The following is a 144,179-nucleotide window of genomic DNA, read 5'->3' as shown; positions in this document are numbered from 1 at the left end:
TGGTGTAAACATGCCAGGTACACAGTTTTTCCTCCTTTCACATCTGCGACGTTCGGCATGACTGTATCAATGCACGATTGTGCTCCGCTTGTAAAGCTGTGTTACAAGCATCATGACTGTGCACACGTCACTCTGCATAAGTTCCGAGCACTGAAGGGTTTGAAAAAAGGTGTCATGCTCACGAACCATTGAAGTTGGTGTAAACATGCCGGGTACACAGCTTTTCCTCCTTTCACATCTGCGACGTTTGGCATGACTGTCCCAATGCAAGATTGTGCTCTGCTTGTAAAGCTGTGTTACAAGCATGATGACTGTGCACACGTCACTCTGGATAAGTTCTGGGCACTGAAGGGTTTGAAAAAAGGTGTTGGTCTGATGACTGCTGTGGGTATGGAGAAAATGATTTGGAAAATGGAAAAGATGGGTTCTTTTGGTGTGCAACCTGGTAGAGGGAAGAAACAAATTGATTCGACGTCAGTGGAAGCAGTGGCCACAGCAATGCAGAAGGAAATGAGTGATGGTGTGCAAACATGTAGTGCATGGAGAATTTCCCGAACGTTGGACATATGCATGGGCACAGTGCATAAAATCCTACGAAACATCCTTCTTTCCTATCTATTCAAAATTACCGATGTGCATGAATTGCTTCCTCTTGACCTGCCAGCAAGAGAGTCCTTTGCTTTAGAATTTCTTGCTCCCAAGGAAGTGGACAATGATTAGCAGTGGAAGATTTTGTGGACAGACGAAGCCCACTTCCATCTGACACGATATGTCAATACACAGAATTGTCGAATATGGGCAATGGAAAATCCACACGCAAATCAACCAGTACCACTTCATCCTGGAAAGGTCACTGTGTGGTGCTGGTTCACAGCATCATTTATCATAGAGCCATATTTTTTTTTTTTTTTTTTAATAGACAGGTGCTTTTGGTCCTATTACCTGCATAGTCACTGGTAAGCACTATGAGTGTCTTTTTGTGCAATCATGTCATTCCAGCTCTCCAACAGCATGGATGTGTGGATGGGATCATTTTTATGCAAGATGGTGCACCTCCACACATTGCTAATCCAGTTAAGCAGCTGTTGAAGCGCCATTTTGGAAATGCTAGAATTATCAGCCGCCATTGCTCTACAGCCTGTCGTACCAATCACCTGATCTTAATCCACGTGACTTCTGGCTGTGGAGCTACCCGAAAGATGTTGTGTTCGGTATTCTGATTGCAAACCTAGCTGCATTGAAGGCATGCATTGCGCAACACATTCCGAACATTTTGATCAGTTGTGGAACATGCTGTTTCTTGAGTTCAACTTTTTGCAGAAAATGGTGGACAGCATATTGAACATGTTTTGTGCCAGTCACACAGAAATTAATAATCCAATTTGATTTTGATTGATGCTTTTTATGTGGTTTTTAAACTCAGGACAATTAAAACCAATATCGTTGCTGCTTTTCATGCAGTTTTTGGTCTCAGGACAATTAAAGACTGATGTGAATGATCATTTTTATGCAGTTTTTGGCCTCAGGACAGTTAAAAACCGATTTTTTCCATCTGATGTGATATGACCTTGCTGTGGTGGATGGGCTCACATAAATAATAGTACAACACCTATATACTCATGCACACTGAATAGTACAATTTGTTTAATGTCAAATGTACACCTTAAGCATTGTTGTATGATTCATTTGTCATTTGTAGTCAGCCAGTATTAAATTCTGATGCTTATAGCGCCATCTATTGCTACATTTTGTAACTATTTATTTTTCTTCTGGCATACTTTTTCCTCCTTCTTTGATAATATTCTGTTGCTATTGGATGTCATTCTAACCAGTGGTGTTATTTCTACAGCAGTTTGAAAATTTAACTTTAATTATAATCACCCTGTATCATAGCAATTTTGTTTCACTGTTTTCATTTAAAGATCTCGGGAGTGAATATACAACTAACTCTTGCATGTTAATTGATTTAGATGTACTTTTCAGCATCTTAGTAAGAGCCCAAAGAAAGGTAACTCATGTCTTAGGATGGTGGATGGGGGAGGGGGGGGGGTGACAAATAACATGTTGATTGTGGAATAAAATGTTCTTGAACTGATCCTTAAATGGTGCAGAAAATGTAAAATTTGTGTTGTCTGTATACTAAAGAGTTGTATCTGCAGCCCACTGCTGGAGTTTCTCACTGTCACGTTCTTGTTATGACAACAATATTAACAAATTGATTGGGTATTTGTCATCACTTGTCCCTCCTTTAATGATATCACCTACAGTTTCAAATCCTTCTTTCATGTTGGGGCTGTTGTTGCTCCATTATTTAACAATATCTGTAATTACTGATTTGGATGCTTATTGGCTTGTGCTACCACTTTTACTTTTACTTTACAGGGAAGGAAGGGGCGGGGGAGAGAGTTGTGGAACATAAACAAAAGTTGATAGGTGTGTTTATATATCTGAAAGTTGATGTCTATTCCAATTTCACACCTGTCACAAAATGGTGGCACTAATAACGATAGTATGAGGATGTAAATCAGGTTTGCTTTAAACACATGCTGTAAGAGTTGTGAGCATTAGTTACCTTTGAGATCTGACGTTGTGAATTGATGTTAGTCAAGAGTGGCTTTAAAGTGACAAAGATGCCATTATCAATACATCACTGAGGTCAAGCAGTAGGGCTACGCGAAGCTGGATGTTCTTTCTGTGATACTGCAGAAAGACTTGGCAGGAATGAAGCCACTGTACATGATTGCTGGAAGTGGTGATCACAAGAATGTACAGTTGCAAGAAGACTGGGCTCCAGAGGGACCTGTGGCACTACCGAGAGAGAACCAATGATTTTCAGAGTATGGACCTGTCACAGTGTGCTGCATCTGCAACAGGAGTTTGAGCAGCAATTGGCACCACAGTGACACAATGAACTGTTAAAAATTGGTTACTTCAAGGATGGCTCTGAGCCAAAAGTTCTGTAGCATTCATTCCACTGACTCCAAACCACCGCCATTTGTGACATCACTGGTGTCAAGTGAGAGCTCGTTAGAGGACAAGATGGAGGCCTTTCTTGTTTTCTGATGAAAGCTGGTTTTGCTTGGTGCCAGTTATGGCAGTGTGTTGGTTAGAACGAGTCCAGTTGAGAATCTGCAACCAACGTGTCTGCATGCTAGACACACTGGACCTATACCTGGAGTTACGGTCAGGGATGCAATTTTGTGTGACAGCACGATGACTCTCGTGGTAATACCATGCACCCTGACTGCACATTTGCATGTCAGTCTAGTGATTTGACCTTTGAGCTGCCATTCATGAACACAATTCCAGGACATCTTTTCCAATAGGATAACACTCATCCACACACCACTGTTGTAATTCGAGATGCCCTACAGTGTGTTGACATATTGCCTTGGCCTGCTCGATCACCAGATGTGCCTCCAATCGAGCATTTATAGGACATCATTGGATGACAACTCTGGCATCATCCACAAACAGCATTAATCATCCCTGCATTGACTGACCAAGTGCAACCTGTATGGAACTTCACCGCACCAACTGACATCGGGGACCTGTATCAATTCATGCATGTTTGCATACTTGTATTCAACATTCTGGTGGTTATACTGGTTATTAATGTACAAGCATTTCACATTTGCAGTGGCTTATCTCACACTCACACTAACCTGTGATCTTGCAATGTTAATAATTTAAATATGTTACCTAGACAAATGTATTCCCAAAATTTCATTTTTCTAGATTAATTATGTGTGTTGTGACTTTTTTCTGTCAGTGTATATATACATAATATTTTACAAGTACACAGTGTACAGATGTCCACATAGTACGCAGAATATATACATATAAATGCACATATAGTGGGCAATGAGGCATTCATACTCTCTCTCTCTCTCTCTCTCTCTCTTTCTCTCTCTCTCTCTCTCTCCACACACACACACACACACACACACACACTACGACAAACAGTTGATCGAACTATTCCCCACACCCTCATATAAACACATCAACTGTTTACAAATAAATACACAGCCACACACTCAGTCACTCATTTGAATAGTGTGAGTGTGGGAGGGTTTTTTGGTCCTGTTTCGGGTTCCCATCTCCCACAGATGAACAGTTTGTTCTTATGATGGGGCAGCCCTACTTTCAGTTTCAGCACAGTATCTACATCATGCCTTGTCAACTGAAAAATTACCAGGCATACAACATGTGGAGCTGTGCTAACACCTCTTGTAATCCTTGATAGTGAGAGCCATTGAGGCCAGATGATGCACACCCTTATCCCATCTCTGGTGGCATCTGCATCTATACGGTATGCATACTGCTTTGATCTGAGCCTCACAAACTCCGCAATCTGCAAAGCATTCATCTTAGGCTGATAACCTTTTTGTTTGATGCGTTATTACAGAAGGATTATTAGCTGCACATCCAGCCTGTCACCCAGTAGATGAAACTGTCTGTATCCACATAAAGTAACTTGGGATCACCGAAGTCTGGGCTAGAAAAATCATAGTATAAGTGATAGATGTGGAGTTTGAAGAGGTCTAGAACACACATATTGATACAGACAGGTTTTGCAAACTGCACTTAAACCTTGGACATTTCCACAGTGACTAGTGCTTCATTGAAGATTGTGGCTCATTTGAAATTTCATCTGCTGACATAATCTCTTGTGCCAAAACACTCATTCCACTGGCAAACTAAATGCATTTCGCGGTATTCTCTATGATTCTCCAGGTTTCTTTTTTTTTTTTTTTTTTCAAAAATTGAATTGTTCATTGATTTGTGAAAATATTATTCAAACTCACATGTCATGAGAACCCTCTGTTCAATGTTTAAATAAATGGACACCTTCAACCAGGGATGCTGGTCAGAGGAGATTCCATGGGTGATACTAACAAGTTCCAGCCCCAACCTGAGACATAGCTGGAGATATCTGTAATGGATAATATAACATTGTTTATTCCCCAGTCTTGTCAACAGCTTCGGGATGGAATCATATCAGGGGACTAGGCACTCTGATATAGTGACAAGTCACTGTGCTTGTCATGTAAATGGGTGGGATATTCCAGCTCCACCTCCAGAACATCTTTGATCTTTTCCTTCCTGTTGATTTCCCCTTTGGACATCCACTGGAACCAGTGTGCGATTTGCAGGGGGGGATTTCCCCCCCTCTGCATCAGACCATCCCTTCCTCTGGTTTTAGTTTATGCATCCCAATCTGGGATGTTTATTTCCCATGCACTGGAGTAAAACTTTACATATAATTTAAATTTGTGGAGCCGAACTCTGAAAGTTTTTAATACAGTCTTACTATTAATACTATTAATGTGTTTGCTTATTAGTTTTGAAAAAGTGTTATGTAGTAGTTAAGCATTTCAAAACATTTAGAACTAAATCATCATTCTCATGTTGTCATTGTTGCTTTCGTCTAAGGTGCGTCATCCGTTTACTTGCGAGCTTGCGAGGGAAGTAGTGTGTCAGTCATACTGCAGCAGTCATACCGCAGAGTTGGGTGAACTGGGGGCTGAAATTCCCACCCCGGGCCCTGACACAGGGTGGTGAACGGCCCGGTACCTGTGCGAACATTTACCGTTAGGCCACCTTTTGGCAACGGTATGGCACGGAGTAACGCGCCTGGGACGAAAGCACACATTATTAAATAACGCACCATCGTCTGCTTCTAGTTCCTAGGATACTACTTCGTGGACCTTCTTTAAATACTCTTCTCTTCTACCATCGTTTTCTTTTCCTTTGGTTTTCATTTCCGTTGTTAGCTGCACGTGCAAGTACCAAGTAGGCCGCCGCTGCAATACTTTACGATCCTTTATACTGCAAGACCGACACACGTGTGGCACAAATCCTGTTGCTTTGGTATAAATTAACCTGCTGCATGCAACATACGCCACAAGATGTTGCCTGTTGTAGCATGCTACAAGATGACGCACACCACATTTCTGTAGTATGCCACAATGGTGCAAGACGTCGCCCCAGTGTAAACGTGGCTTTAGAGCCAGGTCTGTATTGTATGGTGGATGTGATGTGTTGCATATGAAACCAAAACCTGCCATCAGATCCAAATGTCATGGAAAACTGTGAAGAAGTGTCATCCTGCAACAAGATAACGCTCGCCCACATTCTGCCAAACGGACAGCCGACGCAATAAAGGAGTTGAGATTCGAGGTGCTGGCTCCAAGCGATTTTCACATGTTTGGACCCTTAACGGAAGCACTATAGGGAAGAAGATTTGAATGTGATGAAGACGTCATTGTTGCGGTGCAAAATTGGTTAAAGATTCAACCGAAAAACGTATTTTCTGATGAAATAAAAAAAAACTCGTAAAACGTCGGGAAAACTGCATTGAAGTCCAGGGAGGTTACGTAGAAAAATAACGTACGTTTCAGTTTTCTATCATCAGAATAAATACAGCTTTTCACAAATGTGCCTTTACTTTTTGAATTCCTGTCGTATACCTGTACGTAGATGATTTTGTAAATAAGCTTTACCTATAATGCACTTTTAAAGATATAACAAGGGATGGCTTTTCTGATAGTGCATACGCATGAATAGTGAGTTTCGGCATTAACATCTGTTTATAAATAACTGTTTAACCATGGATAACACCACGGTCCAAGCTAGTAACATATGTAATTATAGTAACCCCCTAAGACATCCCCCCCACGGGTAAAAGCACAAATCGCACACTGACTGGAACATTCCAAATAGTAGACTTTGTTGCATGGCTTGGCTATAGAGGTTGTTTACATCCAGTTAAAGGATGTAACTTACATCATCACATGGCCTGTACTCCTCCTCACTCATTTGTGGGGTATTCACTTGGTGTAGCTGTGCGCACTTTGGCAAAGGCCCCTACAAATCCCGCAAAGGGCTGGTCAACAGTTCGAAGCTGACGCACATCTTCCTTAACATTGCATCCTACAAAAGCTTTGGTGCAGTGAAATATAAGGCAGGACCCAGAAAGTATGGGCCCAGGCATTTCTGAAAGTTGTTGGCAAGCAGGTTGATGTCAGTGTTCATACACAATCTGGCATATTTGCCTAAATTAAGGATACTGAACTTCAGCCAAATATTCATCATGTACTTATAGTCCGCATCTGTTATAGCAGTGCCTGTTAATTTACAGGAGAATGTGGTTATGTTAAGCTATGTTGTTTTGTCGAGTCTCTCTATCGAATCCAGGGATTTGTATGGAAAGACCCTCTTCTTCATTACAAACTAAAACTTTGCATCATCGAGATATGCGGCTGTCATGATATGCATATTCTCCTAACTGCCACCTTCTAGTCACTGCAGTTCACCAGACAGCACTCTTCTCTCCTGCTACCCAAACCCTGCTATCCCTCCCTCTTTCCTACCCTACTCCACATTGCTGCTTTCATTCAATGCAACAGTTGCTATCTGGCCAGAGTGGCTGGAGATAATAGTCAGATGTGTGTGAGGTTTACTGCTTATGTGGATGTGCGTGTGTTTTCCTTCCTTTTCTGAAGAAGGCTGTGAGCGAAAGCTCAGTGTGTAACGGTATTTTCATTGTGCCTGTCTGCAACACATTGTTTCATCTTTACGGTGAGTAGCAATCTTTCCTTTTCACAAGGTTTGATATTCCAACCCAGACTTTCCACCATTTGATTTTGCCTAATGGCTTTTCTTGTTGACACCACTTCCCTATACACCAACATTATTTATGCCTATGGTCTTGCCACTATTGAACACTATCTCTCACTATGTCCTTCAGACTACCTTATTCCTCACACACCTTACTAGCTACATCCTCCTCAAACTGCTTCTCCTTTGTGGGACAAATATATAAGTAAATCTGCAGCACAGCCATGGGCACACATGTGGCATCCTCTTATGTTAAACTTTTTATGAGCCATCTAGAAGAAACTTTCATAGCCTCCCAAAACACCTGGTTCAGATTTATTGATGATTTCTTCATGAGCTGGACTTGGGGCCAAGACACCCTGTCATCATTCCTCTACAACCTCCACACCTCTACTACTTTATCTGGTCCTCCTCAACCAAGAGTGCCACCTTCCTGGACATGGCCCTCGTCCGCTCTGATGGCTACATCCACACCTCTGTCCATATTAAAATCATCAACCACCAATAGTATGTGCCACCCCTTCCTCCCATAAAACCTGGCCACCAGGGGATGTCATATCACAATGACAAGAACTCGCTTGCCTAGCATGCCGAAGGTCTCACGAAGGCCTTCACAGACAGGCACTATCACCGTGACACAAACAGATTCCTCATGCCATATCCCAACACACCCCCAATTCTCCTCCCACCTCTAAAGAACTAGCTATAAAGGAGCACTCTCTCTGATACCCAATTCCACCCTGGACTGGAAAAACTAAACCACATCCTCGGTCACGGCCTTAATTATCTGTCATCATGCCCTCAAATGAAAGACACCCTACACTAGATGCTTTCCACCCCCCCCCCAAAATGGTGTTCCATCAACCATCCAAACTCCACAACATCCTAGCCCACCCCTGTGCCACTCCCAATCCCAGCCCCTTGCCACAGGCATATCTCTGTGAAAGACACAGGTGCAAGACCTGCTCAATCCAGCCACCCAGCACTTCTTGTTCCAGCCGTGCCACAGGCTTATCCTACTCCATCAGAGGCCAGGTCACCTGTGAAATCAGTCATGTCATATACCAGCTCTGCTGCAATAATTGCACAGCTTTATATATTGGCATGACAATCAACCAGCTGTCCACCAGGATGAATGGTCACTGTCAAACTATGGCCAAGAGCAAAGTAGACAACCCTGTGGCACAACATGCAGTTGAACATAACATGCTTGATTTCAAGGGCTAATTCACAATCTGGGCCATCTGGATCTTCCCCTCTACCACCAGCTTTTCGGAACTGCAAAGATGGGAGTTATCCTTCCAATACATTCTCTGCTTCTGAAATTATCCTGCCCTCAGTCTACAATAATCTGCTGTCCCTACACCTTCCACCCACTATTTTCTGCCCTTTCTGTCTATCACCTCCTCTCTATTCACGCCCCCTCACTATCATTGTGCACTGCTCTCTGCCAACACACCCATCAGTCTTTTCCCCCTCTCAGCTTCTGTCTTTTTCCACTACCCCCTCCCCCCTTCCACATTCCCCAGAGCCTCCTGAAGCTGCACCTAGCCATTTTGTCCTGGTGCCTTCTAGTCCCTGCACACTCTGCCAGACTGTGCACTTCTCTTCCTCTTCCCTGCCCCAGCCAGATTGCTGTTTTCGGTCAACACAACAGTTGCTTTCTACACAGAGCAGCCAGAGGTAGCTTTTGTGTGTGTGTGTGTGTGTGTGCCTTTCTCAAGAAGGCTTTGGCTGAAAGCTCAGTTTGTAAGAGTCTTTTTGTTGTGCCTGTCTGCAATTTAACATGTCATCTTTATGGTGAGCTGCAGTCTATCATTTTCATAATTGTTAAACAGTTTGCTTACTTTTTTCGATGTGTTTATTTTCATTTTACTGCCTCTTTTATATAGTGTTAAACACAGTGCCACAAGATCATATTGCAAAGCAGATATTGTACAATTTCAGGTTTTTGCACTTAGTTTAGAAATATGAGATATGAACTGCTTGCAAAGAAGTATGAAATCAAACTGTTCTGTATGTAAACAGAGAAGGAACTGTATTGAATGCAAAATATGAACTTAAACCTGGCACGCATTTTGAAATATTTAAAACATACATATACCCTCCAGAACATTCTGGAAACCTCAACTGTCATATTTATTATTATGTTGACATCTGGATTTCATACTAGCAAAGACTTAGACAAAATTCAATGTTTCCATGTCTAGAGGAATCTAGGAAAAAAATTGGTTGCAAAAGTTATATTAAATTATCATGAATAAAAGATTGAAGTTTCATGAATATTACATCTGTATAACATTGTTTAGATAATGTAATTTTGTTATTAAATGGAAAATTTTTTGTGAAGGTAATTACATTTTTGTAAACACCTGGTAATTATTTACATAATAAATAATAATCTGCAACAGCCTATACAAATTGTCATAATTTATGTGACATGTGATGTTTTGAACAAATTAAATGATGAAAAGAAACACTAGTTTATGAATGAACTTATTTTTAAAATTATTTTCATGGTCATGTTTCTTTGTTTTAAAGTGAAATAGGTAGGATGGCCATCCTTCTGGGATTTTATATTTACCAGTTTGGAAACATTCTTGTCATTTATAAACAAATAAGGAAAATATTATAACTACAAATTTCAAATGTATTGCACATTTCCACAAAAACCATATGTAATATATTTTAAAACTAAAATTGTACCAAAAACTTCAAATTTAGAAGTGTTATTGAACAATTCATTTTGCCTAACTCGCGTAAAATCTTTGTTCTTTACAATGTGCATGGGTGGCGTGCTTTATAGTAAGAATGATTATAGAGGTAGGTACTTTGGGGTATTGATATGGGAATGTCATATGGTTTGACAATATATTAAAGAGGTTTGGAGAACAATGGAAGACAACTTTGGCTAGTATGGGAAGGATATCAAGGTGAGATCACCTCATTTTCAGGCTTTGATTCAGGAGGGTAATGTACTAATGTTTTCTTTTGATACAACAAATATTGCTAAGTGCTCTTGTGAGTTTGAACTTGAGTCTTGCATTTATTTATCTTTTTTTTAAAAAAACTTCAGTTTACTGTACATTGCATGTCCCTTTAAGTAAATTTAGATATGTATGATAACAGTGTGCTGTAGATTAAATGTATCAGAGGCCTAGTCACCTTCTATTGACACCTACAGTGGACACACTTCTTTGCTACCAATCCCTCCAACCAAAGCCAGCCAATCCCAACAGTAAACCTTGCCTCTCACAGTTCATACCACCATCCAACTATGACCCTCCCAGTCACCTTACAAGAATTCCTTTCCTCCGATTTAGTCTCACTATCCTTCACCAGGACCTTCTTGAGAACACTAACCCCTCAACAGAGGAAACGAAAGTCATACACAGCCTAAATGCAGATTCTCATGTAATCATCCTCCCTGCTCCGACAGAGGCTCCACCACTGTCACGATGAATTGCAGTGACTACCTGTGACTCCTCTACCTATGAGCTTTACCATAATGATTCCACCCCAGAAGTCCAACACAGTCTCCAAACCCTACTGAAATCCTTAGGTATGTCCCAGAACCTCTCCTCTCAATCCCTCACCCCAAAGACACTCCACACACGCACCTTCTACATGCACCCCAAAATCCACAAATCCGACAACCCTGGATGCCCCATTGTAGGTGGTTATTGTGCTCCTGGTGCAAGGATTTCCACTCTTGTTGACCAACACCTTCAACCGATTGTCTGCAGCCTAGCTTCTCACATTAAAGATACTAAAACCACTTCTTTCACTGATCCTCTACCATCCCCATCCTTTTACCATCTGCATCTGTACATATCATTCTTGATGCCACCTCTGTATTCACAGACATCACTCATGCTCATGACCTTGCCACTATCTCTCTCAATGTCCTTCAGACTCCAGACCCACTAGCTTATTCCTCACACACCTTACCAACTATATCCTCATCAAACTATTTCTCCTTTGTGGGGCAACTAAATAAACAATTCTGTGGCACAGCCATTGCCACCTGCATGGTACCCTCCTAAGTTAAACTTTTTATGAGCCATTTAAGAGGAAACCTTCCTAGCATCCTGAGTCTCCAAATCACTTGTATGGTTCAAGTTCAGTGACATCTTCATGATCTGGACTAGGGACCAAGATATCCTTTCCTTATCCCTCTATAACCTCAACAGCTTCTCTCCCATCCACTTCACCTGGTCCTCCTCAACCCAATATGTCACTTCCCTGGATGTTGACCACCTCTCTATGGCTCCATCCACACCCCTGTCCATATTAAACCTACTAACCACCAACATTACCCATTATTTTGATAGCTGTCACATATCCCACACCAAACAATTGCTCCCGTACAGCCTGGCCCCATGTGGAGAGAACATCTGCAGTAACGAGAATTCCCTTGCCCAATATACTGAAGATCTCATGACGACCTCCACGACAAGCGGTACCTGCCAAATATCTACATCTCCACATGGATACTCTGCAAATTACACGTAAGTGTCTGGCAGATGGTTCATCAAATCACCTTCATAAAAATTCTCTGTTATTTCAATCTCAAACAGTGCACAGAAAAAATGAACACCTGTATCTTTCCATGCGAGCTCTGGTTTCCCTTATTTTATCATGATGATTATTTCTTCCTATGTGGTTCGGTGTCAACAAAATATTTTTGCATTCAGAGGAGAAAGTTAGTGATTGAAATTTTGTGAGAAGATTCCATCGCAACGAAAAAGTATTTGTTTTAATGATGGCCACTCAAATCCCATATCATGTCAGTGATTCTCTCTCCCCTATTTCGCAATAATACAAAACATGCTATTCTAATTTGAACTTTCTCATGTACTCCATTAATCCCATCTGATGAGGATCCTAGACCATGCAGCAGTACTCCAAAAGAGGGCAGGCAAGTGTAGTGTAGGCAGTGTCTTCAGTAGATCTGTTACATTTTCCAAGTGTTCTGCCAATAAAACGCCGTCTTTGGTTTGCCTTCTTTCCAGTTTAAGTTGTTCATAATTATAGTTCCTAGGCATTTAGTTGAATTTACAGCCTTTAAATTTGACTGATTTATAGTGTAATTGAAGTTTAATGGATTCCTTGTAGCATTCATGTGGATGACCTCACACTTTTCTTCATTTAAGGTCAATTGCCAATTTTCTTATGACACAGATAACTTTTCTAAATCATTTTGCAATTTGTTTTGCTTTGCAGAAGGGTTTACTAGACAATAAACGACACCATCATCTGCAAATACTCTTAAGAAGGTTGCTCAGTTTCTCCTAAATCGTTTCCATAATCTGGTGTCCAAAATTAAAGCAACAAATAGAAATTTTGCAAGGCTGCATTTATTTTACCACAAAACAGTATAAACAAGTTATGGAGACGAAAATGTTCTTCATTTTTCACAACTTAACAGATTTGCACACACATTCCAACAACTGTTTAATGTGTTCACTATGGGGTGTGACCACCTCTGGCAGCAATACAGGCTTGACAACGATTGAGCATGCTGTGAATAATGTCATATGTGTCATGTTGAGGCATTAACACCCATTCTTCATGCGGAGCTGCTTGCAAGTCTTGTTGAGTGGTTGGTGGATGCTGACGTGATGCAACCCCTCTCCATAGTGCAGCCCATAAGTGCTCTATGGGATTCAGATCGGGAGAGCGAGCAGTCCACGCCATGAGTACAGTATCTTCCATTTCCGAGAAAACATCAAGCACTCCTGCTCTATGAGGTCGAGCATTATCATCCAGTAATAAGAAGTCTGGATGCATAGCACCTTGCAACAACTGTACAAGAGGTCCCAAGACCTTGTCACAATACCTGACAGCAGTTAAACCTTGCCGATTCACCTGTACAGTTTCATGAAGAGGAGTTCTAGTGATCAACGTAATCCGTGCCCACACCATTAGCGATCCTCCTCAATATTGGTCTCTTTCCATAATGTTCAGGTCTCGAAATCATGTTCCACATTCCCTTCAGATGTGAATCCACTGAGAATCACTTTCCAGACCAATTCAGGACTCATCTACGAAAATAACATTGGCCCGTTGTTTGGTTGTGCAGGTGGCATGTTGATGATTCCACTCTAGACGTTCCCTTCTTTGAAGACACATCTGGGGCACACTACAGCAGGTGTCCGACAAAGGCCACTGTGTCGAAGTCTCCTCTACACCATTTACCTTGATACAACATGTTCAATGGATGCTGCAAGGTCAGATGCCAGTTGCTGCGCAGTACTGAGGTGGTACCATCGTGTCCTTACAGTCATATGACAGTCCTCTCTTTCTGATACCACACATGGTTGGCCCTCCCCTGCTCTTTGTGATACAGTTTCAGCCTCCATAAACTGTTGCCATATCTGAGAAAAAACAGAACAATTCACGTTAAGCCATCGGGCCACATGAATTTGTGACTGTCCTGCTTCCATTTCTCCTATGGCTCTCTGCCGCAGAGAGTCTGGTAGGTGTCTTCTTTGTGCCATACTGCACTGTCTGTGACTTTGTACATAGTGAGTGTGGGTGTTGGACTACCCGGCAAACGCTACTCCGTTTGATAGGTGCCCTGATGTCACCATTGACGTGGTTTTACTTTGACCAAAATGCCATCTTCTGGGCAGAACATGATCGTATAGACATATGTTGACAGTTTGCATGATTATATCATGAATTAAGACACAGTATGGAGAAATAAGTGGTTTGTTGTTTTAATTTTGGACACCAGTGTAGATAAGGAACAGCAGAGAGTCTATAATACTACCTTAGGGGACACCAGAAATCACTTCTGTTTTACTCAATGACTTTCCATCAATTACTGTGCAACATGACCTCTTTGACAAGAAATCATAAATCCAGTTACAGAATTGAGATGATATTCCATAAGCACACAATTTCACTACAAGCCGCATGTGCGGTACAGTGTCAAAAGCTTTCTGGAAATCTAGAAATACGGAGTCAATTTGAAATCCCTTGTCAATAGCACTCAACACTTCATGTGAGTAAAGTGCTAGCTGTGTTTCACAAGAGCGATGTTTTCTAAATCTGTGTAGATTGCGTGCCAATAGACTGTTCTCTTTGAGGTAATTCATAATGTTCGGACACAAAATATGTCCCAAAATCCCACTGCATATCGACGTTAATGATATGGGCCTGTAATGTAGAGGATTACTCCTACTACTTTTCTTGAATATCGGTATGACCTGAGCAACTCTGAAGTCTTTGGGTACGGATCATTGAGTGAGCAGTTGTATATGATTATTAAGTATGGAGCTATTGCATCCGCATATTCCGAACTGAATCTAATTGGTATGGAATCTGAACCAGAAGACTTGCTTTTATTAAGTGCTTTAAGTTGTTCCACTCCTCCGAGGATATGCACTTCTAAGTTATACATGTTGGCAGCTGTTCTTGATTCGAATTCTGGAATATTTACTTTCTCTTCTTTGATGAAGGCATTTAGGAAGGCTGTGTTTAGTAACTCTGATTTCGCAGCATTGTCATTGATAGTATTTCCATTGCTATTTCGCAGAGAAGGCATTGACTGTATCTTGCCTCTAGTATACTTTACATACTACCAGAACCTCTCTTGATTTTATTGCCAGGATTGATTGTGGAAACTATAAGCCTCTTGCATTGAAGTTTACGCTAAATTTCAAGCTTCTATAAAAGATCGCCAATCTTTGAGATTTTGTGTTCATTTAAATTTGACATGCTTTTTTTGTTGTTTCTGTAACAGTGCTCTGATCCGTTTTGTGTACCAAGGGGGAAAAGCTCCATCATTTGTTAATTTATTTGGTATAAATCTCTCAATTGTTGTCGATACTGTTTCTTTGAATTCAAGCCACTTCTGATCTACACTTACATTGTTAATTTCGAAGCTGTGGAGGTTGTCTCCCAGGAAGGTGTCAAGTGAATGTTTATCTGCGTCTTTGAATGGTATAGCTTTTGTTTATTTTTGAAGTTACAATATTCAATGTCACTATGACAACCCTGTGTTTACTGACCTCTTTATCCATTTTGATGCTCGTTATTAGATCAGGATTATTTGTTGCTAAGAGGTCAAGTGTGTTTTCACAACCATTTACAATTTGCTTGGGCTCATGAACAAACTTCTCAAAATAATTTTCAGAGAATGTGTTTAGCACAATTTCAGATGATGTTTAATGCATACCTCTGGATTTAAACAAGTACTTTTGCCAACATATCGAGAGTAAATTGAAGTCATCACCAACTATGATTGTATGAGTCAGCTATATGCTTGAAATTAAACTCAATTTTTCTTTGAACCTTTCAGCAAATTGTGTCATCTTGAGTTGGGAAGTTGGTAAAAAGATCCAATTATTATTTTATTTCAGTTGCCAAGAGTGACCTTTGCCCATACCAACTCATAGGAACTATCTTTTTCAACAGCGACAAACACACCACTGCCTACTTTGTTTAGCCTAACCTTTCTGAACACTGTTAGGTTCTTCACAAAAATTTCGGCTGAACATATCTCCAGCTTTCAGTGCCTTTAATGATTTGAGAGTCAGTGCTTCCTATTAGTGATTGGAGCTCTGGTACTTCCCCAAAACTGCTATGACAATTTACAACTGTTATACTGATGGTGGTTCTATGTTCTTTCTGTGTTCAAACTGCACCCTTTGAGACCGAAGCCCTTTTTATATTTCCCCAAGACCCCCTAAAACCTGTCCCATCCGTACCACACAGCCCCTGCTACCTGTGTAGCTTGTAGTGGGCTCCTGAACTATTCAGCGAACCCTAAACCTAGCCTGCAAACAGACTTCCCATTCCTTATCCCTTATCCTTCCACCATCCCTGAGAATCAGTTAAAAAGGAATCCCCAACCCACTCTTCTGAAATGGAACAAGTGAACCATATCCTTTGCCAGGGATTTGATTATCTGTCTGTCATGATGTCCAGAAATGAGGGACATCCTAGCAAATATCCTTCCTGAAATGTAGGGTGATTCACATAAGTTAAAACACAAAAAGAAATCTGGGGAAGCCAATTCTGGTGAGTGTAGGAGTCAAAGATTTTTAGAGGTTAATCAAGCATTGAATAACATGTTGAAGTATCGTCATTATTTCATAGGAGATGTGACATGTTGCACAGACTTGTTGAAACCAGCAATAACTTTCTTTCTTTTCAAACATGGTTACAAGTTGATTAATGATGCCTGTACAAACAACCATAGTATCAGTTGTGTTAAAAAAATATTGGTCCGACAGTTCACTGTCTAGATACGGCACACCACACTCCAATTTTTTTGTGGGTGACGTTGAGTCTCGTGCAGTGTGTGAGAAATTTTAGCAACCCACACGCAAGTATTCTGGCTGTTAAAGTATCCATGTAAATGGGACCATGCTTCATCACTGAAAAACATATTGTTCAGTGTATTATTCACATTATTAAGAGTGAATCTCTTAGACCGCTGACATCAGGTGACACACTTTTGTGAATCCAAAGGATGCAGTTCTTGTACGACTCGAACTCCATATGCCTGCAACCCCAGATGTTTAGTGGCACCTGTGGCAGGTTGAATAAGATGCTCCAAGCTGTTGAGACAACAGATGAAGTGATTTAGCAGATCACAGCAGAGATTGCTGAACATTCTCTGTAAATTATGGTGTAATGTTTCAGGCCAATGGCTTTGAGACCTTTCAGTAACATTTCCTGTTGCAAAAAAATGTTTCACAATGTCATACTGCCGGCCGGAGGGTCCGAGCGGTTCTAGGCGCTACAGTCTGGAACCACACGACCGCTACGGTCGCAGGTTCGCATCCTGCCTCGGGCATGGATGTTTGTGATGTCCTTAGGTTAGTTAGGTTTAAGTAGTTCTAAGTTCTAGGGGACTGATGACCTCAGCAGTTGAGTCCCATAGTGCTCAGAGCCATTTTTTGTCATACTGATGTTTCCCCTGGAATAGGAACATCAGGGAAATCCTCGTAGGAAAACTCAAGACTGCTTGTAAGATTTTACCACGAAGCTAGCTTCCAATAATGCAACCCTCTGCTCTTGCTTAAGCATCGTGGGGGACTGAGTAGCCACCAGCACCTGTGTGTGAAGTGAGGGAATGGTGCATTACTATACCTGGATATGAATAACAGTGTGATTGACACCTACCATAGAACAACCAGTCAGAGAATGAGCTTGATCATGCCTTCTGCTCTGTTCAGCCTTGTCATATTGCTCCTAGCCCATGCACCAGTTGTCACAGTTGCAGACAATGCTTGCAACTGGTAACGTAACAATCATGATCTGACTTCATTGTCTCTCTGTGTGGTGTGTATACTATATGCAGCAGAATGTCTTAAAACTAGATGCGAAAGTGTGCAGGAGAGTGATAATCCTATTACTAACCTGCTGAGCAAACCCAATACTGTACATTAATGGGCAGCATGTGAATGTTTTGGAAATAGAAGTGCCTAGGTGTTGGTGTAGCAGCCATATTGTACGTACACACAAATGTGAACAGACAACTTTGCCCCCTCCCTGCTCCACTGCCAATCACTATGTTATTTTGATCGAAGTACACACATTTTTCAAGATCAACACTATGGACAACAGTCTATTGACCAACAACACAGAGTAATCGAATTATTACCTTTAAAACAAACTGCATAAATATTTACGGTTCTGACTTAGCTGAATCAACATATTATATTAGGTCATCCACCCAAGCTACAAAACAGTCTTGCCTACCTCTATGCTATTCCTACACCCAACCCCTTGCCACAGCGGTAATGTTCTGTGAAAGACTCAGGTGCAAGACCTTTCCAGTGCACCCACCCAGCACTTCCTACTTGTCCTGTCACAGGCTTATACTATCCCATCAGAGACAGGGCCACCTGCGAAAGCAGCCATCTCATATACCAATACTACTGCAATCTCTGCAGCTTTTTATGTTGATTTGACTACCAACCAGTTGCCCACCAGAATGAAAAGCTGCTGCCAAACTGTGGCCAAGAATAAAGTTGAACATCAGTGGAACAAGATGCTGCTGGGTTAACATCCTAGAGTTCAATGGCTACTTCACAACCTGCCCGTCTAGATCATGCACTCCAGCACCAGGTTTTCTGAACTATGCAAATGGGAGTTATCCTTACAACACATCCTTTGCTCCCATTATTGTCCTGGTCTCGGTCTTCACTAACGTATTCTCCCCATACCATCTTTCCAACAGTTTTCCCTTCCTCTGTTTCATCACCCCTCCCAATCCTTGCCTTCACATCACCATCATGCTGTTATGCATCAACAGCTCTGATACCTGTATATCATATGCATTGTCCGTGCATCTGCCCCCTCCCACATTCCTAGCAAGTAAGTCTGCAGCCTCACTCCCGAGCTGCTAGATACCCATCCCCAATGCCTCTTTCTGCCTCATGCTCTCTTCATCCCTCAACCCACCCCACACAACACAATCTCTACCTATCCTAGTTCAACTGCCGAAATGCAATCGTGGCATTGTGTGTCCACCTGGCACAGCATAGGGCCAAAGGAGTGCGCGTGCATGCCTGCCCTCTTTTGTGTGTGCCTGTTGACAACTCAACGGTTCTGCTATTTGGCAAGAGGCCTCCTTCACTCCTAAATCATTCAATAAATAGTTCTCTTAGACTGATGCAGTGGTCTGCCTGCCTGTGTTAGCAAGAACTTACTGTGACACAAAGTTCTGCATTTACAGTAAATATTTTTCATGCTCTAAACTAGCACTTTGGTAAAGAGATGTCAATTTGTCCTGGTTCAAGCTGCTCCAAGTGTAGCATGCAAGCAATATTAGCGTCTACATTTAATGGCACAGGCATGCAGTAGTCTTATGACAAATATATTTGTTGCTTTATTTGACAATAGGACAAGTTCCAGAATAGGTCTGAACCAAAACGAACCTTCGCGGTACATTGCAATTTTGCCATACAAGTATTCTGATGATAGATAGTTAAATGGGAAAGTACTGATCGAGGGCCATGTTTCATTTTAGCATCCAGTTTCTACCTATCGGGAAGATTTAAAAGTTGACCATATTTATCTCATAGCAAGTATCATTCACCACTACTCAAAACACTTATACTATTAATAAAATTCCTTCACACTGTGTCTCTTTGAAGAGTTCTCTAGTGCATTCTTCGCAGGATTTCTGTATACTGATCACAGTGATCTATGCAAATATCGTTATTTTCATTTTACACAAAATCTTTTAACAATGCAGTAATTTAACAATGTAAAATCCAGGACTTATTTCACTGCTTACTGAACCTACAGAATGTCCTCGTCCATCCCTACTCAAGCCCTGCTTGTAACACCTTGCCTCCTGGCCCATATCCCTGTAACAGTCCCAGATGCTAGATGCAAGACCTGTCCCATACATCCCCCTCCTACCACCAGCTACTCCAGTCCAATTGCAAGCATCACCTATCCTATCAAAGGCAGGCTATCTGTGAAAGCAAGTCATGTGATCTACAAGCTAAGCTGCAACCACCGTGCCATGTTCTAGTGGGCATGACAACCAACAAGCTTTCTATCCACGTGAATGGCCACCAACAATCTCTGGCCAAGAAACAGCTGAACCACCCTGTTGCTGACACTGAACACGCTGCCCAACACAACATCCTTCATTTCAATGTCTGCTCCACTGCCTATGCCATCTGGATCTTTCCTGCCAACACCAGCCATTCTGAATTGCACAGATGAGAACTCACAGCAAAAGTGTGAGTGAGTGTGTGTGTGTGTTTTTTTTTCCCCCGAATTTTGAAGATCTTCTGGCCAAAAGCTTACTTGTTTCGCAGTCTTTTATTGTGCCTATCTGCGACTCAACATCTCCATTATATGCTTCATTCAGCAATTTGATTCTTTCACACAACAATGTTCTTTAATTCTGAGAATGTGAAATAGTTCTCGTTTCAAATCTCGATCTAATTCCACGAGTAGCAGTGCAGATTCCTTTAATAATGGTATATCTGATATTATGACATTGTTGAAACAAATGAGAATTTATGCCAAACTGGAACTTGAACCTTAATTTCCTGCTCTTTTTGAGCAGTAATCTTCAATTATTAAGCTATCTGAGCACATCTCCAAGCCAGATGCTTAGTTTCATTGTTACTTATCTTTCCATCTGTCCACTTCTGAACACAACCACCACACTTTTGGCCACAGGGTATGTGGGAATCAATTTTTTCTGGTTATGTATAACACCTGTTAACAGCTCCCTATCAAATGTGCTCAAGTAGCCAATTTTTCCGATTTATTTTAAAACCAATGAGCAACTGGATTTCCCTTTTCAAGCAATCTCTCCAAGCTGAACCTTCATGAGCTTTAGTAAGCCTAAAGCTGTCCTCTCATGGGATGTGAAAAAGCACTTGGATGAGGGGCTGGTGACACTGAAGCATGGAATTCCACGTTACACTGAACTGCTGAGTGTGCAACGGAGGATTTTGCATTTTTGAGAGGAATATGACCAATGAGATGTGGCATCATTTTACATCATAGGCAGAACTTATAAGCGGCCATATTTTATTGAGTGAAACTAAGTATTTGGTGGGTTTTCTTTATAGTACACTACGTGGTATGAATGTGAACTGTTTCAAAACACCAGCAAACTGATGATCTCTAAAAAATGCATCATTTTACCTATGATTTGTTGTTATAAAATGACAGGAAACGACATTGGTAGATGAAGGCTTCCTGTATTTGAAGTTTTTAGGTGTTATATCTTGTGTGCTATGAAAGTGTACCATTTCAATGCTACAGCACAATGATGATCAATAGTGTATCATTTGGATACAATTCCTCATTGTTAAATATCACTGACTTTGTGGATACAGTGAATACCATACAATGGAGACCTGGCTGCCATGTTGAAGCCATTACTCAACTGATAAGAGTTGTGATTTGTAGGTTTTGCATCACTACTTGCAATTTTCTTTCATATTTTGTTTTCTGAAAGAGTCTGGATCTTCCTTATTAATTTATAGCATTATTACCTGCAATAGTGGATGTTATTTATTATCATTTACACATCTGCCGCAGTTTTTGTTGCCAAGACCAACAATTGGAATGTTTCTCCCATTGCCAGAATCTTATGTAGCCACCAGTGTCAGAAAGTAAACAAAAGTAACAGACTGGAAGTTTTTGCTCGTATGAAACTTTATGTAAAATTCACACACACACACACACACACACACACACACACACACACACACACACACACACACCAATCTCTTGGTTCATGGACTGCCTCATGTTTATATTTTGTTGATAAATATTTCCTTCTGTGAAAGTTAGCAGCTTTGAAAAAATCTTCTCTTCCATTCAAATGAAATTACAAAACGAATATCTTGAAATCTATGTGATGAAGTATGGGACGCCGAAGTGATGGTAGTCAACTAACTATCCAGAGTATGGATATTTTGTTTGCACAAACTGACTATTGATACTGTACCTATATTCAACTTAAATCTGAAAAATAGGGTGAAGATTCAGTTTGAGTTAATGTATAATTTTTACTAGTATGTGCATGAGATCATTGTACGATGCTGTTGATTGTCCAAGCCATTGACAAGTTCAGAATATTTTTCACGATTTCCTCCTCTTTTCTTCGACAATTGCTAACACCGTGATGCATGTCCATTTTCATAAAGAAACTGTGATTTATGTGCCAGTTGCCACAGAGTGCTGCTGGAGAGCACTGAGGTCACAAATACTGATGAGCAGCAGGTCTGGCATATTTCAAAATGAAAAATATGTCCCTTGTGAGGACAGCTTGAATTTTGGAGTATTTTCACTACAATCTGGCATAGCCCGACATTGCCAGTAACAGGATAATAATGTTGCCATGAAACTTCAGTCAACTTCCATTTTATATTAGGTATATTGTATGCAAAATTTCAATTGCAGTGCTTATGGTGTAGATGAATTTTGTGCACTGCACATTTCAATGTGGAGAGAAGACAAAGAATCTTTTACTTTGGCACAATGTCAATGTTCCTGTAATTTTCAGTCGTCTGTCACCTTTGCTGGTAAAATCATGGGTGTAAAATTTGTGAGAAAATTGTCATTATATAACATGGGTACAACTGTTAAAGTCTTCATACTGCACTCAGAGTAATTGCTGTGCTGATATTACTGATAGCTAAAGTCATGTTTGTTTCCCTCTTGGGGAGGGGGAACATGGATTAAGACTGTCCACACAGTGACTTTTACACAGATTTTGTGCATTTCATTGGGCACTGTATAACTTTATATTCACTCAAAACTGGGAATTATTCTGCAGTTGCTATGAGGTAGACTACCGTAAATTATGAATAACAATCTGTATGAGACTGTTGAAATTAATTTACAAAATACCAAGACCTTAACTGTGTTGATCTTGCATCAACACACATTTTTTAAGTTCCTCGCAAATCAGTAGTCCTACCATATGTGAACTGTGTGGGGTTTCTGAATACTGTAATTTGTATTAGTGGGTGCCATTGACATAATATTATATTGGAATTTAAAATACTCCACTGACCTACAGTACCATACTGCAACTTCTTTTAAAAATAAGGTACAAACAGTCAGTTTTATCAAATTTTATTCAAATTAAATTTATAATATTTTAAACATAATAAACCTTGAAAACATGGCAATTTCAACACATATCTGATTCATGTGCCTTGTCACAAAATTGAACACTGAACTGTAGGAACAAATATCACAGAAGCCAGGCCCGAGGCCACCCAGCCAAAGATTCCACACAGCAGTGCCAAGACATTGGCAAAGGCATTATAGCACATAATATTTAGCAAAAATTATAGAATAACCTTTTATGTTTGTCAAATAGTACATTCTGCCATACTGATTTAAAAGTACACAGCTATATTCAAACAGGAGTCTTATCAATCTTTATCACAACCAGTGTTGCCTCCCTTACTGTTTGGTGGTCTACCAAACAATGATAATTTAAGAAAATTAACAAAAAATCTACTGCTTGTGCAGTATTAACAGTATAGTATCCAAACATTACATAAACCATATTTATACAAGTACTTCAGCAAAGGATATACCTTTTCATTAACTTTGTGAGTACTATACATTTTTGTGTTGTACCTTCCACAGCATTACACAAATTTTGTAACCTGAATGTTACTTTAATTGATAAATAACCTATAGAAACAAATACCCAGTAACTAAAACCTGACTTAAGACAAATGCCACAAAACCATCAGAAAACAAGGATTCTTCAAGGGGCTACAGTGCAGTAACTATTCTTTATTGAAAATGTAAAATAAGATTAATTACAATGTTAAAATGAAGCTAAATTATTTATATTAAATTTAAGAGTTTGTGAAATTTTCTTCATTGCAAAAAAACTATTAGAATTTAAAGACACAGTATTTGAAAGCAGAATGAGACAAAAATTGAAACTGCAATGTGAAGCTACTTGCTAGAACATGCCATGCCAGTAGCAAAAAGAACTTTTTGTTTCATCTTTTTCTTCTTTTTGCCTGAAGAAGGTTGAATGTTGCCTGGAAAAGTACAATTTAGAATTAAAACCCATCATCAGAAATGTGAAACACAGCAATGACTCATACCTGCCTCTGAATTTTTAACATGAAAAGTAAATGATTTTAGAGGGATAAGGAACCAATGGACTGAGTAGTGTGGAGGAAAAAGATGGGTGAAGATGTGTGTGACCAAATAAATGTTATTTTCACAAAATTTGGTAATTACCTCGAGTGAATTTTTCTCTTGATACAACTTATCCTTGAACATACATGTATGTCCCAATGACATGATCTCCTCCCCCCCCCCCCCCCCCACCATTGTATGAAATCAGTCCCGGTTCTGAAAATTTATTTCTGTCTTCTGTGACATATGTAGCCAATCTGCTGTTGCATAGCAAGAAACATTTACTGTAAATTAGTTTAAGTTTTTATGTTCTGTCCTGTAAAGGTGTGCCAATATTTCCAATCTTGTCTTGATTATGCTTGTGTCCTGATCATTGGATAAAAAGTGGAAACATTTTCTATACAAAATTCAAATGGAGACACACAGCAGTTTGATCTCTGAATAGCTCATTCTCCCACTGAACCTTACTTTCTACTGTTCACTATATTTATTCAGTGAGATTCAGTTTTAAAGATTTAACACACCCTATGGAATACAAGTCTATGAAGGGCTTGCTGGCTTCTACTTAGGAAGAATTTTGGAGTACTGGGATAGTAGATTATTTTACTGCATAATTGATCATTACGTTGAAAGAAATGGATCATTAATAAATAAGAGTAGTGGTTTGACAGATTCTAGACTCAGTAGCTTACACGACACCAACAAATTGGGCAAGCATTCAGAAAAAATAGTCACTGAAAAAAGAACTGACAAATCAAGCACTTCATATTAGGATCATATGGGAAGACCTCCTGCATTTGCACACACCCCTCATCTCTGTCTACTGTGACGGGGGAATATTTTTTAAGCACTATAACATTGAAAGCTTAGTGGTATGTTTTCAGGTGTACAGACAAGACATTGAATCCAGTTTACTGCACAATACTCTGATAACTGACACAGTCACCATCTTCATGTTCAGTGAGCTATAGGTGTGTGAACTTGCTGCCTGGACCCCAATCAGACTAAGTATTGTTAGTAATTCACATAAACTGTTTGCAGTACCCAAAGATGACTGGGCTGGTCGTGGAAATGTCACACAGAAAAATAAAAAACAACAGAAAACCAGAAAGCACACCATAATCAATGTTGCTGAGAAAACCCACGCGATCCCATCACAGGAAGATCACTACTTGTCTGTGGCTGAAAAATTGTATAAAATACTGGACCTGACAGGATGAAAGGTGTCCCACTGTCTTGTTTCTGTAGATGATCATGTCTGTTGTTGCACTACTGTCTTACATATATTGGTAGTCGCCAAGTGAGATTCATCAGAATTTAAACCTTGCCTTTACACAATTGTTACATTTTGGAAATGTCTGGGCCAGTTTTCATGTATATTGAGGACCATTCTGGAAAGACATTATCAACAGGACAACATGTAAGATCACGCAACTCACAAACTCCCTTATTTCCTGAATAACAACAGCTACTGCTTCTTGGGTGGTCTACATACTCACCTGATCTCTTGCCTATCAAGAAAGTGTGGTTCATAATCAATAACTGGGCTGCGGAAATACACTCATGGCCACGATGATTTGATTTGGGCATGCACTCAATCAGAAAGGTGTAGAGTCAATGGTGGGGCTGCAAACTACTACACTATGTTGTCAATGTATTATTGAACCTAAGTGCAATCCTGTTACCTCTTATGTTTAACATTCTGCCTAACAAATCTGTACTGGATTACTTCTATTCACCTCCGAGTCTGATTTTAAATGCCCGGGATCATTACAAGATGATAAAAAGTAAAGCTGTCATTAACCAAGCGACGGTGCTTTATTACAGTCCGATCCAAGAATGAAGGCAGTTCGCGCATGAAGCTTGCATTGTTGAAGATCCCAAGCAACAGTTATGGTGCGCATATGCACCTGCTTTCCCAGGGTGTCTATGTGGACAAGAAAAACAAATTCCCGGATTTCCCGGTTAAAAACACAATGAAATTACGTATAAAGCGGGTGAAAATACATCTGTGTTAAGTAACAGTATACTTTCCCTCGGAGCTGTAAAACCTATCAGTCCTTTGAATCGTAAAGGTCTTATACCGGCGGAGGACATCCCAGCACTTTAGGAAACGAAATCCAGGAAAAACAATGCGTTTGGAAAGTTGTTTGCTGCGAGACAATATACACAGAGTTCATTTTCGTATTGCGAAAGTATATACACAAATTCCACAAATTACAGCACGGTAGCTTCCGAAACTCTAAAATAGAGATTGCGTTGAGCGATGCACTTTTGTCAGCCTGTCATAGCTCATGTCACGTGATCTCGCTAGCGAATGACGGCAGTTATTCAGAGCACGAGGCCTACGAGAAAGACAGGCCGTGGTGCGTACGTTACGAAGGTAGGCCGAGCTCGCTCAAATCAGCAAAGTGCATTTCTACAGCGGTTAACTCTTAAGTAGATGTGTATGTATGAACGAGACTTGCATCGTCTATTGGCATCCACTGTTATTAGTCCTACAATGATAGGAAGTCCTCTAATCTGGCAATTAAAATCGTGCCAAAATGATTATCAGTTGCGTAGAAAAGTCTAAGTGTTCTGGCATGAAGAGACTTGTGACATTGCTCAGTAACACATTATGCACATTTTTTTGAAGGTCACTTACACTTTTTACCATCGATTGCATAATTTTTTATCTCTGAAATAACATTAAATATGAAAACTAACTTGAAGCTCGGTCTTTTTTTAGCGTGTGTTTCACGTTAAGTCATATCAAATACAAATGTGCCCGTAAAATTTTAAATAGTGGCATAAATGACTTATCTTCTGGGCCCAACATTTTTCAAATGGCTGATCCTCAAAGTGTTACGTTTTGAATGAGAGTTATAACGCCCTGTGATTTAAGAAATTCACTGCACATTCTCACACATAACATAAATCATCTTGCGTGCAAATTTGCTTTGAAAGTAACGCATGTCAAGCCACTAGTCATAATATTTTCTAGGGATCTGTTAGAAATGTAGAAAATTGTGACGTCACGTCGAATGCACGTTAGTTGTTACGGACGTACTGCATAATCTTCGACCTAAAGCCTTTGACACTTCTCGGTGTCGGCAAACTGGTCTGTGCATTGTGTAAATTACCCGTTTTCTATGCAACTAAACTTTTATTTTGGTGTTATTTTCTGATTTATGTTTCATTGCTGCAGTATTATTCAGCAGTAGTGGACTAAAGTTCTTTGTCAGCGTATCAGATCTTACACGTCAAACCTACAAAACTTTAACTGAAATCTAAAACAATGAAAAATCCCGGAATTCTAAAAAATTCCCGGGTTTTTCCCGGATGAAAAAATTCCCGGATTTTTCCCCGGATCTCCCGGGCCATATACACCCTGTTTCCGCTTTAAGAAAGTGTATATCTTGAAAATTATGTCTCAGAATGTATCACTTACCCACCACCTTCAGTGATGACAACTTGAAACAAATGGAATAAAAATTCACTAAACAATGCACTACAATCATGTTTAATGCTTACACTAGCTACAGCATTCAGAGCAGAGCACTCAGAACACTACTGAACACTCATTGGCTGTCGGAGACGTTGTTCGTGATTCTAACTACAGGTGTCGCCCTATTGGAGGTGGTAGGCCACTGCCTTCTTCTGATCAAACTTACTGACCAGTCAGTTACAAGGGGACTTCCAGTTAAACGTGCATTCCGAACCATGGTGCAATTCAGCTTTTTTCACATTCACAAACATTTCCAGAGACGAATGGAGTGATAAGTGACGTAACAACCTCAGGACTGATGGGTTCAAGTCAAAGATCTTTGGATCTGTAGCCTGGCACTTTACAAATGAGACATAGAGCAGGCACAAAATGAGAAGAGGGATAACTGTGTAAACTGAAGACTGTTATTGTTTTTAAATTTAACTGATAACAGCACTGTTCTCAATCACTTGACATGCTATCAGCACATAAATGGAAACCTTTACACTTGAATAAACCACTCAATTTGGTGCTTCAATCCTACTGCAGTTTATCCTTTCCCAAGCATTTTTGTGCTATACATTACAGTGATATACACTTAAGTTGCTAGACAGTCAGGTGAAATATAAATAAAATGACTTCAAAGTTTCATTTTCACAATAAGGTAACTGCAAGCACAGAGTTTCTGTACCACCAAAAGCATATGACTGATATTAAAAGTGTACGGATAAATCAATTTTTTAACAATTCATAGAAACGGTCCATTTTAAGCACATTAAACTATTACCTTCATTGTTCTGATGTGCAGTAGCTGCTTTCTCTAAAGCCAATGCAATGGCATCACTGAAGCTCTGCTGAAATGTAGGTACAGGCACATAACCTTCAAGCTCTGTCTCACTGTCAGAAGAATGACGAGCACCAGTGTGCTGGGTGGGTGCTCTTGGGGAAACTGAGGATGCTACACTGACCTTAGGCCATACTGATGGTGGTCGGCTCTTACCCTCACGAAGCATCTATACAAAAATAGTACAAAATGTTTAATTACAACAGAAGTATCAACAAGTTTTATCTACACTGCAATACTTTTGCGAGGTTTATGATGTTAGTAAACAAACTAGGACTAACTCTGCTGGTGATAAAATTACCAACATTCAATTAAAACCATTTATAATGTGTTACCCACCTGGGCAAATGATGGGCCTGTACTGTCTACATTTTCAAGGCTCAAAGTCTCAACTACAGATGGTAAGTTATCTTCTTGGGATAAAGAAGGACTACTGGCCAAGCTCGACTCTGCAGGTGATATAGGGCTGTCTACTCTGGAACAAAAGACAGCTAATGAATTTAACAAATAAGTGAATTCAAAAGACAGACACTAAATACATCACAAGTTCTCAATGCTTTTCAACAGTGTGAAGGCATGTCCATAAAGCAGCCTGCCTTATTCAATGGGAAAATGTTCTAGCAAAGCTGTAATTTGACCCTCAACCCTTTCAGAATTGTTTGCATTCTCCATACCATGTTTGAAATGCAGGGTAAAATGCAACTGAGCTAGAAACTACGGACTGCATGGAATATGAAAAAATGTGATATGTTTGTTTCACTGACTTTCCTTTTGTCATATGTAATGAATGTGGTGGGACTAGACTATCATTATGTCCACAATGTAAAAAGCTTTGTGGGGGCAAACAATAGTAGGTATTGGATTGACAATGCAGTACGAGAGAATTAAGCATGTGGCTTGTGACGGTGAATCAACATCGGAGTACTGAAAGCAGAGAGGTTACAGTGCAGCAAATTACAGTTGTGTTTCTGGCATTACTGATTGTTTACTTTTGCTTTTGGGTTTTTATGAATGTAAATTCTTTGATTCAATATTCCTGTTATCAGTGAATTTATGAACACTAACAATTAATGAAGTAATTTAGTACTCTACAAGGTTTTTTAATGTGAATTAACTGCAGTAGAGGAATAATAACTTCAAATAACATTACAAACCAACACTAACAGAATGTTAGCAGCATGTAAGCCACCAAAAACATTGCAACTTAAATACATCAGGTTCAAGGAATAATATATATTTTAAACATACATTTTTTGAAGGTTCTTTTCATGATTGTGTTCAAAACCTCCTGAGAAACCAACAATGTCTAAATATCTGTAGTCCTGTGCACATTCATTGTGTAGTTTCCTTAAGAACACTGCATTTGAGCTTAACACATTCACTGTTTACAGCTTTTATTTGATAAAAACAAAATATAACCCGTCAATAAGCCTTGGTAGTTAAATGTGGAGCTCTTGAAAAAAAGTACGCAAACAAAGAAATGCAGTATTGCAGGGATTTCAACATTACTGGTTTACCAGGAGAAATGCACCTGACCCCAACACCAGAAATGTCACCTGATAATGGAACAAAGCCTCCAAACTGCACTGCACATAAAGAACTTAAACTGAATGTCTGGTTACAAGTAGTCTGGGCTCCAGATGGCCACATGCACTACCAAGAGGGAAAACTGTCGTTCACCCAATGGCTGTAGCACACTGTACTGCATATGCATCAGCAAAACGAACAGTAGCTGGCACCACAGTGACATAATTCCCAGTTGCAGCTCAGTTACTTCAATGACCGCTCCAACCGAGATGCCCTTTATTTATTTATTTACATGTCAAGTTCCACAGGACTAAACTGAGGAGCAAATCTCCAAGGTCATGGAACGTGTCAGTACATGAAATTACAACAGAAAAGTAATAACAGATAGAAATAGAATATTTATGAACCCAAAAAAGTCAAACCATTAAATTTAAGTACACACAATCGACAATACAATAAGAATCAGCTTAATTTTTCAAGGAACTCGTCAACAGAATAGAAAGAGTGACCCATGAGGAAACTTCAGTTTCGATTTGAAAGTGCGTGGAGCACTGCTAAGATTTTTTAATTCTTGTGGTAGCTTATTGAAAATGGATGCAGCAGTATACTGCACACCTTTCTGAACAAGAGTTAAGGAAGTCCGATCCAACTGCAGGTTTGATTTCTGCCGAGTATTAACTGAGTGAAAGCTGCTTATTCTTGGGAATAAGCCAATACTGTGAACAAGAAATGACAGTAAGGGGTGTGTGTGTGTGTGTGAGAGAGAGAGAGAGAGAGAGAGAGAGAGAGAGAGAGAGAGAGAGAGAGAAGAGGTGGGGGGGGGGGGGCAAATGTCAAAATACCCATCGCTGTTTGCAACTTCAGTGGTGTCAAGCAAGAGGGCGGAGTGGAGGTCTGTTGCGTTTTCTGATGAAAGCCAGTACTGCTTAGGTGCCAACGGCCATGCGTTGGTTATGGGGAGGCCAGGTAAGCGCCTGCAACCAACCTGTCGGCAACCTGGACCTACACCTGGAGTCATGGTCGGGGTGCGAGTTCGTTACAACAGCAGGAGTACTCATGATTATCCCGCACACCCCGACTCCAAATTTGTTCATCAGTCTGGTGATTTGACCCGTTGTGCTGCCATTCATGTAAAGCATTCTAGGAATGTTTTCCAACAGGATAAAACTCTCCTACATACCACTGTTGTAACCCAACATGCTCGATGGAGTGTCGACATGTTGCCTTGGCCTGCTCGATCACCAGGTCTGTCTCCAATCAAGCACGTATAGAAAAACGTCACGTGCCAACTCCTGTGTCATCCTAATTCCACATTAACCATTCCGACCAAGTGAAACAGGTGTGGAATTACATCCCACACACTGACACCCAGTACCCGTACGACACAATGCATGCTTGCGTTCAACATTCTGGCAGTTACACCAGTTGTTTGTACCAGCATTCCACATTCGCAATGGCTCTTCTTACACTTACATTAGCCTGTGAACCTGCAATGTTAATCGTTTAAATATGTTACCTAGACAAATGTATTTCCAAAATTTCATTACTCTACATTAATTACTACTTCTTGTTGGGATTTTTTTTCCTGTCAGTGTATATAGCTAATTTGTCTACAGATTTTGATAAATGAGTTTAAGAGTGTCGAAATACGTAACATGTATGACAGTATCATTTGACTGCATGGACTTGGAAACTTAAATTAATTAAACCGCCAGGTGACGATGGACCTTAGCACATTACATAAATTTCAACTTGATGCCACTTTTTCCTGGGAAAAGTTACCTTAACAGACATACAACAAATGGAATAAAAAAAATAGATAAAGTTAAGAAATAGAATTTGTTATACCAACAAACAATTTTTGGATTTTTTCCTTTACTTGTACTGTGAAATCTTGCTTCTTGTTCTAGCTCAACAAAGTTCCAATAGGTTCTGATGAGTCAGTCTACGAATATAAAAATATGTGACGTAAATGGTCCTATCTTTTGATTGCACTGATTTAGGACCTTAAATTTTTCATGCCACCAAGGGACTGTAAACCTTCATATGTAACAAATTTCAAATTTATACCTATTTCCTTTTCTGAGAAAAAGGGGCATTAACATTCAGGCAGATAGACAGATAGTTGGATAGATAGTGAAGCGATCCTATAATAGGATGAAATTTTCACTCTGCAGCAGAGTGTGCACTGTTACGAATCTTCCTGGAAGACAAACTGTGTGGACCGAGACTTGAACTCGGGACCTTTGCCTTTCACAAGCAAGTGCTCTACCATCTGAGCTTACCAAGCATGACTCACAACCCATCCTCACAGCCTTAATTCCGCCAGTACCTTGTCTCCTACCTTCCAAACTTCACAGAAGCTCTCCTGTGAAGGTAAGAGACGAGGTATTGGCAGAATTAAGGCTGTGAGGAAGGGTCGTGAGTCGTGCTTGGGTAGCTCAGATGGTAGAGCACTTGCCCGCAAAAGGCAAAGGTCCTGAGTTCGAGTCTCAGGTCCACACACAGTTTTAATCTGCCAGGAAGTTTTGATCCTATAATAGTTCAGTTTTTCACTAATTGAGGTATAGAATCCTAAAAAATAAATAAAAAAATTATGTTTAAAACTGTTGGCAACTATGGTTCATAAAAGTGCTGCAACTGGAATCATCATCATTTGTTGCCTTATTTGATATCTACCTCCCCCCCCCCCCTCTCTCTGCTGGAGACATCCCATTGCAAGAAAAATACAAATGAGTACTTTAAGCTTCTTGTCTGTGTTATACGAAACGCACGGTTACTGGGTACAGGAATATTTTAAATTGCAGCAGCTTGTCTGACAATATTATTTAATATCTAATTGTGAACAGGAGTTTCATTTAGTAGTTTTTTCTCTGTCTGCCTCCTCCTCTTTCCACTGAAATTGTCATTGCGCATGATGTACACCAACCACATTGTTTTTGTACTTTTCTGTTGCTAACTGCCTAGAGGACACATTTAAGACTATTAAATCCACATCACCGTTTGCAAGTTATTCCGTCAACTCCTCTGATGCAGATGAAATGGTATAATAAGGCACACATACATACTGTACAAATGTTGTACTAGACAAACATACAAACACGCGCGCACGCACGCACGCACGCACGCACACACACACACGCACACACACACACACACACACACACACACACACACACACACACAAATGCTGAAGGAAAATACTAGGTACTAAAGTACTGTTGACAGTTTCACATTTTTGGATTTCACTGTGGCTAGTAACAGTTCCAACTAAGCTATACGTGTGAAGGTACACAAATTTCACATACCTAATACCATCAACATCGGTGCCACATTGAGGAAATTGATGCTGGGACTCTATACGAATATTTGGAGTAGGATACCTGCCCCAGCGTTTGTTCTCTTCCTCTGTAATACGTTTTTCACGTTTACGCTCATCTTGTGCTTTACGCCGACGCCTTTTACGCCTTACCTCCAACTGATCTGTAACGTACAATTTCCAGTTCAAGATATCTGAATAACAAAAGGCAATACTAAAATAATCAAACAAGGAAAATGTTTACACAAGGCCTAAAAAAAATCTAACAGATATACTTTTCCATCGCGACCAGGAGAGCACTGAAAATGGTATTTATACTGTGTAAATGAACTCAGTTAATCAACAAACATGAAATTAAATCAATACATGTAATGAGAAACTTTCTACAATATTGTCACCACAGTGAAGTCCACTTCGGAAGACAGGGCTGTCAATGGAGTTCAACCCTTAATATTTCAGCACTTTTATTACTGACACCAACATATAGCCAGAAATAAGGGATCTCCTGGACAGTGTGTTCAGTTATTTAGAGAAACACTGAACATCCCACAACATGACTACTTATACATCAATCGAACATTCCAACCTGCGGCAGAACACACACATATAAGACTGTTGTAAATGGCAAGCTTTCGGAGCCAGTGGCAACTTCTTCAGGAAGAAGGGTTGAAGCGGGTGGGAAGAAAGGTGAAGGGTGAAGGAAAAGGACTGGAGAATTCTACGAAAAGGGAAAGTCACCCAGAACTGCGGGTCATGGGGGACTTACCATACAAGATGAGAAGGAAAGAATATCTATCCAATTAAATATTTTGGCAATAATTAATGGTTTTCGTTGGTAAATGATTGAATATTCCAGATGTACAAACAAGATATTTAAAGAACCTTCCAGTAATGATAAGAAATAACAAATAAATGCTAGTGGTTCGGTTTGAACCAGCAACTGGCACCATGTCAGCCGGCTGTGCCGACTACTACACAGAACTGCGTGCACCAGAACTCATGGCATTTCTCCCTCTCCCGGAAAAATAGTAATCTTCTCTTTCAGAAGTCCTCACTCGGACTGAATAAAGCATCCTGGATCCTTGTGTTCTGGTTGTGTTGTTAAATCCTCATTACTACAATGAGCTTAGCATAGAGTGCAGCAGTCTCCAAGCAGGGCCCTGATAGCTGCGAGTAGGGGCCACACAGCAGTGCACACATACCACACTGTCAATGGGTAGCACGCAGCAATGGCACATCTTGAGCAGCCACCAGCAGCAAGCACTTGAGTAATTTCACACACACACACACACACACACACACACACACACACACACACACACACACGATGATACATCTCATATCACCATTATGGAGCAGTCTGTTGCCACTGCTGCTGTCACAGTGTGAGACTTAAGTTGAGCAGCAGTTCCATTTTTTTAAAAATTTTTCAGTTTATTTTTCAACCACAGCCGTGGAACAAATAATTAAAAAGTTGCCAAGTGATTAAAAGTCCTGTGATCTGAAAGAGGCACGAGGTAGCCAAGAAATTTCATTAAGTACGATGAGGACCCAATTTAGAGAAAATTTAAATAATTCTGTGAGCCATCTTAGGAATAAAATGGGTAATTTAAAGGATAAAATGAAAACTGATTTTGATAGTTCCATGGGTACATTTAAGAAAAACTTAGGGAATAGACAGTAAATTGGAGGTTTTAAATCTAAAATTTGGGGAAGTAGAGCAGAGGTTGCTTATTAGAGTTTATGCAGTTGCAACTGAATTGATTCAGGTGGACAGATATGTGACACCAGGGATACTGACACAATGCAGGCTGTGGTTGAAGTGAATAAAAAGAGTCAGGTATGCAATGAGAAACAAAATCTTTATTGATGAATGAATTACAGGAAGGAGATGAAGGATGTGGCTGCTGGAAAAAAAAAAAAAAAAAAGAGCAATGAATTCAATAAAGTAACCAACAAAGTAAGTAACTTAGGGCTAATCAATTTTTCTGGAAAGGGAAGTGGTCCATGATGCAGGAGCCCGATAGCAAGACTCTCAGGTGAAAGCAAGTAATATGAAATAGATTTTCTTGCTGCATGCAGATTGTTTTGTGCAGGGTATGAATGATGAGGTTAAAATAATATCTGTAAAGAGATCACACTGCAACAGCCAATAAAACAATGACGTTTCATTGTAGTCCGTGCACCAGGAAGCTAGGATGGCTGTGGCAGCCCTTAGAATGTCAAATGAATAGCAGACAATTGTGAGCAGGGTATCACATGCAAAACATATGTGGCTGTCTTTAGTCTCTGCGAATTTGTCCAAGCAGCCAGACCTTGTCTGTATACCGTAAACAACATTTGCAGTGACTCTTCTAGGATCTGGGGGAATTTCCAGTTCTGGAAGGATGTACACTGTCTTTAAATTTATAGCCATCTTTTTCTCACACATAATTATTAAAAACACAGCATGCTTTTACTATAGCAATTGCAAATTCTTCTCCAACATCCACTGGGTGATGGAAAACTCCCAATTTACTTGCCAGAATATCTAACATACATTCCATTAACTGCCTAGCCCGAGACAGTTGGTGCAGACTATTTTGTTGTTTGTTACACTTCTTCCTCCATATAGACACATTAAATTTTCCGTTACACCAAGTGCCCCATCTCAGACAATGGTGCACGACATCAGTATTCCACTGTTTGATACGATGCTTCTCTCTTATTCCCATAAATCTTTATTGATGAGTTTGTTTTATGCAAAACTGACTGCTTAAAAATAGAGGAGTCCCTACATTTTCCATATGCTCCAATATCTATGTATGCAAACAATCCGTGCTGCATAAAGCAGGTACAACAATGGAAAAATTATTTTTATTATTACAGTAGAGTGAACCTGAATAACGTGGCTTTGCATTTCTTATGAGACAAAGGTAAACAATTTTAAGATTTTCACGTTCGTCTCACTTGGCTGATCAGTCCCGGCTGTCCGCCAGCTCGCAGCTAAAGTTGGCTGCTTGACATTTCAACTGCCTAAGCCAAGTAACCAAGGCCTGACTGCCTAGTGTATTTTAGCCCTAATGGAACAGTGTATGAGGGGAAGATTTACCAAGAGAGAGTTATGCTAGGAGGGACTGAGAAAGTTAGTGGACTTTGAGAAGCCATCGGGGGTATTGGCAGTAGTCAGGGAAACAATCAGAGGACTTATCAAAATAATAGACGAGAGAGTTATTTGGGAAGTCAGCAAAATAACAACAGAAATAGGACCCAGAATGAGAACTGGAGAGGGAATGAAGAAGATTTAATGAAGCCAACAGAAATTGAAGGGGTCAAATTATGGCTAACCAATTTTAGGAATTGGACAAGACCAATGCAAAAGATCAGGGCAAGGATATTTGAACTTCGTAGAGGTGAACAGCAAAGCCAGAATTTGAAGAGCTAAGATATGTTCCAGTGGAGATCCTATTTGTGACAATGAATAATGTGTGAAACAGGACCAGCTAGTAACTGATAGCAAGTAATCTGTATATGAAAATTTAAGGTTATAACAAATGTTTAAACGTGATTAGTATAAGATGTCAGTGTAAGTTCTTATTCATGATACAATTGTTTCTTTCTTTCTCTTTATTTTGAGTCATCAGTCTTCTGACTGGTTTGATGTGACCTGCCACGAATTCCTCTCCTGTGCCAACCTCTTCATCTCAGAGTAACACATGCAACCTACATTCTCAATGTATGCTGCTGGATGTATTCCGATCTCTGTCTTCCTCTACAGTTTTTCCCCACTACAGCTCCCTCTAGTATCATGGAACTCAGTTCCTCCCATGTTATACTACAATACAATGCTATGCCATGCTGTGCTCCAGGCATACATTCTCAGAAATTTCTTTCACAAATTAAGGCCTATGTTTGATACTAGTAGACTTCTCTTGGCCAGGAATGCCCTTTTTGCCAGTGCCAGTCTGCTGACGTCATCCTTGCTCCGTCCGTCATTGGATATTTTGCTGCCTAGATAACTTCATCTACTTCGTGACCATCAATCCTGATGTTAAATTTCTCGCTGTTCTCATTTCTGCTGCTTCTCATTACTTTCGCCTTTCTTCAGTTTACTTTCCATCCATATTCTGTACTCATTACACTCTTCATTCCCTTCAGCAGATCATGTAATTCTTCTTTACTTTCACTCAGGATAGCAATGTCATCAGCGAATCTTATCATTGCTATCCGTTAACCTTTAATTTTAATTCCATTCCTAAACCTTTCTTTTATTTCCATTGTAGCTTCTTCGATGTACAGATTGAAAAGTAGGGGTGGAAGACTACATCTTTGTCTTTCATGATTTTTAATCCGAGCACTTCGTTCCTGTTCATCCACTCTTATTATTCCCTCTTGTACATATTGCATATTACCTGTCTCTCCCTATAGCTTACCCTTGATTTTCTCAGCATCTTGAACCATTTTACATCATTGAATGCTTTTTTCAGGTCGACAAATCCTATGAACGTGTCTTGATTTTTCTTTAACCTTGCCTCCGTTATCAGCCGCAACTTCAGAATTGCTTCTTTGGGTTTACTTTTCCTAAAGCTAAACTGATAGTCATCTAACACACCCTCAATTTTCTTTTCCATTCTGTACATTATCCTTGTCAGTTACTTGGATGCACGAGTTGTTAAGCTGATTGTGTGATAATTCTCACATTTGTCAGCTCTTACAGTCTTCAGAGTTGCGTGGATGATATTTTTCCGAAAGTCAGATGGTACGTTGCCAGACTCATTCATTCTACATACCAATGTGAATAGTTTTTTTGTTGCCATTTTCTCCACTGATTTTAGAAATTCTTATGGAATGTTATCTATACCTTCTGCCTTATTTGATATTAAGTCCTCCAAAGCTCTCTTAAATTCTGATTCTCATACTGGATCCCCCATCTCTTCTGAATTGACCCTTGTTTCTTCTTCTATCACATTAGAAGAATCTTCCCCCTCATAGACGCCTTCAATGTACTCTTTCCACCTATCCCCTTTTTCCTCTGCATTTAACAGTGGAGTTCCTGTAGCACTCTTATTAATGTTACCACCCTTGCACCGAAGGTTGTTTTGACTTTCCTATAGGCTGAGTCAGTCCTTCTGACAACCATTTCTTTTTCGATTTCTTCACATTTTTCATGCAGCCATTCCGCCTTAGCTTCTTTGCACTTCCTATTATTTTATTCCTCAGTGACTTATTTCTGTATTCGTGAATTTCCTTTCACACTTTTGTACTTCCTTCTTTTGTTGATCAGCTGAAGTAGTAGTTCTGTTACCCATGGTTTCTTCGCAGTTATCTTCTTTTTACCTATGTACTTCTTTCCAACTTCTGTGATTGCCCTTTTTAGATATGTCCATTCTTCTTTAACTGTGCTGCCTACTGAGCTATTCCTTATTGCTGTATCTATAGCCTTTGAGAACTTTAAACGTTATCTCGCCATTCCTTAGTACTTCTGTATCTCAATTCTTTGCATATCGATCTTCCTGACTAATCTCTTAAACTTCAGCCTACTCTTCATCACAACTACTTTGTGATCTGAGTCTATATCTGCTCTTGGGTATGCTTTACAATCCAGTATCTGATTTTGAAATCTCTTGTCTGACCATGATGTAATCTAACTGAAATCTTCCCATATCACCCAGCCTTTTCCGACTATACCTTCTGCTCTTGTGATTCTTGAACAGAGTATTGACTATTACTAACTAAATTTATTGCAGAACTCAATTAGTCTTGCCCCCCTCTCATTCCCTGTCCCAAGCCCATATTCTCCTGTAACCTTTTCTTCCATTCCTTCCCCTACAACACATTCCAGTCCCCCATCACTATTAGAGTTTTATCTCCCTTTTCGTATTGTACAGCTCTTTCAATATCCTTGTACCCCCCCCCCCCCCCCCGCCCCCCTTCAGCTTGTGACATCGGCATGCATACCTGGACTACCGTTGTCCGTGTTGGTATGCTGTTTATTCTGGTAAGAACAATCCTATCACCGAACTGTTCACAGTAAGACACACACTACCCTACCCTCCTACTCATAACAAATCTTACACCCATTATACCATTTTCTGCTGCTGGTGATATTATACTATACTCATCTGGCCTGGAATCCTTGTCTTCTTTCCATTTCGTTTCACTGATTCCTACTACATCTAGATTGAGTCTTTGCGTTTCCCTTTTACATTTTCTAGCTTTTCTACCACATTCAAGCTTCTGACATTCCACACCTCGACTCTTAGAATGTTATCCTTTTGTTGGTTATTGAATCTTTTTCTCACGGTCACTTCCCCTCCCGGAGATCCGAATGGGGGACTATCCTGGAATCTGAATCTTTTGCCAATGGAGAGATCACAATGACAATTTTCAGTTACAGGCCACATGTCCTGTGGATACAAGTCATGCGTTTCTAATTTAGTGGTTTCCACTGCCTTCTGCATCCTCATGCCATTGATCACTGCTGATTCTTCCACCTTTACACACAGCAAAGTGCACTTTCAATATTCGACAATAATCAATTACAAGAATTGGTAAACTGTCGTCCTCTTAGATTTATAACATTTTTTTTATACAGACAAAGTGGACATATAATACACAAAATAAGAGAAATTAGGTTAGAGTCATTATTAGATTAATTTTTGTTGTTTATGCTTTTGTTTATAGAAGCACACTTACTTTTTGGTGTACACACTCAAATGTTTAAATATGCTCGAGTGTAGTGGCCAGTGTGGGAAACATGCTATCGCATAAGGTAACAGGGTTACAGCCTGACAAGTTTTGTAAATTTTTATATATTGTGATTAGAAATGAATTTTTTTTTGTGAGATGTAAAATGTCATGGTTGAGTCAGTTTTTGGTGCTTCTTTTGACTGCATCTACTGCACGCAGAGAGTAGCAAGTGGCGGATATGTGAGGGTACAGCCACAAACGGCTGAATGCCTGACTTGAACAAGCAAAACAGCTGAAGGGAGCATACTGGTCATGCTAGGATGGACACATGAGAGAGCTGCATGAAAGTCACTATATTCGCCAGTAGATGGCAGCATGTTTGAGTCATTCAGCCCAGCACACAACAGACTTAAACCTCCTAACTGGAAGATGCTGCAGTATAATAAATACTACGGCTGCAGAGTGCAGCAAGTAAACGGTATGTCTTTTACATGATCTGGAGAAACAGCACTTGGCTGTTGGAGAAAAATACAGAGGGGCTGGTTACCACAGCAGAAACAAGATACCATACCCACAAAGTCCTCCATAATTCTGTAAAACCTGATCCACGGGACAGCTACAAAATAATCACATACGCCTTGAAAAAGAGAAAAATGATTGTGGGCATGAAAACGCATGCTCATTCAAACCATTTCTTATTAGCTACTCATTATTGGAGGTTTTGCAACTAAATGAACTTCAAAAATTAATGTGTTAATGCCCTCTGTGATTTTCATAAACTGTGTGTCCACAGAACGCAGTTTGGGGAGTTCTATCAGAATATAACATTGAAAGCTTTGTAATATGTATTTCAAGCTAAAAAACAAGAATTTCTCACAATACAAAAAAGTTGTGGCAGCACAGTAAATTACACTAAGGTATCTATCCATAAATGTATATATTTCTATATGTATACAAATTTAAAACAACTAACACTAACAAAACTTAATTACTGAGAAGACTAATAGACTCCACAAAAAACTAAAGACAGCATCAGAAAGCTGACAAAATTTTGATCCAATCTGATGTGTTGTACCTATGTTTAATGTAAGACTAACAGTCATTTCAACATATGGACAACACATATTTGTTAATTTTGCGCAACATCAGGGAAATGCTTAAACAAGTCGTGACCATCTTGTCTAGGGTCAGTCGTCCCAGATAGCTAGTAGGGGGCAGACATATATGAGAGCGATTCAGAATTTTAAACTCAAAATTCTCGCAAGTTTTCTAAATACAAATTCATGCATTGACTACGAGAACTTAGGATAATTTCACAGAAGTTATCAGGCATGAATTTTTTTTATTAATTTACACTTAATGCACACTAAGAACTATTTTCAGTAATTTACCAGAAACGCTCATTAGTTGGTGGTGTTTACTGCTCTGGTCTAAATTTAACGAGCTTTAGTTCTGTTGTGATCTATATTAAATCAAAACCTGGGTGTGTGTGTGGTGAACATTATTTTATCACCACAAGCATTTTATCGAATTACTGGACAATAGTGTGAATAATTATCAGGGTAATGTGACAAATGCGTTGGCTATCTCCTAGGCAGTAAACATAGCCAAGTAACTTAAAAACAAGCACATAATATTAGTATAGGAACAGTTTAACCAGTATTTATTCATTCATTTTATTATTACAAATTATTATTTCACACTGGATGGTCACCAACTTACTTCAGCTCCCTCCTTAAAATTTACATTCAGAACACTAGCCAACATTTCAGCACAGATAACGAGCTACAGGCCAGTGTAGAGAATTGGCAGGCAACTATCTTCTACAATGAGGATATTGGAAAGTTCGGACAATGCTTTGACAAATGCCTTTAAGTCGGAGCGGTGACTGTGCAGATAAGTAACTGGAAGTTGTAACTAACTGTTGCAAATAAAACATTTTTGTTTTTCACAGTGGTTTCCATTTTTCAGCCGATCAGAACTTTTTTTTCCAAATACCCTTTTATCTTTAGTTCATAACACATATGCATTATAAATTTCCAAAGCGTGAAATGCCATCTGCATTAACAACAAAAAGGTAACCAGATGAATGATTAGCATTATAATGTCTGTGTGCAAGACAAAACCACCTTAATGAAAGGTGGTAAACAACAATTAAATTTGAACATATATAAATGCGTGCACGGGTTGTGACAATGACAGACCATATATTAATGGATTACTTATGAAAGCCTTTACAAATTACAAAATATCACCATAAACTGTAGTTCATGAAATCAGCCAATGTTGAATTTCAAAAACCAATTCTGACATTTGACAACAATCTAGACAAACTTTATGTGAAAACCTGCCCCACACTGTGTGCACAACCCACACATTCATTCCAATTAATCTGGCAAGTAATTATTAGTTCCTTTTGGAAAGTGAAGGAAATTATCTGCTTTTTCTTAATGGTATCTATGAGAAAGCACATATACTTCCTTTCATTCTGATCATTTTAAATACTCTACCCACAAAAGGTCTTGTATTGGTATATATGAGCCACGAAAGGTCAACGGAAACTGGTGGCTTGAGTACACAGATTTGTCACTTCCAGAGTCTTAATTGACATATTTAATTTTCATACTACACTTCTGATCACTACTGAAAATCTACTTAATGATACAAGGGCAGGATATTATAACCATCCAAATCCAAATTTATGTTAAAAACTAACTGGACAGATTGGTCTGCGTGTTTTTTCCCAGTAATTTTACTTTAAGAAAGAGTAAGATTGTAGCATGTATATCCTAGCGACTACAACACGTCGTTGTTCACTTATTCCCTTCTTAAAGCAACGATGTACTTGTACTCAATGAATCTGACAAACTCTGTAGTATGGCTGTCATAAATACACTATACCATTACTTTAAGCTGCTCGTATAAAAAAGTAAAAAACCCACTTATGTCTCAGTGTCATACTGAGAATTAGGTAGTTTAAGACTTAACTCAAAGTCTGACTAAAGATGTAACCATTCAGATATTTAATGAAATGACAACTTCACTTTACTGGTATTTTACATATATGGGTTTAGGTGTGTGTTAAAATTTCTACCAAGTCCGGAAATCAAACCCGTGTCATCTCCTTACTTGACAGGTGCGTTAGCCACTAAGCCACCTTGGCATAGCATGTCATAAAACTGTACGGATTACCCTGGGAAGCCTCCCTCCTCGATCCAAATTCTCACTGGCGCCCCAGTCTACTTTATATTCCCCCTAACACACGAACAGAATTGCCACGGCTCTCCATGTTCTGGAATAGCACCTAAGCATCATTTCATTTGTATAGTACCAGCACCTGAGTTTCAGGCTAGAACTCCCATTTACACTGGATTCCGAGGTGCTATTCCAGAACACAGATAGCTTCGGAAATTCTGTTTGTGGGAATTTAAAGTAGACTGGGGTGGCAGCGAGAATTTAGGTCGAAGAGGGAGGTGTGCCAGGGCAATCCACGCAGTTGTGCCAACTACTGTGCTGAGGCGGCTTAGTGGCTAACTAACGCACCTGCCTAATAAGCAGGCAACCTGGGCTCGATTACTGGCCTTGGTACAGATTTTCACTCACGACTTTAGTCTATAATTTCTGTTATTTGTCTAATGTAATTTATGAGAGTCAAAACAAACTCAAATCTTGGTTATGTTCACAGTATGTCACTACTTTACACGAAGAGAAAATTTTGTCAGAGAGAGAGAGAGAGAGAGAGAGAGAGAGAGAGAGAGAGGGATAGAATTTTAAGATCAAAAAGTCAGAAGAATGGAAAAAAAAGATTACTTCATATAAATATCATTATCAGTATTATTGTGCTAATCACCAATACATCACTTACCATGGAAGAATTCCAAGGTGCGCCTTGGTATGGTAGGAGCCAAGATGTGGAGTTCTACAACATCAAACTGTGATGTGATTGGAAGATGCTGCAGGTAGCGAAGTCGGTGACGTAATTCTTCAGTTACCGATCCAGGTTCTTTCTCAATTATGCGACCGCGCACTGTTGGAGGGCAGTTCTCTAGCGAACCAAACATATGTTCCAGCATTCGCACATTCAATGCATGCATGTAGATGTGCTGTCCATCTGCAGCTGTAACATGAAATATTAAAATGCTGTTACTATAATTATGCTCACAGGAACTGAAGATACTTTATCAATACATCACAATGAAGTTATAAGAGTAAAAAACTTTGTTTTTATCTTTCATCTCAGCCGAAACAATTACTGACTGTCAGCAAAGGAAACAAACATCTGCTAAAACACAAGACTTTTTGCTATCCACAAGAACCTGCACAATTGTGGATAACTGACGACAGCAACAGAAGCCACAGTCCTAGACAGCGATCTGTTTTCTTGTCAAACCTCGCGGACTAAACCTACCCTCTGCAGTTAACAACCGTAGTTGTAAATCGCAGCTTGTTCCAACTAAGGTTGACAACCTTCGAAAGTCAAAAATAGAAAGGTCTTTTAGGAAAAAAATTCCACCATCCTGCTCAAAAAGGCAGGAAAAGGCTACATTGGATTCGGTGGGTAGTCAACTAGAAGGCAGCAACGAATCTGAGCGTTTGCAACCATCAAAATGCACACTAAAACACGAAAAGAAGATTAAACATGAGCAGATAAATTAGATAGCAACACACAACATAAACTCACTACTTCAGACCGGAAAACTCAAGAAGCTCATAGATGAGCTAAATAAACAAAAAAATTTAATAACAGTGATCCAAGAAATGAGAAACACCACAGAGGACCCATTCGAATCTCAAGGATACAGAATTTATAATGGGAAACCAGGACCGAGGGCAATGAAACAATGTTCCCAGTTTGGAACAGGGTTTTTAGTAAACATAAAAATAATAGATTCAGTAATGGATTTCCAAGCAGTATCACCAAGCTTTAAAACAACGAATAAAACCTATACAATAATAAATGCTCATGCCGTAACAAATGAAAAACAAAGGAAGAGGTAGATAAAGTTTGGGACCTTCTAGAACAAACGGTGAACAGAGTAAATAAAAGGAATGTAAAAATCTTATTGGGAGATTTCAATGCTCAGTTGGGAAAAGAAAGGAAATATAAAGATATAATTGGAAAATGGAGTCCACATAAATTTACAAACAAAAACAGTCAAAGACTTGTAGAACTCTGCAGGGAACACAACCTTATATCTAAATCAACATACTTTAAGAGGAAGCCAAGTAAACTTAAAACATGGAAACATCCAGACTGGAGGAAGGGCGAGTGGCAGCTAGATCATGTCTGTATGGACAAAAATTTTCATAAGGAGATCCACAATGTTAAAGTACTGAGAGGAGTAGACACAGGCTCAGACCATTATATAGTTAAAATTAAAATCAAATTCACTCCGTTAAAGAAGAGGACCGGAAAAACTAAAAATAAAAAGGAGGTTTGACCCACATCAGCTAATTAAAAGTAATAAATACCAAAAAATAACACAAACCATCAAATTAACAGATGATCTAGAACAACTAGTGCCTAATCTTAAAAAAGAAGCATAGAATCTAGCTCCCTTGAACCCACGAAGGAAACATGCATGGTGGACATCAGAATGTGACAAATTCCATGAAGATAGACACCAAGCATGGTTAAAGTTTCAAACAATAAAACTGAAGAAAATGCCATCAACCTAAAAAATGAAAGAAAAAAATTCACTCAAAATATTAGAAGAATCAAGACAGGATTCCATAAAGATATTATAAACTCTATAGAAGGTAATTATCATAAAACCAACTCCAGGAACTACTACAAAATCTTTGGGAAACAACTACAACAATATGAGGCCCCTACACTAATACTGAACGATGAAAATGGAAGAATGACACACAGTAACAAGGAAAATGCAGAAATCATGGCAAAAGCATTTAACAAACTTCTGAATTGCGAGGAACCCAAAGAACCCTTACAAATCAATATGAATACCCCAATAAAAACCAAACCTAACAAACTAGACCCTCCAACTTTCCGAGAAGTAGAAGAAATTCTTAAAGAACAAAAAAATTAAGGCATGTGGAGAAGATCAGGTTTTTGTTGAAATGTGGAAATATGCAAGTGACACAGTCAAGATCTCCTTACACATGGCTCTAACAAAAATTCGGGTAACAGAACGATTCACCAAACATTGGACCACAGCTATCATCCACCCACTACACAAAAAGGGAGATAAGAGCAACTACAGAGGAATCTCTCTCCTAGATTGCACATACAAAATTATATCCAAGATCCTATATGAAAGAATCAAGGAGCAATTAGAACAGGAGTTAGGGGAATATCAGGGAGGTTTCAGACCATGGAGAAGCTGTGCAGAGCAGACAATTAGTTTAAAATTGATTATGGCATACTACAAGAAACGGAACAAATCTCTGGCAATAACATTTGTAGATTTTAAGAAGGCATATGACTGTCTCCACAGACCTTCAGTATTAAAAATTTTAAGAAATCTAGGACGCCATCCAAAACTAATTAAAATAATAAAACTCACTCTAACCAACACCAAATCAAAAGTGAAGTTTAGAGGAGAAATTTTGGAACCATTCCTCATAAAAACAGGCTTAAGACAAGGTGACTACCTATCACCATTACTGTCCAACTGAGCACTGGAATACATAATGAGAGAATGGTACAAGGACAATCCAAGGATGATAAGAATTGGAAGTACAAAAGATGATATTAGCTTAAACTGCTTGGGATTCGCCGATGATCTTGCTCTCCTAGCTAACACCGTTCGAGAAGCCAGGCAACAAGTGAAATCACTACAAGAAATAGCGGAGAAAGTAGGCCTTAGAATATCATTTGAAAAAACGGAGATAATGCTAACTGATCCACCACGTGCAAACAAAATTACAATAGGAGAACAGGAAATCAAAATTGTTGATAAATTTAAATATTTAGGCGAAATAATAACATATAATCTAAATGAGAAGCCATAATGTTAGAATAGAATAAAAAACTGAACTACGCAAATTACATTACCAAAACTACATATAACAAAAAAAGCCTATCTATAGATGCAAAATTAAAACATTATAAAACAGTTACAAACCAGAAATAATGTATGCAGCTAAAACTATCTTCAAAACAACTAATACAGCAGAAATTGACGGAATACTACAAATTGAAAGAAGAATAATTAGGACATGTATAAATAAACAGTATAAAATAAATGGACATTGGAGAATAGCATCAAATGAAACAGTATATAAGAAAATAGAACCAGTCATGAGCACAATCAGGAAGAAACGCATCTCATCTCATTCTTTGGACATCTGATGAGAACTCCAGAAAACAGAATTAGTAAAAAAAATAGTTCAAAAATTGTGGAATAGCAAGAGCGACATTAAATGGATCACAGAAATTAAAGAAGGTATAAAAGAACTCCAAATTACAGTAGATGACCTAAAAAACAAGATAGAGAAAACCAGAATACTGCAAGACCTGCAAACCAGACTACAAATGAAAATCAATAAAAGGAGTACAGGAAGAGTGGTCTCAGATGAAGAAAAAAAGAAAATATCTGAAAGCATGAAGAAATATTGGGCAGACAGAAGAGCAAAACACCTTTCATATAAGGATAGACTCTAATAATTATATTACCTAAATATCATATTAAGTTATTGTTGAGCCAAATTGTATCCCTGTGTAACAACTTGTTTACAACTTTGTATTTTTGACTAGAGTGGTCCAATGAAGGCCATAAAATAAATAATAATAAAAGTTATCATTACAACAATGTACATATTTTATTTTGGCATGCAACACCAGGGGATTATTATTTTACAAACAGTAGATCATATGCAAATAAAGAATATGCTGACTGAACTTATTGTGGCATGGCTCTTTGTCCAATAAAATTGGTACACATCACCTTGTGTAGCTACTTAGAACAGCAATGCTGTAGGACAAACTAAATTAAATGTAGTGAAGACAGCAATAAAGCAATAGCTTTTTTCCTTGAATGGAAAGGGCACTTAAACACAAGATATAGAACATTTGCAATTGACAATGATAATATGAGAAACAGACACAATGGAATAAAAGACTGTTGGCCAGAGGCACCAAAGACAAAAATGCATCAAATGCATCAACACATTCTATATTTGCATACAGGTATTCAAAGATAATCTGCCCAAGAAACTACACTACACAACACTTAACACCATGATTTTTATAATAATCAGTAGCTTTAACAGTTTAGTTCTGTTTTGAAATGCAAATTACTGATGTTTTTTGACTACATGCCAATGCGTCGTCATCAATTAAATACATAAGAAAATTCTGTGTGTGCACCACTGAGTATAAAAAATAATTCTAAATTGACTAACCTTGATAGAAATAAAAGTATTTTTGTGACGCCTGTATTGATGGGCTCTCAAGATTTTCAACTGTAATATTTGCGGAATCACTCTCTTCACTGCAGAAACTTTCACAGCGTTTTCGAGCAGCAATTTCTTCCACTGCTTCAACTGCTGTTGCTGCCGCTGCCACTGCCACTGGAAGCTACAGGGGGGGGGGGGACATTAACATGTAAACATGAGTTCAAAGTAGTTGCCAGTAAAACTCTCCCAATTCCTTGTTTAATTATTTGATCAACATTTGATAATGTTTCCCCATTCACACTCCACAGTCAGAAAGTAATTCTTTATGCAAATTCATACTATTTCTATGTTAAACCCTAGCAAAGTTACATTTGAAAGATTTTATTGAAATTTATTATATTATTGTCAACAGGTTTAGTAACTATTCAAATGGTAAATAATACAAAGAATTTAGCAGTTGAATTTACAATGAAATGAGGCTATACAGTGATCAGGCAGAACATTATGCCCCCTACCTAATAGCCGATATGTCCACCTTTAGCACATATAACAATGGTGACACGCTGTGGCACGGACGCAATGAGACAATGGTAGGTCGCTGGATGAATTTGACAAATCTGCACACACAGGTCAGCTAATACCCACAAATTTCAGGGCAGAGGGTGGTTAGCTCTGACGCCACATTTAATCACATCCCAGGTGTATATGCATGGGTTCAGATCTGGCAAGTCAGTGGGGAGTGGGCGGTAGGCAGGGAGGTGTGGGGTGGAGTGGAGTGGGAAGCGGCCAACACACCAACTGAAACTTGCCACTGTGTTCCTCGAACCACTCTATCATACTCCTGGCCTTCTGACATGGTGCATTATCTTGATGAAAAATGCCACTGCTGTTGGGGAAACATGATCATGAAAGGGTGCCAAGGAGCTGATCCCACAGAAGACGACGGAGTCGTGCCCTCGGCTACATGGAGAAGGTATCGGGATTCATTAGACCATGCAACACACTGCCAATGTGCCAACCTCCAGTGCCGTTGGTCTAGTGCCCATTTCAGTTGTAGTTGCCGATGCTGTGGTGTTAACACTGGCACGTGCATGGGTCGTCAGCTGCGGATGCCCATAGTTAGAAGTGTTTTTGGTGCACCGTGTGTTCAGACACACTTTTACTCTGCTCAGCATTATGTCTGATGCTCATTCCACCACAGTTCACCAACTGTCTTGCTTTACGAGTCTGCCCAGCCTACAAAGTCCGACGTCTGTAATGAGGGGCGACTGTCCCAGCCCCCAACGTCTGGACATGGTTTCGCCACATGCTGAAAACACTCACCACAGCACTTCTCGGGCACATGACAAGTATGCAGCTTCCAAAATGTTCGTGCTGAGCCTCCAGACCGTCACAATGTTCCCTCAGTCAAAGTCAAGATAGATCACGCACCTTCCCCATTCTACATATGGACAGCATGCTCACTGATCTGACTAGCAGTAATTCTTCACCAGGTGACCATGCTATTGCCTGAATGGGTTTATATTGATAGTAGGTCAGTGGTCATAATGTTCTGGCTGATCACTGTTTATAGAGTTTGCGTAAGACTAAAACTGATATAGACACAATGCTGAGTGAACAAGGATTATTATGACAACTGAAAATTTTGTACATGCTTGTCTATGGCTTTCTTTTGCACTATAGTTAAGAACAGTGCCGTTTTCCTTCTTTTCAAGATGCCAATCCATCAAATACTTTTGCCTTGGCATTGAGGATTGTCGAATTGACTACTCCTTCTCCGTTGTTTCCCCTCTATCCAACATCTGGTCGGGTTGGGGTTTCAAGAGTGCTTCGCAACTTTATCAAATCTTTCCACGATTCCTCTTTCACAATCTGGTTCCATAGCGGGTTTCTCCTCCTTTCTCCTCATCTTTATTGCACAATCCTCCTTGTTCTCAGTCTTCTTCTTGGCCTCTTACCCTCAATCTATAACTCCATCACTCTTCTTGGTATTCTTCCCTCTCCCATCCTCTTCACATACCCAAACCATTTTAATCTCTTAAACTTTCTCACTGAACTTCTGCACTCCAATTTCCTTCCTAACTTCTTCATTTTTCGCTCCGTCTCTCCTTGTCTTCCCTAGCAGACTTCTCAGAAACTTCATTTCACTAGTCACAGCCCAAGTCTCTGAGCCGTAAATTAGTATAGGTGTGAAGTAAGTCTTTTATAGAACCAGCTTGCACCTCACTGGCACTTCTCTTCCCCACACCAAGCCCCTCACACACTGGTAAAATTTATTACTCTGTTGTATTCTTTGGCTAATTCCTGTCTCCAAACAAGCATTCCCCATTAATACACTTCCAAAATTTAGTTGTCCACTATTTCAATATCCTGTCACTTAATATGAATTTGTCCCTTGCCCTCTCTATCCCCTCTGGTTACAACGATGGTCTTGCTTTTCTCCACACTAAATTTCATTCCATATTTCACAACCCTATCATTTAGGATGTTTGTTTTTGTACCTCATTAATGCTTGTTCCCCACACCACAATATCATCAGCAAATTGTAACAGCTTCATCTCCCTTCCTCTACGAGCTTCTTTCGTCTATTTGACTATTTCATCCATCACGATTATAAATAGTAGTGGTTATATCACACTTGCTTGTCTTAGTCCTGTAACATTCTTAAACCATTCAGTTCTTCCAACTGGTGTCTGCACACAACTAGAGTTTTTTTCATACATTGCCTGGATGACTTCAAGTGTTTGCTCTCCAACTCGCTTTCTCTTCAAGGTTGCGAATATCTTTTCCCTGGGAACACTGCCACATTCTTTTTGAATGGATTATGTTATTTATTCTGTTATCTGCCCATCTCTGACAAACAACTCTCACGAATATTACAACAACAGTGCAGCTTAAAAATGTTAACATGAAGGAGGATATCCTGATGTAGGGGTTCAGTTCAATTACATTGAAGAATTGACCCAGAATCTGAAGTTTAACACCTTTTAGTGCATATGTACTCCCTGATCGATAGGGGTTGAGCAGAGAGAGAGAGAGAGAGAGAGAGAGAGAGAGAGAGAGAGAGAGAGAGAGAGAGAGAGAACTAAGCAGATCTTAACTTTAAAGTTGTAAGTAAAATCTCCACAAATTATCTTCAATTATCTTCACATTTTTCAGCCTTTATTCCTTTGTCAAATAATGGACTGAATTTCTTTTCACTGTTCATCTTAGTTACTGTGCTGCATCAGATTAAATAAAGCATTGCACAAAATTTAACAGTTTTACAGAGATGATGAAAATGGTTTATTTTAGGCCATTCATTGCTATGTACATAATATAGCTACCAGATTGAAATCAATTTAAAGTGGAGAACAGATTGATATTTGTCACTATTCTTAAGATATCTGTTTTTATATATACAGGTGGGGTTGTGCGCAGTGCACCCACTGTTCTGTCCATGCGCAATGTGAATCATGTGCTCGTAACATCTGCCTCATTTCATAAACGTGTCAGGATATCGAAACTAGGATTAACATCCAATAGTCAACGGCTTGAGTCTAGAGGTGGAGTGGACACGAGTGGCTAACAGGAAAATATTAAAAATTCCTGAGAAACTGAATTACTTTTTGATGTGGAAGACTGGACATCAATTGTGCTCCAACCTCACATCCAAGGTAACGAAGTATCTAAGCACCTTTCTTGATATTCTTACAACAACTGGTTTTAAACTTTCTAATTATTGCAAGTCTCTAAATTTTCCTGGTATGCTGCGTATTTCAATTGACAATGGAATTCTTTCCTCAATATTCAGGCTGACAACTATACTACGATTAAAATTACTTTGTGATCGCTAGTTCAGCGAGTTGAGTGGTACGAGCCAGCCACCATCCAATCTTAATTCTTTCTCAAGTGCCAAGTGGTTGCTGAAATACCTGTTTTGTATGTATGTGTTGTCTCTTGTGAAGTGTTGCTGGCTGCACAAAGGCAACACTGCCCCCCTCCCCGCTGCACTCTGTCAATCGCACAGTAATTTTAATTGGAGTATAGGCAGTGATTTTCCAGCAAATTTTAAAACTGGAGATTTTTAGGGCACATTGCTACATTTATTTTGGAAACTGGCTTGGTGGGACATGGACATAGGTCTCTGCTGCAGGACTGTCTTCTGTCAAACGGAACCCCTCTAGAGTTAATACTCAGAAGTATAAAATTAATCTTTGCTGGACAAGACAAGGTGTACATTTTGTCCATATAAACCAATCAAAGTAATGATGAGTCCCATGACTTATCTGATTGAAGGCTGCCGTACGGATTAATAAGGTCCTGTGCCAAACTTATTCAACAGACTCCTCAATAATTAAGAACCAAAAGGATACTGTTGAAGGCACGATTTTTATGTCAGACTAACTCATGGAATGCAATGCAATATGATAAGACTCGATACTGCAATGCTTGTGTTATGAAATATCCAGTGGACATGTAGTACTCAACTAGAACTCACTACTGGACTGTGAAAGATCAGTGTGACACGATCATGTTCAATGCACCTTTCATGCATGGTGTGCGTGTTCTGGAAAATGTTGGCTTTGTCACATTGATACAGAATTTCTATAGATGCCAGCTTTCTGCCAACCCAGGACATTGTTTGTCAAGTCAAGAAGGGTGCCACTGTAAGGTGGCTGAATAACTGCTTTAACATAATGCTTTTTTTTAAGGCTACACCTGATTTTGATTAAGTATGTTTACAATATTTAAAAAAACTATGAATGTGTGCTGTCATTCAGTACCATTCTTACTGTGGTTTCACGGGGATTACTGAAATATTCATTAAATGTGGGAATGTCTTGAAAAAGGATTTTTAAATATAGGGTTTTACTGTATATTTAAGATGGCCAATGGAGTTTATGACCTTCCAGATTCCATGAACTATGATCCAGGGAAACTGGTAATTTCAATGGTGTGATGAAAGTGATTGCAAACAGTGAAGACAGAATTCAAGCTGAAACAATTATTAAGTAAGCAAAAATTGGAGACTACTTAATGTATACAACATCATAACAGCGAAGAGCATATCTGACTCCAGCTTCACCAGAAGCATTTATTAAATAACTGACCGTTTCTACATTTTGCTTTTATGTTGTTGCAATCATTCAATGGAAAATAAATAAATACCATTTAAAAGTATTGCAAGAAATTTCTGAAGGGCTGAGATTCTCAAGAGCCTACATATGAGCCAAAATGAGAAATGTAAGTTATAAAAATAGAAGCAAAGTGTGTTCACTTAAAATTTCCAGCTGCTGAGAAGTAATTTGTCAACTCTTTATTCCTTTAGAAGTAGACAAACTATCTTTAACGTTTTCAATTGTGGAGGGGGGAGAACTCAAGATAAGTGGTGGCATCTGGCCAGCCAATCAATAGCACTGCTTTTCACATGCATGACATTAAAAGAAAATAGCCCCTGTTTAACACAAATTTGAGAAATTGTCTGTACCTCTAGTGACACAAATTAATTTTCAACATATTTAACTTCTATGTAGGATTAAACTGATACCTTCATTTCCACATCTGCTGTGAGCACTTGCAAATCAGTATGTGCAGGTTCCACGGTCGACAGTGTTTCAGGCAGTAGAGCTGCTGCTCCCAATTCCAGTAATTTGTTATCTCCACAAATGGTTGGTATTTTTCTCTGGCTCAATAAATCAATAGCTTGCTGGATGAAACAAGTTTCTGGCTGGGACTCATCATCTGCTAGTTGTACCTCTAACTCACAGCGTTCACGTTCTATTATTGACAGTACCTGGATGAAAACAATAGCACAATTTTCTGCATACTGGTTGATATCTGAAGCAGTGCTTTTGTTACAGTGTTTTAACTGAATTTAATACATTCAAATTAACAACTGATTGATGCATGAAAGTACAGTGATTTGTTTACATGGTTACGGTGATTACTGGTGGACGAGCTAAAACAGAACTTTATTTGTGCAAACATACAAAAAGGTTTACATTAATTATCTAGAACTTACAGAATTAGACAACTTTGGTACATTACTTTTGTAAACAAAAGCCAAACTCCCTATATGAAGGATTTAAAAATATATATATCTTTGTATAACTATTAACAATATAAGGAAAAAGACTGCTAAAGAGTATAAGGAAAAGGATAAACTGCTAGTAACTGTAAAGATGACGTGGAGTTGTGGAAAGGCACAAAACAACAGACAGTTTTTGGCCAAAGCCTTCGTTGTCACAGAAAACACCAGCACACTTACTCACACAACCCAGCACACCTCTCACATACTGAACTGCCCCACCTCTGGCAGCACGTAAGGGAATGAAACTGTCACGTTAAACAAAAGCAGCAATCTAGGGAGAGCAGGAGAGGAAGGGATAGCAGGACACACGTGGAGGGAGGACTCAATGGAGCATGACAAGACTGCCATCAAGTGCAGCATTGGGAGGTGGTGATTCAGAGGAGCAGGAGACCTCAGATAGTGGAAAACAAGAAAGGGGAAGAATGGGGAAGGAAAGATGTGCATTGGCAGGGGGCACCACACAGCTAGGGTGAGGGGATGTAAATGAGAAGGTGATGGGACATAGAAGGGCAGAAACAGTTGTGTAGGGGCTGTGAGGACAGTAGGTTACCGTATGTTGGGGCTGGGATAATTTCGGGAGCAGAGAATGTGTTGTGGGGATAACTCCCATTTGTGCAGTTCTGAGAAGCTGGTGGTGGAGAGGAGAATCCAGATGGACCGGGCTGTGCAGCCATTGAAATCATGCATGTTTTTTTCTGCTGCATATGTGCCACAGAGTGGTCTACTTTGCTTTTGGTTACAGTTTGGCAGCAGCCATTCGCCCCAGTAGACAGCTGTTTGGTACGCATACCAATATAAAAAGTTGTGTATTGATAGCAGCAGAGCTGGTATATGACATGATTGCTTTCACAGGTGGCCCAGTCTCTGATGGGCCAGGATAAGCCTGACAGGACTGGAATAGCAAGTGTTAGGCGAGTGTATTGGGCTGGTCTTACACTTGTGTCTTCCATAGGGATACTATCTCCTTGGCAAGGGGTTGGGACTGGGAGTGGCACAGGAATAGAGGTTGGATGGGTGACAGAATACCACTTTAGGAGTGGTGGGGGAATGATCTTGGGTAGGATGTCCTGAATCAATGATAATCAAAGCTCTGATGAAAGATGCGGTTCAGTTGTTCCAGTCCGGCATGGTACTGGGTGACGAAATGGACACTACTTTGTTGCTGGTTCTCCAGGATGATGGGATGATTGTGGGTACGTGAGAAAATGGAACAGGAGATCTTTTTGTGCACTAAGTTTGAGGAATAGTGCCTGCCTGTGAAGATCTTGGTGAGAACTTCAGTACACTGGGCAAGGATGTTCTTGTCACTGAGAAGCCATGTTTGTCCAGGTTGTAGGGGGTATTTTTTGGTGTGGAAGGGATGATAGTTTTCTAATTGCAGGTACTGTTTGCGTTTGAGTCATCACAGAAGAGGTGGTCAATATCCAGAAAGGCAGCATACAGGTTGAGAAAGACCAGGTGAAGGTGATCGGAGAGAAGGTGCTGAGGCTGTGAAGGAATGAGGATAGTGTGTCTTGGCCGTAAGACCAGGTCCTTTAGATATTGTCAATGAACCTGAATGAGACTAAGGATTTGGTGTTTTGGGATGCTAGAAAGGTTTCCTCTAGATAGCCCATACACAGGTTGACATAAGAGGGGGCCATGTGGGTGCCCATATCTGTGCTGTGGATTTGTTTGTATGCCTGGACTTCAAAGGAGAAATTGTGTGTGTGGAGGAGGCAGAAAATTTACATTAGTCTTCCACCAGATAGTCACTGCAATTCATAATGACATTAGTGGCAGCTTTGTCTGCATGTAGAATGATTAGGTCAGGATCTGTTTTGAGGTTGTGTATGGCTGTTCTCTATTCTGCTGAAACGTTAAGTGTTCTTAGGATGGGATCTGGGGAAGGACCCGTACGCTATGGCTGCTCAGAGTTCCCTCTGAGCAGCCATAGCGTATGGATCTCCGTGCCGGCACGTTCACAGGAGCTCCGTCCGTCAGTTCACATGATGATGGCGACATGTATGATCGCCGAAATATTGTGCTCGTTGGACACTATAGGCCGGCAACACACCCGTGGATATTTTGACAATTATGTAACTGTCTTTTCATTTTGACAATTATGTAACTGTCTTTTCATTTTGCCTCTCTGCAACTCATGTCATCTTTCTGGTGAATAGCAATCTGTCCTTTTCAATAATATAAGGAATTCCAACCATGAATTTCCATTGTTTGTTTTTGCCCAATGATTTTTCTTCCATCCCACAATTCTGTGATTTATTTTTTCCTCTTGTTACTATTACTTAAAGTATTTCCCTTCTGGGTGTCTGTTCTCTCTCTCCTTTCCTGTGTTTATGCGTCTTCCAAACCACACAGATTCTGACTTCCAAGCCACACTATGTCAATGATCTTGTCCGTGCATAATGCACAGCCTCGTGACCATGTAGATTGTCAGTTAACATCTGATGCCCAAAATTCTTCCCATCAATAATTATATATTATTTCTATTGAGCAAATTCCCTCCCTCAACCTCACGTATTTTCTCATTCATTTTCCACACTTACCCATGGCACACGAACCTGTGAACCTCCACCTAACCCATCCCTCTGGTGTGTTTACTTCATGCCAACCATAATGGACACTAGTGTTTATGTATCTTGACCTTACCTTTGATAACAAGAAAATTGGCACCAAATGTTCTATGCTTACTCCGAAGCACATGCTACAGATGGATGCAGCAGAACGATGTTATTAACTGGTCTTCACACAGTACGGTGCTACACCGCCCCTTCTTTACTGCGCACTGCCACATCATGCACACTGCTCTAAAACCATGCTTTAATGTCACAAGAAAGGGTTTTTCTTGTCAGGCATTGCTAAGTAACCTGTGTGTTCCTATTGTTTTTCATTACTCTGGTTGAAAGAAGCCACTTGCTCTATCTAACAACTTTTTGGATGAAGTGTTAACGTTTGCAGTTTCTCAGTATTTTAAAAACTTTTCTTTCCTTTCCTGCATAAATTTGCTTGGTGGGTCATTGTAATCAGCAAAGTATTGGCATTGCTGATTATTAGAATTTTGAGCCAAGAATGTGCTGATTGTAACAGCAGCCCGACTTCACCAAACTCAACTTGACTGAACTTTCATATTTTGTCACCTTGGAAATTGTGAATTTTTAAGAGAGATGCCACAACTTGACAAACTTAAGTTGATTCATTCCGTAGTTTCGATAAGCTCATTAGCATTTGAAGCCTCTGCATAAGATAACACTGCAGCAACATTTCTCTGAGAAGTCAAAACAAATAAGAAGTAGGGCATAAAGATGGAAACTGTTCATAAAATTTGTTCCAAGATCATGACCGGACTGTATGTAGTTCAAACAGGTTTTTTGATCAGGCTGGAATTTGTTCAGTGACTAGGATGCTTTTTGTCTATACATATTACTAAATGAAAGACCCTTTCCCATTTTTTTTCATCTGCATGGAAAAGAATCTCAAAAACTACTGTACAGATTTTGATACAATTTTCAGTAATAGACTGGTCAACGAGAAAGGTTTGTGTAGACAATTCATCATTGGTATACCAGAAGATTCTTCAGACTGTAGACATTTTGTGCTACCCTTGCAGAGCCAATGCAGGTTGCTAGTAATTACTATACAAAGACAAACACCACTCTGAATTTTCCAAACAATCAATTGTGCTGGTGATAAAGCAGGGCCCACACATGTATCCCATCTATATTAAATAAATTGTAGAGGCGCCTTTGCTACAGCACCATTCTAAACAAAAGAATGCTATTTTTATTTTAGGTTTGACTGATAAGTAGGCAACATCCACTGGCGTGCAAACATTAAGTACAAAGTAACTTTCACATGATGTGACACTGCCAAGTAATGTAGCTTGGTGAAACTTTAAATGAACATAGGAAAAACTGCTACAGTATGGTGCAGAAGAAATACCCTATGAGACAGACAAAAATGACACTTCTATTCAAATACAATAATTATACTTCAGTCATCACAATCTGTGATGGTCCCCTGGACTTCACAACAGCTGGGACATGGTTCCTGAATGAGCGTGCAACGTGCTTCCATGTTGGTCACAAAGGCGGCAATGGGGTTCTTGTGGTAGGGCATTTCATTCCTCCACAAGCACAGTTGACAAAATGCTGGATGGTCACTGGTGCATTTGACATGCCGCAATACACCTCCCCATTGCATCCTTCACATACCTGATGGGATTTAAATCGGAGGAATAGGTAAGCCAGTCCATTCACCCAATATCATCTCATTCCAAGCACTGTTTCACATGCACAGTTTGATGCAGTCATGCATCGTCATGGCACAAATAAGTAGTCAGGACCAACTGCACCCTTTAAAAGATAAGGCAATAAATACACCTTTATCACATCATGCTTCCCCACACAATAACATCTGCATCACCAAAATGATCCTGTTCGATAATACTGGACATACCCTCATATGGTGATGGTGAGATGTGGTATCCATAATGCATGCAGGACCATTATCAAACGTGATCGTCCCAGTGATCCAGTTGTTGAGGTATGGGGAGGCATGATGTGTCATGGGTGTACGAATCTCAAAATTATGGAACACAGTACACTTATCAGTCAATGTTATTGTGACACTGTACTCCCTCCCCACATGCATGTTTTCAGGGGTGCATCTGACCCTGCCATCATTTTTGCGGGTGACAGTGCACGACCGTATTTAACAACATAGGTGAAGCAGCTCTTGGAACAGAGGATATTTGGTAAGTGGACTGGCTTACGATCTCACTGATTGCATGTGAGAGGCATTCTGGGGACATATTGCAGCATGTCCACATGCACCGACGACAATCCGGTAATTTGTCAACGGCACTGCTAGAGGAATGAAATTTCCTACCACAAGAACTCTTACTGACCTTTTGGTCAGTGTGGGAGCAAATTGCAGAGCATGCATTGTAATTAGTGGTGATAACACACCCTATTAATAACCATCCCCTGCCTTTCGTAAGGTCCAGGGGACCATTCTCAATGGATTGCCATGGTCATTAAAGGAAACAGTCTTTCTAATGAAACACAAATGAAGGAAACTGCAGGTGATAATTTTTAGCACTATGGCATCAAAGTATGCAAAACCTGTGTGTGGAAATTTTGAATTTTATGTTTAGATATTAATAATTTCCTACTTGCAAATAGGTGTCGGAGATTAGTAGATTTTATAAGTAGTAACTTACCTGTTGAGTTACTAATGAAGTGCTGAATATACCTCAAAGAATTATTGCAGTCACAAAATGGTTGAAAAATTATGTTCCTCAACTTTGACATCAAAGAAAATGGAACTAATGAATGATACCACAAAGTTTAGTGCTGGATTGAGCACAAAAATTTTTGCACCTGATACAGATATCTCCTTTGGGCCCTACTTGTTCCAATTTTAAGCCATCTTTGATGCAGTTGGCATGAAAAATTGCTTAAAATTTAAACAGGAGTCATTTTAATAGATCTCTCTGATGCTTATAATACTGTCAGCCACCAGTCACTGCTCATTAAATTTTGTAACATGACTAAGGACTTTTGAATGACAAAATTAGCAGAATGTCTCCTTCAAAACAGACAATTTTGTGTGACACTAAAAATGAGCAGTAGCCACCGAAGAAGGCAAAGGAATGGCCCACCCTAAGGCAGTGTCCTGGCACCAATTTTATATCACATCTATACAAACAACCAACCTATAAAAGCTGAGACGAGACAGTTTATTATGTGCCAACGGTACTCTTGTGGCCACCCAAGTGGAAGGGAAACTGATGTTGACTCTCAAAGAGTTAGGGGTGTACTAGGGCAAGAATTCCCTCAAGCCAGATTCCCACAAAAAATGTGTGCCTTTCATGAAAGAAACAATGCACAAAAACAGTGAGTGGATGTGGTAAGGGCAGTAGTTGAACCACGATTGATCACTCACTGAAATATTCGGGTATCTAACTTGACCAATCTGACATTTGACAAGCTCTGTCAAAACATTACGGGAAAAGCATGTACGACAAATGATGATATCTGAAAACTGAACACCATGAACTGGATAGCTAAAATTTTCAGAACATATGCTCTTGTGGAGATTGGAAAAGGGAACTGCAGAGGAGCAGGGAAGGGGAAAGACTGGCAGTTTTGTTGGCAGAGGCCAACATGCAATGCGGGTAAAGGAGGAGGATATAAGGCAGAGGTGTCAAAAATTGTTTTTGCAGGGTGTGGGTACAGTAGGTTACCATGACACAAGGCTGAGATAGTTTTGGGAGTGGAGAATGTGGTGTAAGGATAACTCGCATCTGTGGAGTTCTGGAAAGCCTGTGGTGGAGGTGAAAACCTAGATGGGCCCAAGTTGTGAAGTACCCATTGATATCAAGCATATTACGTTCAGCTCCATGTTGTGCCACAGGGTGGTCTACCACGCTCTTGGCCACAGTTCGGCAGTGGCGGTAGCCATTCATCCTTGTGGACAGCTGGTTGGTAGTCATACCAACATGAAAAGTTGTACAATGATTGCAGGAGAGCTGGTATATGATTTTGTTGCTTTAACAGTTGGTCTGGCCTCTGATCTGGTAGGATTCCTGTGGCAGATGCTTGGGGTTGGAAGTGGCATACGAATGGAATAGGATGTTGGGGTGGTTGGGTAGGCAGCAAACACCACTTTAGGATGGGTGAAAACGCTCTTGGGTAATCAAAGCCCTGACGAAGAATGTGGTTTATTTGTTCCAGTAGGGTGTGGTATTGGGAGGTGAAGAGGGCTCTCCTTTGTATCTGGTTTTTGGGGTTGGTGATAGGATTGGGGGCATGTGGGGGAAATGGCACAGAAGATCTGTTCATGGACAAGGTCTGGGAGGTAGTGTCTGTGAAAACCTTAGTGAGTCCTTCAGCGTTCTGGGCAAGGGAGTTGTTCTCACTGCAGATACGCCATCCCTGGTTGTGCAAGCTGTATGGTACAGGTTTTTAGGTGTGGAATGGATCACAGCTGTAAAACTGCAGGTACTATTGATGGTTTGTACGTTTATGTGGACGGAGGTTTAGATGGAGTCATCAGAGAGGAGGTGGTGACTGTCCAGGAAAGTTGCATACAAGGTGGAGGAGGACCAGGTGAAGCAGAAGGAAGAAGAGGTGTTGAAGTTCTGGAGGAATGAGGATTGTGTGTCTTCGCCCTGGGTCCAGATCATGTAGATTTCATCAGTGTATACCTGATCAAGACGATGGATATAGTGGTTTGGGAGGCTAGAAAGGTCTCTTCTAGATACAAAATTGTCAAGGATTTTGGGCCACTTGTTGACAAACTGCCTGTTTGCCTCTGTCTCAGGTTGTTGGGCTGACAGTTGTTTGGCGATTTTGCTGAACTTTTGACAGCACAAGTGGCTGGCATTGTCAGTGCTTCACCCTCCATTGCTGGAAGCCATAAGCAGTTTCTCCTCTAGACAGCCCATAAACAGGTTGGCATACGAAGGTGCCATGTGGGTGTCCACAGCTGTGTCCTGGATTTGTGGGTATATCTTTCCTTCAAAGGAAGAGAACTTTTGTGTGAGGTTGAAGTTAGTCAGGTGTATGTGGAATGAGGTAGTAGGTTTGGAGTCTGAAGGGCGTTGGGAAAGGTAGTGTTCAGTAGCAGCAAGACTATGGACATGACAGATGTTGGTGTATAGGGAAGTGGCGTGAACAGAGGCAAGTAGGTATTCAATAGGTTAAAGGGGTGGGGATGGTGGAGAGCCAGTGAAGGAAATTGTTGGTAATTTTGATGTGGGAGGCTAGGTTGTGGGCACTTGGTAGGAGGTGTTTGTAAATGAGGGGCGAAAATCTTTCAGTGAGGGCACTGTGATCAGCTACAAAGGATCGTCCAGGACTGTTGGGTTTGTTGATTTTGGTGAGCATGTAGAAGGTGAATCAGGCTACCATACGGATGACGAGGGAAATAGATTCAGGGGAGAAACTCTGAGAAGGGCCTAAAGCTTTAATCAAGTATTGGAGGTTATGTTGGACTTCTAGGAAAGCATCACTCTGGCAGAGTTACGTTAACAAGCAACAGCTACATCTTTCCGAGTAAATATGGTACAATGAAAGATAGCGCAGTGCCAATGTCAGCAAGTATTCTCCGTCTCTGCACAGAACACATAATCACACAGCCAGCTTCTCACTTGCACGTGAATTTAGGTCCAATGTGAATGACCAATTCAACCAAACTCAAAATATTTTACGTAGATTGTTGTGTGCATAAACAACTAGATTCTTGGCAAAAGTTTGACTGGTTAGTTAAACAAATAGATAAATATAGAATTACAGTAAAACTGTTTTGTATTGCTTTATACAAAATGAAGTTTTTAAAACGATGGTTGGTGAGTGTTTTCAGTATATTTTCAAACTTGCCTTCTTTATCTTACCGAGAAGGTCTGCAGAACCAACCAAATCATTTTTGTACCAGAAAAGCTGCTCTTTTCAATAAAACAAAAATTAAGAAAATAGATCATATTTAGAAATACAAGATCAAAGCTTACACAAAATTTAAGTGAAACTTATATACCCCCCCCCCCTCCCAACTTTGACAGCATGTAGCACAGAACCTTGGAATTTTAACAGTGTGTTGAAGAGAAAAAGCTTTTCATCTGATTCAAACATCTCCCCTATATTACTAGTAGTTTCAATTTTAAACCATCTTAAATTTGGCCAAGGCTTTTGAAGAAGTATCTCAACATTTTACTGGTCCCCACAGAAAATCTTTAATTTTTGTATTTTTCAGTTAAAATGTAACCCAATTTTGTTTCATTTTATAAGGAATATCCGTGAAAAATTACTGTAATTGGAGACGATTCACTTGACATGGAACTCCCTATTACTTTCTCCCCTCTACAGTAGTCCATTTGAATGAATTTACTACGAGAGTCAAACAGTCAGTATAAATCACCACATAAATGTAAATTTGATGAAGAATTAGCAGACTATATTTCTGTATTTACTTCGGTGGGATGCAGCCAAACTGATATTTCAACAGTATGCTTATTGTGAACACCACGTCGCAAAATGAGTTTCCCTTTCAATCTGATACTGACATGAAATACCACAATGCATACCTATATGCTGAATGGCAGAAGAAATGTGAAAGAAGTCAGTTCATTTAATTTAATACAGAAGTGAACATGCATCCGTTAGCTAAATGTGAGAAATAGGAGACAATGCCTGTGCTTCATAGAATATACAAACCTCCGCTGGTGTTGCTAGTAGCAGCTTTGAGTAAGTTGTGTCTAGTTCTTTCTCAGAAACAGAAAGCAGCTTCTTCACAGGGAGGTCCTTGCACTGGTCAACTGGCACAGGCAGAAGTGAGCCCTTCTCTCTCTTCATAAGGCGTAACGTTATTTCTTCACCTACTGAAAACTGCGTGTGTGGAATAGCAATGACGCTGAAATTTAAATATCACCATGAAAATTGTTTTGCAAAATATGTTCAGACAAATTAATGATTTATGGCACTCTTAACTATGAATTAAAAAGTTACCAATACATTAACTTTATCCATTATGTACTTGGTAGTTAACAATTTCAGTTAACTGTACACATACTTTCATACTTCTACTACTGCTGCCCAACTGTCTTCACCTCCATACCAGAGAACTTTCTTCAGACACAGATTTCCACAGCAGATATAATATCAGTTTGTCAGTCTAGTCAAAATGTTCACGATCTCATCAAGTTATCCCATATAAATTATTGTTAGATTCCTCTATACACCACTTCTTCCTCCCCAAATTGATAAATTCTCGCATGAATGCAACAGCTTTATTTATTTCATACAAGCTAAACAGCTGTGTGATTTCCACAGTTACTAAGTGAGAATTAAATTCTCCCTGAACTGCCTCTCATAAATACTGCTGCAAATCACTTTTTCTGCTATGTGAACATCTTGACCAACCACAAGCTATGAGCCAAGCATGGTAACAACATCGTGTAGCATTATTTATAGTTTCAAGAAGAATACAACTCGGCATGGGCTTCCCAAGAATTGTGTAGAATTTAATTTTACATAATACTCTATTCAATTCTGAGTCTATTTTTTGATGAGAAATTAACTTTGCTGCCACTTCTCAATAAATTTAAGACCAATGCAAGAAATCACTTCACGTTTTTAAGAGTTTTACACAACAAACTTAGTTTTGTTTGTTCTCCACTTGAATATGGTTGAACAAGGCAGGTGTATTTCACGATAATTGATGTTTTCACACTAATTTGCTACTCAGTACTCTCACTGAAGTATGTTTTTTTTTTAAGGCTAGCCGTGCTCTGTGGGCCTTGTCATATCCACAATTGCTGAGAAACAGTGTGTCGACCTATCTAATTAGCAGTGAATTAGAAACATGTAACAAAATCAAACAAATCCATGACAGAATAACAGCAATATTATGAAAAGGATAGATTGCTATTCACTGTGTAGAAGAGGCATTAAGCCGCAGACAGGTGCAATGAAAAAGACTGCTTACCAGTTAAGCCCTTTTGCCCAAAAGTTCTCCTCTGGAAATAGAAACAAATAAAAAACGCGCGCACTTGCTCGCTCCCACACACCCGCGCTTGCGCGCACATGGCTATTGTCTATGGCAGCTGTTTTGCAACAGCAGGGGCAGTCCGCAACTGAATCTGATATAAGCAGCAATCCTGTGTTTGTAGTGGGAGTGGGTGGCATAGGGTGGGGAACGGGAGGTATAGGACATTAGGGATTGGGAAGATGACGTGCTGCCTGCGAGAGAGTGCGGGGACGTGGTGGGGACAGGATAGGGTTGCTAAGTGCAGAGTCAGGAGGCTGTGAAGGGGGAATGGAAAATGATAGAGGGGAGGGGAGAGCAGCACAAAGGGAAAAGACTAGGTGCGTTGGCAGAATAGAAGGAATATGTAGTGCTGAAGTGGGACCAGGGAAGGTGCTAGGTTAGTGGAGGATAGGGACTAGTGAAGTTTGAGGCCAGGGGGGTACAGGAACAAAGGATGTTGTTGGGTATGTTGTAGATAGAGTTCACACCTGTACAATTCTAAAAAGCTGGTGGTGTTAGGATGGATCCAGATGGTGCAGGCTGTGAAGCAGTCAAAGTGAAGCACATAGTGTTGGACAGTTTGTTCAGCAATTGGATAGTATAATTATCTCAGGCCAATTACCTCTTGCTGGCAACAGTTTGGCAGTGGTTATTCCAGCTCAAAGACAGCTTGTTCGCTGTCACGGCCACATAGAAAGCACGAAAATGGCGGCAGTTTAGACTGCAGATTACAGTCTCCATTCACTTACCACCTCCCACATATTCATTGTTGATGACACAGAAGCATTCTTCCCAGGACTCAGTACTTCCCAGGACTGAATCACTTTCTCCACCATTATTACAACTATCTCTTGCCTTGTCCTGACATGAGGAATATCCTCCACAGCCCTCCAACAGTGGTATTCCGCTGCCCACCAAACCTACACAATATCCTTGTTCATCCCTACTCCAGTGCTACTCCCAACCAACTGCCTCACGACTCATATCCCTGCAACAGACAAAGACGCATTACTTGTCTCATACATTTTCCCCCAACCATTTACTCCAGTGCTAATATATACATCTCCAACCCCATCAAAGGCATGGCTACCAGTGAAAGCAGCTATGTGTACAAACTAAACTGCAATCACTGTGCAGCTTTCTACACGGACATGACAACTAACAAGCTAGCTGTCTGCATGAATGGTCACCATCAAACTGTGATCATGAGACAGCTGGACCACCCACTCGGTGATGTCCCATAACACAATGTGCTGCACTTCAATGACTGCTTCAGAACCTGCACCATCTGGATCATTCCTGCCAACACCAGTTTTTCTGAATTGCACAGGTGAGAACTCTTCCTTCGACATATCTTTTGTTGCTGTAACCTTCAGTACTCCCCTCACCCTCCACCTATCTATCTTCTCCCCTTCCCTGTTGCTGCTCCAACATTACACATGCCTTCTATTCCACCAATGCGACTACAGTCTTTTCCCCTTCTCTGCTCCCCTCACCCCCCATCACCCGCGCCCCACTCCCTCCATGCAGCCTCCCAGACTACACTATCTAGTCCCCAAGACGTCCCTCCACACTCATACAGACAGCACATCTTGTGCCCATCCCAACCCTGCTATCCCTCCCCTTCCCCACCCCATGCCACTGTCTTACCCCTATCAGCCACCCCAGATTATTGCTCACATCAGACACAGTCACAGTCCAGTCCAGTCAGCCTACAGCGGCTGGAGACAGTTACCATGTATGCGTGAGTTGTGCTTGTGTGAATTGTGTATTTTCTATTTCTGAAGAAGGGCTTTTTTGTCCAAAAGCTTAAATGTCTAGCAGTCATTTCGCTGTGCCTGTCTGTGACTTAATGCTTCCTCTATGCAGTGAGTAGCAATCTACACTTTATGAAAAGTGTAACAAAGACAAAACTATTTCAAAACCAAGTTGTTTCTGTTGTGCATGAAGCCACATGCAAAACAGATAGAAATGATACAGTGAAGGAAGGAAGATAAAGGTTTAATATCCCATCAGCAAAGAGGGATATAAGATAGCAGATGCATTGGCCAGAGGTACCTGTAGGTATACAATTCCCTGTTGGAGTCAATGTAGCCATACAAGACAACTGGTCATCAGAGATGCAGCAAAACTGAGGCGGAAGAAACTCCAGTTCAAGCAACTTGAAAAGCTAGGAAGTTAGGAGGGGTACATCTTTTAAAATGAATGAATAAATAAATAAATGTTTCACTTCGTTTAACAAATACAGGCATGTATGTTTCTATAAGTCAGTAAAAATGCTGGCTTACGTACGTGTGTTAAACTTCTGCCACATAACAAGCAAACTTATTGCTGTTATTTGATTGTAGTTACATTTTAAAATATTAATTTATTTAGATTGAGAATTCTTCTTATGTAATATCCAACCATAGTACTGTGTCATGAACTATGCAGTGCTTGCAAACCTCAATTTATCAGTCAAAGGCAAGCGTTTTTATCCAGTAATGAAGCAAATATTTTACACAAATAGATCAAAAACACACATATCATTCAGTCATTCTTTTTAAATTATTTGTGGAAACTTAACAATTTATACTTCTATTGCTGACTTGCCAACTAGTCATAGAGGATGGAAACGGAAAGACTGCATAACAAGCACAGCCATAGTTTCCACCACTAAAGGTAGTAGTTTATCACTAGTGGGCCTCTCAGCTGCTCCATCAAAAATTAGAGCAGAAACTAGAACTATTCTGCCCATTTAGGCTCAGACAGACATAACTAAATTTTTGCCACTTTTGAGTTGTTAGTACCATAAGGTACACGGAATCAAGACCTATGTCACAGTCAAACAAGCGTAACTCTGTCTTATGTGGTTTCCGTTTTAGTTGTCACGTATCTACATTTTACGAAAAATAGTAAGGATCAAACAGACGGAAGAGCTGATCCATTTTTAGACCACAGGACGCAGCATTAATTTGTGAAATGCAACAGCTCTTACATTTCTCTGATTGTAACAGAACTTTTAGAAGTTGCTTTTCCCACTGATTCTCTTTAGACGCATTGTCACTGTTGTATTTACAAGCAAGTAGAAGTATTATGGAGTCCAGAGGAAGAAGGATGGTGAAAATGTGCCTGGAGAAGGAACAGAATGTAATGGAATCTTTGAAGTATTAGAATCTGTTTCTTAGTGTATGTATTTTGGTGGTAAGTACTATAATAATAATAATAATAATAATAATAATAATTATTATTATTATTATTAATTATTATTCACCTCAACACATTCACATCTGACTAAATTATTTAACAGTTACACTGCAGACCCATACACATTCCCTGATACACTTACACATGGAATAACTTATCTGAAACCTAAAGATCAAGCAGACACAGTAAACCCAGCTAAATGTCGCCCCATAACATGCCTACCAACAATATATAAAATATTAACTTCAGTCATTACACAGAAATTATTGACACATACAACACAGAACAAAATTATAAATGAAGAACAAAAGGGCTGTTGCAAAGGAGCACGAGGATGTAAAGAGCAACTGATAATAGATGCAGAGGTGACATATCAAGCTAAAACTAAACAAAGGTCGCTACACTACGCATACATTGATTACCAAAAAGCTTTTGATAGTGTACCCCACTCATGGTTACTACAAATATTGGAAATATACAAAGTACATCCTAAATTGATACAGTTCCTAAAAATAGTAATGAAAAATTGGAAAACCACACTTAATATCCAAACAAATTCAAATAATATCACATCACAGCCAATACAGATTAAGCGTGGAATATACCAAGGAGACTCATTAAGTCCTTTCTGGTTCTGCCTTGCTCTGAATCCACTATCCAACATGCTAAATAATACAAATTATGGATACAATATTACTGGAACATACCCACACAAAATCACACATTTGCTATACATGGATGATCTAAAACTACTGGCAGCAACAAATCAACAACTCAAATTACTAAAGATAACAGAAGTATTCAGCAATGATATAAATATGGCTTTTGGAACAGACAAATGTAAGAAAAATAGCATAGTCAAGGGAAAACACACTAAACAAGAAGATTACATAATGGATAACCACAGCGACTGCATAAAAGCGATGGAAAAAACAGATGCCTATAAATATCTAGGATACAGACAAAAAATAGGAATAGATAATACAAATATTAAAGAAGAACTAAAAGAAAAATATAGACAAAGACTAACAAAAATACTGAAAACAGAATTGACAGCAAGAAACAAGACAAAAGCTATAAATACTTACGCTATACCAATATTGACCTACTCATTTGGAGTAGTGAAATGGAGTAACACAGACCTAGAAGCACTCTATACACTAACACGATCACAATGCCACAAATATAGAATACATCACAACATTCAGCAACAGAAAGATTCACATTAAGCAGAAAGGAAGGAGGAAGGGGATTTATCGACATAAAAAACCTACATAATGGACAGGTAGACAATTTAAGAAAATTCTTTCTAGAACGCGCAGAAACTAGCAAAATACACAAAGCAATCACTCATATAAATACATCGGCTACACCACTGCAATTTCATAACCACTTCTACAACCCTTTAGATCACATAACATCAACAGATACGAAGAAAGTAAATTGGAAAAAGAAAACACTACATGGCAAGCACCCGTATCATCTAACACAGCCACACATCGATCAAGACGCATCCAACACATGGCTAAGGAAAGGCAATATATACAGTGAGACGGAAGGATTCATGATTGCAATACAGGATCAAACAATAAACACCAGATATTACAGCAAGCACATTATTAAAGATCCCAAAACCACAACAGATAAATGCAGACTTTGCAAACAACAAATAGAAACAGTAGATCACATAACAAGCGGATGTACAATACTAGCAAATACAGAATACCCCAGAAGACATGACAATGTAGCAAAAATAATACAGCAACAGCTTGCCTTACAACATAAACTTCTAAAACAACACGTTCCCACATACAAGTATGCACCACAAAATGTACTGGAGAATGATGAATACAAATTATACTGGAACAGAACCATTATAACAGATAAAACACCACCACATAACAAACCTGACATCATACTCACCAATAAAAAGAAGAAATTAACACAACTAATCGAAATATCCATACCAAATACAACAAATATACAAAAGAAAACAGGAGAAAAAATTGAAAAATACATCCAACTGGCTGAGGAAGTCAAGGACATGTGGCATCAGGATAAAGTTGACATTATACCAATTATACTATCAACTACAGGATTCATACCACACAATATCCACCAATACAATGCAGCTACATCCAAACTTATATATACAACTACAGAAATCTGTAATTATTGATACATGTTCAATTACCCGGAAGTTCCTAAATGCAATATAACACATACCGTACAGTTAAAAGGAAGGGACGCTTGATCAAGGTCCGCGTCACTTTCCATTTTTAACCAGACGTAACGTCTGAGAAAGTACAGAAATAATAATAATAATTATTGTTGTTGTTATTGCTGAGCTGAGGAAGAATGTGAGCTGAGGAAGAATGTGATGTGGAGATGCTCAGGCCATTCACTGGTTCAGGTAGAGGTGGTGATCCTTCCTATGGACTGGACAACACGACAGATTCTGGCGAGTAGCCAAGCATTTACTAGACACTATAGTAGTTCCAGTTAATTTTCTCTTCCTTCCTCTAAATACCTGTCATGTTATTGTTACAGACAGTGGTTTGGACATGGAACGTCCCTTGTAAAGAATGTCACAAAAACTGCTGAGGATGCAACTATTGCACAAGTAAAATCACCATAATCAGGATGGGAAAATTGCAGATGACAATTCTGGTACTGAGAATAGTAAATGAACAAGAAAACTAAAAAGGGTAGCGATTAAAGAGGGATGGAAAAGAAATCAAAGAAAAATCAATCGACAGCATGGTAGGATACATATTTCTACGAAGAATTCTTAAGTTCCTGAAAGAAATATGAAGCCAAAAGATTACTCTATTAAATGTCCATGAGACTGCAGCAGTAAGTTTACTGAGCAAGACAGGCAAAATATCCATAGAGCCTACTGGGATCTTGAATCAATTTAACTACAAAGGCAGTACCTAAATAAGTTAGTGGAAGAAGAAGAGAAACAAAGTGTGAGGACAAAAATCGGATAACTTACAAAGGAAGAGGACCAAGAAATTCTATCTAATAAAGGGATCTGATAAGATTCATGTATGTATGCAGTTCTCTCTCAAGACATTTGACATTTCCGAAACCTTTGTAAGATGGAGTATAAAAAAAAAAATAGATGCACATCATGGAATTAAGAAAGAGTGAAAAGGATGTCACGAACCAGGTATAAAGAGACCAGACGAAAGTAGAGGCTATAAGGAAACACATTAAGATTTTTCCTACCCTTCATTCTCATTACCAGAGGAAAGAATCTACAGCAGATTATTTACCTGCCAATATGAGTATTAAGATAATGTATGAGTTATATTGGAAACAATGTTATGAGGAAGATAAAACAGTCGAGAAATTATGGCTGTATAGGGAGATATTCACAAAGGAATTTAATCTGAAATTCCACTGGCCACAAAAAGATACGAGTGATAAATGGGTTAAAGTTTTCACTCCTTTCGGCCAAGGAAAAGAAAGACAGAGATTTTAAAAGGGAACTGGAAGAGCATTTGGAAAGGAAAGAAATTGTAAGGGAATCTAAGAACATTAAGAAAGAAAGTGCAAGAATAAGTGAATCTTTGCTAGCTGAATTTGACTTACAATCTGTGCTTTACTGCCCTAAAGTGAATGCAAAGGCAGTATTCTATAAAAGAAGCACTCCATGTACAATATAACAGTTCTTAATGTAGGAGAAAGCAAAACATGGGACGAGGCAACAGCAAAAAGGAGATCCATAGAGCTGGTTTCATGTCTGTGGGATTTTTTGAAAAATCATGCAATAGGAAAACCATAAACCTTGTTTTCTGATACAAGTGGGGGCCAGAACAGGAATGCCAACATGTGCACTATGTGTTTGGACGCAGTGAATACACTGGACATTCCAACTATCGACCAATACGTTTTTTAGCCTGGACATTCACAAATGGAAGTACACTCAGTGCATGCAAACATCGAAAGAAAAAGTAAACATGTGGATGTTTTTTTTTATCCCATTGGCTGGTATACAATTGTAATAATGACCTCCAACAAGTACAGAGTGACGAATGGATAACACTCAAATTTTGGATTTCAACCAGCTACAGAAGAAAATAATTGGCAAGAGGAAAACTGCTGAGAATGGAGAAACTGTGAAATGGCTTAAGACTGATTGGATGTAATACAGGAAAGATCAGCCTGACATGATGTTTTTCAAGTATTGCTACGATGATCGTGACTGTCAAGTTCTGCACACAAAGAAAGACCTGGCGTATGAAATTCTTCAAATTCAGGATCTGAAGACAATACTCTGTGCCCAGCATGACAGTCCTGTTTGCGTAAGTAAAGAAAAGAAAAATGATCTTATAGTTTTATATAATAAGGGTATCATACCTCCTAGGTGTAACACATTATATCGAGGGCTCAATGCTGCTAATGATTCAGAAAATGAGGTAAACGTGGAAGAATCACAGGAATAGACTTCATGTTTATTTGTCTCATTTATTATTGTAGCTAGTTCATCACCTTAGCTATTTTGTGTAAACTATTAATCTTGGCTCTTAAATGTCTGTGTTGTATTATTTTTGAAACAATAATCCACAATCAGAAAAACAGGTGTGAGGGAGCACTGTGTTTCATTAAAATGATTTTTGCTGTGTGTGTTATGTGAAGATTAAAAAACAAGTTTATTATTTCTGTTACCTGTAAATTATTATTATTATTGTTATTATTATTATTATTATCTGGAAGTTCAATGTTATTGCAGACAAATAATGCAAAGTGAAAATAATAATGGCTTTTATGTATTCTCCATAGCAGACTGATGATAAACTTCCTGATAAATAGTTCTCTTGTTTGTAGTACTCACTGAATAGCACTGACACACATTCCCATAGCTTATTCTGTGTAATCTGTATCTATAAAGACATTATTAACACAACTGAAGCAATCTTTGATATGATAATATTGCTTAAAGCTGCATATTATTTGTTTGACGTTCATATATTATAGAGCAGCAGCCATTAAGTTAAAGATCGGACAAATGTAACTATGTGCATAATTACATAAAATATCTCATTAGCGTCCAACGAGTGACTAGAATATGTAACACCTAGTAGAGAACAGCAGTCAATGAAGTATATTCTTTATTTACCATAGAAAGGTTTGTGAAAAACTATTAATAAGTACTCAGTTTTTTGGACAAAACCTTTAAATCGAATTATCTCAAAACACTGTTTTTGGAGTTACGTTTCTTTGATCCTAAATGGGCGTATTGCTATCTGCAACTAAAGTCAACAGTGCTAATATGGGAGAAACCAAGAGGCAGACCCAGAAGTACAAACTGATACTAGTTAACGAAACAGCAGAAACAAACATTCTTTCTGTGCACCTCAAAGTATAAACTCAATGGTGGAACTGGCACCTGGGACAAGGCCATAGCCACTGAAGACAATTGTCACCTTAAATGATGGACATCTGCTGGTATATCAAGGTTTTTAGTGACACAGGTGCTCCAGGTCTACTTTAAGTATGAGGTTACTAGCTTCTACTCATGTGAACTCATATTTCAGCGATCCTCTAGAATTGGGAACACTGAGCGAAGACATTCAAGGAGATGCTACCCACTCCAAAGGGGGAGAAGTTTTAACAGTCAGGTCTGTCCTCACCAGATGGCACACAGGCAACAATTGTTAATATTAGTTTTGAACAGTTTTGTGATGCCTTCAGAAATCCATCATGTGTAACTGGCTGTCAACACTCACCTCAGAGGAAGGTGGAGAAGGGAGACACTAGCCTATAAAACAGGCATTTTTAAACAGACAGTTCTCTTGGCATCATTCATAGGTGTACTGAACCTGTGGTGGTCAATTTCTAACCACTGATCACATGCTTTGCATTTTCACATCTCGCCTCTCCACATTTAGCACCACACTTCTCATAGGACTTCAATTTTTTCCGCCCTCCCTCTGCATCTCCCACACACTCCTGGTGTGCATAACTAATGAGTTTCAGTGTTGTTTGCTTGGGATTTTCATTTCTTTGAAGGTTTCTCAATTAGACAACTAAAAATGCTGTACAGAACTTTCAGTCACAACAGAACACAAACAGTTAATTTAAAAGCGAACATATTACTCGTCATTCCCGAAGTTCCCAGTTAAATTTTATCATTATGGATATTAACATCCATCATTTAATGTGCGCCTTGATGTTAAATGGTTACTTTATCTCTGCAAAGTATTTTTACAGCCTTAGCAACTGGTATCCTTGCAGCCCAAACAAGTATCCTTTCAATGCCTGAGAATTTATCAGTTACAGCAACTTTTACTTGGATCTGTGTTAAGTTGGAACAGTGTTCCAGAAAGACATTTACAAGCTTTGGTGTCTATTTAATTTTTGTAAGACAATACCCACAGTGACCCATGTGAGAAGTAATATCTAAGAAAACAGAATATAAAATTCAAGTCATTGTGCTATAACCAATTCAAGACTAATGGCTATGAAATCCACATGCAACAAATATATAAGCAGTCCTAAAATTCACCCTGCACTATCACAAATTGTCTGCCTTATCCAATGAGACATCAAAATCCTATACTGAGGATCTAACAGTGTGGCTGATATAAGAATGCTTAATAAATGAAAGGAACGGTAAAAGAATGGACACAAGAACAAGGAAACACAAGATTGTTCTCTCAGACACATTGGAAGTCTGATTATTGCCTTTGTTGTGTGCATAAAAATATGTACGAGTGCAGCGGAAGGCCTTCTAAGAAGACACAAAGATAAGGTTTTTATTGTTTTGTGACTCAATAACAGTGAAGATTAGCCAGCTGCTCAGGCATAAAATTGATAGTCTCTAGGCCCCCAGCAAAATCCTGGCAAAGCCTTTGAAAGATGATTTAGGTCTCAGACCACCTGGAATATACAAAATACAGAGTGGGTGTGGGCAGTTTTATGTCTACTAGACTGTCTGACATCAAACTGCATTTGACAAGACTTCTATTTTTAAATGGACCAATGGGTTCCGGCACAGCATAATAAATGAAGCAATAGAGATAAAAGTATCAGACAATACCCTCAATGAGGACAGCAGATTGCACCTGAGTATGGCCTGGGATTGAGGAGTTTTAGTGTGTGTGTGTGTGTGTGTGTGTGTGTGTGTGTGTGTGTGTGTGTAAGTCTCACAACCAAAACATTACCATATATGGTGCAGGACTGAACACCAGTGACAATGATGACGGCACAGCTATATAAGCACAGCAGTGGCAGTCACATGACAATGAACCACTTTAAAACGGCAGAGGAGACCTCTGCCAAAGCTCATGGGCACTTAACCACTTGACACAGCTCAAAATCCAAGAATATATTATTAATCCATAAAAATAATTAACTATTACCAATGCACAACGGACCAGACCAAATGTAACAAGTAAGTAAGAAATAAAAACAAATAAATACAAAAATAAATATAGAACATATGTCAACTAGTAAGTGTGATGCAGTTTCTGCAAGTAAAGAATTAATTAATTGAACTGAGGCTAGAAAACACTCCTTTGAACACCCATCAACAAGTAATTAACGTATTACCTCTTCAGGTCTTGCCTATGTACTGATTCGTAACAGATTGGGCATTTGCTCCATGATTTATCTGATAATGCCAGATAGTGTAAGATGCAAGGCCAACAATAAACATGTCCACATCGTGTCATCTTGGCAGCTACAGGCGGATACAGGCATATTGGGCAGGAAACCATTTCACAACTCTGAAGACGCTGTAACAAATAACTACCATCAAAACTGTCTTCCACACTACCAATTGTATTTTATATTTTCATAACATTATACTTATGTTTCGGAACACAATAACATTATCAATTTTCCTAATATTAAATTTAAATGTAACATGTTTTCCATATCAAATACTTTATTATTTCATTTGCCTGGGATAGTGGTGACTATACAGTTTCAATCTTCATTTGCTTCCCTTTCTTAGGCAACTTACACTGTCTATGGTGGAATTAATTCAGTTTTTGTAATGTGGACAATATACAAAAACAGGGTTGCCACTAGTTTCCCCAAGTGAAATTCCCTGATTTCCGGACAAGTTTTAGCAATTTTCCCTGACAAATTTTGAGATCTCAAGGGTAGGTTAAGAAACAAGAATGAAAATATATACCGTTTTTAGATGGAGAAAGCAAGCCAAATGGTATGTATGTTTTATTAAGACCACTGATGTTATTTTACTGCAATACAACAAGACACATTTGGTGACAAAAACACACATTTCCTTGAAGTCGCAAGACCAATTTAAAATACTATCACTGATTTCAGAAATAACCTCAGAAAAAAGTAGGCCGCTTGAAAGAAGTGTATAACGCGGGGAAGAATGGAGTAAACCAACACTGTAGGTGACCACCAATAAAATGTTGGTTATACGATGTTCATTACTGTTGGTTATTACCCACTGTGTTATATCTATTATTTTACAGGTATTGTGCGTTTTTCCTTTCAAGAAATATATGAGTAGCGACTGACAATTTTCTTCTCCTTATCATCCATACTTTCTAACATATAACTTGCTTTTGAAGTGCCAAAATGGACTAGAACAAATAAAATTTCTATAGAACGCCAGACTGTACAAAATATTTGCGGTGAGACAGTCGCAGTTCCTGAAATCCATCGGTCATTGCATCTGGCCAGCTGAGGAGCACCAGTTCTGGGTCCATGGATAAACCATGAAAATCTGCTGCATTATGCCACACACAAACAGACCCTGCCTGCAGGCAGGTCAGCAAGACTAGATCCAATGGGCAGTCTCTGCACATTAGTTGAAATGTATGGCTTCAGATCGGCAGGCCTAATCCATTACAGATACCCAAAGAAACGGCCTGCTGTTTCAGCCCGTTGTAGAAACCCACTCATGTGGCCAACTATTCACGTGCCACAGACAGTGTGTTGTTGAAATGAGACCACAGTGATCAATCCAGGCAACAGATAACTTGTTCAAATACTCTGAGAATCAATCATAATAAGGATAGGTAGCAAATCACCGTGAAGATGATTGCTAAGCCATAGACGGACACGTAGAATCACACTCACAACTAAACTTTCAGCCATAGCTTTTGTCAGAAACAAGAATGAAAATATATACTGTTTTTAGATGGAGAAAGCAAGCCAAATGGTATGTATGTTTTATTAAGACCACTGATGTTATTTTACTGCAATACAACAAGATACATTTGGTCACAAAAACACACATTTCCTTGAATTCGCAAGACACCCCCCCCCCCCCCCCCCCACACACACAATCACTCCGACACAACTCGTGCACACACAGCTGCCGTCTCCAGCCGCTGCGTTTAAAGTCTCAGAATCAAAACCACTCCTCACTGCCTCTCATTGGCAGCTGCTAGGCTAGTGGCAAGAAGTGATTGTTTCATTCAATGAACTATTCAAAATTTTCTAAAAAATACTAATTCTGGTATTTTTCACAAAGTGTGTATTTCTGAAGTCATATCTCCTGATCCCACCGAGATCCCATGATAGAATTTTGCTATATGTATTAAGACATTACAAACTATATTTGATAATTTTTTGGTATTTTTAAAACTGCCACTTTTTGAGAAATTTAAATTTTAAAATTTTTAATTTTTTAAAAATTGTAACCCTTATCTTGTGGCATATCATATTAAAGCCCCCTTCAACAGCTTTAAAATGAAACCACTCCCAGGTTTATGCTTCATTACTGAAATTTGGTATTTTTCCTTAAGTCCATGATATATTGCTGCATACCAAAAATAATGGAAATCTGAGATACCAATTCGTGATCAGTGTGTTGATTTGACACGAAACGACCCTCAGACGAAGCATACGGGCTCAGTTATTTATACCACATGTTATTATTTTAATTAGATCTTGGTATGTTTCTTTAATAGAAATGGAATTTAGAAGCAATTTAACGTTTTTGAGAATCCTACTTTGTCTTCAGGATACTTTTTTTATAGAGACAATACAGTTCAGTTAAATTACTTAAAACAAGACACTTTCATTCGTAGGTATTTTGCTGGTGCTCACTTTTGTCTTTTTTCCCAGGCATTATTCTCATGTTTTCGTCATCTAAATAAAAACTCTCTACTTATTGCACTGTACCATGTGGCAATGTCTATCCTCTTTTCTGCCCAGCCATCGATAAAATAACCTTCTCCATTAAAAGAGCTCTTGCTTGTCGTACCAAATATTCAGAAACCTGAAATTTGGAACTGACTTTCTGTCGAGATCAAGTTGACAGCACAAGAGTAAGTAATTGAATTTTTTCACGATTATTTGCATATTCAATTTTCTGTTTGATTTTGTCCATGAGTTCATCATGATGTTTTGCCTTTTCTTCCAGTTCTGTTAAATCACTATCAGGGATAGTGCTTGCATAAGCTGCAGCCAACTCAACTTGATATGTACGTGAAATTTTAGTTTTGAGAGCCCCAGCTGCTGATTTCAATTTTTGTTTGGCTGCTGCATACAGACTATTCCAAGCAACTGAATGCAGCTTTGCAGGAAATACTCCTAAGCTAGTTAAGCACAGATTTTTCAGGAGTCTGCATCTTCACATTATTGTCATTTATATAGTCTGGTGATGAGTCATCACTTGCTTGCTTTTCATTGATAATTTTGATACAGGTTGGGCACATTTTCTCCCCAGGAATAAAGCTAAAGCCTCTCATTTTGAAGGTCTTTGCTTTTCTAAACTAATTCCACGCAATCCAGATGAAACAGATCATTTATGGCACTTGAAGGGATCACAGCAAATAGCAAATTTTCTTATGACACACACACACACACACACACACACACACACACACACACACACACACACACATTAAACCATAGTATGAATGACTTGCTTCACCATAATAAAAGTTTTTGTTCTTTACTCGTCAGTTCATTCACACAAGTCAGGGCATTATCACATATATCTTGCAAATACTGTCCAAGAAAACACTGCTTACTTGTACTTCCCATACTGATTCAGTCATAAAACCAATATTTGTTGTAAAAAATTCAAAAGATGATTGGTGTAACCTAAAAGGTAATTAAATAATGAAAAAGCAGTCCACCCCACTGTTTCATTACAAAAGTGTTTCACATTATTACTGTAACATTAGGGGACTTACTTTTGATGTGGAATTAATAGTTTAAAAACGGCAACAATTGAATTTTTAACCAATAACTGAGTCTTTGTACAACTCAGTACAAGAGCTCAAAACTACATGCTCAGTGAACACACGACTCAAAACAAAGGTACTGGATGATGCAATATGTGTAGTGGCAATAAAACAGTGTTCTCAGATATTTGTTCCTAGGGTAAACCAGTGTAGCCAACTTCAGCAATTTGGTGGTGACATAGTAGTCATGACTTAGCAACTTCAATATTTCTTTTACAATAACACTGTTTTTCACACTTCCCATTATTCCTACAAACTGATACTTTTTGTGTGACATAATGGAATATTTATAATAATACTGTAAATTTTTCAAAGGTATCAATGAGGGAGCAATACTTTAAAACAATTATAATGTCAGTGCGTGGATTTTGTTTAAAAGAAATTATTTACAATTTTTTCTGAGATGTAGGTGATGGATATTTCACTACAAGAAGCATGACTATAAAAATATAAACCTTCCTCTTCAACTAAAAAAAAATTCAAGCTTCCACTGCAAAAACTGTAGGAACTATTGCGTTTTTAAATCATAAAGGAGCTCTCATCTATGAAAGCCTCCTGAATCTATACGACTTCTTTTTATCATAAGTGAAAAAGTAATGGACCTGAAACATTCACTTTTTGGAAATGTGAATGTATCTAGGTAAACTTCCACTATCCAAAATTTCAAGGATATGCGTGACAATGGATGTCACTTCCTAAAATTTCTGGATATTTGATATGGAATGATCCGGCAGACAAAACAAAAGACAAAACAGAAAAAAGGTAAGTAAACTGTTCCTTAATTCAAAAGTAAATGCCATAATGGTTAATACATTTACCTCACTGTGAGACAAGATGGTCTATACCTTCATGCAAAAATTTCTGCAACTGGTCAGGGAATGATGATTATACCGAGGCTCTTTGCCGTAAGCAAATCATAGGCGACAAATATCTTTCTTCAAGGTTTCAAAAATTTGGAAACATGGCGAAAGATAAGAACAGGTTGCTGGTGGTGTTGTTTTGGGGAGGAGACCAGACAGCAAGGTCATCGGTTTCATCAGATTAGGAAAGGACGGGGAAGGAAGTCGGCCGTACCCTTTTCGAAGGAACCATCCCGGCATTTGCCTGGAGCGATGCAGGGAAATCACGGAAAACCTAAATCAGGATGGCCGGACATGGGTTTGAACCATTGTCCTCCCGAATGCGAGACAGGAATGGGAAACGGGGTGGGGGGAAGCATTCTCGGCAAAAACCTCTGTCTTGATTTATGAAGATGCTCGCCATTTCAATCTCGGCAGTTTCCTTAATAACAGGATGGGATTCTGGATACGGATCGTAATATACGTAATAAACAGTTCCCAAGTTTTCTATATACACATATATTTTATCATAAAGACTGATACACATGAACACTGCATGAAGTACAAGGCAGACTGAATCAAACATGGCGGCTCATCAGAGCAGTTAATGTTCCAAAGATTGTAATTTGTTTGGTAGATGTGACCTATCAATGCCACACAGCCAGCCAGCCCCCCCCCCCCCCCTCTCCGTACGGAGTACAGCCTATGAGCCCTGAGGGGAGGTTCATGGGTTTGTGCGGTCATTCGAAAACCAGCGGCGGGGAGAGGGGGGAAGGCGGGGAGGTGGTGTGATGCGTCGGCCAATTCGGGAGTAGCAGTATGGGAGAGGAGGCGGCGTGTGAGTGTGCCTCCCCCAAATGCATTCTGAGCCATTCGAAGAAATGAAAGCTCAAACATATGACAGGTCGCACTCTTGTGGGAGGGACAAGCTGTGCATTATCTTGACCTTGAGTTCCTCGGTGAGGGTCGGGTCTGTGCTGTCGGTGAGCAGTACAAGCATACTATTATCTAACACCTTAATAGACACATCGTCGACACGGTCAGGTGGTATGTTGCAGCACAAAACGAAGGATGGGGCAGCCGCATCTCTAGTATCTGAAATGTCTTCAAAACCTGTGAATGGGGATGATGATGACACGCCTGAGGAACCTGCGAACTGCAGTGGTGACTTGTTGGACGGATAAAACCCAACCGTAGGTTGAACGGACTCGTTAGTGGGTTCGTCAAAAGAACATGTGCTCAGACAATCCAACTGGGATGGCAGAGGGGTGTCAGAGTCTAAGAAGGCAGGCTTGAGCCTGTGTAGAGAAACGGTTTGTGGGTGATCTATTATAATGATGTCTAATGTCGTCTCGCCCCTCCAGAATACTTCAAAGGTCCGAGGTAAGGGGGTTGTAAGGGTTGTGTGACAGAGTCGTCCCTGAGCATGACGTGCGAGCAAGTGCCGAGTGCAGTTGGCACGTAAGTATCTGGTGGGGAATGGCTGACAGGTGGGTGTAGCTGGGTGTTTCTAAACTGTGCTTGCATCCTTCCGATAAAGTTTGGGAAGGAGGGGGAATCCCCGGGATCTTTGAGAAGAATTAGGTAAAACCGGGTTTTCACCGAAAACGAATTCGGAAATCGTCCCATGTAAATCCGGTTTAAATGTAGAGCACAGGCCCAGCAACATCCAAGGGAGTGCCTCGGACCAGAGACAGTCGTGGTACCTGAGTGCAGTTTTAAGGGTGCGGTGTCATCGTTCCACCAACCCATTGCTTTACGGGTGGTAGGCTGTCATATGCATCTTTTTAATACCGCAAAGATGAGAAAGGATCACTTAAATATTTAGCAGTCTGCTGCCTGTCTGGGCTGTCCCTGTTAGGACTGAGCAACAGTTACAGCTAAAACTTTGCAGTAGTTTCTCTCATCATAGTTCACAGTTTTTTAATACAAAGTAATGACTTGGATAGAATTCCTATCACAGCTGATGTACTCTGGATGCAAACTATTTAAACCAGAAAATAACTTTCAATTAACATCTTGGGTGGAAAGCAACATCACGCGGGATGCAAGCAGTAATCAGGAGGGGCCAGAGAAGGAGAAGTGGTAATAGTGTATGGGTGGGGGCTGAGACCAATGCTCTCTGTTGCAGCGTGTAGGGAGGGGTCTAGAAATAAACAGGGTGAGCGGTGAGAATGGGGAGGAGATGTTAGGACTGAGGGGGTGGAAACTATTGAGACTGGGACAATTACAGGAGTGGTGAATGTGTTGTAATCTTAACTCCCATTTGCGCAGTTCAGAAAATCTGGAGGTGGAGGAAAGGATCCAGATGGCTTGGAGAGTGAAGCAGCCATTGAAATCAAGTGTGTTATGATCAGTTGCATGTTGTGCCTCAGGGTGGCCTACTTTGCTCTTGGCCACAGTTTGGCAGAGGCCAATCATGCTGATGGACAGCTGGTTAGTAGTCACACCAATACAAAAAGCTGTGCAATGATTACTGCAGAGCTGGTAAATGACATGGCTGCTTTCACAGAACGCCTGGCCCCTGATGGGGTAGGATAAACCTGTGACTGGACTGGAATAGGTGGTGCTGAGTGGGTGGATTGGGCAGGTTTTGCACCTTGGTCTTCCACAATGATGGTTCCTGTGGCAAGGGATTGTGATTGGGAGAGGCATAGGGTTGGACTAGGATGATGTAGAGGTTGGGTGGGCGACGAATCACCACTTTCAGAGAAGTGGTAAGTATCTCGGGTCGGATGTGTCCAAACAACATCTAGTAATTATGGAAAGCATTGACAATTAAGGTATAAAATCTATTTTTCCACTGAAACCCATTGCTTTCCTCAAAAATACAATGAGTGAACTTATGAAAAAAGAAAATACCATTTGATTTTCTCTATACCCTCAGGGAAATTGTTTCCCCGTTCGCTGAAATAAACATTTCAAGTTTTTAAAAGTACAGTAACCAACTGAAATCTTGCTTCTATGGTGATTTGTAATATATTAAAAACTTTCAGGGATAGTTGTATCATCCAGAAATCTCTTGAAATTAAATTAGACATCTGATGTGCATCTTATATCACTAAGTGTTATCCTGGAACTCAGTACCTGTTGCCTTCTAGAGGCAACAAAAATTTAAAATTTTTAGATGCTATTGTAATCTACTCTAACAGGTAAAATCTAATGTTAAAAATTTGACACAATAAGACAGGTCCTACAGTTAGAAATTGTATGTATCTTGAGGCAGCGCAACTGATGGTGCCAACAGTCAAACGTTACTCATCCAGTATTTGAGTGCGAGGGCACTTCGCAACTTCCAACAAACTTTAAGCATAATTTCACATATCTTACAGTGTTTATTTTTATTTTATTTTATTTTTTTTTAAAAATCAGACCTACAATATACACGATTTCTAACACTAATGTAACACTGTTCTTGATTGTAAGTGTCTTATCTATAAAATTTGTAACTTGTTATTACTCACAATTTGTTCAATAAGATCCCAACTAACAAGTGCATCAGGGTCAGAGATGTATGCTGAATAATCTGCATCAGCACGGACCACAAACTGACAGTTTGCTTGTAAAAACTGCTCCTTGTTGTATTTGTGGCGAAGTGAAACATGGTGGTGACGACCACTGCCACTGCTACCCCAACCAGAACGCCAACTTGTTGTACCTTCTCTTGGTGCATAATGAAAGTTTAATAGGTGGTTCAAGTTTTGCTTTTTGCTGCTGGGTAGTACAACTGACCCATACTCAGCAATGCTCTCATCCTCCGCTACCTGTATAGAAAAAATGTTTTATTAAAAAAGTAGTAATTAAGTTAGCAGTATACACAAGAAATCAAAGCAGATCAAATTCCTCCAGCACTATGCCGAAGAGAAAGCGTTTAAATTCCCAGCCATAATTTAAATATTTATAAATAGCAGGATATGCAATAAGTTATGAATATTGTCGCAGAAGAAGCTGAGTAGCGCCGTGGTGTAGTGGTTATGATACTAAGCTGTTAGATGAAAGGTCGCGAGTTCAAAACTCACCTGGACTGTACAATTTTAATTTCTATATACCGTTCGAGTACGTTCTAGAAGTATCCACAAATGTCAACAATCATAGTACTGGAATGTTCTGTAGCTGTATATATACTGTATGTGTTCTGGCTGGAGGCAGTTTGCTCCGTGCTCTTTGACATCTACATCCATACTCTGCAAGCGACCTGACAGTGTGTGGCGGAGGGTACCTTGAGTACCTCTATTGGTTCTCCCTTTTATTCCAGTCTCTTATTGTTCGTGGAAAGAAGGATTGTCGGTATGCCTCTGTGTGAGCTCTAATCTCTCTGATTTTATCCTCATGGCCTATTCGCGAGATATATGTAGGAGGGAGCAATATACTGCTTGACTCCTTGGTGAAGGTATGTTCCCGAAACTTCAACAAAAGCCTGTACCGAGCTACTAAGCGTCTCTCTTGCAGAGTCTTTCGCTGGAGTTTAGCTATCATCTCGGTAACGCTTTCGCGATTACTAAATGATCCTGTAATGAAGTGCGCTGCTCCCCGTTGGATCTTCTCTCTCTTCTATCAACCCTATCTGGTACGGGTCCCACACCGGTGAGCAGTATTCAAGCACTTGGCGAACAAGTGTACTGTAACCTACTTTCTTTGTTTTCGGATTGCATTTCCTTAGGATTCTTCCAATGAATCTCAGTCTGGCATCTGTTTTACCGACGATCAACTTTATATGATCATTCCATTTTGAATCACTCCTAATGCACTCCGACATAATTTATGGAATTAACTGCTTCCAGTTGCTGATCTGCTATATTGTAGCTAAATTATAAAGGATCTTTCTTTCTATGTATTCACAGCACATTACACTTGTCTACATTGAGGTTCAATTGCCATTCCCTGCACCATGCGTCAATTCGTTGCAGATCCTCCTGCATTTCAGTACAATTTTCCATTGTTACAAGCTCTCGATATACCACAGCATCATCTGCAAAAAGCCTCAGTGAACTTACGATGTTATCCACAATGTCATTTATATATATTATGAATAGCAACGGTCCTACGAAACTCCCCTGCGCCACACCTGAAATCACTCTTACTTCAGAAGACCTCTCTCTCCATTGAGAATGACATGCTGCGTTCTGTTATCTAGGAACTCTTCAATCCAATCACACAATTGGTCTGATAGCCCATATGCTCTTACTTTCACAATTGGTCTGATAGCCCATATGCTCTTACTTTGTTCATTAAACGACTGTGGGAAACTGTATCAAACGCCTTGTGGAAGTTAGAAACACGGCATCTACCTGGGAACCCGTGTCTATGGCCCTGTGAGTCTTGTGGACGAATAGCACGAGCTGGGTTTCACACAATCTTCTTTTTTGAAACCCATGCTGATTCCTACAGAGTAGATTTCTAATCTCCAGGAAATTCATTATACTCGAATATAGCACATGTTCCAAAATTCTACAACTGATCAACGTTAGAGATATAGGTCTATAGTTCTGCACATCTGTTTGAGATCCCTTCTTGAAAACGGGGATGACCTGTGCCCTTTTCCAATCTTTTGGAACGCTACGCTCTTCTAGAGACCTACGGTACACCGCTGCAAGAAGGGGGCTAAGTTCCTTCGCGTACTCTGTGTAAAATCTAACTGGTATCCCATCAGGTCTAGCGGCCTTTCCTCTTTTGAGCAATTTGAATTGTTTTTCTATCCCCGTCATCTATTTCGATACCTACCATTTTGTCATCTGTGTGATAATCTAGAGAAGGAACTACAGTGCAGTCTTTGTGGTGTCACCGCCAGACACCACACTTGCTAGGTGGTAACTTAAATCGGCCGCGGTCCTGTAGTACATGTCGGACCCGCGTGTCGCCACTGTGTAATCGCAAACCTAGCGCCACCACATGGCAGGTCACAAGACACGGACTAGACCTCGTCCCAGTTGTACGGACGACGTAGCTTGCGACCAGACGTACGAAGCTTTCCTCTCATTTGCCGAGAGACAGATTGAATAGCCTTCAGCTTAGTCCATAGCTACTACCTAGCAAGGCGCCATTTGTATCAGTGCTTATAGCTTCCTAATATTCAAGAGAGATGTATTCCAACAAGAGAATAAAAGTTAAGTAACATCTACGTACTTTTCTTCTTATTCATTAATAAGTCTCATGTTCCAGAACTTCAAGCCTGTCTGCGTTAGTTTAGCGTGCACCTAGCTACCTCATTGTGTCTATGCTGTATGAGCAAGACACAGCAGTCTTCATCTGTGAAACAGCTATGGCAAAAGACATTTAGTATTTTGGCCTTTAGTCTGTCATCCTCTGTTTCACTAGAATTTTGGTCACAGAGTGTCTGGACATTTTGTTTTGGTCCACCTACCACTTTGACATAAGACCAAAATTTCTTAGGATTTTCTGCCAAGTCAGTACATAGAACTTTACTTTCAAATTCATTGAACGCCTCTCGCATAGCCCTTCTGACACTACATTTCGTTTCATGTAATTTTTGTTTGTCTGCAAGGCTTTGGCTATGTGTATGTTTGCTGTGAAGTTCCCTTTGCTTCCGTAGCAGTTTTCTAACTCTGTTGTTGTACCACGGTGGCTCTCTTCCATCTCTTACGATCTTGGTTGGCACATACTTATCTAATGCATACTGTATGATGGTTTTGAACTTGTCCACTGATCCTCAACACTATCTGTACTTGAGACAAAACTTGTGTGTTAAGCTGTCAAGTACTCTGAAATCTGCTTTTTGTCATTTTTGCTAAACAGAAAAATCTTTCTACCTTTTTTAATATTTCTATTTACGGCTGAAATCATCGATGCCGTAACCGCTTTATGATCGCTGATTCCCTGTTCTGCGTTAACTGTTTCAAATAGTTCGGGTCTGTTTGTCACCAGAAGGACCAATATGTTATCGCCACGAGTCGGTTCTCTGTTTAACTGCTCAAGGTAGTTTTCAGATAATAAACTTAAAGATATTTCACTGGATTCTTTGTCCCTGCCACCTGTTATAAACGTTTGAGTCTCCCAGTCTATATCTGGTAAATTAAAATCTCCACCCAGAACTACAACATGGTCGGCAAATCAACTCTAAATATTTTCCAAAGTTTCATTCAGGTGTTCTGCCACAACAGCTGCTGAGCCAGGGGGCCTATAGAGACATCAAATTACCATGTTTGAGCCTGCTTTAACCGTGACCTTCACCCAAATTATTTCACATTTCGGATCTCTGTCAATTTCCTTCGATACTATTGCACTTTTTATCGCTATAAACACACCTCACCCTTCACTGTAAAGACTGTCTCTGTGGTATACATTCCAATCTGAGTTTAGAATTTCATTACTGTTAACATCTGGTTTCAGCCAACTTTCCGTCCCTAGTACTATGTGGGTACTGTGACAGTTTATTAATAGAGAGCAGTTCTGGGTCCTTTCTATAGACACTTCTGCAGTTTACTACTATCACATTAATATTGTCATTCCCTGTTGTGTTATGCCTACTGCTACCCTGTCGCGTCTCACAAGGCGTCTTGTCGGGCCTAGTGAGGGAATTCTCTACCCTAAAAAACCCACAGGTGCACTCCACATGTACTCTGCTTCCCTTGTAGCCGCTTCCTGCATGTAGTGCACGCCTGACCTATTCAGGGGGACCCTACATTTCTCCACCCGATAGCAGAGGTCGAGAAATTTGCACCCCAGTTTTCTGCAGAATCGTCTGAGCTTCTGGTTTAAGCCTTCCACCCAGTTCCAAACCAGAGGCCCGCGATCGGTTCTAGGAATGACACTACAAATAGTTAGCTCAGATTCCAACCCGCGAGCGAGGCTTTCCGCCTTCACCAACTCCAACAACCGCCTGTGTGAACTGAGGATGACCTCTGAACTCAGACAGCAGGAGTCATTGGTGCCGACATGAGCAACAATCTGCAGTCAGGTGCACCCAGTGCTCTCCATCTCGGACGAGATGGAAGATATTGTATTAAAACACAATGCCCCAAGGTCGGTAATTACATATCAAGGGAAAGTTTTTCAAGCGAATCTTGTGACAGAGATAAACCATCAGTGCGACATTACTCATCACATCATGACTGCCTACCAACTGCAAACTAACGAGCTTACTGAACGCCTTAACAAGAGCTTGGACGATGTGCTATCAATGTTCGTCACTGTTGAGCAGAGCAATTGGGATGAGGTGCTACCTTCCGTGACCTTTGCCTACAACACCGCCACACAAGACACCACAGGATTTATGCCATTTTTCCTGGTGTGTGAGGTGACAACGATGATGGACACTGTGTTTCTGTTACATCCTGATGATGTGGACGACGACTACATCAACCAGGTGTTAACCAGGGCTGAGGAAGCCCGGCAGTTAGTTCGACTCCACACGCTGCAGGCTCAAGAAAACAATCGCCGAAGGCATGACACGAGCCACTGCCCTGTTGTCTGCCAGCCTGCTGACTGTCTGGATCTTCACTCCTGTTCAGAAGTTTGGTCTCCCTGAGAAGCTCTTCAGGCACTACTTTGGACCTAATAAGGTTGTAAAACAGTTGTCTGATGTTACTTATGAAGTTGAAGATTTCGACCCTGACAAGACGACAAAAGATCAGAGGTACGGTCCATGTCCTTCGAATGAAGCCCTACATGGATCCTGCAACCCACGGCAAGTTCAAAGCTCCAGCGACAGGCAACAAGTGGAAAGGTAACGAAGAGCGTAGCGGCAAAAGAAGTTCTAAGAAGATTACTGCCAGGGCGAGCATCAGTCATCAGGAGTCGGAGTATGCAGGACCGATGACTCGTTCCAAGGCTAGGACGACTTAACGAGACGCTGTTCTCTTAAGAAGGGAGCAATGTCGCAGAAGCAGCGGAGTAGCGCAGTGGTGTAATGGTTATGAAACTAAACTGTTGCATGGAAGTTCGTGAGTTCAAAACTCACCTGGACTGTAAAATTTAATTTCTATATACAGTTCGAGGACATTCTAGAAGTATCTACAAACGTCAAGAATCATTGTACTGGAATGTTCTGTAGCTGTATATATACTGTATGTGTTCTGGCAGGAGGCAGTTCGCTCTATGCTCTTGTATGTGCAATGGCTGAATAAACCATCGTTAAGTGAAGTTAGCGTTCGTCATTAAGCTAATTACACTTTCTTTTATGTGACTATATTATACAGTGAATAATGACGAATCTCGGTATGAGTAAAACAATTATCATAAGGTAAGGTGTGTGGAGTACCTAAACAAGAAGTTGATACATATATGCACAATTTGACCATCATCTCTCCCTCCACACTTGTACTAACATAAAAAAAACTGGCAAACAATGCAAGTGACAAGTGGCTGCGGAAGTAACTTCTCTAACTGCACATCCTCCTAACTTCAATAATACACAACAGTCCTCGATGAGACAATTTTCAGCAAACAACAGGTAATGTTCAATGAGTTGTCTACAATTATCGCACGCTAGTTTCAGCCACTTGCTTCTTGCAATTCACAGGGACTACCATTCTTACCTTCAAACAGTTATGGAGCTCCTTAGGGAAACAACATCCAGGGTTGGAAAGAAATCCAATGTGCACTCAAGTATGTCTACCAGGAAGGGGGTAGGAGAGATGAGTGGGAGCGGGAGTGGGAGTTGGAGGAGGAGGAGGGGCACAAAAACTAGTGTCATATACGCCCCCGTCAGAACTGTAGAACATGAAGACAAAGAGAGGAATTAAAAATGAATACCCAGTAATCCCAATCGACGGAAGAGAAGACAGCTAAAAACAGGGATGTAGAGAAAGGTCTATAAAATGCACCGTAACAGAAAGAGAGGTCCAGAACTAGAAATTAAACGACCTTCACCATGGTAATACAATGGCTAAAAAATAAAATGCGGTTGACAGACCACACATCATTTTCTAAAATGGCCGATAATTCAGATGGCAAACACAAACGAGAACATAAGTGGTTAAAAAAGGATTCCGTCAGGAAATGGCAGACCGTCTAAGGTTGAGCACAATGAATACAATGTGATTGGGGAGCACCACTTGACAATTGGCGATGGTTAAAAAGACAGCGCCCAATACGCAACCTAGCAAAAATGATCTCCTCACCACGACTGAACCGATAGGAGGTTGTCCAAGCTGCTGGGAGAGGCTTAATAGCCCAGAGCTTGTTCCCATGAAGGGAGGACCAGTGGTGGTGGCAAAGTAACACCACCTGCTGACACATGGCAACACAGAAATCAGAGGGAATGTAAGAACTAGTGGGCTGACTGCAGCCTTCGCAGCAGCATCGGTGAACTCATTTTCTGTCAGACCGACGTGACCAGGAACCCACAAACATCACACTGGCTTCATCAAAAATGAGCAAGTGACAACTTTCCTGAACCTGTCGCACTAAGGGATGGATGGTGTTCAGCACACAGAGGCTTTGAAGGTGATTGAGAATGTCTGAGCAGGTGACTCAACTGAAAGCCTGTGTCGCCGGATGTACTGCGTGACCTGATAAAGGGTGAAGAGCTCTGCTGTAAATACTGAGCAGTGTTCCGGAAGCAGATACCAAAAAATGTCTGTGCCAATGATGAATACACACCTGACACCACAGTCAGTCAGTCAGTCAGTCAGTCAGTCAAAGTCATCCATCCACACAAAAGTACTATCGTGAAGTTCCATGTGAAGATCATGAAACTGAAGGTGATAGAGAAAGGCTGGAGTAGTGTCCGTAGGAAGCGAATGAAGGTGAACACGGCCCATCAGACAAAGCAAGATGACGAAGGATTCCCACCAGCTGGAAAAGTTGCAGGTGGCATGAAGTTAAGCTGCCAGAGCAAGAGCCGAAAGCAAACTCCAGGACGTAACAGAGAAGAGGGTTGCACCCCATACTGGCAATCTAAGGAGTCATTCAAGAAGGAGGCATAGGATAGGTGGCCACATATGGCAGACAAACGGCATTCTTATCTGCTGAGGAGAAAGTCACAGCGGTAGTTCGACAGCTTCTGTGTTCCAACTCTCAAACGTAGGTGCCATTGGCCAAACAGACGCCATGATGGTGGATAGTATTTAGACAGCGTAAGAGGGACGTGCAGATGCATAAAGGAAGCACCCATAGTCTACTTTCGAATGGACAAGGGACCAGTACAAACAGAAGAGGGTGGTTCAATCCGCTCCCCAGAAAGTATCATTGAAGACACCTAGGGCATTGAGGGACCGTATACAGCAAGCTGCCATCAAAGACATGGGGGAGGACCAAGGAAGTTTACTATCGGGAATGAATGCCAAGAATTTCATAGTTTCAAGGAACAGAAGAGCAACAGGCCCTAGATGTAGAAAGGGTGGAAGAAATCAACTGCGCCACCAGAAATTCATACAAACGATTTTGAAAAATGAAAGCTATAGTTGATGCTCCGTGAGTGAAGACTATTGAGACATCGCTGAAGATGCCGCTCAATGAGACAAGCCCATAGAGAACTGCAGTAGATGCCACAATCGTCACTGAAAAGGGAGCCAGAGATGCCTGGCAGGAGATAGGACATTACAGGGTTAATGGCAATAGCAAAGAGGACGACGCTCAGGACAGAACCCTGAGGCACACCATTTTCCTGGACAGAGGTGTCTAAGTCAGAACTCACACAAACCTTGAAAACTTGGTCTTTTTAAAATTCCCACAGGAAACGGGGAATGCGGCAACAGAAGCCCCACGTTTAGGGAGTAAAGAGGATACCAGTCCTCCGGCAGATGTCTTATGCTTTCTCCAAATCGAAAAACATGGCCACAGTTTAGTATTTTTGCAGAAAATCATTCATGGCATGGGTGGACAAAGTGATAGGATGGTCAACTGCAGAATGGCACACTCTAAATTGACACTGTGCAGTGGTTAATCAACTGCAAGACTCAAGCCACCACACCAGCCAGGCATGAATCATACGTTCCATCACCTTGCAAAAACACAGTTGGCGAGACAAGGAAGGGAAGGGAAGTGTTTTGTCTTACCAGGCTTAGGTATGGGTATGACAAGGGGCTTCATGACAGCTTCTGGGAAATGTGCCCTCTGCCCACATACGGTTCTACGATGAAGTAGGAAGTGCCTGCCCGCAAGAGAAAGATGCTGCGACATCCGAATGTGAACATTGTCTGGCCCAAGAGGGGAGGATCAAGATGAAGTGAGAGCATGATCTAGCTCCCTCATAGTAAAGGCAGCATTGTAGCACTCACTATTCTGAGAAGAGAAGAGTATCGCCCGAGCCGCCTCCACTCGTTTCAGATGGAGGAATGCAGGGTGACAGTGAAAGGAGCTCGAAATCTCTGCAAAATGGTGTACAAAGGTGTTAGAGATAACTATAGAGCCTTAGTAAGCTGCCATTTGGGTGTGCACATAGGTGGGGTAGGTATCAGCAAACAACAACAAACGAGAAATGGTCAATTGAGAACATGTCTGAGAGAATGGACCACTCAAGACGATGGGCGAACTGGGCAGTGCACAAGGAGAGGTTCAAATCGGAATAGGTGTATGTGGAGTCTGAAAGGGATGTGGGTGTTCCCGTGTTAAGGCAGAAGAGGTAATGTTGATTGAGAAGGTCAGCCAAGAGGTCTCTATGACACATTCTGGAAGAACACCAAATTGGATGGTGTGCATTAAAGTCACCAAGCAGCAGAAAGGAGTTAGCTGCCCAAAAAGATGGACGAAGTCTGCCCTGGTGACATCAAATGACGGAGGGGTCTAAATGGTACTAAGAGAAAAGGTCAAGTAAGGAAGGAAAAGACAAACTGCAACAGGTTGAAGGCGACTGTGATCATCATCCCGTACGAGCAGCAAGACTCCCCCATGAGATGGACTGCTGTCTTCAGGGAGGAGGGCCAAGGTCAAAATGTACCAGGAAGACATTCGAGATCTCTAAGCAGTCACAAGGTGTTCTCATGACCTCACTATTTTGTTTCCTGGAGGCAGAGCAAATGGACATTGCAATTCAGAGAGCAACCGTAAATCCTCTTTCCTTGATCAAAGGCCACGAATATTCAATTGAAGGAGAGGCATTACGAGGAAAGGGGAGCAGGGAAAAAATGAAAAGAGTGGAACCTAGGTGGCTGCTCAGTGCCAGCCTTCAAAGACTCACTGCTACAAGGTGCAGAGGCTGGGGGATCCTGCTCCATGATATCCACAGGCATTCTCCCTCTTTTGATCTGCAGAGTGCAGGGCAGAAAAACGCCTGGCAGTGCGCACCAGTGACCTGGAGGAAGGCCGGACGAGGGTATCACATGGCAACACCATCAAAGAGAATCCTGAAGTCGGCGAAGGAGAAGACTGTTTGCCTTTGTTTGACTTCTTGAGCCTTTCCGGTTGGCAGAGGAAGGTTCAGATGTTGGTTGGCTGAAGGGACGTAGGGAGTCTTCAGGGAATATTCATACCGTCCTTTCCAACCTGTCAGTTGTGTAGCAGGTGATCTCGCCCCGTGAGGCAGAAGTTTTGTGGCGTGTTGCTCATTTGGCTCAGTGTCAATATGACTCTCGAGTATGATTGTAATTGTGACACTGGTAGCAGCGCATGGGGGTTCGAAATGCATGGCCGGATGGTGATAATTTCATAGCCTGCTTTGAGCTTGGAAAGAAGAATCACTATCAAAGGTGAGAAAAAAGTGCATGTGGGCACTAAGGATGCATCTACCTTTTTTATCACTCTATGGATGGCCAGAGGCCTGAGGCCTGATTAGAGGTACGTTTGACTTTCTGCCTCGGTCAGACCATCGAGCAGCCTAGTGTAAATAACACCACGGGAAGAATTTAGAGTTCTATGGGTCTCGACACAAACAGGATAGCTGTAGAGAAGCAAAGCTGCAAGCAATTGTTGTGCTTGAGAATCACAAGTAGTCTTCAAAAGCAAACTGCCATTGCATAAACGAGAGCAGGATTTCACAGGGCCAGCAATTGCATCAACACCTTTCTGTGTAAGATACGGATTTACTGTTGCAAAGGACTGATCTCCTGTACATGAAACCACGAGGAACTGTGGTGCAGCTGGGAGCATCTTTAAACAAGGAGCTTCATTCCTTTTATGTTTCGTAGACATGGACTGCGAAGATAATGGTGGCTCATTGCAAGAAAATCCCCCATGGTTGCCAGCATCTCTGATGACGCACTCATTCCTCTTTAGATGACTGTTCACACCTTAGGTCACACCTCCTGAATACCTGACAGAGGGACCAATCAGCAATTTTGGAAGGTAATAGCTCAGGCAATCAGCCCTCCCTGGGCCTGGCCTGTATCAGGGGGTATGTGCTAACCACACCTTTTGTCCCAGGGCTGAAAATTACACATTACCCAGTCACCTGTTACATGGGCCGACCTTCAGGAGTGCACAGGGAAGAAGAAGAAGAAGAAGAAGAAGAAGAAGAGAGGAGCTTCAAATGCCAAAGCAGGGGAAGGATAGAATGTGAACAAAGAAGGAAAAAGGAATGAAAACCAGTGGTGAGACTGCTCTTATGTCATCACTAAAAATGCGGAGCACCTTCCCAAAAACACCCCAGACATGTTTCCCAAGATACAGAAACAGGAATAGCAAGAGAAGAGACATGCAGCATGGTAGGAAAAAGATGCTGCAAAGGCTGGGGCCTCGTGGTGGCCAAGAACAAACCTGCCAAATTGCGGCGAGCCTTCTTTGAGGACTGACATGTGTTGGACACCCTGCCTGCCATTACTGAGCCATCTGCAGGTTGCTGTTCATGTCAGCACCTATGATGTCTGTTGCTTAGGTTCTGAGCCCATCCTCAGTTCTCATGGCAGCTGGCAGAACTGATGATGACTTCTGGCCTTACTCACAGGGTGTGAACGAGAAGTGAAGAATTGAATGAATGAATGAATGTTTGGTGGAAAATTCTGTGATCAAAAGAGGCTGACGTGCATCTGAATTTGGTGGAGATGGATGTTACAGTAAATCTGATGAGATAGTATCAACAATTTTAGTAATATAGTGACAGTAACGCAGATAATTTTGTTTCAGCAGAAGTAGGTGGAGCTATCTGTGAAGGCGGTGTAGCAGCTGTCTTGTTAGCTGGAAATGAATTTAACGGTGTATCAGTGGGATATGTGAAGATATCTTAAGTGGCATAGCAGTAGTCTCATCAACTGGAGATGAATTTAACGATGCTTTGGCAGAAATGTGCGATTTATTGTTAAACTGCTATGTAAAGTTGCCAGGAGGAGAACTACTTGAAAGAATTCCCCGAATATGTGGTAATTCGGAAAAAAAAAAAAAAAAAAATCCTATCTTGATTGTGTTAAAACACATTGTAATCTTAGAGAATTTCAATTGTTTAAATTTTGGCGTAGCCTTTGTTGAATTTAAGTAGACTGTTGTATTGCTTAATGGCATCAGGAAATTAACTGCTAGGGGCGTCACACTGTGTGTACAATTCAGTTTAGTTGGAACCCGAACAGCACACAATAAAATCTGTGTTTTACAACTGACATCAAAATATTGTGTAAAAAATTAAATATAATAAAATAAAGAATGACAAATTGGCTCCAAACCCGGAAACTTTGAAACCAACAGTTACTGTCTTGGAAATTATGAACAAATTTCTCCAAATAAGAGAATATTCAAGACACAGAAACACAAACCTTGGTATCCTCCTTTCCACCACTGTGATACTGACCCCGTGGTTTTGGTCTTTTGTCAATAGATTTACATTTTTGTGGGACAGGTTTCCGACTTGTTTCATATCTGGTATTACTTGAGGTTGCCTGCTCTCGTCGCCGAACTGTTTTTTGAAACTGTTTGTTGCTGCTGACATCTGGAGAAATAAAAATACATTTTTAGATAAAAAATCTCTCTACAAATGGAAAGGCAAAACTGCTCTAACTACCGTAAAGTTTTTACTTAGCTTTAGTGTAGTGTGTAGCAAGAAAGTGACAGTATAGTGTCCTAAAAATATTTCTTGATTTTTACTTTTAATAATAAACAAATACTGTAGAAAATGTATTAACAGTTGAAACTTATCTGGTGCAGCAGTGATTTTGGGAACTTTTCCTTTATTTATTTTAGTTGTTGAGTGAATAAAGGACTAGCCAGGCCTACAAAAATCTATGCCTTAAGTGAGGAATGGAGACCAACAGGAAAGTAACCTATTACAAAGCAATATACAAAAGCATCACGACTAATGGTGCAATTAGCACCCAGTATCATACATAGATCACCCGATCCCTACATTAGAGGTAACAATGGGTACTGTGGAACCCATCAAATAAGTCACTGATACACAGCATCAGATGTACCTACTGCTTTTACGTGCTAACACTGAATTGTTTTTAATGACAGTTCTGCTTGTTATCTAAATAAAGGCTTTCCTGAATTCAGTTTCACAGCAGGTGGTGGGGTGACACACAATGCTCAGGAACAGTGTGTCATGTTGTATTCCAGCCAATAGAGTCATGCCCCTCTTCTGTTGGTAATGTATGCTTCAGGGCACACACATAATATTTAGCATTGATTTTTAGGTAACTTTGGGCAAGTTGATAGTATTTAGCCACTGTAGTACTAATTATGGGTGAAACAGCAAATGTGACAAGCATTATATTAAGATGCAACAGTTTTAGTGCTTCGAGAATTTCCACGTAAATTATAGAACCACTTGACCTTCCTCCATCTCGAACCCACGATATTTTAAATAGAAGTGTGTGAGAGACGAATCCAACCTATTGTACATTGCATGTTTGTGTGTGCAGGTCTAAAAACAGCCATGAGCTAAATGTGGGTGCAGCGGCCGAACGGTGGCCGACAAGTAACTGTTGTACGATCCATAGAGTTTCAGTGTATATGTAGAGAAGAGCCTGTGCTATTCTTTGCTGGTTTAGTAACTGTGATGATTGTTAAGGACAAATGAAGAAATGAAATTAGACTTTTAAGTAATTCATGTGTTGGACTTGCTAGAAGCAAGACATGTTCATAAATTGCGGGTTGTTCTTAAGCCAACACACTTACGAATGTTAATTTAATGCGTTTGTAAAGCTTGAAATATGAGTGAAATACGAGAAGAAGGAGGTATTTACATGTGAAATGCGAGAATGTTATTCTGCATAATCCAATACATCGTTAATTTGTGAAAACAAAGTTTGTATATTACTCCATCCACACGTTCTATCATCAAAAAAATGTTACGAGCGTGGCGACCAGTGGGGAAAAAAAAAGGAATTTTGAGAAGAAATCGAAGCAGAAGATATGAAGTGTTGCCATAGCAAACAGATACAACAAGATGAGAGAACTGTTTCGTGTAATTGGATCAAGTCCAAAAATCAAATGGAAAAATTTGTGGATGCAACAAAAGGGAAGACATAAGGAAGTAATAACGTTAAAAGAATGGAAAGAAGACCCTGGCGTATTAGACTAAGAAGAGACGTGACGATAATAATTCAACTATAGAAGATCCAGTGTGGGAAGTCTACAGCTCTCACACACATGGCGGCGGCGCTGACGCGGAAACAACATCCAATGCCACCGGCACCAGATGCGGTTCACCGGAGCTCACCTGCTTCCACAGCTGGCTACCGACATCGAGGTCAACACCGACGTTTGATGCCACAGCCACAGGCTTGCTGTTCACTGGAGCTCACTTGGGGTCACACACGAAGCGCAGCTTCAAATGCTCAAATTGCTACTTTAAGTGAAAAACTAGATGCCCAGGGTGCAGCTTCAACTGGTGCACGTTTTATTACATTTGACGCCACACTGGGTGACCTGTGCGTTAGATGGGGATGAAACGATGATGAAGACAACACAACAACCAGTCCCTGAGCGGAGAAAATCCCCAACCCAGCCAGGAAGCGAACCCGGGCCCCTTACGACAGCAGTCCGTCCCACTGACCATTCAGCTATCGGGGCAGACACCTAATGTGGTGTTACCTAGTGAAGTTGTGTTGTTTTGCAATAGGAAAAGATGTCCGAAGAAATGTGAAGAGAAGTATTGGTCTTCACTTGCTCAAGTGAAGTTAATATCAGATCCATGGGATCCGAGCGGGTTCACATCCATCCCCCAGGGACATTAACGCTCTGTGTTAACTGGTGGAGTGACGACCGTCAGATCCCGAGTTGTTTTCGGTGTTTCTTCTGTAATAAAATTTTCCTGCACTGAATTCCCTTCAAATCTTAAACTATTCTTTAATCTATTCCTAAAATCTTAAACTAGCCTATAATGTTAGCACTTAGAAAACTGGATAAGACTATAAGATAAAGATCGGTTTAAAAGAATCACAGATAAACAGTGATGTCAAGATGAAATAAACTGAATAAGAATATTATGTCTGTGTAAAATATAATATAATGTGACGAACTGAACAACTGTTTTACAGTAGTGTACAAGGTAGGGGTTAGTGTTTAACGTCCTGTCGACAACGAGGTCATTAAAGACGGAGCGCAAGCTCGGGTTAGGGAAGGATTGGGAAGGAAATCGGCCGTGCCCTTTCAAAGGAACCATCCCGGCATTTGCCTGAAACTATTTACGGAAATCACGGAAAACCTAAATCAGGATGGCTGGAGACGGGATTGAACCGTCGTCCTCCCGAATGCGAGTCCAGTGTGCTAACCACTGCACCACCTCGCTCGGTAGTAGTGTACAATTTTTTATTTTTATTTTGTATAGAATGTTTTATACCTTTTGTGAGATGTGATGTAGACAGGAGGGTTTGTATCGATTTTGAAAGGGGTGGGTAGTGTAGATAAAAGCACCATTTACACCAACAGATAAATCATGACAAACACAAAGCACACATCAAACCTCTCAAATGACACTCGCAAACAAGTGTGCCTGATTATTCACCAATTGCTGTTACCATAGGGTTGCTAAGATTTTCTTCAGGGACCTCAAGGGTGAAGGTGGGAATGTCCATTCTGTAGTAGACGATTTAACACCATACCTCCTCCGGCTTTCTCACTCTAGTACCAGCGAGGTAGGGATCCTGGGGAAGAGGGATGGGAAGGGTTTCCTGTCTTTGGGGCTGTTTTTTTCCCTCTTCTTCGATCTCAGGAACCATTTCTATTTTTTCCTTTCTTACTTCTCTTTTGAGGACTTAACTATTTTTTTCCTCTTTCCACATTCATATACTTCTATCGCAGAAGTCCTTCCTAGTCTCCGTGGTTTCCAATAACTTACAACTTATTTTCACCTCAGAAGGGCCGAAGAGTCGGAACACACACACACACACACACACACACACACACACACACACACACACACACACACACACACACTTATGTATACACACAAAGAAATATGAATACACAAACAATGAAGTCACAGATTAGAAGGTTATAAGAACCGACAAGGGTTGTACGGGAGAAGATATATGTACATCTAGAAAGATGCACACATTGCTTTTTATTATGACTGTTCTACATCACCTATTTACATGAAAAGCAAAAACAAAGATGATGTGACTTATCATACGAAAGTGCTCGCAGGTCGATAGATACACAAACAAACACAATCATACACACGAATTCTAGCTTTCACAACCAACGGTTGCTTCGTCAGGACAGAGGGAGGGAGAGGGTAAGGAGTCATTCCAATCCCGGGAGCGGAAAGACTTACCTTAGGGGGAAAACAGGACAGGTATACACTCGCACACACACCCATATCCAACCACACATACACAGACACAAGCAGACATTTGTAAAGGCAAAGAGATTCGGCAGAGATGTCAGTCGAGGCAGAAGTACAGATGCAAAGATTTTGTTGAAAGACAGGTGAGGTATGAGCGGCGGCAACTTGAAATTAGCGGAGGTTGAGGCCTGGCGGATAACGAGAAGAGAGGATATACTGAAGGGCAAGTCCCCATCTCCGGAGTTCGGATAGGTTGGTGTTGGTGGGAAGTATCCAGATAACCCGGACGGTGTAACACTGTGCCAAGATGTGCTGGCCGTGCACCAAGGCATGTTTAGCCATAGGGTGATCCTCATTACCAACAAACACTGTCTGCCTGTGTCCATTCATGCGAATGGACAGTTTGTTGCTGGTCATTCCCACATAGAAAGCTTCACAGTGTAGGCAGGTCAGTTGGTAAATCACGTGGGTGCTTTCACACGTGGCTCTGCCTTTGATCGTGTACACCTTCCGGGTTACAGGACTGGAGTAGGTAGTGGTGGGAGGGTGCACGGGACAGGTTTTACACTGGGGGCGGTTACAAGGGTAGGAGCCAGAGGGTAGGGAAGGTGGTTTGGGGATTTCATAGGGATGAACTAAGAGGTTACGAAGGTTAGGTGGACGGTGGAAAGACACTCTTGGTGGAGTGGGGAGGATTTCATGAAGGATGGATCTCATTTCAGGGCAGGATTTGAGGAAGTCGTATCCCTGCTGGAGAGCCGCATTCAGAGTCTGATCCAGTCCCGGAAAGTATCCTGTTACAAGTGGGGGCACTTCTGTGGTTCTTCTGTGGGAGGTTCTGGGTTTGATGGGATGAGGAAGTGGCTCTGGTTATTTACTTCTGTACCAGGTCGGGAGGGTAGTTGCGGGATGCGAAAGCTGTTTTCAGGTTGTTGGTGTAATGGTTCAGGGATTCCGGACTGGAGCAGATTCGTTTGCCACGAAGACCTAGGCTGTAGGGAAGGGACCGTTTGATGTGGAATGGGTGGCAGCTGTCATAATGGAGGTACTGTTGCTTGTTGGTGGGTTTGGTGTGGACAGACGTGTGAAGCTGGCCATTGGACAGATGGAGGTCAACGTCAAGGAAAGTGGCATGGGATTTGAAGTAGGACCAGGTGAATCTGATGGAACCAAAGGAGTTGAGGTTGGAGAGGAAATTCTGGAGTTCTTCTTCACTGTGAGTCCAGATCATGAAGATGTCATCAATAAATCTGTACCAAACTCTGGGTTGGCAGGCCTGGGTAACCAAGAAGGCTTCCTCTAAGTGACCCATGAATAGGTTGGCGTACGAGGGGGCCATCCTGGTACCCATGGCTGTTCCCTTTAATTGTTGGTATGTCTGGCCTTCAAAAGTGAAGAAGTTGTGGGTCAGGATGAAGCTGGCTAAGGTAATGAGGAAAGAGGTTTTAGGTAGGGTGGCAGGTGATTGGCGTGAAAGGAAGTGCTCCATCCATCCTCTGTCACAGCGGGACCCACCTCCTCTTCCTCAAAATCACCCTCTCCGAACCTTCCAGGAATTTCTGACTTCCAGCCTTGCTTCTCAATCCTCCTTAAAAAACCTTAATCCTACTCCCAACATCACCACTGCTGAAGCTCAAGCTATCCATGATCTGAAGGCTGACCGATCCATCGTCATTCTTCCGGCGGACAAGGGTTCCACGACCGTGGTACTTGATCGTCTGGAGTATGTGGCTGAGGGACTGCGTCAGCTTTCAGACAACGCCACATACAAAATTTGCCAAGGTAATCCCATTCCTGATGTCCAGACGGAGCTTCAAGGAATCCTCAGAACCTTAGGCCCCCTACAAAACCTTACACCTGACTCCATCAACCTCCTGACCCCACCGACACCCCGCACCCCTACCTTCTACCTAAAATTCACAAACCCAATCATCCCGGCCGCCCCATTGTAGCTGGTTACCAAGATACGTAAATCAACACCTTCAACCCAATACCTGCAGTCTCCCATCCTTCATCAAAGACACCAACCACTTTCTCGAACGCCTGGAATCCTTACCCAATCTGTTACCCCCAGAAATCATCCTTGTAACCATTAATGCCACTTCCTTATACACAAATATTCAGCACGTCCAGGGCCTCGCTGCGATGGAGCACTTCCTTTCACGCCGATCACCTGCCACCCTACCTAAAACCTCTTTCCTCATTACCTTAGCCAGCTTCATCCTGACCCACAACTTCTTCACTTTTGAAGGCCAGACATACCAACAATTAAAGGGAACAGCCATGGGTACCAGGATGGCCCCCTCGTACGCCAACCTATTCATGGGTCGCTTAGAGGAAGCCTTCTTGGTTACCCAGGCCTGCCAACCCAAAGTTTGGTACAGATTTATTGATGACATCTTCATGATCTGGACTCACAGTGAAGAAGAACTCCAGAATTTCCTCTCCAACCTCAACTCCTTTGGTTCCATCAGATTCACCTGGTCCTACTCCAAATCCCATGCCACTTTCCTTGACGTTGACCTCCATCTGTCCAATGGCCAGCTTCACACGTCTGTCCACATCAAACCCACCAACAAGCAACAGTACCTCCATTATGACAGCTGCCACCCATTCCACATCAAACAGTCCCTTCCCTACAGTCTAGGTCTTCGTTGCAAACGAATCTGCTCCAGTCCGGAATCCCTGAACCATTACACCAACAACCTGAAAACAGCTTTCGCATCCCGCAACTACCCTCCCGACCTGGTACAGAAGTAAATAACCAGAGCCACTTCCTCATCCCATCAAACCCAGAACCTCCCACAGAAGAACCACAGAAGTGCCCCCACTTGTAACAGGATACTTTCCGGGACTGGATCAGACTCTGAATGCGGCTCTCCAGCAGGGATACGACTTCCTCAAATCCTGCCCTGAAATGAGATCAATCCTTCATGAAATCCTCCCCACTCCACCAAGAGTGTCTTTCTACCGTCCACCTAACCTTCGTAACCTCTTAGTTCATCCCTATGAAATCCCCAAACCACCTTCCCTACCCTCTGGCTCCTACCCTTGTAACCGCCCCCAGTGTAAAACCTGTCCCATGCACCCTCCCACCACTACCTACTCCAATCCTGTAACCCGGAAGGTGTACACGATCAAAGGCAGAGCCACGTGTGAAAGCACCCACGTGATTTACCAACTGACCTGCCTACACTGTGAAGCTTTCTATGTGGGAATGACCAGCAACAAACTGTCCATTCGCATGAATGGACACAGGCAGACAGTGTTTGTTGGTAATGAGGATCACCCTATGGCTAAACATGCCTTGGTGCACGGCCAGCACATCTTGGCACAGTGTTACACCGTCCGGGTTATCTGGATACTTCCCACTAACACCAACCTGTCAGAACTCCGGAGATGGGAACTTGCCCTTCAGTATATCCTCTCTTCTCGTTATCCGCCAGGCCTCAACCTCCGCTAATTTCAAGTTGCCGCCGCTCATACCTCACCTGTCTTTCAACAACATCTTTGCCTCTGTACTTCTGCCTCGACTGACATCTCTGCCGAATCTCTTTGCCTTTACAAATGTCTGCTTGTGTCTGTGTATGTGTGGTTGGATATGGGTGTGTGTGCGCGCGAGTGTATACCTGTCCTTTTTTCCCCCTAAGGTAAGTCTTTCCGCTCCCGGGATTGGAATGACTCCTTACCCTCTCCCTTAAAACCCACATCCTTTCGTCTTTCCCTCTCCTTCCCTCTGTCCTGACGAAGCAACCGTTGGTTGCGAAAGCTAGAATTTTGTGTGTATATTTGTGTTTGTATCGACCTGCCAGCGCTTTCGTTTGGTAAGTCACATCATCTTTGTTTTTAGATATATTTTTCCCACGTGGAATGTTTCTCTCTAAAATGAAGATTCCATATTGCATATGTACATAAGTACAGAAAAACTATGATGACCTTACAACGAGTATACATAAGCAGGAAGCATGAGTAATGAAAGAGAACGCAAGCCAGATTGGAGGTAATTGTGATGCTTATTTAAGAGAAGTCAGTGTAGCGAATACTTAAACTGATGAATAGTAGGATAGTGTGACTTTAACAAATTAGGTAGACATAGTATCTACTATCAGTTGAATAATATGTGCAAGCGTAGTATCCACTAAAATTATACGGGGCGTTCAAAAAGTCTCTCCGCAGTGCCGTGTGATTGTTCGCCTGCCTGGATTACTTCCCTTCAAGTGGACTCTCCCAACATTCCACTGTTTCGTTTATCTCAGCCAGAGTCAATGGTATTGTTGGTGTGTGTCGTTACGTGTTGACGTGAACGTTTAAGTTTAGTTCCATTGTTCGTCTGTTTCATTTTTGTCACTGTTAAAATGCTAACCACTGAACAACGTGTGTTTTTGGTCCAACAAGTGTTCAAAGCTGGTGGTAAATACACAGTTTCAGTTCGTCAAACATTTAATTCAATTTTCCGGAGACAACACTCCCACATCGCAATACTGTGCGAGATTTGAGTAACAAATTTCGAAGTGCGGGTTCAGTGGTCGTCCTAGCGCTTCATTTGAGGATAAATTACTCAATACTTCTGATAAAATGTCCATGAGCCCGAACAAGTCGGTAAGAAAACTCGCCCAGGAAATCAATGTTAGTGTTGGAATGGCCCACACAGCTGTAAGGAAAAAATTAGAACATTTCCCATACAAGTTGTGCAAAAACTGAAAAATACTGATCATGGCAAGAGACTGTATTATTGTCAATGGTTCAAAAATTTTGTTCAACAAAATGGAAAGGACGTTCGTAATGAAATGGCTTTAACTGATGAGTCGTTGGCCTTCCTCCGCCTCGAACGCAAGATAGTTTAAATAGAAGTATGTGAGAGACGAATCTGACCTATTGTGCATTGCATGTTTGTGTGTGCAGGTCTGAAAACAGTTACAACCTAAATGTGGGTGCACTGGCTGACAAGTACCTACTGTACGATCCATAGAGCTTCAGTGTATGTTTGGAGAAGAACCTGTGCTATTCTTTGCTGGTTTAGTGACTGTGATGATTGTTAAGGACAAATGAAGAAGTTTAAATATACCAAGGCTAAACTAAAAGTATTCTGTGAGTATCCACTTATTTCATGAGTGGGGGAAGGGGTGGGGGAATTCCTTAACCAGCTTTATTCTTCGGAGAAGAAGTTTTTTGAAATCAACGTGGCTAACTATCCAGAGAAGAAGATCGGCTGCGCATTGCAGTAAGTCAACTGATGTGAGAGAGGTGTGAATTTTGCAATCCAACTTCACATTGATTCTTGTCGTCTAAAGTGTTAGACAGTGATAGTTTTATCTAGAAGTAGTCAGAAGCACATGTAATGACCCTAAGTGCACTCCTCCAACGCTGCCAGTTGCCAGGGTAGGCAACGGCTAGAGCAAGAAGCTTGGGACAGACACCGAAAGCACACTGGCGACACTCAAAACTTTTCTCCTCCTCCTCTGCTCAGAATGCATCATACGGTCACCTTCTTACCTGCTCACCACTATAATCTGTTACTGACCTTTTGCCTTTACTGATTATTTGTGCAGAGTAAATGTTTTGTATCAATTTTGGTGCACAAGTCATGGACATTGCTCGAAAATCCTCAAATCTTTCAACAACCCAAATGTCTTATCAATTTTACCTGCTGATGAACTGAGAAGTGCTTCAATACACAGCGTTACTTTATTTTTTACAGCTTATGACTATTATAAAATCATCACCGAGCTCTCAGAGACTTATCAATGGAGTTCGTTGCTGACCTCTTCAAGTCTTTATTACTTGTGTTGCACAGCACATAGGTGTATCTGCGTAACTATGAGAAGAACTGTATGTTGTTTGTTTATTACTGAGTGCTGGAGTGGTTAGCTTTGGGTGTTCTGCAAAATGTGCTCTAAAAATAGCAAATAACTTTGGTATATTGTTTTAAATAGGTCTCAAGGTTGAAAACCAAAACTAATGTACCATATAGGAGAACTGTTTGATTTTGTGTTCAGAATACTTTTCTTCCTGTTATTGTGAAACAGAACTATTCATTTAATGTGGATGGACTTGCACCATATCATCTGAGTTTAGTGTAGACCATATTAATGATAAACTTTATGCTGTGGAATGCATAGACTGACCAAAATTTGCACACACTCCATAAAAGTAAATAAGGCTATGAGGCGCGATAAAAAAGTAGGGAATTTCTTTTTTTCTTACATAATCTTTATTTATTGATGAACATAAACTTTGTCCCTTTTAAAGTAATCCCCCCTCAGACATACCACATTTGTGCCAGCACTTTTTGTTCAGCTCCTTCAGCTGATTCTGTTTTATCTCATCAATGATGGCAAAACGACATCCTTTCACGGTTCTCTTCAGCCTCGGCAAGAGAAAGAAGTCACAGGGGACGACGTCCAGCGAATGTGTTGGCTGAGGCAACATAACCATTTTGTTTTTTACCAAAAAATAATCTTTGTTTTTACCAAAAAATCAGGAGCACGCATTAAGGTGTGAGCGGAAGCGTTGTTGTGATGCAATTTCCACAAGTGTTTTCGACAATTCTGGTAATTTTATTCAGATGGCTTCACGCAAATGGCATATAACTCCTAGGTAGTATTCCTTATTTATCGTATTACTGTAAGGCAGGAACGCTTGATGCACTATCCCTTTGCAATCAAAGAAAACAGTGAGAAGAACTTCGTATGTGATCAAACTTGTTGCATTTTTTTCGGTCTTGGCTATTCAGGTAGTTTGGGATGACTGGGCCTTGGTTTCAACGTCGTACTCCTAAATCCATGTTGCATCACCTATTATAGCCTTCAGAAGTTCTGGGTTGTTGACTTCACTCAGCAATTCCTGAGCTATGTCTATGTGAAGTCATTTTCGGTCAAAATTCAACAATTCTGGAACAAACTTTGGCGTTACACTTTTCATGGTCAAAACATGAAAAATTTGCTTGGCAAGAACTATCTGATATGTTGACATCAGTAACCTTTCTGATCGTGATACGGTACATTTCCATGACCATTTACTTTACTTCTTCCACAAGGTTGTCAGCAATTGACGTGTTAATTTGGGCATCCAGAGTGGTTGTCACCTTCAATGGTTGCTCTACCCTCTTTGAAACGTAAACTCTTGTCATAACCATAACAGATTTGCCAAAAGGCAGTCAACATTTCAAATGTGGTGCTGCACTTTATTTCATTTTTCAAACAAAATTTAATGTAAATTCTTTGATCCATTTTTGTCGCAAGTTAAAATTCACCAAGCACACAAAAATACGCATAACCTTTTCAGCTGTGAAAAACAAAATATACAAAAACAACTGAAAAAGCAAATTTACTTCACAAACTTGTGTAAAAAAAGATAAAAACTGAAAACTGTATGTAAGAAGTCCACAAAATTAAATTTCCATTAATTTTTGATCACACTTTGTATTTATTTGGCTACGTGCAAGGCAATTATAGATCTTTAGCTGACGGACTATTTCTAGTCAAGAATTCCTTGGCCATATAGAAGTCATCATGGAGAAGTAATATTTAAAATATTCATTTAAAAACAATTCAGCTATCTGTCAAATTTCATTTTTGTAAGCAGACTGTCCAAGAGTTTAACAGCAGTGTACTATGGTCTTTTGCACGATGAATACTTTCTGCTGAAATAGAGGTACTCGAAAAAATTGTCCCCTGCTTGAAATATGAAATTATTATGACCCAGTTTCATGCTGAATATTGTGTTGCATTTTAGTTTCTTATAAATTTTTAACCCCATGAATTCTAGTGTCTGGTCTTAAGAGTTTTAAACAGTACTTAGGAAGATTAAAATTCTCTCTGCAATGAGTGTTCTAATGAAACATGTTACATACTGATTGATATGTCTTCAATGTTAGCAATTCTTGTATCAAAAGTATCTGAAACTGCATATTCTGGCAGCGCCAAGTGGTTACAAAAGTTAACCGACTGCAATGATATTACTTTTACAATGGTTTACAGACAGCTAAAAAAGTTAATTCAAGAAAACCATCATTTACTATTTTATCCTATTGCTGTTTCTTTGCTTGGTGTGGCAACAATTAAATGGTAAATCATTAAAACAGGACATGAACAATGGGTCAATGAACGAACCTTTAGTAATGATCAATTTAGTATTTATGAATGTAGAGGTGTTAATGCTATAAATTTGTTTCAGCACATAATGTACATTTCTGCAGCATTTATTACATAGTGATCAAGTCAAACTTGTACTGAATTACAATAGTCAATTAGAACTTCTCACGTACAGAATTCTATAATGACAATTCAATCACTTTCCAGAAATCTTAGCTATTGTTCGATTAAAATTATTTGATAGTTGATGTCTATCACATTCTGCTTGAGTTGCCACATCAGCTAATGCCAACCGCTCGGTTATAGACATTGGTTACAGGTGACACACAAGCATGGCGGGTCAGTTCATTAATGCTGTTAATGTGTAATGCAGAGGAATTTTGGAAGCGGCCGCCACAAAGGATGACAGAAAAATGAGATGCTCTGTCAACAGCTGATTTTACGTGACCAGCCACTGAATTGTGGCAGTAGTAGTCTATAATGTGTGTGAGAAAATGACAGTCAACAATCTGCGACAGGACTAAAACCACGATTAAACCTTACCTCTACAAGCAAACAGATCCCAATTTCAGTGCTACAAAATAAACTAATTTCTCATTATCAATCATTGGTTACCTGAAACTATCCTCCCACTGGCTACATGAACTGCTGCATTACAAATCGATGAGCAGTTCTGGTTGGCACTTGGTTGTCGATTATACAAGATACAGTCAGACTACAAATGAAAAAGATTGTTGAGGAGGAAAATATGAGCAAATAAAAACATCAGTACAATAATCAAACTGTTTACATGGGGCTCCCAAAACCGGACTTCGTGAACCAATTTCCCAACACCACTTCCGAGTGGTCATGTAAACACTTCGAAATCAATTCTGGAAATCTCTTTCTGGTTGCCAGTTTTACAATTCCGCAATCAATTTTCACTCCCATGTAAATGCAACCAGTTTTGAAACATACCTGGGCTGTCAGGTTTTGTCTTTTTCTTTAAAATTTTCAGCTAATATGGACAGGGTGGTTTCCTGTACAGTGAAGTATAAGTATAAATATTAGACTGAAGCTGTTTACACCTTGTCCAAGTGAAGAGAAATAGCAATTATACTGACAAACTGTAACAGCTGTTTTTCAGGCACCATATTTAAAATGGGCTAGCAAATCCACTTCAAACCGTAACATGTAAACATGACAAAAAACGGTTTTCTGAAATTCATCTCTTGTCTTTCAGAAGACGTGTCGCATGTAAATGTGGTGAGTGAAAATGACACAGTAAAGTATTCAAAACTAAAAAATTACATTTAAATCAGTCAATCGAATAAAAATAATAAGGTGTTTTGATTAGATTTAGAAATAAAAAATCTCTGTACTTTACGTACTTCATAAAATTCAAACCTATGACCTTCTACACTATATAGGTTAACATGCTAACCACCATGCTACGACACTGCTGTGTACAGTTCTTACATTCATAACGCATGTATCCCAGTAGCAACCATGAATTGCAGCTCTCAAAATTTCAGCTTCACCTAATGTGGAGCAAAACTTATCTAATGGAAGTCGATCTGTGATTATAATAACTGTATATGTGACATTGTATTGCGTCTAGTGCGGAAGGGTCTGGTAGTGTTTGGTTAGTGCCGAGTGTGAAATGCGTTAGCTTTTTTCTTTGTGTGTGTGTGTGTGTGTGTGTGTGTGTGTGTGTGTGTGTGTGTGTGTGTGTGTTGGACTATAGTAATATTTTTTAATTTGTGTTATTGCTCTGTGAATGAACAGGGGGAGACAGCGTGTTCTGGTCAGACTGCTGTTCCTTCAGAAATTTAATAAGGCAGCACTTACATTTCATTAGCAATGATTATTTATTGGCTAGAAGATCTTAGATGCTGCCTACGGGAAGTTAAACACAAACCAGAGAGGGGGCAAAAAAAAGGAGAGGCAGCTGTATAAATACCAAGAGCTCAGATGGCACGCCACTGCTAAGCAAAGAAGGCCAGCCATAAAGGTGTAAGGAGAGTACAGATGGGATGTATAAAATAAATGAACTTTAAGGTAATATTACTGAAAGGGATAAGAAAGTAAGTTGAGATTAAATGATGGAGAGGAAACTGCATCTAACAAAGGACTGAAATACCGAAGCTGAACAAGATCCCTGAAATGGATGGCACTCCCTCGGAATTATCGAGATCCTTAGGAGAACCAACCATGACAGAACTATTCAAAGAATAGTTAACTGGACACCTGACAATCATCCTTATGTGAGTCACTGAAGATGGACGAACACGTCCTCTGTTCCACAATACGCAGTGCGCTGTGAATATTCCATGCATGTGTCAAAATCATGTTGACATATGGACCACACACTAACCGGCCGCAGCACCCTCGCTTGTGGAACTGTGAAGAGGGCCGTCCTCTGCATTACTGCTCACCATGGCTGTTGGCACATACTGTTTTGTTCGGTTTGGGCAACTCATGGTGAAGAGAGGATTCCACATATTATGCAGATGGTAGCAGCTGTCGCGGTTCATCAGATTTTCCACCGTGCATATTTACACAGATTCTTTAATAACGGAGTCCCAAAAAGATGTTGCTGTGGCCAAAATAATTGTTTTATCATACTCCATTATTATCCGATGGAGATGCAACTTTTGACAATAAAAAACTTGGTTGGAGCAAAATGCAGAGCAGCATTGATGTTATCCAGTGTTTTTCCATAGAGCCCATAGTGCACTTGTTCTGCCCTATGTAAGTCATACCACACTGGCATGGTTTATTTGTATATTCCAGCCTTTGTAATAACAAACTGTCCTTCACTGATGGAAGTGCTTAGTGTTTAACACCCAGTTGACGATGAGGTTATAGACTGGGCACTAGCTCAGATTAAGGAAGGACGGGGAAGGAAATTGGCTGTGCTCTTTCGAAAGGACCATCGCGACATTTGTCTGAAGTGATATAGGGAAATCACAGAAAACCTAAATCAGGATGGCCGGACCTGTGTTTCAACCATCGTCCTCCTGAATGTGACTCTAGTGCCCTTCACTGATCCCAATAAATCAATAACCTCAGATGATGAGTAGAAAACCAGAATGAGATTTTCACTCTGCAGCGGAGTGTGCGCTGATATGAAACTTCCTGGCAGATTAAAACTGTGTGCCTGACCGAGACTCGAACTCGGGACCTTTGCCTTTCGCGGGCAAGTGCTCTACCAACTGAGCTACCGAAGCACGACTCACGACCGGTACTCACAGCTTTACTTCTGCCAGTGCCTCGTCTCCTACCTTCCAAACTTTACAGAAGCTCTTCTGCGAAACTTGCAGAACTAGCACTCCTGAAAGAAAGGATATTGCGGAGACATGGCTTAGCCACAGCCTGGGAAATGTTTCCAGAATGAGATTTTCACTCTGCAGCGGAGTGTGCGCTGATATGAAACTTCCTGGCAGATTAAAACTGTGTGCCCGACCGAGACTCGAACTCGGGACCTTTGCCCGCGAAAGGCAAAGGTCCCGAGTTCGAGTCTCGGTCGGGCACACAGTTTTAATCTGCCAGGAAGTTTCATATCAGCGCACACTCCGCTGCAGAGTTAAAATCTCATTCTGGAAACATCCCCCAGGCTGTGGCTAAGCCATGTCTCCGCAATATCCTTTCTTTCAGGAGTGCTAGTTCTGCAAGTTTCGCAGGAGAGCTTCTGTAAAGTTTGGAAGGTAGGAGACGAGGTACTGGCAGAAGTAAAGCTGTGAGTACCGGTCGTGAGTCGTGCTTCGGTAGCTCAGTTGGTAGAGCACTTGCCCGCGAAAGGCAAAGGTCCTGAGTTCGAATCTCGGTCGGGCACACAGTTTTAATCTGCCAGGAAGTTTCATATCAGCGCACACTCCGCTGCAGAGTGAAAATCTCATTCTGGAAACATCCCCCAGGCTGTGGCTAAGCCATGTCTCCGCAATATCCTTTCTTTCAGGAGTGCTAGTTCTGCAAGTTTCGCAGGAGAGCTTCTGTAAAGTTTGGAAGGTAGGAGACGAGGTACTGGCAGAAGTAAAGCTGTGAGTACCGGTCGTGAGTCGTGCTTCGGTAGCTCAGTTGGTAGAGCACTTGCCCGCGAAAGGCAAAGGTCCCGAGTTCGAGTCTCGGTCGGGCACACAGTTTTAATCTGCCAGGAAGTTTCATATCAGCGCACACTCCGCTGCAGAGTGAAAATCTCATTCTGGAAACATCCCCCAGGCTGTGACTAAGCCATGTCTCCGCAATATCCTTTCTTTCAGGAGTGCTAGTTCTGCAAGTTTCACAGGAGAGCTTCTGTAAAGTTTGGAAGGTAGGAGACGAGGTACTGGCAGAAGTAAAGCTGTGAGTACCGGTCGTGAGTCGTGCTTCGGTAGCTCAGTTGGTAGAGCACTTGCCCGCGAAAGGCAAAGGTCCCGAGTTCGAATCTCGGTCGGGCACACAGTTTTAATCTGCCAGGAAGTTTCAGTAGAAAACCACTTTCACCTGAAAATTTTGGAGGATTCTTGCTATTTTAAATGACATATTACCAACAACAAGAAGAAAAGCTAGAGATTTTGCTGGCTTGCTCTCTTCTTTGTCGACTTCCTGGTTCTTGGTTTTAACTGATCCTGACTGTTAATCTTTCAGGTACAGTATCTATTTTTCTTGAACACTGTCTTTAGATTGGTGAGCTCTTTAGATAAAATATCTGCATATGAGACTGTGTGAGCTCTCTGTACAAGATTTTTAAGCACACTTATTGCTTGCAATGAGTGATGACCACTATGATTGTAGATGTGTGGACTTACGATAAATTGAATGTCCCACAGAGCCACCATCCTTCGGTCCAACTGTATCATCCAAGAAAGGCACACAACCTGCTTTCTTTAATTTCACAGTGAACTGAATGTTCTTATGAATGGAGTTTAGGTGGTGTAAAAATTGCATTAATTTCGTTTCTCCTCGAGCCATGCTATGGAAGTATCATCTACATACCTCAAAAACAGAATTGGTTTAGGTGTTGCTGATTCAAGCACATTCTCTACAAGTTTCACCATAAAAAGGTTGACCATCAGGGGAGACAGAAAGCAACCCATGGTGACACCCTCCAGTCTGCTAAAAATATTCATGGTTGAACACAAAATAGGTAGAGGAATGTGTGAGCCGAAGTTATGTACAGATGTGCACATGAAACTTATTACCAGATAGTACCGAAGAATCTGGGAGAGGGACCTTTGTAAAAAGAGATGCTGAATCAAAGCTGACTAAACCGTCTGAACTACTTAAATTGAGAGTTTCTTATATAATTTAAGCATTTACCCACCAGTGGAGGAAGCGAGGCGTTTGGCTAAATCATATTTGGCGGCTCTCATGTTGCTTGCTATTGACTGTAAAGGAAGACATGGTGTGCAACCATGTGGCCTTAACCCCTTGATGATCACTGTATGGCTTTCCTAAAGTACATAAATAAAGCCTAGCTTTACAGCCAGTGGTAAGCAAAATTGGTGTCCCCAAACGATTCACCCAAGTACCCTGTTTTCTTCCTAAGGCTGCTGGTGGGCAAATACATCATATACAAAACTCTGCAAATTGTATCGACACACTGAGGCTCTCCATCTAAGCAGCTCTGGCTATTTAGTCAGCTTTGATGTAGCATCTCTTTTTTACGAAGGTCCCTCTTGCAGTTTCTTTTGTGCTAATTGGTAGTAAGTTTGAAGTGGACATCACTACTTCCAATTGGCACGCATTTCCCTCAATCTGTTCTATGTTGAACCGTGAATATTTTGAGCAGACTGATATCACCACCATGCGTGGCCCTCTGTCCCAACTGGTGGACAACCTTTTTATGCAGGACTTCCGAGCAGAGAGCAATTGAGCCAGCAGCTATTAAACCAAGAATATTTTGGAGGTATTAGTCTATTCAACATAGAAAAACTAAGAGAAAAATTTGTGTAGTTGCAAACTTGTGTACAGTGGTAGGAAGAAGTGCTACAAACAACATACTAAAAAATCGTGACTGATAGGGTCTGAACAAATGGGTTGAGGGATTATCGCGTGTTTTTTAAGGCCATTGTTTTCCTTGAATATATTGAAAACTGTGGATTCTAGCGAAAACATTCCCCAGTACACTATTAAACTACATTAAATTTCATACAAAACTTTCCTTTTTGTTTTTTCTCTAGAACTAACGGTTTCTGTGCTGCAGGGATGGAAAAATTGCAGATTATTAAAAATATTGTTTTAATAGTACAAAATTGAAGCTTTTTCTTAAACTGAAGTGGGTGAAAAACAAATATTAGATGTATGTACCACATCCAAGTGCAGTAGAGCCGTATTAATAGAGAATCCTGTGCTCCAAGCTGTATCAGGATTGTGTGTGTGTGTGTGTGTGTGTGTGTGTGTGTGTGTGTGTGTGTGTGTGTGTGTGTGTGTGGGGGGGGGGGGGGGGTAGAACATGATGGATGGTGGGATGTTGGATTTGTGTTCATTACTTGCTTTTCAGTTTACAGACTGCGTACACCTCCCCAGCATTTCTTGTCCAGTTCTCTTACACGAATGCATAAAATACTCTCACTGAGCACTTGTTTAGAGTTATTTTCAGGTTATCAAATGAGTACTTATTTGCAGTTGTTAGGTGAGCTATTATGTAAAAAATCTCTACAGCTGAAGCAGTAAACTTTCCACCACAATGAAGAGCCTGCCCGCCCCCCCCCCCCCCCCCCCAAGTGTTACATGCTATGGATACATATTCAACAATGCCGATTTCATAGTCACCACTATCACAGTCTGAAATACTTTTCACAATAGGGGGCACATCAAATGCATCAACCAAGTCTCAGCTCTCCCAGAGACTTATACTGCCTCCCTCTGAGACAGAAGTAGGTAACCTATTTGCAAAGGAACTTCAGGTATTTCAATGTAAGTCACACATCACTTTACAGCAGGTTACTGTTCCAGTCTTTAACACTATCAGTCTCATTCCACGAGACATATTTGCACCCACCTTAGAAGCTATACTGTAGATGTGTGGCAAGTGGCTCCACTCAGTAGAGGCCACTCTACCAATGCTAGCAGTTCTTGAATGGAAGAGATTTATGCAGTCTACCACTAACACAATTAATGGTGAGAGAAGTACCATTAACTTTCTGGTTATTCTTTAAGTCACCACCAAATGACAACACAATTATACGGCTTTACAATATGCAATATGTTGTCAACAACAGACAGCAGCAGAGTGCCACACTTCCCAAACCAATTCCTTTCCCAGCAACACTAGTACACAGATCACTAACATCATAAATTACACTCTTCTCAGCCTCTGTTTACAGGAATGTATTTTACATAAAAGCTGACTTAACAACTGCAAATAAACACTCACTCAATACACTGAACATAACCCCAGTCATGAACAAGTGCTCAGTGCAGTTATTTTGTCTATCCACACAGAACTGGACATGAAATGCTGGGGATGTGTAGGCTACCTAAACTGAAAAGCAAGCAGCACTTGTGGTACAGGAAGTTGCCTTTCCCAGAAGAACACTACAGCTGCTGTACACAATGACTAAGAATCTATTTCCCCTCTAGCAGTGTAAAGAAGATGTACAGTGATTTTTCTAGATTCTGCACATATGTATTTCTTGCATTAGTTTTATTAGTAACTAATCTCTGCATTCCATGTCTATGAGCTGTGTTGCCACCAATTCATAAGGCACACTGTGGAGAGTCAGTGTAACTACGTGAAACACACTGTAGTTGCTTCTTGTGGCATAGACAGAATGGGAAATCAACTGCTTTATCTTCAGTTTGCAGACCTATTAAGGGGGGAAGCGCATGACCACAATTCAGCAATCTACTGTCCTTGTGTTCTACCTCACATATGTGCCCCCCCCCCTCCCCCCCACCATGTTGCACTTCAGAACACAATCCCTTAATATGGCTCTCCTGAACTTACACACATTTAATATTTGTTTTTAATCCATTCCATACAACAATAAATATTAACTTTATACCATTTAAACAGTTTTTTAATACTTTGCAATTTGCCATTCCCTGCAAAGCGGAAACTATTAGGAAATTTAATGTAGTTAAATTCTGTACTGGGAATAATTTTTACTAGAAGCAGCAGTTTTAAACATGCCCCCTGCCCCGCCCCAATGCTCACACCCCCATCAGCCAGGATTTTTGCGTCAACTGAAGAATGGGATACAACCCGTCAGCTTTGAACAATGACAACATAGTTTACTTATAGATAATGTCCTTATTATAAGGCTATAAGATAATAAATTTGTTATCTTCAGTGGTGAGGTGTCATCATTGTAAATTGAAATAAATGGATGTGTTTTTAACAGACAGAGCTATACATTGTGTACGATTTTTGTCGCTTGTATTAACTTAAATCACATGCTTGTTCCAATTCATTTGGTACTTATTTTCATTCTAAGTGAGTTTGAGATATTCTGGAAGAATTGTTTTTCATTCTGGACAATTTTTACATTTTGATTTTCATCTGTAGGTATGGATTTATGTATTCCTATGAATATGGAAGACTTAAAGCAGGATTCGTCAACTGCAGTACAGAACACAAATTTTACAATTGTCACTTTTTTGCCTTTGACGATACTTTTCAGTCAATACTAGTTCTATCGAAGGCGAAAAGACTGACGTGTGAAAAATTTGTACCCTGTGCTTCAGTTGACCTATAAAGGTCACCTGAAAAATAGGATACTAGTGCCATTAAAGACAAAATATGCAACATATGTAACATTGGCATCCTGTACCTCAGTTTAACTACGAACATAGTATCCCGTTCTTCAGTTGACCTATAACCGATTCTCCAGTTGACCTATACTGCATAGGTCAGCTGTCTTTTCACCTTCACTAATACTAATATCAACTGAACAATAAAATGCTAGTAGTAGCAGAGGCAGGGGGAAAACACCCCAAACCTGTAAAATTTGTATCCAGATTTCAGTTGACCTAGGATACTAGTGCTAGCGAAGGCGTAAAGGTCGACATACTTTACACTTGTATCCCTTACTGCAGTTAGCCTATACAGATCAACTGCAGTTCAGGATACAAGTCATACAGGTCAACTGAGGTGTTCCATGCTAATGTTACTTCTGTTTCTTTTTTTGCAGTAATACCCTATTCTTCAGCTGAGCTATATAGGTCAACTGAAGAATAGGATACTAGGACTCAAAAAAGCGATATATTTAAAACTACAATTGAAATATGAACATACGTGATAAATGTCTACCATCTGTTTTCTCTGCCCTGCATTCATTTGTTTCTCAACGTTTGTTTTTGCTATTAAATCTGTGCAATACATCATCTCTGGTAACGTCTGACATCATTGGTCAAAGCTGACAGGTTATACCCCTTTCTTCAGTAATCCCAGAGTTTTACTATGTTGTTTAAAACACTCCAATCTACCACTGTGCTAAAATTTGTGACTTCATGAATCTTTTCTCTTAGTAGACTTTGTTTGGTCTTTGTTGACTGGTTAATATGTGGACAATACCTTCACAGTGTGGTCTCAAGGAGAAGCTCAATTAACAGAGTTTTTATATTACCTCAACTCCATTCATTAGAATGTCTGGTTTCCTATGGAATTAGAGAAAGATAGATGGTTTCCCTTCCTGTGCATTTTGTTTGGACTGAAAAATGATTGCTCTGTGCAGAATTCAGTTTCTAGAAAGCCCACACATTTACAGTCATCGAGTTGTCAACACCCACCGCAAATTATGAGTGTGCGTTAAAAAACTTGTACAGAGAGCTCATACAGTATGCAGATGGTTTGGTAACAGTTCACAACCGAAAGATAGTGTTTAAGGAGAATGGCTACTCTGCCCGAAAGATTAACAAGGCTGTGTCTGGTAAAAACCAAAAAGAGGAAAGGATGCCAACAAAATCTCTAACTTTTCGTCCCTTTGTTGGTAATATTTTGTTTAAAACAGCCAGAATCATCTATAATTTTCAGATGAAAGTAGTTTTCCGCCCACCATCTAAGTTTGCCAACTGCTGGGGTAAGTAAAGGAAACTATGTTACTGTGGAAGGATGGGAATTAAAAAATATCTTGCCAGTATGTTATGGCTTGTAAAGGCCAGACCATATGCACTGTGAAAGAACATTGTACTGCAAATCAATGCAGCAGTCACCTTATGCAAACCAAACAAGTCTGTTATTGCCAAACGTTGCACCTCCACTGGACAATCAATGGAGCATGGTAAAACAATTTTGGTCACAACAACAGTTTTTTGAAACACCATTATTAAAGAACCCATAGAAATATGCATGGCGGAAAATCCGATGAACCACTACAGCATCTACCAACTGGATTATACAAGAAATCATGTCACCTCCACGATTTCCGCTAACCAAAGACAACAGAGTGCACCGACAGCCATGTTAAGCAGTAATGCGGAGGACGGATGAGTACGTAGTTCCATCGCTGATGGTGCTGCAACTGGGTAGTGTTATCTGCCTGTCAACATGATTGTGACGCATGCCAGAATACTCACAGTGCACTGTATATTGCAGAACAAGTATTTGAAAGCTCGCCTGAGGGTGACTGGCAGGTGCACAGTCTTAATACTGATGTAGTTGCTGACGAATGGAAGCAAGCCTGAAATTTCTTCATAGACTCAATTCGCTGAAAAATTTTAAAATTCACTTCGTGACAGTACTAGTCCACCTGCTGTGCAACACATACAAAACACGCAAAATATCTCAAGACTTCAAGAAGAATGTAGTAACTTCAATTCTAAAGATCATAGCTAGAGGTTGAGATAGGCGAACCTACATTTATAGCATTTGTGGATTTAGAAAAATCTTTTGGCAATGCTGAGTGGAACACACACACTTAAATTCTGAAGGTAGCAGGAATAAAATACAATGAGAGAAATTTAACCCCAACATGCACAAAAACTGGACTGCAGTTACTCGAGTTTAAGGATATGAAACTGAGGTGGTAGTTGAGAAGGGAATGTGGCAAGGTTTGTTGCCTATCTTCAATGTTACTCAATCTGTTGTGCCTTTCTGCTATACGGTGGGTAGGGCAAATATCTTTTCACTAATTTGTAATATGTTTGTTTTTTCATCATGCTCTGCAACCATCTGAGAGCCTGCTGTGACACCAGTCACCTAAAGGCTGTGTGCTCGCAGCCACATCCACTGTGGGATCTAATGGCAAATGCCATGTGGCTATAAGATTGCCGATGACAACTGTGTGTCCACGGGGCTAAACTACTGGGTCACAATCCCTCCAATTCATGAGAGAAACACATACAAATAGGAAAAATCAATCAAAAACGAGGGGATTTGCCTCCTATATAAGCAAGTCAACGAGTTTAAAAAAAAGGCGGACAGTAGTAGTAACACGATAGGTTGCCTTGAGCCAGCAGACATGCGGCAGCCAAGATAGCTTGTGGCCAAATAAAATAAGAATTGGAAGTATCAACGACTTCAGGAACCTTGTCACCGAGATAAGTTTCTGGGTGCAGGCGCAAAGTCTAGAGTCAACAAAAATGCGTAACTCATGATTTTGCAGTGGTTCAGGGCCCAGTCATGGACTCTCCACACAGTCCCCTGAAGTTGGCACTCAGCAATGCGCAGTGAAGAAAAGGCATAATACAGGCAAACACATTTGTACTGTGACGGAGAGACTGTTGGGCCCACTGTTTTTACGATGCCACTGATGGCGATAGCAAACAGCGTTACACTCAGGACCGATCCCTGAGGGACTCTAGTTTCCTGTATACATTGGTTGCTGAGAGTAAACTATCTGGACCTGAAGTAGTCTGAGAGACAGGAAATTCTGGATAAAAATGAGTGAACTGCCCCAGAAACCCAATCATGCAGTGTAGATAGTATGTGATGTTGCCAGGTGGTATCTTATGCATTCTGCAGGTCAAAGAACACAGCGATCAGATGTTGTCAATGCGCACTGCTGATCCCAGGTGAACCAGATGATCTGTGGTGGAACGGAAAGACTGAAATCCAACAAAGACGGCAGTTGACCATAAGTTTGGATAGCTTACACAACTGATTTTACATAACCCATTTATCAGAGAGATTGGCTGGTAGGCCTAGTTCTTTAAAATATGTTGGTCCTTACCCAGTTTCAGGACAGGAATAATAATACCTTCCTGCCAAATATGAAAAAGCCCAAGAATATGTTTCATGCTGTCGGCACAAAGATATTTCAGCATTTGGTTGTGAATTTTGTTGGGCCCGGGAACCATATCCTGACATATGCCAAAGTGCTGCAAAACTCTCATTTGCCAAAAGGGACGTTGTATGACAGAGAACCGTGTGCATGGTAGGATAATGGGCTGCACTCAGTGAAGTGATTCTGGGTCAGGAAATGAGGATGGTAACTACTGTAAGTGGACACACTAGTGAAGTGTGCCGCAAAACATCCAGCAAGTAAAACAGGATCAGTGCACATGTTACCATTAACAAGCATGCCAGGAACCGCCGTGGGTGGTTTGTAGTTGATGGCTGCTGGCTGTATATGCAGCAGAGTTTAGTTCATATTTGGAACAATGGGGTACGGGATCGCATTGATGATACATGTTGTTCCCAACACTCCTGCTCCCTATTCTTTATTAAAAATTGTAATTTCGTCCAAAGTCTGTAGAATGTTATTAAATTATCCTTAGAGGAATGGTGCTCAAGCCACCGAAGCCTCTGCTGTATCTGAAGACCATCATGGCACCGACAGCCATTGGAATCAGCCAGAGGACATCATTGCTGTGGCAGCAGGAATAACAGTATCAATAGTATTCTGTACCACTCCGTTGATATCTGACGCATGACTGACTGCAAAAGTGGCTTTGGAGGAGAAAGCCTGTCAGTCAACTTTCCGAGGAGCCCAAAGTGGAACATGTCCCATATGTCTGAGTGGACAGAAGAGAATAATAGGAAAATGGTCGCTGTCATAAAGATCACCATGGACTGAATCAGGGGTAAGATAGGCTGCAAACTGTGAGATACAACACTTGAGTACGTTCTGCGGGCCGCACTGAAATGTGTTGCAGCTCCAGTGTTGAGTATGCAGACATCCAATTCTGGAAGGAGGTGTTTAGCACCCGGCCTCTGCGAGACACTGTCGCCACCCCGCACTCAACTGTGGGCATTAAAGTCCCCAGCATGAGGAAGGGAAGAGGTAACTATTCCATTAACTTTTAACAGCTTGTGCTAATGGGAAACATACATTTGGATTGTCGTTAAAACTGACAGGCAGACGCTACTGGCCATGGCCTCTAGTTCAGTGGTAAGGAGCATTTGAAAAAGAGCTTACGAGGGAATGAACAAAACTGCACACTCTTGACACTAACACAATAGGTACAGTAGGGTTTGTACGTTTTCAGAGCAGGGAGATGTGTCGCCGTAAACCACGTTTGTTGAAGTGCTATGCCAATTACGAAATAAGTAGCCAGTAAATGACGGAAATCTGTCAGGTGGCGATAGTGGCCGTTACAGTTCCATTGAAGGAGCAATGGAGTCAGGTCCGAGAAAATGGCGAATGGAAAGATGGGTGTGATTACTTTGCTACCAGCTTGCAGGATGCCTGATTGTGTAAGACATCGTCAAGGTGGACAGGCTCAACCTTTGCAGGGACAGGGAGCAGAACATCTGAAGCCTCAGGAAGAAGTTTATCTTTCTGCTTATCCTTCCTATCTCTGTGAGACTCAGATTTCTGTTAATATTTCCCAATTTTATGTTCATAGAGTGAAGAAGACCATACTTTTCTTCAGCTCCCAGCCTATGGCAGCTGGTCCCTGTCTTTGAGAGGGGGCACCTTGACAGGTGTCCTCATCACTGATGACAACAGAGGATGACTAGGCATCTCTGGCTGCACAGATGGTGTGGAACTACTGTTGCTACAGGGGTGGGGGTGGGGGTGGGGGTGGGGGTGGGGAGGGTGAGGGTGGGGAGGGTGAGGGTGGGGAGGGGGTGGGTGGGAGTTGTCATTCCCTCCTCCAACCGCGGGGCAGGCCCTGGAATACGACAAAGTCTAGGTGCGAGACCATATCGCATGATGTATAAGCTCACTAAAGTCACAAAATTTGAGACCATATAAATCAGATTAAGTCTTTCAAACTTTTTCTTTGCATCTTGATTAGACAAGCAGTCAAGTCTTATTCTCTTAAATTTTCTTCTTCCTCTTGAACACTAAGCATTGTGGTGACCAATGAGGTTATAGTTCCAGATAGTTAACACATTGAGGGCGTTGGTCACAAGGACTGCCTTCATGGGATGTGCCCGACAGCCTCATTAGAACAGAGGGAGCATGTGTGTCCGAACCTCTGGCACCTAAAATATCTCATCGAAGGAGGAAAATTAGACCTGACATCACATCTAAAAACCATAACCTTAAACTTCCAGGCAAAATTTTGCCATTGGAAGGCCAGGATAAAAGCTCCACTGTTTTTTCTATTATCTTTGGGTCTCTTCTCGATGCGGTAAACAAACTGGACACCACGCCAGCCACACCAGATTAGTATGCAGCTTTTCATCACCCTGAATTCCATCGAACTTGTTATGAGAAACAGTTACTGGTATATCTCTTATCTTTACACAGCCCTGAAGTGCCCACGATTGATTGGCACGTGACTGGTCAACAAAGAGCCATTCCTCATTCTCCCCCCCCCCCCCAACCAATCTTCAATATTGTCAATGAAAAACAGTGGCTGTCAGTTCGGGAACAAACCAAGAACTTGGCAAATTGTACACTTCTATTTCTCGTTGAATGGCTCTCATCTTGAGACATGGTCATAGACTGAAATGCCACACGACTGTAAACCTCTGCATTAAAATCACTGTTCCTGACTGATGAGATGGCCGTGCTGACATGGCCACTGTTAAATTTGATCCATTTCATTGCAGATCACCTGCAGTTCACTCTGATCACAGGCCCTCCCTGTGGGCGCCACACCGCCAGGGCAAAGGCTATCAGGCACACCCACCGTTGCACGGAGTGCTGATACCCAGAAGCTGACAGGCACCTACTCCTTGACAGACACTGGAAGGTTACAGCCCAGATACCGGCAGTGCGATCCCTATGTTGTCAGGGGGCTGCCACTGAGCGAGTTATGTGACAATCCCACAATAACAAACCTGCTGCTACACTGGATTCTGGGTGCAGAGGTAGATCCATTTGATTATTAGGTGTAAAATGTAACAGTGCACAGTTTATGGCCCGCACTTCTGTAAAATTTTTATTCAAAGTACTGACCATTGCTTTCTATACATTTTGACTACCTTTTTGGCAATTTGTGGACACCACACTAATAGAAATGTTCGTCTTTTGAAGCAAACCTATCGGACACCCAATTTTCGACTTCTTCGTAGGAATCGAAGTGTTCCTCAGCCAATGCGTGTCCCATTGATAAAAACAAATGGTAGTCGGAAGGGGCCGAGTCTGGTGAATACGGCGGGTGGGGTAACGGCTCCCAGCCAAGTGTTTTGATTGTATCCTGAACCAGTTTTGCTTTGTGTGCAGGTGCATTGTTGTGTAAAAAAATTACTTTGCCGTGTCTTCTGGCCCATTCTGGTCTTTTTTTGATCAATGCATAGTTCAAATTGATCATTTGTTGTCTGTAGCGATTAGTATTCACAGTTTCACCGGGTTTTAGAAGTTCATGATACACCACACCTTTCTGATCCCATCAAACACAGAGCATTGTCTTCTTGCCGAATCGATCTGGTTTTGCAGTCTATGTTTATGGTTGTCCCGGATTAACCCATGATTTTTCCCGTTTAGGATTCTTAAAATAAATCCAATTTTCATCGCCAGTAACAATTCGAGGCAAAATTGATTCTCTCATGTCTTTGAAGCAAAATTGGACAAATGGTTTTTCGGTTTTCCATCTGTCTTTCATTCAATTCACGTGGCACCCATTTTCCACACTTTTGGATCTTCTCATGGTCAGAAATTGTTTGTTGTGCAACATTTAGCATTGCTGCCATTTGCTTCTAACTGAAGGTATCATCTTCATCCAACATTGCTTGCAATTTGGTGTCTTCGAACTTTTTTGGTGGTCTTCCACGTTCTTCATTTCTTACATCAAAATCATTAATTCTGAATCGTTGAAACCATCTTTTGCATGTTGCTTCTGATAGAGCATGATCACCATATGCCTCAACAAGCATTTGATGTGACACTGCAGCACTTTTTTTCAATGAAAACAAAAAATTAATGCTTTCCGCAAATCATCACTTTCTGGTACAAAATTCGACATTGTTAACACGATGAAAACATATGATGATGTTTGTTTCATGACTTGATGTATACTAAATATCTTCGACAGACGTCATACCATCAAACAAAAAAAAAATTAAGGCTCGTTCACAACAAATGTTCCCTATCGACACATTTGTATTTTAACACTCATTTCGTACGGGTACATCTGGTAAAGGTAATAACATGACCCAATAAAAATACTCCAATCAGTTGTCTTAAGACAGGCAAGGAAGTGCTGCGGGTCTATTTTGGTGTCCAACACTGCAGGGGAGTGAGAGGCTATAAATTATCTGTAATAAAGATAATTACAACAACATTAGATTTTGAAACCACACCACTTTAATACGCTATATTATGTTTCCTTGCATTTTGGACCACTGTGCTACATCCCACGTGTGTCTCACTTTCCTTAGCTCTGTCAGCTCACCACCAAATTGTCACCTTTCAACCTAACCTAGACCTCGCACTGCACTCAAGGACACCATTCGTTAGCTTCGCCAACTAACAAGATGTTACCTTCCAATCCAACCTGAACTTCAGGATATGCTATGTATCAGTCTTACCACACCATAAATTCCATCTGAGACAAAAATCATTGAAAATATTTTAATGCCCATACTGAAAAAGTGCTGTATGAAACAGTTGGAAGTGGTTAGAGCACAAAATGACAGGAGGGCCATTAGCACTACACAAGTGATTCCTATTGCATCATCAAAACCAAGAGGTGTATTTCAGACTAAATGTTTGATAAATTTTTCAACATAAAAGGTGCAAATGTACTACATATATGCCAAGGCATCTAGAGGTTCCCACATGACCACCCCAGACTTCGATGAAATTACGTATGAACATCTGCACATGTTCCAAATGAACATTAGTAAAGTTTTACAATCACTAATTTAATACTTCCACCACAAACCACAAAGTGCAGCTGTCAACAAAGCACCCATGACTTTTCAGCAACTCAAGAGTAACATCTCCAGCAATATTTTCTTGAAGCAAACAAAACTAGGCCATCTTTACAACAGCAATTTTTGCATGGGGGGGGGGGGGGGGGAAGGGTGATGGGGGCAGGGCAAGGAGGGGGAATTTGTGGAGTTTAGCAATTTATATCTCCAGAAGTAATTGCTGGATAAACGTGTAACATTGCATGTAGTGCCTTAACACCACAAGGTCTTGGAACATAAAAATTCATTCTCCTATCACTGCTTTCCAATAGTTTACAAAGTGCAAAGATAGATTTTTTAAGCTATTTTTGGACAACTTTTACAAAAAAGGAGTTTTCTACAATCTCTTTTAACTATAATCATTAGAAAGAACATGTTCTATACAAACTAAAAATATTTGGTTTTGTAATGTGAGTGTATAAGCTCTATAAACAACAATAAGCTGGAGGTGTGTTAAAAATGGGTCCATATTCCACTGGAACTCAAATCAAAACTGGCATCTTTTATTACGTTCTACAACTCTCTGAGGAAGGCAATGTCAAACTTCAGAAAGGACGCCTCTTATCACAATGCAGCGTGTCAAATTTCAGTGTTCCTATGTTATAACTAGAGAATAAACCTAGTTATAAATTCCACAATTTAACTGTGCATTACCGAGGCAATGGAGATCATGGCACACAGCGTATAAATTTTGGTGAACTTTAGAGCAATATTTCTGACTGTTTTTGAAATGAATTCACATAACATAATTATTAATTTGTCATTTTCTTGTGTAATGCTGTTGGTGTGCTAGTTTAATTCCAGTTTAAGGTATAGTGTACTTTTTGTTAGCATAATCTGCCTTTTATGTGGAACATTACTGTACTGATAAATATGTTGCTATGGTCCATGGTGATTTAAAAACTGCTGGTTTCTTTTGAAGTAAGAAAACCAGCATCTCCATCAGATAGGCCTCACATGATAGCTGTGCAACAGCAGCCAAAATGTGTTTCTTTATCAAGGTCCCAAACCTGGTATTTTCATTACACACTATCTGAAGCCCAATGATGCACTTCCATAAGTGTATGAGGTCAAAATAAGAAGAGGTCTCCTTCCACCAACACCATGTTCAGTTCAAGATCTTTTAATTTTTACAGGTTTCAGTAATTTGCTGTAGAATGTCTTGAGGCAAACAATACTGCTGGCCAGATGCTGTCACTGATGGGACTGTTAGGGAAGAAATTTTGGCAAGACAGAACCCAAAAAATTACACTTTTCAAACATGATTACTTCAAATTATTAGAGCGTCAAGAAAGAGAGAACTATTCTTTTTATTAGATTACTTATTCCATTTCATTTTATATCAATTTTTTTTGTAGAGCTGAATCATAAAAAAAACACAAATTTGTTACAAAGTCTTTTCAGAAAAAGTATATTGAAAGTGTAGCCTTGTACACAAGTGAAATATGGACAATAAGACAAGAAGAGACTGTAAGCTTTTAAAATGTGATGCTACAGAAGAATGCTTAAGAATAATTGGGTAGAGCAAATAACTAATGAAGAGTCACTGAATCAAATTACAGAAGAAACTAATTTATGACACAGGTTATCTGAAGAAAGGTTGGCTTAGGAGCAAGGTTGATGCACACAATACATCTAAGCCAAAGCCTTTACGAGACTGGGTAATCTAAAAATGTCAATGAGCAGGGGACAGTATATTTTTAAAACACAAGATAGACTCAAATAAAGTAAATAATTGCCAACACACACACACACACACACACACACACACATACTAATAGAACTCAAGAACAATCAATACTAAAAGAAGATTTACTATACAGACCAAATGGAAAACAAGGAAACATTGGTAACAGTTTTCTTGTGTTCATAACAGGTGAACACAGACTCCTACAAAGGATGGGGGGGGGGGGGGGGGCAGCAGAATGATGAGGAGAATACATTTGTGGATTTGGGTGAACAAAAGCCGACAAATTCGAAATTATGCTAAATACATCAGTCGCAATCTGTACTTACACTTTAAAAACAATGAGAGCAAGTTCGTCTTTCCATCTGGTGTGTTATAAAAGAATATCATTCATTATATTAAGGGACAAGAGTGAGTTGAAGCTCCCAGAAGTGTAAAATCCTGATAACAGGAGGAGGATTGGAATGAAGTTCAACCCTTGATCACTTTGACAAGTGAAGTTTTCTTTTGAGTGTGCCTATCAACGACTCAACACTTCTGCTTTTTGGTGAGTGGTCTGCTTTAACCAGTAAAGGAATTTTCATAAATATAACCTTTTCAATAAAAAGTGTGTTATCTCTTTAAAACATCTATCACTGGTTGCTATGTAATCCTACCATGAACTGGAAAAGTTCTAAAACTGAGTATATTCACCAAAAGGTGATGTGACAGAAGCCATTAACATTACGTATCTAGCCAAAGCCAAAGACTTATATTTAACACACTTGTTGACCCATCATTACAAATATTCAACTGAGGAAATAAACTAAAAGAGCAAGAGTGAAGAAAGGACTCCAATTACATTTTTTGTAACTAATTTATATCTTTTCTGTAGCAGTGAGAGTAATAGATCGACTGCCAGTTACTAATGGCACAGGATATTTCACTAGAATGAGATTACTTTTAAGCTTAACTAAGTAAAAAGATACAGAAAATGTGTTCTCTTTGACTTTACAGGTGGTGAACAATTAACAGTAGTACTATAACTTCACTCTGGCTACAATTTTTAATTTTAATTTGGAATACTTCCTGTCGTTTCGATTTTTTAAGCACACACACCCTCTTCTGATATGTTTTTTGAATTGCACTGTACATTCTTGCGTATAATTAATTAGGCTACTTACTTTTATGATACAAGTATAGCTATCACACCCAACAGACAAGAATTAACTGGTGAAATTGTAAACGATGTTTATCAGAAAATCATTAAATAGTTCTCTGCAAATGGGCTATCATTAAACTTTGACAAAACACAGTATATACAGTTCCACACAGTAAATGGAATGACACCATTGATAAATATAGACTTCGATCAGAAATCGGTAGCTACAGTAGAATATTCAAAATTTCTAGGTGTATGCATTGATGAGGGGTTGAACTGGAAAAAACACACCGAGGATCTGCTAAAACTTGAGTTCAGCTACTTATGCTATTAGAGTCATTGCAAATTTTGGTGATATATATCTGAGTAAATTAGCTTACAATGCCTATTTTCATTCTCTGCTTTCCTATGGCATCATATTCTGAGGTAACTCATCATTGAGTAAAAGAGTGTTCATAGCACAAAAGCATGTAATCAGAATAATTGCTGGAGCTCATCCTGCAGACAGTTATTTAAAGAGCTACAGATCTTCACTGTAGCCTCACAATATATAGGTATATTCACTTATGAAATTTGTTATTAACAATCCGAACGAATTCAAAAGTAATAGCAGTGTACATGGCTACAACACTAGGAGAAAGGATGATCTTCACTACTCAAGGTTAACTCTAACTTAGGCTCAGAAGTGGGTAAATTATGCTGCCACAAAAGTCTTTACCACTTACTTAATAGCATCAAAAGTCTGACAGACAGCCACATAGCATTTAAAAGGAAATTAAAAGAATTTATTAATGGCAACTCCTTCTACTCATTAGATGAATTTTTGGATATAATAAGTAGGTAATTTCCCGGGAGGGGGGGGGGGGAACCCCGTACTAATCTAATCTAATGTTCCATGGGCTACAATTGGTATGACATGGAATGTGTCACTTCACAAAGAGGTACAGTTTCTCTTTCAAAAACATGGCATCATAGGGAGCCTTTACACAATTAAAAATCAACTTTATCCCCATTCATACGGTGACTGTAAATAATTGACAGAAGCTGATATTGCATCAACATACATCTACTTTGTATAATTGCGTTTTACATTGCTTTAAGTTATCTTTTTTCCGTCTTTGAGTAGTATTTCACAGACAAAGGCATTTTCACGTGAGTTACGTGAAAAGCTGCAACTTGTCAAATATTCTTCACACTGTCATTTACACTGTGACAACAGCAATTAGGCCAACAGATACATTAATTATCAGTCTCCATAGGGCAATTGGATGATCAAGTAGGCCTATTTCGTTAATATTACGGAACGTTTACTTCTATTGTTGATGTTTCCTTTCAGGTAATATTTTTTATTCCAGATTTACAAGCAAAACTGTCTACTTCATATTTTTAAGCTATGGGCTACGATGATTCAAGTTCTACACTTAACTTCATTCCTCCTTTCTCGCTTCTGTGAGTTTCTGCAACTAGATAAAATAAGCACTTGTACCAAAGTTAATTTTTCTTCTCTCTGGTCACATCGTAAACATGACCATAGGCATTATATTCTTTCAATTGCAAATTTACTACGACTTCGCAATATGAATTATTGTATGAAGAAAGAAAAATGAGGAGCTTGTCCGAAACTATTGCGCAATTGTTAAATTAAAAGGAAAAAAACCAACAACACGGCATCTGTTGCGCTAAAAGGCGAGTCATAAGTTCATTCTGTTAAAACTCACAACACACAACTTATTTTGCTATGCTAATGAAAAACCAGTGTCAAAACAATCGTTCATAATAACACGAACAACAAATAACAGTTTGCCAAGGTCATTAAAATGATCAGGTTAAGTCAATATTCACCTTGATTCTTCTTAGTCTCAGTACAATTCCCCTTTACTGGGGGTTGCACTGAACGAGTTGATTTTTTGTCCATAGTAAAGTCCTCTAGCATCTACGATGGTGGAGAAATAATCTCCGCATGGAGAAACAGCAAACAATTTCAGGCCCGACATTTTTTCAGCAAGCCATGATTAAAATTACACAAATAATAAAACCTTTTGCCAGTGCCACAAAACTGGTTCAAAAGATGCTAAAAGTTTATACACGAAGGAAACGAAACCCTTTCGGGAGCAGGGATAAACCCTGTCGCCGAAAACGACGATGAACGAAAGCGCTTTTGACGAACACTGTCGTCGCTGTAATGGCGACGGCCAACACTGAAAGTCACGGATGAAGGGAAAGGTGGTATTGATTTCAGCACCGACGACAAACATTTTGCATCGTTAATCGTAGAATATTCCAATTGGTGACGTTTAGACGAGAGCAATCTATACACATGCGTTATCATTAATCTTTTTTCTTTCGTTTTCCGGTTTGAATCGCTAAGTGACGATAAACATAGTTGGTAAGCTTAAATGAGTTTGAAAGTTTGGTACGTATTAATCCATTGTTTATATTTTTTCATATTACGAGCGGCCAAATGTTTTATTGCATTCATAACAGTTTGTAATATAATAAATTTGGATATAGTTCGTATTTTTAATAAGCCAAACATGTTAAAAAGGAGAAAGAAAAAATCCTTTCTGTTTCAGTGCATTTAACGCATGATTTTGCCCAGCCCTAACAGTTCAATATTATTGTCAAACCGCGACATATTGACCGTCTGAGGGCGCACATTGAAGTATTGTCAATATTATAAATATTGACGAGCAGTACTGACTGATCCCAAAACATTTTCGGTATTCTTAATGTGTATCGGGTATGTGGGGTCGAGAACTGACGGTCTATTCGCCATTCAGATGTTGCAAACATTCATGATATTCACGAATCAACCATACAACATGCTCACTGTTTATGCTTCAGTTCGTCTTTGAACATGCCATCCCACAGATTGAGTTTTCAAGTATTCTTTTAAGGGGCCTGCACACGTTCAGTAGTTTTTGACAATACTAGTTTGTCAAACGTGCAATGTATTGAAACGACTTCATACTATAGCATCGACAAAAATTGTCGGTTGACAGCGCGATTTTAGAAGGTTAAGGTATCGAACAGCCAAAGGAAAGCGTGTGTTGCAATTATATTATCTGTAGCTTCCAGGTAATAGAAAACAACGAAAAAGAGGAAATGGGATCGAGACTGGTTGAAAAAAGGAGCGAAGGATCGCATGTTAATTTACTGACTGAAGGTAGAATCACGGACCCGAAAAGTTTCGTAAGTTTTTTTCCGAAGATTTCTGCATCATACGGCAAATTATTAGTGTCGATACGAGATAAAACTGAGAAGTAAAATGTATTAATGAGAGAGCATGTCGCGTTCGTCAAGAGATTAGGAGTAACTTTGAGGTGTCTAAGACTGACAGATCACTCTAATTCTCGAAGTTTAGTTGTGTAATACCAGCAAGACCAATTAGTGAAATTCTATGGAAACCTGTGAACTAATTGTATCTGCCTGGCTAAGACCTGTTCAGGCAATTAACGTAAAACTTGTTTCTCACTCTTTGTGGTAATTCGATGAAACTGACATGCATTTAGCAGGCCTCTTAGGTCATTGTAGATATACGACACCTTTTTCGAAATGGGAGTGCTTTTTAAAACTGCTGTGTAACAACAATCTGCACTATATTCTCAAATTAATAAAGTAAACAATGCATAGAGAATCCTCGGTTAATCATCCTAAAGTGGCATTTACAATGATTACCCTTGCATAGGCTTATTAAAATTCTTTTATGTTAAAGACACTTTAAAAATTGAATTTGAGATGTGACGTACGCAATGGTGAATTTAAAATATAAACACTGCGCACTCACGCTGCGTGGCTATTTACTGAAGCTCTGTCACCATTATCAGACCTTTAATATTTGGCCTCATACGTTCAGTATGTATTTACAATACTGAGAATCTTCTGAGGTCCATCAATACTGATCATCAATATTTCTAGTATTGGCAATGTGTCAATAAGCGCCCTCAGGTGATCAATATATTGACAGTTTTACAATATTATTGAACGTGTGAAGCTTCAACATAAAACAGTATTAATAGGATTATGCAGTGGTAGCCATATTGCCCACTTCAGGTGGTCAATCGAGGACTCATATTTGACAGAATGGAACGGACTTTGTAGTGTCAGAATGTTACGTCTTAGTGTCAGAATGTTTTATATTCCTACCTCTGGCGCAGTTATTGGCAGTGTGTCATGTGGGTGACTCACCATCTAATCCAGTTAACGATAGCTGTAGGAAACCCAGAAGTATCAGTGAAAGATCCAAAGAAATGCCTCCACATGTGTGAGTATTAACATCCTAGTGTTTAACTGCTCATGCATTCACAACAAAGTGCGTTGAAGCACACATAATACTAGTTACGGAAAGCAGGTTGAAACCTGAAATTGATAACAGTGAGATTTTTGGCGAAAATTTAAGTATGTATCGAAAGATTAGGTTAATGGGAAATGGAGGTGCTGTATTTGTCGTAGTAGTCAAGGAACTTAAATCCACCAAGATAGAAATTGAAGCTGCATGTAAGATTGTGTGGGCAAGGCTCAGTATCAGGGATGAGCACAAATTGGTAACTGGATCCTTCTATCGTCCATTAGATTGATGAGTGTCAAACTTTAAACAAAACTCCAGTGTCCTTGTACATCATGTACAACTTGTACAGCATCATCATCCAACTATCAACTGGGAAAATTACAGTTTTATTAGTAGTGGGCGTGATAAGACATCCTGTGAAACATTACTAAATGCCTTCTCTGAAAACTACTTAGAACAAATGGTTTCAGAATCCCTCTGATGATGGAAGTATATTGTATCAAATGGCAACGAATGGACCTTACCTCTCTCAGGATGTTCACATGGAAAATGGTATCAATGAACATGATGCGACTGTGGCAACAATGATGACCGAAATACAAAGGACAACTAAAACAAGTAGAAAGATATAGATGATCATCAAAGTAAATAAAAAGCGATAGTGTCATATCACAATGTGGAACTTGAAATTTCCAGCACAGTGCACGGGCATGCAGAGTAATTATGGCTCAAATTTAAAAGAATAGCTGACCATGCACTGGATAGGTATGTACCTAGTAGAATGTTCAGAATGGAAGGGACCTCCATGGTAAAAGAAACCTCTAAAGAAACACAGACTTCTACATAATATGTGTAAAACAAGCCATGGGACTACAGATAGAAAGATCCTGAATAAAATGCGTTTGACTGTCAAGAGGGAAATGCGTGAAGCCTTCAGTGACTATCATAGCAGAATATTGTCACATGACCACTTACAAAACCTAAAGAAATTCTGGCTATATGTAAAAGTTGTTAGTGGCATCAAAGTAAGTGTCCAGTCGCTCGCAATTTGGACAGGAACTGAAATTGAGGGTAGCAAAGCAAAAGCTGAAATGTTTAACTCTGTTTTCAAATGTTTCTGTACAAAGGAAAACCTGGGAGAAGTGTCCCAATTTAAGCCTCGTACCACTGAAAATATGAGTGAAATCAGTATTAGCGACAGTAGTGCTGAGCAACTACTGACATCGTCAAAAGTAAACAAAGCGCTGGGCCCAATGGAATGCCTATAAGATTTTTTTTTTGAATTTGTGGCTGAGTCAGCTCCTCTTTTAAGTGCTCCACAAAACTATTGTCAAATATCGTTGACATTGATTTGTTGTAGAATCTTACAACATATTTGAAACTCAAATAGAATGAGGTCTCTCAGACAGAATGCAATCCATCATGCCATCCAGCATATATCCCGAAAACATCGATCATGTAAAACCAAATCACATTTTTCTCACATGACGTACTGAAAACTTGGGATCGAGGTCAGGTAGATGCAGTATTTCTTGATTTCCTAAAAGCATTTGACTCAGTGCTATATCGAAGCTTATTGACGAAGATATGATCATATGAGATATCAAGTGAACTTCTTGACTTGATTTAGAAATTTTTGGTAGGAAGGATGCAGCATGTGATCTTGGATGGAGAGTCATTGTCAGATGTAGAAGTAATTTTGAGTGCATCCAGGGAAGTGTGTGGGAACCTTTCTTTTCATGTTGTATATTATTGACAGTGTGGACAATATTAATGGTGCCATCAGACTTTTTGAAGATGGTGCAGTCATCTACAATGAATTACAGTCTGAAAGAAGCTGCATAAATATTCAGACAGATCTTGTTAGGATTTCAAAATGGTGCAAACATTGGGCACTTGCTTCAGATGTTCACTTCTCAAAACGAAAAACCATAGTATCCTATAACTACAGCAAACGAGTAACAGCTGGAATTGGCCAACCTGAGTGTAACACTTTGTGAGCATATGAAATGGAATGGCGATACAGGCTCAGTTGTGGGTGAGGCAGATGGTAGACTTAAGTTTATTGGTAGGGTACTCAAATCACTCGTGTGACTGGTTTTAGAATATTGCTCAAGTCTGCAGGATGCGTACCAAATAAGTTTAATAAGGGATATTGAACATATAAAGAGAAAGGTAGCACAAATGGTCGCAGATTTGTTTGACTTATGGCAGAATGTCATAGAGATGAAGAGACTAAACATGCAAACTTTGAAGATAGATATAAACTAGCCCAAAAAAGCCTACTTACAGACTTTCAAGAATCGTCTGTAAATGATGATTCTAGGAATATACTACAATTCCCTACATATACCTCACATTGTGATCTTGAGAACATGATTATATTAATTACAGCACACACAGAGACATTCAAACAATCACTCTTCCTGTACTCCATACATGATTGGAATGGGAAGAAACTCTAATAACAGGTACAACGGGCCTTTCCTTTGCCATGCACTTCACAGTGATTTGCAGACTAGATGTAGATGTAGTAGTAGATTTAGCTTAAAGTTACCAGATGTTCAGAAATTCCTAGACATGTCCTACATTTTAAACATTTGTCCAGCATCCAGAGGGATCTATTGAAAGTTCTAACACCCCACATTTTCAGAAACAAGCAGTGACTGTTAGAAAATGAACTGACAATTACGAGAACATGAATGAATATTTGGTTATGAGCCACAGTTGCAGCTCACTATGCCAACATAGCTACACAAGCTACAGTGAACGAGCATAGTCATACATTATTAACATACAACAAGAGATGTGGCAATGCAGCGTTTGCTCTCAGAGCCAAAGCAAAGTAACGTCAATCTCCTCCAGCCCATTTACATGTTGACACACCCAACTTGCACACTGTTGTGCCACCGAATGTGTAAGCTACGAAAGTTAAAGGCATCCTAGTTTCTTGCACAATGTTGCTTCCCCCACTGTTGCCTACGAGCTTGAGCAGCTGCTGCTAGGTGGGTCTGCTTCCATTCTGCTCTTATTCGTTTGGCAGCACCAATCTAGGATCGTTTGATTATGTATACAAAAAATTAGCATCATGCCAAAGTAATGGGCTTACTTTCTCAAGTGTCCAAAGTTCTTAAAATGTGCGATAGGGATATCATTTTAGCATTCAGCAACTCCTTATAATCACGTATTTGTAACAAATAAACACAATCGTCTGAAGTGACAAAATTGATTAAAAAGTGTTAAGACTGAGAGTATGAACTTGCAGAGGTCCGTATTGCTGATGAGCAACCAATACCTTAAAGGTATTCTTTTATTTTAGCATAATGATCATAATTTTTTGCTTTAGTAGTCGAGTGTACATATTGCAGTGAAATGGAAATTTATTTATGTCTTAAGAGATTTAAAACTATTCTTGACAATAATTAAAATCTCATGTAAATGTATCAGTGTTCGAATTAGCGCTGTTATTGAGTAATGACATTTCTGTGTAAAGTTTTCATACAAAATTATCGTACAGGTAAAACAAACATATAAGTGCAGCGCCTGTAGTGTATCAGAACCTTGCTTAACTCTGATAATAAAAACGAAACTGAACTGTTGAGATAAGAACATTACCTTCCACTGTACCCCCAGTGTATTGGAGACAAAATAAAAATTTAGAAATCTCGAGTGTTGTTTGAAATGCAATACTTGTATTGCAGTTTTCCAGTTGTCAGTTGCCTGTTACACGTAATTTAATGCAAGCTAGCACACCATCCAACATACATGTATTAAACATTTATACAGAGCCACAATTATGGCTCAAAAAGATTTCAAAATTGATTTTACTCATTCGAAAATGATTTTCGAACGAAACATCGTCTTCCATCATGTAAGTCCCTTATTAGCATATTTGTCGTTTCCAATCGATTCCTACAATATGCCCATTGCCACATCCAATATTGTAGCTCCATTCTGAATTCGTCAATGTCACTAAAAGCTTTTATGTTAAAAGCCGCACAACTACTGTATGAATAATTTCAGTTGTCTCTTTCTTGAAAGTCGTGTAACTAGGTTTTACGACTCAGGTGTATGGAAACTTAATGCACATGCAATGGTAGTGATTGAGAGACACATATATAAGAAATTCATGTCTGTGGAAACCTGACTTTAAAGCCAATTCACACTTATCGTTATGTCACATCACATCACATCCCTTCTGCAATGCATTTAAAATGGCGGCATTCATGCAATGGAGACATCCACAATGGTCGTCATGTCATGTCACATCGCATCGAGACACAGTCAGGGTTTCTTGTGAAAAAAAGTTTTGATGGTTGATGGCATTGTCCATTGTTGATCACAAGACCCTCAAGCGCATTTCCTCCTCAAACACAGATGTGCACACGCTCCCCGTACTTAATTTTGTCATGAGTGATATGAATTGTTATTCTAAGCCTTCCTTATGGGTTATTTATGTTATTTGTTGTAAATTGTTCCGTTTTGTTATTTATTTTGTTAAAATTTATAATTTTATAAAAAAAATTAATTGAAGCAATGAAGCAACAGTCTGAACTGTATGACATGAGCGAAAAAAGGTGCTCAAACTCAGTTACGAAAGAAGCATTGTGGAACAGATAAACAATGTGTGAGGTCTGATTCTTAAACATCTTAAACCTTCTCACATCTGTGTTGTCAATATCCCGTGCCAGATATGGAATTTCAATAGAACTTTGATATTACATGTCCATTAATAATATGGTTTTTATACACTCCTGTATTTAATATTTTGCATTGAAATGGATTGAAGTTTGGCTGTAACTTGAAACGGAAAAAGGACTTATGTAGAATTAGATTGATAAGTAAGTGGAATTTATTTGCATGTTCCCAAGCATTTATAATGTTTGATAATGAAATTGACTGAAACCTTCAGACACTGCGACAGTGGCGAATTTCCTTTCTTGTAAAGGACACGTCACGGAATATTAGAGTTGTTTGTTTAAATATATATTTGTAGCAGACTTATAAGTTGTTATTGGCTCTGTGGTTTTTGTGTGAAACAGTTTTGCAAGCATTGGTGGTCAATATATATATGGTTTCACTAGCTAACTTCCAGTGAAAATAAGGCACTTGAACTATTAAAAGCCAAATACAAAATGCAAAGGAAATATATAAATCTTTAAGGGAAAGGTATTGAGGGTTGCCTGTTGCACAAAACATTTCACTGATTTGGCAGTGAAATGTAACCTTAAAAAAATTAATTTTTCACGAGGTGTGATGGCAGCTGATAATATGGTGTTCCTTTTAGTAAGTCTGGATGAAATTTGAAATAAAAAAATGAGAAAATTAATGTTTTTATAAAATGCTGATTTCTCTCCCATGAGCTCCTTCTAGTGAGTGCGTGAAATATCCCTTCTGCACCATGTAATGCCATCTTTTTTGGAGCCACATTGTCTTTTTTTAGTTGTTTCACACTTCTATCTTCCTTGTTCAATATAAAAGCTATCCCTGGAAGCTGGAAACCATATGAGTCTGATAAAAGTCATTTTTTCACAAATGTGGATTACAGGATAAGCTACCGTATTGTATAGGTTCACCTCCCATGTAAAAACATCTGAGAATCATGAGAAAACAATGGAGGACAGCCATGCAAGTTGAGGTCGCGCGACATGAATTGATTTGACTTCATGGACAATGTGAATACACGCTAACATGATGATGCTGTGACATGACAGCACCATGACGGCTAGTGTGAATTGGGCTTTACTCTCACTCTTCTATTAGCCTTTTGTGAGGGTTGTTGTGAAGGGATGCACATTTAAGAAATTCATGCCTATGTTATTGGTTAATTCATGGTGCTTTTGTTACAAAATGCCAAAACGAAAATGCAAATTCATTGATGCATTGTCATTAAAGTATAAGTGTTTAAAGGCAGGAAGAAGTGAACAAGAAACACAATGCCTTATTTGACTTCCAGCAACATACATTTCTTTTTCACACAAATGCAAGGTTATAAAATAGGTTTTCTTCCTTTTTAATCTTTTGTGTCTTGACTTAGACCAACACATTGCTATGACAATTATTTAAAGAGGTTAAATTATAATTACCAATTTTGGTCGATTGTCATTACTTTAATAAAATGAAGTTTCCTCCTGTAGGCGTGCAAGATTTGGAGATACTCCTGTGTGCTTAGAAACATAAAAGTTCACAAAATTCTGCTGATACTTGTGAAATTAAAGGTTTCTTTGTTCAGTTGAAATAGCACACTGCATTAGTACTGCGGAGGAAACTCTAGTATATCATGTTGTTAATCACTTTGCATCATATATACCCACGACTTGCATGCGTGAACTAAATGCAAAACTATACAACAACTCTAATATTTTGAAGGAGGTTTTGTGCACAAGAACAATGACCTAGATAATCATTAACAAAGTACTTGAACCACATTCTGTTGACGTTATGATACAATGAAGAAATTCCTTGTTTTGGATTTCATGCTAAGAGCAGTAATCATGGTTTCAAGAAAGTATTTCCTATTTTAATACAATATTTTGATCTTAAAGCTGGAGGTATGGAGACAAAGTAGTCAGAATTGAAATAACTCCAAATAAAAGTGCAGAAACAGCGTCATCATATGTCCGAGATACTTTAGTAGGATCAGAAATAGAAAGCAAGCTATGTAGCTTCTGGAGCTGATAATACGAACACAAATTTTGGTTACATAAGTCAGCCAGAGGGTAAAAACATATTCACCAAACTTAAGTCATATATTAGTGAAAATATGATTGGTGTGGGTTGCCTAGCTCACATTTTTAACAGTGCCAGTCAGCATGAGTTACACAAATTACATATAGATTTAGAGTGCAGTGTTTTGAAGCTTTACAATTACTTTTCCATACATGCATTGAGAACTGAGGAACTAAACAATTATTGTGAATTTGTAGACTTTACTTACCAGCAGCTTCTTAGTCACAGTAAAATCGGATTTTCCGTGCATGCGACAGAATAATTGAAACTTATAAGGCTTTAAAATCGTACTTTTTGCCTATATCCAATGCTCCTGAAGTTCTAATAGATGTTCTTTGGAAACAGTTTGAGTAAGCCTTACTTATATCATTTATATTCATTGACGTTTGTGTTTCATCATGGGATAAAACAGTTTGATAATGAACAAATGTCCATTGTTGAGAGGACTGCAGTATTAGATAAACGTGTGTTCTCTTCTTTAGAACAGACTGGAGAGAAATTTCAGAACACAAAAGATAATTGCTAGGGCGGAGGGCCTTTTAAGAAATGCTGACACTTTTGAACATGAGGGTGTTTCATAGTACAGATTAGATTAGTTTTTCGTTCCATAGATCCATGCTGAGGAGATCCTCGTGGATGTGGAACATGTGAACTATTTTTTTATAGCTGAAATAACAATACTAATTGTTTGAATATATACAATACATCATTCGTTTCTATTAAAAAATTCGTCAATGGAGTAGAAGGAGTTGGCCACTAGTAAGTCTTTCAGGCTCCTTTTAAACTGATCTTTATTTGTAACTAAATTTTTTATGTTTGCTGGAAAACTATTGAAGATGAGTGTTCCTGAGTAGTGGGCCCCTTTTTGAACTAAAGTAAGTGCTTTTAAGTCTTAGTGCAGATCATTTTTATTCCTGGTATTGTATGTATGAACTGAGCTGTTTGTTGGAAAAAGAGATATATTATTTAGGACAAATTTCATTAAGGAGTAAATATACTGAGAGGCAGTTGTTAGTATACCCAGTTCTTTGAAGAGGTTTCTACATGACGTCCATGAATTTACGCCACAAATAATACGTATTACACGCTTTTGGACTCTGAAAACTTTTGTTTGAGTTGAAGAGTTACCCCAAAATATTATACCATATGACATTATGGAATGAAAGTAGCAAAGTATGCAAGCTTTTTCATTTTTATGTCGCCTATGTCTGCTAACACTCGAATTGCAAATACAGATTTGTTAAGGCGTTTATGTAGTTCTGTGGTGTGCTCCTCCCAACTGAATTTTTTATCAAGTTGTAATCCCAGGAATTTAAGACTGTCAACCTCTTCTATCTGCTCTTCTCCATACTTTATACATATGCTGGGTGGAAACCTCTTACAGGTTCTGAATTGCATGTAGTGAATCTTTTCAAAGTTTAATGTCAATGAGTTGGCTTTAAACCATTTATTAATATCCATGAAAATATCATTAGCAGATCTTTCTAGAACTACACTTGACATACTATTTATTGCAATACTTGTGTCATCTGCAAACAAAACGAACTCTGCTTCTGGCAGTGTAACTGATGAGAGATAATTAATGTACACAAGAAAAAGCAATGGCCCTAAGATGGATCCTTGTGGGACACCACATGTAATTTCTTCCCATTCTGATGATGACTGATGCCTTAATTCACTAGTCCCTTGTACTGACACCCTTTGTTTCCTGTTAGCTAGGTATGACTTGAACCATTTTGCAGCACTGCCCATGACACCATAGAATTCTAATTTATTTAAAAGGATGTTGTGGTTCACACAATCAAATGCCTTTGACAAATCACAGAAAATACCTGCTGCTTGTAATTTGTTATTTAATGAATTAAGTACATTTTCACTGTAGGTGTAAATAGCCTTCTCGATATCAGAACCCTTCAGAAATCCTAACTGTGTTCTTGATAATATGTCATTTGTGGTCAGAGGGTTGAGAAGCTGCCTGTACATTAGTTTTTCTAAAATTTTTGAGAATGCTGGCAAAAGTGAAATCGGTCTGTAGTTTGATGGTATCTCTTTATCCCCTTTCTTGAATAGAGGCTTAACATCTGCATATTTTAGCCAGTCAGGAAATGTCCCAGTTATAATTGACTGGTTACTCAAGTAACTTAGAATTGTACTAAACTCACAAGAACATGCCTTAATTAACTTTGTTGATGTTTCATCATAAGCACTAGAATGCTTTGTTTTCAAATATTTTATTATGGAAGTTATTTCTTTTGGTGAAGTGAGTGACATATTCATGTAGCTGAAGCTATTTGTAAAGGCTAGTTTTAGATATTCAAGGGCATTATTTACTGATCCTGACAATCCCATTGTATCAGTAACAGATATAAAGTACTTGTTAAATAGATTTGCCACACTATGCCCATCGGTTACTAATGTGTCATCTACCCTTACTGCTATTTGCTCCTGTTCCTTTCTGGTTCTACCAGTCTCCTCTTGCATTATATCCCATATTGTTTTTATTTTGGTCCCTGACAGTGCTATCTTCTTCTTGTAGTGCATTTGTTTAGATGTCTGAATTACTTTTTTTAATATTTTACAGTATTCCTTGTATTTAGCGAAATCATCAGTATTGAAGCTATTCTTGGTCGACAGATACATTTTCCTTTTTGTCTTACAGGAAATCTTTATTCCTTGTCTAATACATAGTTTTATTATAGACTTCTGTTTAATTTGTGTAACTTTTAGAGGCAAATAGTTTTCAAACATGGTACTGATATTGTTCATAAATGTATTATATTTTTCATTCATGTCATGGGCACTATAAACATCTTTCCAGTTCATATCTTTGAGCAGTTTTCTAAAACACTCAATTTTTGGTTGACTGAGTACTCTCCTGTACTCAGACTGAGCAGTCTTGATAATCTGCCCAGAATTAACATCTAAAACAAGGAGCTGCATGTCATGATCTGATAGTCCATTTATTACAGGTTTTATGGTATGATTTTCTTCCTTTGATTTGTCTATAAAAATGTTATCAATGGCTGTCCTTGAGGATTTAGTGATCCTAGTTGGAAAATTTACAGTGTGAGTTAGATTGAAAGACAACATTTCTAACTGCAGTAAATGTTTACTGGAAGATTGCATTAGAAAATCTGTATTAAAGTCACCAGCAATCAAAATTTCTTTGTTTCTTCCTGTTAAATAACCCAAAAGAGCTTCTAGATGATTTATGAATAGATTATAATTTCCTGCAAGTTCTCGGTAAATTGTTACTACTATATAGGATCTGTTATGGAACTCTACTTCTGTTGCACATGCTTCTAGATGCTGGTCTAAACAGAATTTATTAATGTCAATGTTCTTGAATTTATGTCAGATTTTAATAAATGTGGCAACTACTCCTCCATACATATCTACTCTGCAGAAGTAGGAAGCTAGCTTAAATCCTGAAATGTCTAACATATCTATACCAGTGGTCACTTGATGTTCAGAGAGGCAGATTATGTCAATTTGGTTAGATGAATTCATTTCATCAATACAAATCAGTAGTTCAGCAATTTTTTTTCTGAGTCTCGGAATCTTCTGGTGTAATAAAGATAACTGATACTGCATACTAATGGGATTATAACTGCTTTGGCGAAGATGAGCTGACAGTTTCTGATTAATTTCTGATAAACATTGTTTAAATGGAATCTGTATGCTAAAATCTGACCCCTGTTCATCTGTTTTCTCAAAGTGAGTGTGTCTGCCAATCTCTCTTAAAACTCATTTGCTTTCCCCCTTGCCTATCCTAAAAAAGGCATTCCTCTGACACCTGTGACCACTGGTATTTTACCACTTGTGACAGTGCCCCCCCTTACGTTTTCTGCAATCAACCCAGACGGTTTTCCCTTCCCTTTCCTATTGAGGTGAAGGCCATGCCTAGTGTAGTCCCACCTATCGATAGTATCCACTGGAATCAAACCAATATGGGACCCTATATCCATCCTAAGCAGCCACTCCAACTCCAAGTTCACCCTCCTGATGGAAGAGTTCAAATGATGCCGATCATGGCGTCTCAACACAAACACAAATTCCACACTCGTATGCTTAGTTGCTGATGCTATCTTCACCAGGTCACTCTCTATGGAATATTCAGACTCTCTGTCAATGCTATTTCCCGGACCACCCACTATAACCACGGCATCCTCATTCGTGAAATCTTTGCATAAAGAACCTACATCCTCTGTTACCTGACCCAGATCTGCACTAGGCTTGAAAAAGTTTGTGACCTGGTACTCTGGACCTAGATTTTCCTGCAGTAGTTGGCCAACACCTCTACCATGAGAGCTACCTAACAACATAACTTTCTTTTTCTTTACAAATTTCCCTACCTTTTTCAAGTCCTTGAAAGCTTGTTGTGCCCTTTCCTTAGCTGCAGCTACATGAGGCTCATCCGATTCTGACTGAGGCAACAGGTCAAATCTATTTTCAAGATTTATGACAAAGCTGTCTGATGCTCTCCTTTGCCTGTTCCCCCTATTACCTGTTGCCACTTCCCACCTCTGTTCATTCTTCTCCCTCTTTAACCTGTCCAGTTCCTCCCTTGCCTTGTCTAAGTCAGCTTGAAGAGCTGCAATTTTCCCTTCATGTTCCAGTATTTTCCTGTCTCTACTGCAGTTCCTACAATCCCACTGGTGAGACTCATTTATGTCCCCATTTCCCACGCCACTACATTCGCCCCAATGAAAGAAACTACAGCACCCATCACACCATAACCCGGAACTAACGATCCTACGGCATGTCACACACTTCTCACTCATGGTAAAAACAGAAATCGTATAAACTGATTTAAGTACTGACTAAAACGTAAACAAAGGACCCTAGAAACTATCAAGCAAATATAAATAAATTGAAAGATTACTGAATAAAAAAACTGGTGATTACTTATAAATTTAAGTCATTGTTTACTTTCGATACACGTGCTTAAAATTAAGCCTAAAATCCGTGCTATAGGCGCGAGAAGGAAACTAAACTTCTTACCCGTTTAATCTTCTTTAACACTTCACTAACACTTCCACTAATGTAACAACACTTATATTATATTTATACCCTCAGGAAACGTTTACCTATAAGTTTAATTCACTGCTTACTTACGATTCGCACGCGTGAAATTAGGCCTAGGATTCGTGCTACAGGCGCGAGAAGAAATATACGCTTCCTACCCCGTTTAATCTTATTTTATACTTCACTAACACTCCTACTAATTTAACAACACTTAGATTATATTTATAACAACTGTAAACGTTTAA

General features: G+C 40.0%; 1 protein-coding gene and 1 non-coding gene across 2 annotated transcripts; both read right to left on the bottom strand.

The window, feature by feature from the left end:
* Positions 1-23,195: 23,195 nt before the first annotated feature.
* On the bottom strand, positions 23,196-130,103 carry LOC126249756 (RING finger protein 10). Its single transcript, XM_049951447.1, has 12 exons — positions 129,732-130,103; positions 95,837-96,009; positions 83,723-84,022; positions 75,788-75,972; positions 63,727-63,922; positions 53,969-54,214; positions 48,445-48,619; positions 43,943-44,194; positions 33,398-33,572; positions 28,902-29,037; positions 28,506-28,731; positions 23,196-24,146 (listed from the first exon to the last, which is right to left on the bottom strand). Exons 1-12 carry the CDS (start codon positions 129,820-129,822, stop codon positions 24,058-24,060), a joined length of 2,244 nt encoding a protein of 747 aa, XP_049807404.1. The 5' UTR covers positions 129,823-130,103; the 3' UTR covers positions 23,196-24,057.
* On the bottom strand, positions 98,739-98,811 carry Trnaa-cgc (transfer RNA alanine (anticodon CGC)). The gene has a single exon. It is a non-coding gene; the product is annotated as a tRNA-Ala (tRNA).
* Positions 130,104-144,179: the final 14,076 nt, after the last annotated feature.

Source organism: Schistocerca nitens, chromosome 1 (genome assembly GCF_023898315.1).
Source record: "Schistocerca nitens isolate TAMUIC-IGC-003100 chromosome 1, iqSchNite1.1, whole genome shotgun sequence".
Classification (NCBI taxonomy): domain Eukaryota; kingdom Metazoa; phylum Arthropoda; class Insecta; order Orthoptera; family Acrididae; genus Schistocerca; species Schistocerca nitens.
The sequence above is the reverse complement of the archived record's forward strand: the minus strand, read 5'-3'. Positions and strand labels throughout refer to the sequence as shown.

Bases quoted from the DNA above. Each gene is read 5' to 3' on its own strand.
- LOC126249756 (XM_049951447.1), bottom strand. From the start codon at position 129,822: ATGCTAGAGGACTTTACTATGGACAAAAAATCAACTCGTTCAGTGCAA. The intron at 63,923-75,787 runs GTAATACGTTAA...TTTAAATTTCAG, and splicing joins CATAGGCAAGACCTGAAGAG to CGTCATTGCTATTCCACACA. The intron at 54,215-63,726 runs GTTTGTATATTC...GTTTTCATCCAG, and splicing joins TACTAGCAACACCAGCGGAG to GTACTGTCAATAATAGAACG.